The following is a 125796-nucleotide window of genomic DNA, read 5'->3' on the forward strand; positions in this document are numbered from 1 at the left end:
CAGAGAGGGCTCAGGGGGATCTTATCAATGTGTATAAACACGCATTGAAGGGAGGGTGCAAAGAGGAGGGAGCCAGGCTCTTTTCAGTGGTGCCCAGTGACGGGACCAGAGGCAATGGGCACAAACAGAGGGAGGCTCCCTCTGCACACCAGGAAACCCTTTTTTACTGTGAGGGTGACCGAGCACTGGCACAGGTTGACCAGTGAGGTTGTGCAGTCTCCCTCCTTGGAGATACTCAAAAGCCATCTGGACATGGTCCTGGGTAACTGGCTCTAGGTGGCCCTGCTGGGGCAGGGGGGTTGGACCAGATGACCTCCAGAGGTCCCTTCCAACCTCAACCACTCTGTGATTCTGTGAAACCAATTACTGGGAATGGTCCCTGAAGTGTGCCACCCCCCAGCCGTGCCTGGGCTTTGTCTCAGGCAGTAGCAGTAGTAGCTGGATTGGGCCAAAACTACAGCAGTGGTGTGACGAAATGGGTGGTTGCAGGTCCCCGCTCAGCCCTGTGTCTTGGGGCTGTGTACTCTGTACACAATCTGTGCACAAATAGTCACGGCTTCCGGGAGACCACCTCAGGAGATGGCAGGCTGAGACTGTCCGCAGTTGTGCCTTCTTGCAACAAGGGCAGGGTGGCTTCCCCAACCCAGATGGAGGTGGAATGAAGGAAGGATGGAATTAGTATGGGGAAGAAGGACATGATGGCACGGAAACTGTCTGTAACTTGCTCTGCTTCTCATCAGGAACTGTCCCCTCCCGCCACATGGCTACACGCCTTGCCTGCCGGGGAAAAAGAAGTGTCCAGGTACGTAATACAGGTTGAGAAACAGTGGAAAACTTGCAAGATGTGCTGTGACTAGGTAACACTATTGCTGCTGAGCTTAGCTCTTTGGCAACTACAGCATGAGGAGGATGATGAAGTAATCCTGGGAGATAGGCTGTCTGTGGTAGAGTGAGAGGAAGCAATGCAGCTGGTGAGTTTTCCCTGATGATGTTGTAAACACATCTGAAAAATTACTTCCCTGAACATTATGTTTACCTGAAATGTGGGAGCCCTGCCCAAAGGGACATGCGCCAGATGCTGGGAAAGCTCTGGGATAAAATAAAGGGGCAAGAGGAACTGAAACCTGAAAAACCGCCCAGAGTGACACAGCCCAAGCCTGCTACTCTGAAAACCTCTCAGTGTGTCTGAGTCCATAATGAATTCCAGAGGGGTTCACAGTGCACAGACTTGATGCATCCCTGATGTTACAGACTATTAAAACACTTGTAGCAGACTGTCTTTCCAGGCTTTTGGTGCTTACCCAAGGGGCTCCTGGCAGACCCTGTTATCCCCAGAACCCCAACAGCAGACTAGTTGTCCAGCACTGCATTTTATCCTGGCTGGTTTTGCCCCTTCAGCTTGCCACAGCCCCAAGCCCCTCTCCCCAGGCCCCTTTCTCATCCCCGTCAGGCAGCAGCTGCACGTATGAACTAGCTTCCCCTCCAACATGTGCTTCAAACCTGAAAAAAACCCTCCAACGTCAGTTCATCAGGAAGATCATGTCAAGCCCATCTAACCTCGCTCTCTGACAGGGTAACTGGCCTGGCAGACTGGGGGGGATATAGTAGATGTGATATGTCTTGACTTCAAGGCTTTTGATAAAGCAAAAGGCATGAAGCTCTCATAAACAAACTATGGAAAAAAACCTACAGTCGGAATTGCCAAAAGGTGCATGCAATTGCCAAAAAGTGTATGCAGCTGGTTTGGGGAGATTGCACTGTCAGAGTGGAAAGGCGCTTTCCAATGGGGCCGTGGAAATCGGCAAATTCATTTTCATCAGTGAAAGCTTAAGCTGTGTGGTAGGAAAAGCTTTTTAAGTATCGAGCAATAAAATGCTGGACTAGATTGGCCAAGGGAACCCTGTCACTAGAGGCTGTTGAGAACAGGTTCAACAAATATCTGTCAGGGATGAGTTCTGCTTACTTAATCTTGTCGCTGGGTCAGGAGGATGAATTAGATGGTTGCCCGAGGTCTCGTCCCAATTTCATTTCTCCCAATTAAATTAAATAAACCTCAGAAATCATTGGCAGAAGCAAGCTGCAGCAAGCTGTACTCACTGCGTCCCCCCGAGTCAGGTGTTAGACCAGCACTAACTCCGTCCCGGTGTAAACCAGGTTCGGGACCTATCACTCGTCCCCCTGATGCTGAAAACCAGCACGAGGAAACCTATTTGCTCTGCTGTCTGCACAGGCATTTTGTTCAGACGGGCTTTTGTGTATTTCTCCAAAGAACCAAGCCTTTTCTGAGACGCTGGGTTTTAAATTTCCTTCCTCAGAGGGCTTATGGGAGTGGGCTTTGTGTGGGAGAAACACCAAGCAGTCGCCTGCATAGAGAACACAAGGCTTTGGACTGATCTCTTACTCTTTAAGGAAAAACTCTTTGGGGGATGGAGCAGGAAAATGTGGGCTTGCAGGCCTGTGTTCAGCACATCTTTTCTTATAATGCCGCACTTGTCGTGCTAACCTGCTCTGCTTGCCAAGGAAGCACAGCAAATTGCAGGGAGAGGTAAATCTGTGCAGCCTTAAAAAGAGCCAAACTCTGAAGAGAAAAGGACTGCCTGACTCAATCATGGCCGAGTTTCTTCCCTTCTATAATGGCTCATTTCGCTGGGCATATCCCCGTATATAAAATGGATTTCTAGAGAGAAGTTCACCCATCTCAGCCTTTCGCTAAGCTAAAGAAGCCAACCCCTCTCCACATCTGCTCACGCGGAGAGCAGGGGGAGGCACGGAGACAGACTCTGTTATTCCAGCTCCCCCACACTGCTGCCAGCCCTGAGCCCACTTCCGAATATGGGTGACAAATTGTATATAGCAACCTAAATAAGATTAACGTAATGATCTCTTTAAGGCTGTTGTCTTTGTGATCACGCCACATTGGAGCTTCATAATCATCTCGTGAATGATGAATGCACCCAGATCTGTCTTTTCTTCTGTCATTTCTAACCAGTGAATCTCTGTGTGTAAAAGACATTCCTGTTAGCAGGAGCGAAGAACAGGACCTCACACTTCTCCACTCCAGACTGTGAGTAATTCTTCTAAATGCATTTAATCAGCAAACTTCCTTTTCATGCTGCTTTTTTGCTGAGCTAGAGCCATTACTGCAAGCAGAATTATTCCCAAGGCCAGTAACATTCCTTCATGGTGGCAGTTCCCTTTTGACTCCATGCGTCACCTGCCTTTCCCCAGCATTTTACCCACCTAAAATTCTCCTACTAATTCCTTTCACTTCAGCTTATCTAGCAGCCTTCCAGCCTTTACTGTATCAAATGCGCTACCTGAAATCCAGCTAGATTAGATTTACCGATTTCTTTTTTTTCATCCAGGTAAGGGAAAGGAGGTAAAGAAAAGGATCAAGTTAAGGGCACACAGTGCTTTTGTTGATAAACCCATTCTGCATTTGATTCCATTTTCCACTTACTGCTGTAGCTTTAATTTTGTTTTCCTTCTGTAATTTGTTCTTAACCTTATGCTCTATTGAGACTAGACTAATGGGTTTGCAGCTGCCCAGAGTACTTTGTTTTCTCTCTTCCTGAAAGATAGCTCCCTTTTTCCAGCCCTGGCATGCGTACCCTGAATTTGATGGATATGCTGCAAATCTTTGCTCCCAAAACTGCAGTTTCCTCAACCAGTTTTGAAAAAACACAAATATGGAGGTAAGCTGGTGAGCTCCAGTCTTGCTGTGATTGAGCTTCTCGAGTTTTGCTTCTGCCTTAATACAATAATTTACTGTTCTCCACCCTTTCTTCTATCTTCTTCTCCCACCTTCTTCAGCATCATCCTTCTTATTGAGAAATTGTATGAGGCAGCTGTAAAGACCCAGAGGTGCTTTAGCAGCACTGTGGTGAGCACTGAAGGTGGTATGAGGAGTGTATCAGCCAAGCACCCACCACTATGCTCTCCTGATGGATTAAATGCTACAGTTTAGGCTAGCGGACAGGTGCATTTCTCAAAAAGGGGGAACTTGCGAAGTGACTGTATGACTGTATGACTTCTGAATGAGAACAGCGATCCCCTAAAACTCATTACAGATTCTCTGTATGGAAACATGCAGACACCTAAGCAAAGAATGTAAAGGAGTTATTAAAATTTCTCTGCTTCTGAAGAGGTGAAGGTAGTGGTGGGGGAAAAACCTCCTAGATCCTGCAATATAGTTTTCAATGACATTTTGGTGACTGCTGCTGCTGTTCAGAAGAACATGGATGCCACAGCTTAGGGAGTCACCCCCAAACCAAACAGGTCCTGCTGGTAGAAGATTCACCTGTACTTGGAACAGAAGTAAGATGGGACGAGTAGGGCTACAGAGGGTGGCAAGCCAGCTGGAGAAGAGATGTTCATGTGGAAGTGCTTTACAAATGCTAATGCCGCTGTCAACATAGATGCATTTCCACAAGGCCAGGCAAGCATACTACCCTTCTGGCTTCCAACATTATGAAGGCACTGAACATTGGCTCACAGCAGATCAGCAGCACAAAATCACTGATGCACAGAAAAAATCAGGTGGGAAGAGGCCTCCAGAAGTCTCTAGTCCAATCCCCTGCTCACAGAAGGGTAACTCCAAAGCTAGACCAGGTTGCTTAGGGCCTTGCTCACAAAACTTCTGAGTATCTCCAAGGGTGGAGATTCCCCAGTCTTTCTAGGCACCTGTTCCACTGCTGAACTGCTCTCAAGGGGAAGAAATTTTCCCTTACATATGTTCAGAATATCCCTTGTTGCAACTTGTGTCCATTTTTTCTTGTTCTTTCACCATGCCCCCTTCTCAGAGTCTGGCTCCATCTTCTCTACAACTTTCCTTTAGGTAGGAGCAGACAGTGATTAGATGCCCCCTTGGCATTCTCTCTTGAACAAACCCAGCTCCTCCTTGTGCGTTGTGTGCTCCAGCTCTCCACTGTGGGGCCCTTTTGCTGGCCATGCTGCAGTTTGTCAGCATCTATCTTGTACTGAGGAGCCAGCCCTGAGCATAATCTTCCAGGTGGGGCCTCACAACTCTCACGTGGATGGGAATAATAATTTCCCTTGATCTGCTGGCTACACTTTTGCTAATGCAGCCTAAGCTGCAGGGATCCTTCATTGCTTGAAGGGCTCACTGCTGAATCATGTTCAAAACGCTTCTTGAGACTTTTTGTGGTGATCTAATGAAATCCATTTTTGTTTAAGCCTGTTGAGGTTATCACCACAGAGAAGCTATCACCCCACTGGAATAGGTTTTGCCTGTGCACGTGCGGTGTGCTTTGGCTGTGACCATGCAAGAGAGATCCCCCTCAGGCACTTCTGATGTGACTGTGATTTTTGCCCTGTGCTGAAGGTCCTCAGGCACAGCCCCTCTGGCTGTCTTGACGCATCCAGTGATACTTTTTCCACCTTCCAAATTATGGGATTTGTATTCGTGGCACATTGGCCAGAAGGTTCGGTAACTAATTGCCCTTACTACAGCTGCCAAATGAACTCAGTCTGTAGCTAAGGTTGATCAATCCAACAATGTTGGACCATGTTCCTGTCCAACAGGGACCCTCACGCCCCCAGTTCCAGAGCAACCTACTTCTTTCAGTGAAAAAGCAGTGGATCGTTGTCGCATATGCTTTTAATTCCAAAGCGTATCCCAGGTGTGTGGTTTCTGCTCCTTGCCCGTAAGAGAGTAGATGCCACTAAAATGCAATGATTCAGGCAAGCAAGCATGCGCAGGATAACATGCACTATAACTCTCCGTTACCATGTATTTCTCAAACCTTAAACAACACTAACCAGAGAAGTTACCATGCAGGGGAAGATGCAGTTTGTTTCCATGCAGCAGAGAAAAAGCCAGGAATGACGTGCTGAAATGCTCTCTGCTGTGTGCTGCCAGGGGATTTAATCAGCCGATTGCCAAAGAGATGTCAGTTCTCTGAAAGAGTGAGGACAACACGCCTTGCTGAGAAATGTACTCACAAGATTAAAATACCAGCTTCAGGATAAACCTAATATTGTCCCACAAGCAGATGAAAATTTGGGCAGGAATGAACAGCCTCCAGCCTTAAAATGTGTGTCACTACATCATCACACCTTCCAAGCCCATCTGTCCATCTCTGCCTACTGCTCAGGTACACCCAACTAATTCAGGTACTACCGCAGGCAATGTACTGAACATGTCAGACCAGGTCTACCAGCCCTAGAGGCCAGCCAAGCAGGACCCCATGACACAAAGTACCACCTATATTAATGGGACGGCCATCATGAACAGCACAGTTTACACACAGACAGCAGACAAAAGGTGTTCAAGCACAGAGCATACAGTGGCAACACAAGCGGATGGTCTGTAGTCGTTATTGAAGGTCCAGGGGTGTTAGGGTGGCGAGGAAGGAGAGAGATAAAGAAATCAGGTGAGCTGAAAAAGAAGGGAAGAGCTGAGGTGGGAACGTGACAGTCAGATGTGACTGTGGAGGAGGTAACAAGGATGGAAGATGGAGCAGGCAGCCAGCGTGGAGGTGTGTGTTTGCCACCCTCCTGGGTCAAAGCTGTGTAGAAGAGCTTCTTACAAAGGTTGCGAGAGAGCAACTGCCGTGGTAACTTTGGGCTCAGCTGGCTTTCTCCACACATTTTCTTTCCTGAGCTTGTCAGGAGCTGGTGCCCTCAGTGGGAGGTAGGCACCTGGCTGTGCTACTTGCATGCTTCTGCTCCCAGGAAGGAGGCCCCGCTAACCGCCACCTACCACTCCCTCCAGGGCTCAGTTACCTCCTGCAGTTGCTTTTACGTCGCTGCTGGCTTATTTTCTTGCCGCACAATCGTAAACCTCTCTCAGTCACCCCCTTTCCAGCTCCCAGCCCAGGCTGGCAGGGCCGCTGGGCAAACCCCACGGCTGGTGCAGCACGGCTGCCCTTCCTCGCACAGCTCCGAGCCCTGAGATGGCACGCTCTGAACGACAAGAAGTTGTATAGATGGAGACTGTACCAAAGCTGAGTTTTCTAAAGAAATGAGCCGGTCTGGAAGCAGCCACTGGGCCTGGGGGTCCCCGCTACATGCATTATGCTACTTGCCCAGGGGCCGGCTCTCAGCCAAGCTTGCCCCTGTGCACGAGCATGGGGTAAGGATGGCACCCCTTCACCCCCCTGCTGCCTGCACTGCTCCTCCCACCGCCAGCATCAGTGATTATACGTGGGCTTTTAACCGCTGCAGTCCTTAGCTGAGCACAGCTGGTAGACTTTATGAAATGCCAGAAGCCATACATGTGGGATATGGGCACACCTCACCAGGGAGAAACCTGCGGTGGCAGCCAGGATGCTCCTCCTTGGTGCACAGAAGGAGCAAGGGCAGGCAGGCTAAATAAAGGGGGGCAACAGAGAGCTGGGAAAGAGGGTGAAGAGATCAGCTGTACTCTCCAGAGATGCACACCCGTATTTCTCTGATTTTGCCTCCTCCTAAGGAAAGGAGATAAGAGAAATCAAGTGTCTGTGACAGATGTTAGTCACGCTGCCTCACGTGCTACTGAAGGGTTCTTGGCAGTGCGGGGTGGGAGGGGGAGCAGAAAACTCTACGCACAGTAAGAAAAAATTAACCACTTTGTCCCACTCCTCAGCTGGCAATTACGACTTTTCCTTGTCCGGTATAGGGCGTTTTGACAAGCTCTCCCAGTTACCAAGCCTAGGCCAGCCCTCTTCTTGGGGGAGACTCTTGGTCTTATTTCTTTCTAGGCAGCATGCAGAGAGGAAGGAGAGCCGAGAGGCTACAGGGGTCTCTGGGGCAAAGAAGCGGCGAAAGAGACGTTAGTGCCAGGCCAGAGTTCCTCTTCCAAGGCATAAGATTGAATACATTTGCTGCGTTGCAGAATGAGGAGAGAAATGTCACCTTCAGAGGTGATCTGACAATCACAAAAATAAATTACATAGAGGAGGGGAAAAAAAAAAAAAAAAAGATGAGCATTTGTGAATATTCATGAGCAAGTCAAAACCCCCAAATTAACAAGGAAATTAATTTCCAAACTGATTAGGCTGCCAACTCCTTTTATTTAAATAAATCAACAATTGCCTTCATGTGACTCCTGCTGAAGAATGCAGAGCTAATCCTGGCTCCTCCCAGGAGGAAGTTTTGTGCTGCCTGGGATGACCAATACCCCAGCACCTTCTGGGGACAGGCAAGCGCTGCGGCTCCAGCCGCCTGCCTTTCAGCTGCCAGGAGATTTCCCTTTGCCCACTGCTCCGGATGTTGTGGTTTCATGATCGCCCGAGCCAATCTAACCGCTGGCTGCTATAGTCGTGCTCTCCCTGGTCCCACCCTCTTACTCATGCTGGCTCTGAAAAAGCTGTTCCAGCATGCCAAGCTGGCAGAAAACTCATGCAACAATTAAAAAAAAAAGATTTTTCCCAAGTCAGAGCACTGAAACAGCTCAGCCAAGTGCCCAGTGAGCAACACCACAGGTGAGGAAGGTAACCTAACCTGACTTGGGAGGTGGGCCCAGTGCCAAAGTTAGCCCTGCTACGAGCAGCGGAATGAAGCAGATGATATCTAAAAGTCTCTTTCCACCAAAATTTTAAGAGTCCGAGACAGCAGAGCTGCAACAGCCAGCTTGGCTTAGTGATCTTGTGGGGCGTCTCCAATTTGGTGTGGGGGTGATCAGCCAGCCTGGCTTAGCGATCTTGCGGAGTGCCTCTGTGTTGTCTTCTCCAGGAACAGCCTCATGCCTTCTCCTGCGCCATCACCGAGGCTCAAGGGACTGACTGCTGCTTCGAGCACAGTAACTGACGCTGCACAGCAACGCGCCTGGTAGTGCCAGCACACGGGAGACAGCAGGGAACTGCCAGCCAAAACTTAGGTGGGTTGAATCTGTGAAACGGAATCCTCAATGAGCGAGAATGAGGGTGAGTCGCAGCCCCCTCTGGGGTCAAGTTGTGAATGGTTACAAATAAAAAAAATTAGTATTTGGGTGTGGTTATAGGAGCCACTGGCTTGCGACTACGGGAAGAGAGTTACCCCGCTCCCCTCCATGCCTGGCCTTGCTCTCCGGTTCCCTACGGCACTTATGAGACCGAGACAGTCCAGTTTGCCAACCTGGCAGAAAACCAGCTTGCTAAAAGTCCTTTCTTTTGGGTTAGCATGACGAAGGTGTTTAGCATTCGGCCAGGGAAGCGCTAGAGCCGGCACCCGCGAAGGGGCAGGCAGGGACCGCCCCAGGTGGTGGCAGCGAGCCCTTGGGCCAACTCATCTGTAACAACCAAGCTGCCCCATCTCGCCGGGCTGGCGCGGCCGCCCGAGCTGACCCAGCCGCTGCCTCCTGCGCTGCCACCGACACGGCGCCAGCCGGGCCCTTGCAGAGCCACCGGGCACACCGGGCTGGCGGGAAGCCGGACCGAGGCAAAGCCGGAGCTCTCTGCCGGCTCGGCACGCTGAAGCAGCTCGGAGGCAGCCGGCGGGGCGGCCTCGCCGGGGCGGGAAGGCGGCGGGCAGCCATCGGCCGCGGGGCGGGAGGAGCAGGCCGGGGGGGTCGCTCGTGCGGGCACGCCCTCACGCCTGCCCCAGGCCGCCTGAGCCGGGAGCCGGAGCGGGGCCAACGACACCTGCCCGCAGGTAGGCGAGGACGGGAGGCCGGGGCCGGGGCCGTGAGGCGCGGAGGAGGTGGCGGCCGAATTATTCACGGGCGCTCATGAATATTCATCAGGGCGGCTGTCCCGCACCGCGCACGTCACGCCGGGAAGGCCCCCTCGGCCGGAAGCGGTCTCGCGGCCGGGCTCGGGGACGCCGCGCGCCCGCCCCCGCCGGCACAGCCACTTCCGCCCTTCCTCCAGCCCGCGCTCCCCGCGCGCCGGCACCCCGCACTTCCGGTAAGCGCGCGCCCGCCTCTGCCCCCGTCGCCGCCCGGTCCCCGCTTCCGGCCCGGCCCGGCCCGGCCGCCCGCGACGGCCCCGCTGAGGGGAAACCTTCCGCGGGCCGGCGGCGGCCGCCGCCGCTCCGCCTCTTTTTCAAGCGAAGCCGCCGATGACGCCGTTCCGCTGCTGTCGGCGCCCCGGAAGAGCTGAGGCGCGCTCCGCCCCCTGATCCGGAAGCGACTCGCCGCTCCTCTTTCCGGTGAGGAGGCCGCTGCCGCTGCTGGAGTCGGGGTCGGGGTCGCCGCTGGGGGGTGGTGCCCGGTAATCTGCCGGGTGGCGGGTGTGGGGGCGGGGGGACCCGGGGGAGCGGGACTTCCGGGGCCGAAGCGGTCCGGAAGCGGAAACGGAGGAGGGCTGTCTGTCTGTCTGTCTGTCTGTCTGCTCGCTCGCTCGCCCGCCCGCCCGTCCCTCCGTCCCGGTGTCGGGTGCAGAGCGCACCCGGGGGCTCCGCCGCGGGGGAGCCGCGCTCCGGGCCGGCCCCCGCCTCGCCCGCCCCGCGCCGCGGGGGGCGACCGGGCGGCGCGCCCCGTCCTCGGCCGCCGCCGCCGTGTGCGCGCGGGGCCCCGCGGGGGGAGGTGGGTCCGGGCCCCCCCTCCCATCCCGGCCGGTCCCCGCGGGGAGCGCCCTCCCGCGCCTATGGCCGCTCCCCCTGGGGCTGGACGTGGCCGGCGGCTCCGGGGGCCCCGCGTTGCGCCGCCCGCTGTCATGCAGGGCCCCGGGCGCCCCCGTAACCCTGGCGGTTTGTTTGCAGAGACGGCCCTGGAAGGAGGAGAAATGCAAGAGGAGGGAGAGTGAGAGGGGTAAGGAGCTCCCGGAGCTGCGTGAGTGACCCCCGCCCCTCGCCCCGGGGGCTCCCTCCGGCCGCACTGGGGGGGACGGGACGGGATGGGATGGGCGGCAGGTCCCAGCGTTGGGGGCTTGAAGTCGCTTGAGCTCCAGGGTGCGGGAGAGGGGATTCACCGCCTGGAAGGAGCTGAGGCACAGGGTACGTCCCCTGCCAGGCACCTGTTCCAACAGAGGCTGAGTCGGTTGGGGTGGAGGCTACGCATGTGTCAGGGAACGGCACCAAGGTTGTTCTAGCTCTGGTGTGCGGGTTTGGGATTCAGGACTTTGTCCGGCATGTTTGGGGTATTCCTGATGTGCGTCCAGATGTGCTTGTTCTAAAGAGGTAGCGGCGCTTGAACTTTTTGGTGCTCATGAGCTCCGTGGAGGCATTTTTGCATTTGATCTAATAGCCTGCGTGGCCTTCAGCATCCTTAGTATTTTGCAGTAATTAAGCCTAAAAGCTCTCTGTTATTGAACAAAGATCTTGGGCAGACATAAAACGACGTTGTAAATCATTCCCAAGTGACATACTCAGGGCCTTTTGTCAACTGAAAACTCTACACCAAATAGAAAATAAAAGCTAGGTATCTGGTGAATAAAGAAAACCATATTAAAAGTCAACCTCTAAATACTTGCATATCCAACCTTGATTGTGCCTTCCAGAAACACAGCCTCTACCTCACCGTATACTTGCACGTGCTTTTGTCTGTGTGTTTATGATTAAAGTGATGACCTGCACAGAAGTATAAGTCCAGCACGTTAAGTATGTGATTCTGTGAAGTATTCTGAGATCTAAACTCCAGATTGCTTGTCCCTTGTGAGTTCTCTGGTTCACTCGGTTGTTTATTTGGTGTATGTAAATTTGTGGTCTGTACATAGAAGGTGTTTTTGGTTTATATCAGGAGGGTACGTTGACATCTGTCTGATACTAGACTGGTGAATAGGAAGAAGGTCCCATCTCTCTCTGGCCTGTTTGTGGAAGCTGGGATGATGAAGGCACTGCAGTGGGAACGTGCTGTGGTACAGGGTTGAAGCTCCAGCCCATGTCTGGTAGTTATAGAGCAATTGGAAGGGTTACGTGCAGAGTTCTGGTAAAGTAAGTGTGAGCAGCGTTAAAGTGGGGGCTGCGAATAGGGGTGCATGTTTTCCAAACATCCTTTAGCCTAAAAGCGGGGTAGGGGAGGGACAGCCTGGGGGTATTAGGGCAGTAGTTTGGTGGAGGAATCTTATCTTTGTTTTCTCCCTCTGGAAGACTGGCTTGCTAGTGAGATTGCATGAAAGCTTCAACTCTTACACCATTTCTCCTTTTCCTCCACGTTCTTATAACTTCATCACACTTCAGCCTTTCGAGCCAAAAGTTTTGAGGCCTGATACCTGCTCAAGCATGAAGATTTTTGAATGGGGAGGTGGATTCTAAGAGAGTTTAACGAAAACAACGTAGTCATCTTTTGAGCATCGATAAGAGCTTTATTTTGACTTGCACACTTTGTAAACTAAGCAAAGAAAAGTTAGGTGCTCTGTGAAGTTCTGGTAGGGGACTAGACGGAGACAGGCAGCCGCTGAGTGCCCTCGCCTGTGCTAGTCTGGATTTTAGAATCTGGAAATGGAGTTGCCTTTCATACCTTGTACTCTTTAAATAAGAAAGCTGTTGTGAGATTTTTGTTTAAATTGGCATCTTTCTGTTTAACTCCTGAAGTTTGCAGTTGAATCCAGGGGAGTCTTGGATAATTACAAAGTTTATTTGGAAAATGCATCTGATTATTATATGAGACTTTATGTTTTTACGGAATCAGGTTCACTTTGATGTTTTTGATGTGGAAGCTGAGCAAATAAAGGCTTACTTATTTTAAAAACAAAAACAAACAAACAAACAAAACCCCAAAACCCAAACTTGACATTCCAAACAAAAACCCCCTCTTGATTCAGGTGGTGCTCAATTGCCAAGAATGCGTTATCTCTTCATGTGTGTCCATCCTTTGGAAGAAAAAAGTCATGTAGTTAAGTGTTACATACATAGGGCCTTGCTGTGGGCAGCGTACTTAATTAATTTGGCTTGGAAAAGAAAGCAGAGGAAGGAAGGTAAGAGTCTCGCCCCATCAGATTCTGACTGGATCACAGCAATGTAAATCCAGAGTAATTCAGTCAAGCAGCTAGCAGCCTGACTGCAGGCCACCAATGCAAGGTGAATAATTCATCCTTAAGTGTGTTTATTGGTTGATTTGTTGTGAGTGAGTGAGGCAGGAATACTTGGCTTTGCTGTTGCATGAGCAATTCATAAAAACAAAATTATCGGGTAATTTGGTTCATTTAAATACTGCTTCTCTACATAGAGGAAAACTATCTTTGCATTTTGGCTCACACACAGCAATTCCACATGTATTTATTCTGCCCTAATATACTTCTGGAAAGTAAGTGTTTTCATGCTACTCGGGGCATGCTCCTCAGCTTAACTGATCATTGAGATAGGCCCTTCAGAAACAGTATTTACTCGTTGATTAGACTGCTGCCACATCATAACAGAAATAGGAGTGGGACAATTTGCAGGTAGCTGTGTGAGAAACCTATAGCGCTTGCTTTCTCTAAGCAGCTTGCTCTGCCAGATGTTCTCTGAGCATAGTTTTTACCACATGTATTTTACCTACCAGTTTTGCCATATTTGTTCAGGAATGGGTGCATATTCTGCTTCAGGAAATATTCTTTTGTGATTTTCTTTAGTTTTTGAATAGCGTTTTCACAAGTGTAACAAACTTTGTCCGCTAATGCTATTACACAGAGGAATGTAAGGATTAGAATGGAAAGGGCTTCTTCAGCCGGGTGTGCCTAAAGAGATTACGCCTCTGTCTTCAGAGGGCTATCTTTTGGTGTCTAACTGGTCCTCTGACTGCATGGAGATTTGAGATGGAGCAGTGGGCACTTGACTGGGGACAGAGTCCTACAGAATCTTGTCCCAAAGACGGGAATGAAATGGGCAATAGAGAGCCGTGACATGATCTCACTTGGTAATAGGGTATCTCAGGAGCAGGGTAGTCAGGTTGTTTTCCCGCTGCCTAGTCTCGTTGGATGAGAGAGGAGGATCTTGTCTGTCGGGAATATTGAGTGATGTTTCCGGGTTTCTTCCAAAAGTGGGGCTGGGGTGGTCAGAGCAGTGGGCAGCAGGAAGTTAGGAGCCCTAAGTTTGACTTCTTGGTCTGCTGTGGCTGTCTGTTATCTTGGGCAAGTCTATTTCCCTCTTTCTGCCTGTCTTTCTTCCTGTGTAACACAATGCTAATGTCCCCTTGCTGCATCTGGGTTCTTAGTGTCGAGCTGGGGTGGAGGGACAGGCAGGGTCCAACATTTTCACTGCTGCTGGGGTCAGACTGTCTGTGACAGTGAAAAATGGTTTTCAGCTGTATTTGCCTGGTTGCAGATGCACAGACTTCATCATTTATGCCATGTACTTGGGTGGTTGATAATTGGGGAATTTTGGAGGTGATCTGGGTTTGTAGTCAGTCCTTTTTTTTTTTTTTTGCATGGAGGACTATTGGGCAAGAGGCATTTGAGACGGACCCAAGCCTGTGGGAATAGCAGACACCTTTTTCCCCTGAAAATAATGTTTGGATTTGGGCGGATAGCTCAAAAGTGGGGAGAAGTTGCTCAAGTAAGAAAGGGGAGATTAAGGAACTGTCACAGTGTTAGACTGAGTCAGTTCCATGTTGGAGTCTCTTTGGGTTTAATGTTCTTTTTGTGTGTGTGTGTCTGTCTGTCTGTCTGTCTTCCTTCTCCATTCCTCTTCCCTTCCCCTTCCTCTTCCCCCCTGTGCCCAGCTAGGATGGAAGAATCTCATTTCAACTCCTCCCCGTACTTCTGGCCAGCAGTGCCCACCGTCTCGGGACAGGTAAGATCTTTGTCTTCCAACCTATTATGCTGGTCTTGCTTCCTGTTAGAAGTTCATGCATGATAAGTGTTTCTGTTGCATTTCTTGCTCAGCCAACTGCTGGGAGAAACTGTGCCAGGGTATTCTAAAAGCTGTTTCCCACCCGTTTAGATTGAGAACACCATGTTTATTAACAAGATGAAGGAGCAGCTATTGCCCACAGAGAAGGGCTGCAGCCTGGCTCCCCCCCACTACCCTGCCTTGCTGACAGTACCCACTTCTGTGGCTCTACCCACTGGTATCTCCATGGACTCGGACACCAAGCCAGAGCAGTTGACACCACACAGCCAAGCCCCTGTGACTCAGAACATCACCGTGGTACCAGTGCAGTCTGCGGGGCTCATGACAGCAGGTAGGGGACTCCAAAGACTTGGGCAACATATGAAGGAGACTCCGGGATGGTGAGGTGGAGGGTCCTGGCGAATCCTTTTCAGGCTGTAGGTTATTCCTAGCCTTACTGATGGTGTGGACTGCCCTGGCATGGTTTCACTGTGAATCTCTAGGCATTCCATACGTCTGCCCTCTTTATGGAAGTTTGGCTTCTAGCGGTGGAGACTGGGAACGTGTAGGCTACTCTTCTGTTTGGGTTGTAGTCAAAAGTAGTGGTATAAAACTCAATTCTGTGGGATAAGGAGGTTGAACGTAATTAGAGATGTAATAACTGACTTCCTCCATCTTTCTTTCTTTGCAGGTCCTGGTCTGGTGATAACTTCCCCATCAGGTTCCCTGGTGACCACAGCCTCCTCTGCCCAAACCTTTCCCATCTCAGCTCCCATGATTGTCTCTGCGCTACCCCCTGGCTCCCAGGCAGCCCTCCAGGTGGTTCCTGACCTGTCCAAGAAAGGGACAACCACCCTCTCCGAAGGTGGTGGGGGTGGCGGGGGTGGGGGAGTTGCCCCCAAACCACCCCGGGGCCGGAAGAAGAAACGATTGCAGGAGTCGGGGCTGCCAGAGATGAGTGACCCCTTTGTGCTGTCAAATGAGGATGATGAGGACCAGCACAAGGATGGCAAGACATACAGGTGGGGAGCGGCGTTAAACCTTGACTGTAACACTGCATGGGGATGGGGATGTATTTAACCCTTCAGAGGGTTACATGGGGAAGAAGAGATCTCTGCCTTTTCCTTGTAGAGTCCCTGAGTAGAGAAACTTTCAGCTGCAGAAAGAGTTGAGTTTTCTCTCTAATCAGGAGTGTTTGCAAGCTGGTGGGTTGACCCAAAACTAAGGATCTCCTTCTTAGTGGACAGCCTTGATTTCCTGAATATAGAGATGTTAATGTTACTAGGTTAGTTAATGACCAGGATGTTATGGGGCTGAACCATATCCTTGATGCCACAGCCGGGTAGTATGGCTGGTGTACTGCAGAATGCAGTACTGTCTGGTGCAAATGGAGCACTTCTGGTGTAGCGGAGCGCCCTAGTAATGTCCAGGTGCCCCAAATTAGGACTCCAGTCTGTCCAGTGTAAAGACTACAAACTGGAGGCACACAGAGCAGGAAGTGAACTGTGGTGATAGTGTCTGCTCCTGTGTGCATTGCCCCTTGTGATCTCCTATTTCAGCATTCCCAACAAAACAGAAAAAAAAAAGTATTTCTGAATTAGGTATAAGGGTATTTCTGAGCCCTAAGGGTATCAGATAAGAGGAGGAGAGTTCTGAGCCCTGAGGTTGGGTTTCTGAGCTTGGAGGGATGTGGCTTGAGTTTACAAGTGAGTGGTGGGAAAGGGAGAGATTAACTAGGAGGGAATACTTAAACCAGAGGATAAGGAATGTGGGTGTTTTAGAAAAGGTGGGAACTGGACAGAGCAGGCAAGTGCTAGGGAGGAAATGTGATGGTCTGTCTGAGTTGGGAAGCAGGAGCACGTATGGGTGATTTAGCGATAGGTGTTTCTGAGGGATGATTAAGATCAATAAGACGCAAAGTAGTAGCCAGATGGAAACAGAAATAGGAGATGGTCCCTAGCTCTTCTCATTTCCCTACTATGTGCCCATAATCCCATCTCAGTTTCCCTTTAACCATCCTAGACTCTCTTTTTTTCTGTTGTACAGATTTAGTTATGTTTCTGGAATTAAGTCATAACAATATGAAGGCATCTACACAGAGTCAGTGCATCCACCCCAGGCACTGTTTCATTTTTAACTGTAGCATTTAAAAAAAGTTTACATTTTTAAATCAATACAGTTAAATGGATACAAAACCAGAGCTTGGATCAGCCTTTTTATTCTCTTACCTAATGTCCCAGTTCTTCCACTTTGAAAATATAATCAGCGTATGGTGAAGAGGGGTGGGAGTGTTAGGTAGCTTGCTATTTGTAATCCCACCATTTATTTTGGGCCTTAGCCACAATTCCACACTACTCAAGCTGCTTACAGTCTGGGTTGCTAATTAGGTTGTTAAATATGTATTTACAGGGGACACAATTGGCAGTGAACACTAGAATTAAAGCTGAACCAAGGCTTTAATTATAGCTCCTTGTTTACTTGTAAGTTTGGAAAAAAATGCCCAAGACCAGGTGGAGTGACTCAGCAGAAACTTTATGAACACGCATAGTCTGTGTAACAGCTCATGAAAAAGACTTTGCAGGAAAAAAACGAGGGAGTTTATATGTAGGAACATGTGATCAGGAAGATTTCCTGTCTTCGTGTTTAATCTGAGTGTGATATCTCTGCCTCTTCCTCCAGCCTCCATCCCAAGCAGGCCTTCCTCTGAGCAGAGCTAAGGTGCAAGATAGCTGAATTGAGATTTATTGAAGACCACCAAGGAGTACTTCCGCCCTCCTTGGTGTCTTCTCTTTGGCTGATGCTTTCCATGTGCAAGTTTGGAACTAAAAATAATTGTTGAAAAAATAAAGGAAAATACTATCTTCTCTTGGAGCTGTGGGAGAGAAAACCTTTGTGAAATACAGTAAAATTGTTTCTCCATAATATATATATGAATAGACTTGCAAGTTAAAACTTTGAGGACTCCTGGGTTTCTTCTGCATTCTAGAGGATGATTTGGGTAGTTCCTGTTACTACAGTATGCAGACATATCCTGGCTAAATTAAGACTGTGGGTGAGGTTCATCTACTCCTGCTCCCTTCTGAGGCTGGAGGAGGAGTTGCTTGTGGTATTCATATGTCTACGTTTGTATGGTTTCACTGATTCTTATGATGATACACTGAGGACAATCTAGTCAGATGCCTGGAAGGAGTTGCACTATATTGAGCAATATGACTTTTTTTTAATACCTAATTCCCAAAGCCTGGGATTATTTTGTCAAATTTAATTATTTTTTTGGTTTTAAGTTTCTTTTTTGAGTTCTGTGAGCTCTCTTGTCCTGAGTGCCTGGGCAGGTGGCTGATTTCCCTAATTCCTGACTCCTCCTATATTGGTGAAGACAGAGTAAGGCCTTGAATGGGCAGCACAGCAAGGCAGACTGGGAAGGAATTGGAGCACAAAGGTGATACTCGTATTGCAGCTCATCCCACTCTCTACTGAATGTAGAGATTCCCACTCCAGCAAATGGCAGCTGTTTTACTGCTGTATCATCTCTAGAAGTGAATTAGTAGTCTGCTGTGAAAGTGGTGCAAGAATCTTTGTGACTAGGTTTTCCTTTGTAAGAAAAGGTGTGAGGCTTTTGCTAATGATGGTGTTGCTTGCAGATCTTGGACGCCTAGCCTTAGGATTAGTCTGGCAGAGTCCTTCGTGCTTTGCTTTGTGCTATTAGAAGAATGCTTGCACCCGCAGGGGACAGCATCTAACCCAGTGCTGTGAAGCATTTTCCTTCATGAGTAATGTCACTTCAGTCTTGTCTGGATTCATTGTCAGCTCTTTGTAAATCTTCCCTGACATCTTTGTAGAATTTAATTTTTCTGTGGAAAATGAGATCGGCATTGAGAGTCTTTCTAGTAAGATGCTGGCAGTGTGAAGCACGTGGCTTCTTCTCAGTACTTTAAAAGGTGCTGAGGAAGAGAGCACGAGCATAGGTCCTGGAGACAGTAGTATTGTTTCTTAGTACTGTTTTGGTCCCTACCTGTGCACTTTTGGAAGTTTGTGGTGTGATGTGATCAGTGGACAAGACTGATGAAGTGGTTCAGCCTATCTGGGCCAGGTCATCAGTTCTCTCTCTCTGACAAACAGTTCTCTAACTAGTTTCTTCTTTGCAAGAGGAAGAGAGCTCTTTATAGGCGTTGCTTGGTTCCAGTATTAAGTTTGTACAGGCTAGGGCGAATACTAGTTTATAGTCTGGAATGGTTTTGCAAGCTGTGCTTCAGAGCCTAGGGCACCAACAGAAAAGCTGTAGGCTTGAGAAGGGCCTTGCCATCATACTGTAACCAACAAGCTCTCTGTTCCCCACCGCTAGTTCTGAGTTTCCCTACTTTCACTAGGCTGTGGGAACAGCAGGGGGTTTGGGAGGCAATAAGCAGCTGAGAGACATAGGAAGCTTCTGAGGTAAGTCCAGGGTGAAAAAGTGCACAGAAGCCTTAGAAGGCTTAGCAAGAAGCAGAGTTGAGCTGTCGAGTGCGAAGAAGCTGGGTGGAGGCCCTCGTTAGTGAGGAAATTAGGGACACAAGGGGAGCCAGTGGTTTGAATACAGCAGGTGGGTATGTTCTCAGACATGTCTCATTTTAAGCCTTTTTTTTCTGCCCTATACTGGATTTAGCATTGCTGTTTGGTGAACTTCCCATGTTTTTGAATAGAGTTGAAATCTGGTGGCTATGGCTTTTGTAAGCCACATATATCTGTGAAAATATGGTCAAATTTGGCCAAGTTGTAAGCTTGGAAAAAAATCTGTCAAGCATGCTCTGAGGTGCTTTATAGTTTGGTAGTTGAAACATGTGAAGATTATATCCTCTTTGACGTTTCTTGAGGCTTGCATGACTCCAGGCACTGACCAGACTGTCTGTCTCCACAGAAGAGAGAAATACACTCTAACCTCTCTCAGTTTCTATGTGAGGCTGGACTACATGTGTATTCTCTCTGCAGCAATAAGCATCTTCTAGACTAGCGCTGAAGGGCCAAGCATGCTTTTCCTTCAGTCACAACTCCTTCTGCTTCAGAAGGGAATCTTTTGTGCTCAGTGTTGACAGTAACCTCCCCCCTCTGATGGGCACAAAGGCAAGGTGCGAGAAGACACTGCTTGGTTCAAATGTAGTAGGGACAAGAATGAGATATGGGCAGGGCCTGGAGCTGATGATTTTGTCCAGGAAGTCTGGAAACTTGGTAGAGCAGAGATGGGAATTGAAAAGGAGGAGAGAGAAAAGACTATAGCTTACAAACTAGGGAATGTAGCAGAGGATGTGATGAGGAGTCTATTTGCAAGGGAGAGAAGGCACAGAGATAAGCTATGAAGGACCAAAACTGAGGAGAGGAAGAAAGAGGCAGATCTGCTACGGGCTGGAAAATGAGGAGATACCTAGAATTAGCAGAACAGATGGGGACAAGAGCATGGGATGTGGACAGACAAATAGAAGCGTGGCGGAGAGAAGACAGATGTGAGGTAACTGGGAGAATGCAATAGGGAAGAGCCACTGCAGTAGAGGATAAGGAGGCTGGGGCATGTGGGTAAAGAGCTTGGGCCTGGGTCTTGGTGCAGGAGAGAGGGGATTGCAACAGGCTAGAAGGCTAAGGGCAAAGGGGGAATTAAGTTTGAAGTGTCAGGCAGAAAGTTTGACCACATTCCCTCCAAAGCCTAGAAATATTCAACCCAGTATTCCTAAATTTTGCCATGTCTTTCATGTCAGCACAAGAATGTGACCTCCTCTGGCAAAGAACCTCATCCCCCTCTAAGGCTAGAAAAAGGTGACAAACTACCATTGCTATCATTTATCATCCTAGCTGCAGTGGCAGAGGTCTGTGCAGTGGATCTTAAGATTGCTGATGACCAACATGGGTGTCAGTATGATGCCACATGTTGGAATTTCTGTTTGCTTTTTTTAACAAGTAGTTCCGTGAGCAGCGGAACTAATGAAGCCTGGTTTCCAGCGGCTCTCTCCTGTGTGGATTCTCTGATGTCTAATCAAGGGTGAGCTTACTAGCCTTTCCCTCAGCAGGGGGCTCCAAGAGGGTCTCTGTTCTTTCCCCAGCGGCATATTTTTGAGACTTGTGGTGACTTTAAGATCCTTACCCCTTTTCCAGATTTGGTTGAAATTGGCTTATGATCTCAAAACTCTAAGGAGGACAGGTGCACATGCACATCCATATATACACATGCAGTTTGTACACATAAGCTTTGCTTTGTATATGAATGCTGTGCCTGGAGGTTAGAAAATGTCAGAATTAAGACTGACTGCATGCCTCAGGATATAATAAGGTAAAAACTTGCATTATGGTTAAGTTCTCTCCCTTCTGCTGAGATGTTGTAACTGTGTGCGTGTGCGCTCTCAGTTCATCATAGTGCCAAGCAGAAAGAATTAACAGTAAAGGTTCTGCAGTCATGAGTTTTAATTTTAGCACGTTACTTGCATGTCAATGGAATGAGCGTGTGCAAGGGAGTGAGGGGGGTAGTTACAGTTTCAACTGGGGAGAGAGAACTTTGAAACTATTCTGTCGCACATCTTATCTGATCACACTTTAATTTGGCCCTATTGAGTCAATGCACTTTGATACCATCCTTGATGATGTGATTATAGTCATTGTGTACATGATGGCCTGTCAGAGTCCTGCATGTTTACTTAGAGAACCTGAACGGAGTGTTTTAAAAAAAGAAAAGTAAAATATATTGACATGGGGTTGTAGAATTGAGAAGGATGATTTTGGGAGGGCATTTGCCTGCTAGTCTGAAGAATTGTAGATTACGCTTGCCTCTGCCACAGATTTGCTATGGTATCCTATAGCCATGTGGTTCAAGCCTGTAGATAATCTTGCCTTGAAGCGTGTGCAAATATGAGTTAGGTCTAATCTTCAGTGTGTTTCCATTTGCCGCAGGCTAAAAATGACCACAGACAGTTACCCTGAAATAATTAACGTTTGGTGTCCCCAAAACCGTAATCTCTTCTCAAGTATTGTTTAATAGTCCTCTGTTACATGTCAGACCCTGTTTTGCTTTGCAGAAGCATTGCATCTTATAGCTGTAGCACAGAAATCTATAGGAGCTGTGATTTGAATGTATATAATGTGAATTTTCCTTTAAAGGAAAAAAAGTGGTCACAGCTATCAGTTTGGCCACTCGGAATTAGTGGGTATGTCTGTCTTACTGTGTTTCACTCCCTTCCCTTAGAAAAAATAAAACAGGGACATTGTGGGGATAGATGAGTGCTTATGGAGCACTGATACTTTTGTGGAGGGTACAACAGATGAGTGATTTGCTTCATGAGGTTGGAATTGCATGTGGTCGACAAGGCTTGAGGCTGAGTGGTGATGAAAAAAACTGAACACTTGCTTGTTAAGTATCTGTCTGTGCAACATAATAAGGATGCAGTTCTGTGGAAACAGTCAATAAGGCTGTATCAGAACGCACCTGCATTGCGGAGCCAAATTATGGTGACATAGATGACCTTAATTCTGGCATTTCCAAATTCGCTACTGCTTTCTCATGAGCCTTTTGTATTCTTTTGATTTTAGCTTTTGCATGTTATTGCTATACTAGGAAACCCCTTGTTATGTTTTATTGTTTTGCTGGTCTTTTTGCTAATGGTGACTGATTTCAAAAATTGGTAGACAAGGTCTTAGGCCTGATGTTGTTCAATGATTTGGAGGTCAACAGAAAGTCGTGGCTGATAATTTACAGATAGAAGCAATGCTGGTGGATAGCTGAAAAAAAAATAGGGAAGCTTTATGCGGTTGTTAAACTGGAACTATTCAAGCAAAATGTATTTTAATACAGCCCAATGGAAGATTTAGCCTTTTGGATAATACTGTGTGACTTCTCCAGCAGTCAGGGAGTGAGGCCTAGGTGTTTGGACACAGTGGAAAACAGTATCAGACAGAAGTGTCCTGTTGGGTACTATTGAATGTCTTTAATCTCAAGATAAGGAATATGGGGAAACAGTATCCTGGAAAGCAATGACTGTGAAAAAGACTTTTAGGAATTAAGTGACATCATGTGAGCTCCCAGTGTGAGGCTGTGGCAGAAGAGGGCGATTGCAATTGTTGAAAGCATAAAAGCTGGAGTCATTAAAAGAAGACAGGCAACTTGTGAAGCATGCTGAAATACCACAAGATCCTGGGTTTCGTATTTTTAAAAGATCATCTGGAAAAATGGACAAAATGCAGGAATGCCCTCAAATCTGAGAACTGGAAAAGTGCTATATGGTGAGAGCATTTAAAAACACTTGCTGCCTTGCCACGAGAGTGTGATTTTCTGTAGCCTTATCAAGCCACCAAGTGACTGAAGGACTGTGGAAATAAGTTGACTAAGATCTCTTGAGTGTCGCTGATAGATTTGATAGTATGCATGCTAGTAGTGTAAATTGATAAATGGAAGCGTAATGTTAACTTGAATAGGAGTTAATGCTGGGTGTAGAAGCGTGGAAGCAGAGCTACAATTCGTGTGCTTTCATTTGGCATCTTCATACTCGCTGGCTTTATTTAGGTCTTATCCAAGTTTTCTAGCTGTGTTTCTTGGATATCAGTTCTGTCTCCTTTCCCCTGCCTCTTACAAAATATTAGCAAGAAAATGTTTAACTTCAGCTTTTAAAAAAATAGGGGAATGCAAGGGTTAAATTAGCATTTATCATGAACTGTGCATCTGTTATTATGCTATGCTGGCATTAGTTACTTCATTAACTCTGCATTGCAAAGGCAGTACATTTCTTTCCTTGCTAAATGAACTGCTGACTCTGACAGCCTAAACTTACTATTATCATCTAGTATAACTTCAGACCCTCCTGATTTGATTTTTTTTTTTAACTTGTGGTCTAACTTGTATTTGTAGCCTATCAGAAGGAGCAAGGGCTCAATTAACTTCTAAGACTGATCTCAGTAGATACTAGAAATTTGAATTCTCAAAGCCATGTAAAAGCGTACATAGTTTTCACAACTGTGATACTGATTAATTAAGCACTTGATTGAAAAATGCTGTTAATCCATGCTAGGCAATTTTACTATGAGCTGGTATTGCAGATGGTATTTTATCTCATAACAGCATCTGATGAATGAGGCGGAACGTTCCATGAAAAGTGGAAAAAAATATGGCACTGTGTGCCACAGAGTTGTAGTCTAGTTGCTGTAAGCATCATTTTGTTTATGAGTCATCATGATGACTTTCATATGGGAGCAGAATTAGAATGGTACATCCACCTTTTACTGGCATTTCGTAATTTTTAAGGGTGTTTCTGTCTAACATGAACATTCTCTGAATGTCTCACTTTATTTCCCTGCAGATTCCCTATAAAAAGAAAGGATTATAAACATTGAAAGGGGTTACTTTTGACCTCTGGCATATGGCTGAGTACTAAGTTAACTATTTATATGAAGAGATACACCTCTGTGTTATTAAGAATATGTTCTCCTAGGCTGTCTAAATTTGCAGAGCCATAACAAGCAGCTGTAGGGATGTTGTGTCACACTGTCAATGGGAATGCTGCAGTCATTTCTGTTACTTGCTCTCAGAAAGAATACAGTGGAAGTAGTGGTAGTTTAGAAGCACAGTGGGGACAAAAGATTAAAACCAGATATTAAACAGAGGGGAGAAAAATCAATTATTTCATATAGCTTTTTGTTCATGCTTAGCAAGGAGCACTCCCAACTTTTCCTCTCCCCAGCCAGGAGAATTTCACTGAAGTAGATTACTGAAATGCTGCTAGTGTCAGATGCAATGTTCTCATTATCCATATAGATTTAACATGTTTTTGAATCCATATTTGCCCACTAGAGGGCTGATTGCATCTTCCCCTTTAATATTTGATGTTGTCTGAGGCAGAATGCAAAGCCCTTAATTAAATGGATCATTTGTTCCCTTGAAAATGCCTGATACCACACACTACAAAACTCTCGGAAATGCAGCTTTCTGCTATATTCCAGGGCTTTTTTTAACTCATAAGGCTCATGAATTTGTTAATGCTACATAACATTCTTGCCCTCTCAGGGCTGATGCTAATTAGATGATTGCAAAATGAGTCCTTGCAAGACTTTCTTTCTAAATGTTGTTTGAAAAACAATACTGGAATATCTATAGCTGCTAAATTCAGACAAGAGGGGTTTGGGGTTTTTGCAGGGGGGGCGGGGGGGGGCATGTTTTTGCTAACAGTCAGATTTATCTTCCATTTTTATGCAAGTGCCGAAGAGGTTTTGAAATACCTTCTTTATAATTTTATTTTGGAAATGGAAAAGGATGTTCAGTCTGTTTCTCTTCATTAAAGTTTATTCTAGGGAATTTCTGACCTGAAGGCAGATACCTGACAAAGCAAATAAGTAAAAGAAAGGCTGCACAGAAGTTATGGGAAATAAAGTAGATGGCTTTATGGCACTACAGATTTAATGCATGGGACTATTTAGACTTGATGACATAGTAAAGTTCATTAATTTTTCAGAACAGAATAGACTGTTTAAAATATACAGTCATGTGTACAGCACAGAAGAGATTAGTGCCCAGCATTGTATTTAAACTAGAGCAAAACTTTTAGAAAGGTATTTCTCTCAGAAAGGTAGCTGGATTCTCAAAATATCAATTGTAGGGACCAAGTGATTGAGGCCATACTATAGCCTCCAAGCGTTGTTTCAAAGAGGCATTATTCTCGTGGTTGGAAAGATCCTATTTCCTCTTGGAATTTTTAACTTCTACTGTCACTTACTGTTTCTCATTATACCTTTCCTTGCTCATAAAATAAGCCCCTAGTAATTGATATTTTTCTCCCTATATAGATTTATATGGGTATTGACCAAACTATCTTTTAAGCTTTTCTCCAAACCTAGATAGACTGGGCTCAGTGAACCTTTACTGCGAAGCCAATTTTCCACATGCCATCATTCTTTAAGTTTGCTGAACTTCTCTGAGTTTTTCAATAATTGTTGACTATGTGGACTTCAGAATTAGACATGCTGTTGCAAGAATAGTCACACCATTCCTGTTTACAAAAATGATACCTGCTATTCCCCTTTGTTTTGGTTAGCCATATTAGCACAGCATCGCACTGGGAGCTTGTTCTCAATTGAATGGTTCCTTATCAGCGGGCTGATATTGTGGAACAGAATTCAACTGAGAGTAATGGAAGTAAGCATCTGCTGAGAAGGAGCTTGATAAAAGTCATGCATGGGATTATGCTGTAATTGTTTGCATTAGCAGGGAACAGGACTTGGCGACTCAGAGGTATTTTTCAGTTCAATATTCACCTCAAAGTTCTTTCTAGTGTTGCTGCTTTCAAGGATACAATCCTCATCCTGTAAGTATGACTTGATACTGCAAAATGCATATGCTGTATTCAAGTCTAGCTTTAAACATTTCGGAAAGTCTGGAACAAACTGCACCAGTGTTTGGGGATAGTTGGGTTTATAAACCAAGAGCTACTTTTTTAAAAAGATGATTCTGATGTTCCTTTTTATTCCTTATATCTCTAATAGACCTAGGGATAAATAGCCAAATTGCTTCTGGTTGTTGATTCCGGAAGGGACTGGTGTGTGTGTGTGTGAGGGGGGATTTAGGTAAGGATGTATTTAGCTTGTATGTTCTGTTAGGGTTTGCAATTAAAGTGGATTAAGGGAAAGATGAAGGTAGGAAACGTGAGAACAACTGTTAGAGATGATAATGAATGTAAAAGAATAATGATGGAGAGGAAAAAATGTTACGGCAAGTGTGTGGTAGAGTGTTTGCTAGAGAGGCATGGCTTCCAGTTAAATGGCTTAAAATCAAGCTGTGGCTTGGAAGGGCCTGTGGAAGTTAAGGTAGGTGCTGGATAAATATTGCCTACATTACATACGCTAATCAGACTGCACACTTCATAAAACTTCTGGCTCCAACGTAAATAGTCGCAATAGTAGATGCAATGAAGTATCCTCCTGGGAGGATATGGATATGGGGAAGAGCAGGATCAACTCTCTGTGGCTTGTAATACTTGCAGAGACTTTCATCACTGACCAGTTTCGTAAACACTTGTAAAACTTGAGGAAATTCCCAGACAAAAACATAAGTCAACCTGCTGTGAAGGTTGAATTCATGTTAGCCACCATTCTTCTGGGTGGCATTTTTTTCTCTCAAATGTGACCCTGGAAGTTCCAAGTGCAGGTTCAATTTTGTCTTGTTTAATTGAAAAGTCCACAAATGGAAAAACTAAGTTCAGAGAAACCTTAACTCTGCCCCTTGGTTGGCACACATTTGGGGAAGAAAAAAAGAAAGACCAGTAACTTGGATGCAGCCTCTAACTCTGTCAAATTATCAACCACAAAAGCTTTTACCATCTTGAATTGTTAACAGTGCAAGCTTCTCTTAACAGCCTGGTGTCATGATGGAGGAGCAGTTTTTAACAGCAGCATCCATAGCAGATAGATACCAACTGCTTCTTCCTGTTCGAAGAGTCTGCATGTTACCAAATACGTTTCTGATCATTATGGGAACAGATGGGTCCAAACTCCTAGACAAAACATTTTGCATCACATCAGTAAGGTAGAAATGATGAAAGCCCATTAGACCAGTGAAATACCACATTTGATATCCAGAGTATCTTTGTGAGACCCACTAGGAAAGCAGCACTGTTGTTACTTTCAGCATTTTGTATTCTAAATACTCAAGTGTCTTCTCCAAAATCAGGAGCAGAGTTAGGTGGGTTTGATCATAACTGCCTTTGCAGACTTTGCAGTACATGGAATTAACTTTTATTATGAAGATGAACCTTAACCTGGGATTTCCAGGTTCTCCAACCTTTTTTTGACTGAAATAAATCATAGATGAACAAAGTGGGGTTTTGTCTGGGAATTGTTATTCCTGTCCCCTTCAGATTGCTGTTGGAAAATTTCCAAAGTGCTGCCCTGTCTCCCTTGTAAGCCTATTAACCTCTTTGATTCTTCCAAGACCTTTACTTGTCTGGCTGCAAGGTCTCGTTTGGTCTCTTCTGCCAGTTCCTAGCTTAAGTTTGTCCCCCTGGGACTGGAGTATTCGCAGCCAAGCACAGTGTCCCAGGTGAAACCTCCCCAGAACCATATAGCGAGAAAACGTCCCTTCTTCACTCAGTGTGGAAGACCCCGTCCAGTTAGAGTTGATACATATTGGGGCTTGCCCCCGTATGACACTGTCTCTTCCCCTCGCCCCGGTCCCAGGTGCCGGATGTGTTCGCTGACCTTCTACTCCAAGTCGGAGATGCAGATCCACTCCAAGTCCCACACGGAGACAAAGCCACACAAGTGTCCTCACTGCTCCAAGAGCTTCGCCAACAGCTCCTACCTGGCCCAGCACATTCGCATCCACTCAGGGGCCAAGCCCTACACGTGCAGCTACTGCCAGAAGGCCTTCCGCCAGCTCTCCCACCTGCAGCAGCACACACGGTAAGGGCCAGAGGAGGCTGGGGGCCCTCCGCATTGCATGTTGCCGTCATCCCAGCATGCTGTGAGCACCCTCAGTGGGCGACTGCCTGGGGAGACCTTGCTGTTTTCCGCAGGCTGGTCAGGTCTCGTACACGACAAACCGGCAGTAGTGGTATCCGACACATGAGACTTGTCACTTGCTGTGAGGGGCTGGGCGTGCACAGAGGTTAGCGCTGCTCACTCTAAGGGGCATCTGCAATGGAGTGACACTTTCTGACAGAAGTAGGGCTGGTTGCGTCAGAGTGAGAGTAGAGTGGGTGTAGGAGGACTGTTCCCTGTCACCCCAGCGTAGTTCTGCCAAACATCTCAGTCCAGGCTTGCAGCCCCCCTGCTATTTCAGCCATAGGCTTTCCACACACAGCTCTGCCAATGCCCCTCAGTCCAAACTCTATAGTTCCTCTCTCTGGATCCTCCCCCGGTGCGGACAGACCATGGTCTCTTGAATCCAAGGGGAGCACGGTTTGAGACCGAGCGAGCTCATGCCATGTTTGGAGTTCCTCCGTGTAGCAGATAGAGTGGTGCTGTCCCACCCCCTTTGTGCCCTCATTCCATCAGCACTAGCCAGATGGCGGTCGTGTCCAACTGCTGCTGCTCCTCCTCCTCTTCGGCAGGATCCACTCCAAGCTCCACACGGCGATTGTCAAGCCGCACAAGTGTCCTCACTGCTCCAAGAGCTTCGCCAACACATCCTACCTGGCCCAGCACCTCCGCATCCACTCGGGGGCCAAGCCCTACACCTGCCGCTACTGCCAGAAGGCCTTCCGCCAGCTCTCCCACCTGCAGCAGCACACACGGTAAGGGCCAGAGGAGGCTGGGGGCCTGGCCCTGGCCCCCCCACGCTGCCGGCATGCACCTGTGGAGCACGCGCGCCAAGCATGCGGGGGGCGGGCGGGGAATGCGGCCGGCTGCACCCTCAGAAGGAGGTGACCCACCAGAGTGGACGGAGTGGAGGCTGCGCAGGAGACACTGACCACGTCAGGGCTGAGGTGGGCACGTGCTGTCCCTGGGGATCCTTGGTCTTGCACCGTGGGGGGCACAGAGAGAGAGCGATAGAGAGAGAGGCATTGGCTGTAGGGGATCCCAGCCTGGCACCATGGGGGTTGGACTGAGTGTGTGGAAGCTTCTGGCATTGCAGGGGGACAGGGACAGATGAACACTGTAGGTGATCTCAGCCTGATAATGTAAAGGGAAGAGTGTTGGAGTGTCTATCCTGAGAAGGAACAGAGCTGCTTTCTTGGTACTGCAGAAGCAAGAGAACAGATTCCTCTTGGTCATATGGGACTCCTGAGCTTGGAGCAGGGAGCCTGGCCCTCCAGACCCCTTCCCAACCCATTTTCAGGTGGCCCACATGGCGAGCTGGCCAGGTATTCATAAGCTCTTGTTCCTCAGTCCTAGTCACTCTCTGAAATCTGCTTGACTGCTTATCTTCTCTAACTTCTAGCTGGACACAGGAGCTGGACAGAGCTCTCTTTGTTCAGATAGAACAGCATCTGGAGGCAACATCATCCCCTTCCCTGCTCTCCTGAGTGGCTGTGAGATTTGATCACAGCATCAGGCCCTGGCAGTCTGCCCTGCCTGTCTGCTCACTGCCTCCCGTTTGTGCTCTTCCTCCTCAACAGTATCCACACCGGGGACCGACCCTACAAATGCGCTCACCCTGGGTGTGAAAAGGCTTTCACCCAGCTTTCCAACCTGCAGGTAAGGGGCTGGGCCTGGCCTACTCACCAGTGGGGGTGGCAAGGGTGGCTGTCAAGTGGGAGGAGAGGCTACTTGCCTGTGGTGGAGGAGACGGAGAAATTGGGGCAGCTGGGAGGACAGTGAAAGAATACAGAAAAGCCATTGAAGCCCTCAGCAGGGGAGAGATTCCTGGCTTTTGTGGCACTAGTGACCCCAAGAAGTCACATAAACAGTCACATCCTGTAAAATTGTAAACTTAACTTGAAAGCGGTGAGACCTTGGTAAAGTTCCTCCCATCTGTTCTGCAGAGTTTTCTAACTTAGCTGGGGCAAGACTTTTGCTAAATGTCACGCAGAATAAAATCTGGGTATCCGATTGTTTTTTTTGTTTGTTCTACAATGAAACGGAGGGCATAAGAGTAAGGGTTTAGGGAAGCAGAGGTGCTGTGTCCTGTTGCAGTATCCTGGAGGAGGGGAACTGTAGGGTGTGCCAAATGGCAAAGAGCTGTAAATGCCTGTGAGCAGTTAAAGCAGATTCTGGCCTGAAGGGCAGTAACAGATGCGGGGAGCAAATGTGTAGTGAGGCAGAAGAGGAGAGAAAAGGAAAAGACTGAGAAGGAGTTGTGTGGAGACTGAGAAGATGCAGGTTGTGGAGAGTTAGGAGACACTGCTCTTCAAATGCCTAGTGTGTCTGAGAAAAAAGGGCATCTGTGGGGAAGATGTGGTGGGCTGGAGGGAGAAGCTCTGTCCCCTATGCTAGGAGACAGGCGTACCTCCCTCAGCGGGCGGGGGCCGGGGGAGCTTGGGGCCTGGCTGGAAGGGGGTGTCGGAGGTAAAACCTTCTCCAGTACTAATACTCGCTTCCTTCCCTGTGCTTGCTTTCTCTTTCCTCCACCCCGCTGCCGCCCCCCAGTCCCACAGACGGCAGCACAACAAAGACAAACCTTTCAAGTGCCACAACTGCCACCGTGCATACACGGATGCTGCCTCTTTGGAGGTACACCTGGCTACACACACGGTGAAACACGCCAAGGTCTACACCTGCTCCATCTGCAGCCGGGCCTACACCTCGGTGAGTGCTTGCCATCCTGGAGGGTAGCAGAAGTGGACACACTTTCCAGGGAGTAGCTCCTCCAGATCCAATGGGAGCAGCGCCCTGAGCTCTCGTGTCCCTCCCCCTTGGCTTTGGCTTTTGCGAATGTCGTCCCCTACTCTCACGCCATTCTTCCCGTTGCAGGAGACGTACCTGATGAAGCACATGCGGAAACACAACATCCCTGACCCACAGCAGCAGGTGGTTCAGGCACAAGCCCAGGCCTCTCAGCAGCAGCAGCACTTCCAGCCGCAGGGCGGGGGGGCAGCAGGGGGCCCTTCTGGAGACACTAACCAACCCAACCCTCCCCCCCAGTGCTCCTTTGACCTGACTCCTTACAAGACTTCAGAGCATCACAAGGACATCTGCCTCACTGTCAGCACCAGCGCCATCCAAGTGGAGCACCTCTCCAGCTCCTAGAGAGACCTCAACCCAAGGAGCAGAAAGCCTCTTGTGCATAGCCTGCGCCCAGGGGCACCGCTTGTGCAGCGGCCCTCCTCGTGCAACAGTCTCCAGCCTCTCCTCCTGCAACAGCCTCTTCTGGCTGTGTAACCCTGTTCATGGCAGCCCCTTGAACAACAGCCTGTCTCAAGGGGGTGCTCCTTCTGTGCAACAGCCTGCCTGGTAGGAGGATGCTTCCTTGTGCAAGAGCCCCTTTCCTGTGCTGGGATCACTTCTTCATGCAAGAGCCCCTCCTTTCAAACCCAAAGAAAGGCCCCTGTTTTGCCTTCTCTCTCACTGTAGGATGCATATGAAGGGGGGGTGCGTGTTGAGACATGCATGGTGGATGGGATGGAGAGACGGTCCTTGTATGTACAGGGGCTCGGACACATGTTTTCAGCAGGCCACAGAAGAATGTGGCAGGGTTCACAGCTGGATGGGGTTCTTTGAGGATTTCCTTGAGTGTCTAAGAGAGAAATATCCATTCCTGTCCCTCCTGCTTGTGAAAGGGAGGAGGGGTCACTCGTCCTGCCCCAAGGACTGGATGGGAGAAACCTTCTCCCCAGTGGAAGGTGAGACCAGTACGGGGGGAGAGGGTGAGGCATGTTCTCTGGGCCAGACAGGTGCCTACAGTGCCCAAGGGCTGTGGAGTATTGCACTCTTTCTCCTCCCCTGGTGGAGAGCAATAGAGAGGAGTCTGTCTGAACTGGCTGCTGCCTCTCTCTCCCAGCTGTCTGAGCAGCACGATGGCCAAGGCCCCGTAGGAATGTGGGTTCCTGCTCATTGCTCTTCCTGCCCGTTGTGGATGATGTCCTAGCAGCTTGTACTCCTCCTCCTCTCCCTCCTGCTTCCCCCCCACCTCCTCAGAAAAGCCTGCAGGCATCAACAACAAACCAAAAAGCAACTGGAGGGAGGGTAAGAGACTGCCAAAATAATCATCGCCCTTTTCTCTACTCCCTTTCCTGAAAGGCGGAACGACAGCAGTTCTGACTCTCACACGCCTGTCCTGCCCCCAGTTTCCCAGAGGGGAGGAGGAGGAGGAATAGACCAGTCTTTTCAAGGAGCCAGCAGGAGGCAGGGAAAGGCTAGCTTCTCCTGCTCACCTCCCATCAGAGTGCTCTCCCAGGCTCCCTCTTGCCAAGACGGGCTGGACTCACATGGCAGTGGTGGCCTCTTCTGGACCCTGGTCATGGGAGAGAATCCCCAAAAGGTGGACAGTGGAGAGAAGGGGATGAAGATCCCCACAGAGAGACCAATCTAATGAGAAGGGGGAGCCAACAAGAATAAACTGAAGGCCCCTTGAATTTATATATATATATATATATAAATATCTATTCCCCACCCCTGGCCCGCTCTGTCCTTGCTGTAACTGTTTCTATCTCTGTGTTTATAAAACGCATTATCCTGGCGAATTTTTATTTTCAATCTTCGTTTGTTTTTCCCTTTCTCTTCGTCTTCAATTCTCCTTCCCTTTTTTTTTTTTTTAATTGGTCCACATGACTACTAGTCTTGTGTGTCACTTGTTAGTTTCTTTGGATCATGGAGGCTGACTCGGAAGAGAATGAGAAGGCAAGGGAAAAAGCATGTGTTGTTGGGATTTAAAATCAATCACCCACCCAAAGCCTATAGAATCCTAGACTTCTGTATGAACAACCAATAGGGGCTTTTTTTTTTTTTTTAACCACCTTGTATAGAAATAAATTGGTGTAAAAGGCTCCTTGAAGGTGCTGCTGTGAGCACCCTGCCCCTGTGACGTGTGTTCCTTCCCCCTGTACCAGACCACTGCATGAGCATCTTACTGCTGTGAGTCCCGAGCGGCTGTGCGGGCGGACGTGAGGGTAGCACATCCCTGCCTTTGGGCAGCCTTGTGGTTTGCACGAGGAAAGTGAGGAGCTCTGCCCTCTGTGCTTTGCACCTTTGGAGCCTGTGGCAGAAACCTTTTTCTCTGCATTTAGTCACCAGGATTGGCTGCAAATGGTTGGAGTGTTTTGTAGATCCATAGGTTAGGCTAGAAGAAGCTGTCTGATTTGACTCCTGCATTTCATAGGTGACATTTCAACCCATTTATCCTGTATTGAGCCCCAGGAACTAATGTGTATTTGGAGTATGTGTTGACAAAATGCATTGGCTTGGTTTTGAGGCATTGGGACACACAGAATCCTTTCCATTGGTAGCCTGCTGCAAGGGCTTCGTGTTCTCGCTGTTTATTTAAGCCCGATTTCTCCTTTGGATCTGTTTGGCTTTGGCTTCCAGTTACTAGTTCTGGATACGTCCATCCCACTGATTCAGAGAGCCTTAGAGCACAGTGGGGCTTTTTCCCCTGGACTGGTATTTAAACACTGTAATATCCCTTCTCAGTCCACTTTTTGACAAATAGGTGGAACTCCTTAAATCTTCCACTGTAAGGGATTTCCTCCAGCCCATGAATTATTCTTGTCTTTTCTTTCTACATCTTGTCAAATTTTTCAGTATCTTGTAAAAATGTTCCTTTCGGAATTGAGTGTTCAAGCCCCGGTGCCATGGACAAGGTCCCCCTGCCCTTTGCCTTAAGTCTGCAGAGGATTGCGTTTGCCCTTTTCTCGCAGCATTATATGGGAGCTCACATTAGCTGCTTGTCTGGTGTGACCCCGAGATCATCCGAAGTCTCGGCTTTCCGTGCTAGTGTTTCCCCCTTTCTACAGGTATGGTCTGAGTTCTTATTTCCTAGATACTTAACGTGAGGCTGTATCTAAGTCCAGTTTGTGTCAATGGACCTGGCTTACTGATGGTCCAGGTTACTCGACGCTTTCCCAGGTTTGTCACCCACAAACTGTATCAGTTGTTATTTTTTACTTTTGGATCCAGGTTGAAAATGCTATATTGCATCTGACCTACACTGACTTGAAAAGCATCATTCAGTGCAACTTTTTATTAGCTTCTTGTTGAGACTTGCAGGTTAGGCATTTCTTAATCCTCTTAGTATGTGATTATGTACAGTAAATCTTTTTGACTTATGGTGCTAGGTCAATGCCTTACAAAAATTTAAGTATGTTGCACCTATGCAGTCCCCTTTGTTAAACCAAATGTATAATGATGTCATCTAAGAATGAGATTAAGGTTTGGTTTTTTTCTTTTTTCTACAAAATCTATATTTCGTAAAACCTTTGGATTATAGGTTTTATTTTTCATTCATTCATTCTTCATCTCAACAGCTTTTCCATAATTTTGACATTGAGTCATTTCATTTGCCTTTTGGGAATACTGTCATGAATGTCTTAAGGTATTTCTCTAATATCCCAAGTTTAATTAAAATTGGAATCAATGGGCTAGAGAGCTTGTTAGTGAACTCTTTTAGGACTCCTGTTTCTTTGCTGACTTAAAAATATACATCCCTACTAGGTGTTGTCCGATTCCTACTTTGATACTAAGGTACTAGATAGAAGTTGCTATTTTTGTACGACTACCACATCCTGTTTCTTTCTGAATACGGAATTGGAAGTATTTGTTGACTGATTTCCCCTGTTCTGTGTCACTAGGATTTTCACCATTTTTATCTAGCATGGATCAGTACTGTTAGTAAGATTTCTTGTTTATTTTTTATTTAAAGAAAGGAATGAAAGAGCCACAATCCCTTTCCTATTACTAGTAGTTTTGCTAGCCACAAAGCTTTCCTTACCAATTTTCTCTGTTTTATAATGTCTAATTTATGTTGGTTGCTGTCTGGCCTTCCTCTTTTCTGTGTGTTATGTTTCAGGGGTTTTTTTAAATTGTTTCTTCTTGCTCACAGACTTTCTCACTGAACCCAGGATGAGCTTTTACCAAAAGTTATCCTCTTTCTTGATTGTGGAATTAGGGCTTTTTTGGCCACATAGTAATTTTTTTCTTACAGAAGAGTTTCATTCACATTTTTCTGCCTTACTTCTTTTTTCTCATGGACAACACAGTTTATAGTTTTGCTCACCTTGGAAATCAGCACAGATTCAGCACAGGTTTATTACTGCTTGTGGCTCTCCTCTGCATGTCCATAATCCATAAGAACAGGACAAAATTGCCAGTTTCATAGAATCATAGAGCGGTTTGGGTTGGAAGGGACCTTTAAAGGTCATCTAGTCCAACCCCCCCTGCAATGAGCAGGGACATCTTCAACTAGATCAGGTTGCTCAGAGACCTGCTCAAGTTATTATCTTGTCTTGTATGCATCACCTTGAAGTCTGAAAAATTGACTTGTTTTGGGTGCAGTGTCTTGTATTAAGAAAGCTACAGTTTTAAAAGTTGGAAAGGTGTTTTGCCAACTGATTGAATTCCCTGGGGAATATCTCACAAGTTAAAATTCCTTGCAGTGGTTTCTCATTTTATATGTTCAAGGTGCTTGAAATCGCCTTTCCTGGTCCCTGGTTTGATGTGTTGTTTTCTAACGTTTGCTATCCTTCCCCTTCTTGGAATCTGTTAACTCACCTGAGGATCCATATATATGTGTACAATTCCTGTGTTACCAGTTATTTCAAAGGTGTTATTGCTTGTGTTTGTGCACTTTACCACTGCTCCTATAGCTTTTACTGTCGCCCAGGAAGAAGCTAATGATTTTTTTACTAAGGGACTTTCCCATCAGGTTTCAGAAATGCCACTTTATTCTAGGTCTCTTTTTTTTCCTCATCAATGAAAATTTCTTACTTCTCTGTTTTCCCAGAGTCCTGTTGCTGGTGTAGAAATAATTGAAGATACCTTACTCTCGTTATCTTTGTCACTTATTTGAGTTTGGATTAGGTCTTCCTCTTTGGATTCCCGAGGCTGTTTAACATATTCAGGGTGCTTCAGGTGGTTTAAAAAGTATAGTTGCTACCTGTGGGATGCAAAATGTAACATCTATACAAAATTCTTCCCTCTTGAGATGAAGCCTCGGGTTCCACAGTCTGCAGCTTTTCAACTTTGTGCACTCAAGCCAACAACGGTTCAATTATTTAACTCCCACTCACAAGAGTGGAAGATTCTGTAACAAGATCCCATGGTCCTTCCTCTTCAGCTCCCTCAGTTCTTTGACCCTGCATTTCCTTTGTGATGCCAATCCATTTGTTTCTGTACGTCTGTACCCAAGAAGACTTGACAATGACTCTGGAGCTCTGTGTTAGGTTGCATCTTGTATCTTTGCTGGAAGGTGGTAGCACTTTTTCTTCTCGTCCTTTACTGAATCGGTTGTCTGTTCTTAGCTGGATTTTGCAAATTATCGTTGCTTTAAAAGGAAACATCATGTAGGCTGGAAATCATTTAGAAAAGTCACCCACAAACAGTAACTGAATCTCAGCCGTGACTAATGATAGTATTGCTGGTCTATAATTCAGTTAAATCTTCAAGAAAGATTTAAGACTTTCATAATTTAAAGCCTTATGGTTAATTAACCATGTCCGTTATTAGAGTTTTTTGTTGGTTATCACTGCCATTAAAACTGCCATTCTATTTTACTGCTTTTTTTTTTTAATCCATAGGGTCTTGTTATGCCTTTGTTCAGTACCTTAAAGTCTTCTGCTATAAGAAGTCTTTTTTCTTTTGTAATGAATTACAGACCATGATCAAGTCACTGCATTCATCTTTCCAAACAGCTAAATTAAATTGAGCTGTTTTAGGTGTCTCACACTAAGGCTTGGCTACATCCTGTAGTACTTACCTATTGCCTTTCTTTTTCCTTTATGAATGACCAGGCTGTGTAGTGTTCAGTTATAAGTCTTGCTACATTAGGCCTAGACGGTTATCTTGAGCCACCAAACTTACATTGCCATAAAAGGATATGTAGTTCTTTTAATGAGCTCTTCTTCTTTAAATTAAAACAAATGGCATTACGTTTCTTTTCTTAGCTGAGTGCAACCCATATCAACTACACTGTGATTTTGCCAAATCAGTGTTAGGTTAACTGGCTTACAGCAACCTGGATGATCCCTTTTACTTTTCCAATACTTTTTAAGTAAAAGTATTTGCTGGTCTTCTGGAACACATTCAGAGCTCTAAAGTTGTTTGGAAAAGAAAGCCCATTGCTTCCATCTCCTTGCCAGATAATTCTTTTAAAATTATTGATTGTGAGTTTCTAGCTATGCAACTTCTAGGATGTTTTATTTGATGGGTAGAACTAAACATCTTCCCACATCTCACTGGCAATAGGTAATATTTCATTACTTCACACATGTCTACATCATCCAACTTTCTTCCTAATATAGAATATAATTATGAGATTCTGCCTGTCTTCTATATTTTTATTGATTATTTTATCATCTTTATATCAACTAAAGGATATATATCATGTTTAGGATTTTCTTCTAATATTTTGCAGGTAATGTACCCGAAAGCTGCCCAAGTTTACTAGTGCAGTTTCAGAACATAGAATGAAATTGCTCTGTACATTTCCTTAACTACAAGATAGGTACCTGTTCAATCGTCATTTCAGGTACAACAGATTAAATTTGTGTGCATGGTTTCTTGTTTCTGTATAGTAGAACACCAAAGTACTAGAGAGATGTAGTAACTTGGTCCAACAAACATTTCGATTTCATGTAGTGTCTATGTAATGAATGAAAAAAACTGCAAGAAAAGAAATCATGACACCAAAGAACTAGAGTCTATGCCTAGTTTTGCTACTGAATTAGGATACGTTTTTGGAACGTGGACACAGCTATAATTTGGGGCCTTTGGTGGCATCCTCTTTCACTTGCAAAGCTGATTAACCACCTTGGGGGCAAGTGCTGCAGATCAATTGTTTGATGTTTGTGAGAATGACATGTGGGTACATCCAGTCTTCCCTGAAGAGAAGGAAACGCAGAGCAGGGACCTCTGAACTGAGAATGTTAAAGAGTGAGAAGAGCTGAATGTGTACCTCTACAGCAAAAAGGGAACCAAACAAGACTCTGAAGTTGTAGGCCTCCTGCTGGGGTATGCATAAAGATCCCTCTCAAGCACGGGCCTTCACCTTGTGGTCCTTCGATATTTAAGAGGTCTGTAAGGTAACTGAAAAGCTGGAGGCTTAAATTTGGTATGCAGATGTTTACATTTCCAAGGGAAAATACACAGGCATCTGTAGATCAATAAAGGTTGAGAACCACTACTCTAGACTACTTCAGTAGGCTGTTTAGCTTCCCTTTGAGAGATGCATAGGCCTTCTGGGCAGTACACCCACCCATCAGTCAGGTCTTTCATGTAACTAGGAGGTATTTACCAGTTTAACTATAGGATGTAATTGAAGTAGCAAACTCTGGGGTGGGGGGTAGTGTGTGATAACCATTGGAGTTAGCATATGTGGCTTTGTTACTACAGCAGTTACCCGAGTATCAATATTTGAGGCTGGGTGGGGGGTAGATGTAAATAGTCATGTACCTCTAGAGCATATTCCAGTTGGGGAGGCATCTTCCTGTGAAATCATCTGTACCCATGCTAGGACTTTCACTTGCAGAAGTGTTTAAAAAATATCACACCTCTCACCAAGTAACTATCGTGGTAACACTCCATCTGTGGGTGAGGATGCTTCTGGAACCCTGAGAGATGCACTTCTCCATGAACCTCGGTGCCTCGGCTTTCTAAAGAAAGCAAAAATAGAGACAGCAAACTTCCAGATTCAGAGTTCAGGAACTATTTTTTGCTGGATTGGAAGAATTTCTACTGCCGTGAGACCACACAGGTACACAAAACTGCCTCTCCCCTTTGTTTTCCAATTTCACAGTGGCGGTTAATGAAGTTAAATGTACATTTGTACACTTTACTAAGGTTTACCATTTAGCTTTTAGGCACGTGTCTCCTCTTTTCCCTGTCTTTCATATCAGCAGTGGCAACAAGCCCAGGGGGAGCTTGTCTTTCCATTTCAGTGGTCTAGTATTTTGACGTCTCCCTAGCCTTGGCTTGGAGGATAAGATGGGATTCCCAGCTGGTCTCTTAACCAAATTGGCGATGTCTAAGAATGCCTGTTTCTTAACATCAGCTCCGTTCAGCCTGGTAGCTCTAAGCAGGACGCATTTGGTGGATTCTGGTTTAGTACTGTGACAGGGCATAGGGAGCAGATTTTTTTTTTTTTTATGTAACAGCCACATGCTTCTCCCTAATTAAGAGTGTAAGGCAATTTATACAAGAATTTTGAAGTACTTTAAAAACAAAGTGAGGCTTAACAATGTTCAGCTAACTGAAGCCAGCTGCTTCACACGAGAACTGAAAAGAATAAGAAATGTGTTTTGAATAATTAAAAATGTCATAAATAACTTAAATGACTATAGGAATAGGACTGGAAAACACTGCATCTTCAGAACACAGTCATCTCTGAATTAACAAAATAGTGTAACAGCAAGATGGTTGATAGTTCAAACAGCTGCAATTCATTTTTATAACGGCCTCTCAGTCTTGCATTGCAGGCTGCTGGAAGACTTAATCCTGGTATATCCATATAAATAAAGGCACAGTGCCTTGGAAGATCTTTGGGAAAAAAGAGAAGAAACAGCTCTGGTCACTTCTCCTCATGGCCAAAAGCTAGCAGCAAGCAGTCCTAAGCAATGACTGTTGTTAAACAGTCTATCAGGAAAAAAACAGAACAATGTAGGCGAGTAGACAGGAGAAAGGCAGATGAAACGTAACATTTGCCAAACCAACCCAGTGCCTCCTAAGCAGTATAGGATGCTAAATTAATGCTGACCTCTTGAAACAACAATCCTGAATGTTATAGACTCTAAGGATCAAAAGAAGTAAGATAATTTTGTCTCAGTTCTTTTGTAATCACATATGTGACCTCACCCTCTTGACCTAGCATGATACCATACCATGTCATGTGCAATCACTAGCAAAGGACCGTCTGTGGAAGGGTTCCTGAACTCTGTAGGAAGAGGATCTTTAACCTAGAAGTGAATCGTGGTATATGGTCATGAAAGTGGGTCTGGCAAGATGGAGAAAAGAGAGCATGCTCACGTTTAACTTCATTTCATTGCTTTTTTGGTTTGTTGGGTATGTTAAGTTTGTGCCACCATCATTTTACAGCAAAGACAGTCTCTGTTTATAATATAGCAGCAGCTACTCGTCGCTGGCAAAATACCTGGTGAATGTAAAGATATAGTGCCGTTAACAAACTAACAGCACTTCCTCACCCAGATTACCTAGCGGGAGTACCCAGCCAGGCTGTTGAAAATTATTTGAAGCCAGGAGAGACCTCCATAGCCTCCAAAAGATGAAGCCTGTTTCTTTTAGCACGGAGATGAAGGCAGCAGGTATTTACCCTCCCGCAGCTGGGGGGAGTCGGACCAAGGCAGCCCCGGGCCTGCTCTCCCCCGTGCCCTGCGGCGGTGCCCGCCTCCTCCTCCCCGCAACCAGCAGCGGAGCGGTCCCGGCTGATCCCGCAGGGCGCCCTCCCTCCATCACCGCCGGCGGGGCCCTGGGGCTGGTGCTGCTGAGGGATCGCCGGCGGAGCCCTGAGGCGGCGGGCGGGCAGGAGACACCCGACCGGGCGAAGAGGCGGCCCCGCCCGCCGTCCTTGTCCGCCTCCGGGGACGGGGGCAGCGCGGCGGCCGCCGGGGGCAGCGCGGCGGCCGCCCCGGGCAGCCCCATAGAGCCCAAAATGGCGGCAGGAGCGGAGCGGAAGCGCCCGGGAAGGCGGGCGGAAGCGGCTTCCGCGGCCGGGCAGCGCTGCTTCCGGGTGGGAGGGCGCCGGCGTCCGGCTCCCGCCGGAAGCGCCCGTGTGTGCGGGGCCCAAGATGGCGGCGGGGATGTACCTGGAGCACTACCTGGATAGTAAGAGCCGCCGGGGGCGGGGCCGAGGGCCGCGGCTGGGGCCGCCCTGGCGGGAGGCCGTGCGGGCACGGACAGACCTCGGGGCGGGGCCCCGAGCTCTGCCCGGGGGCTGACCGGTCCCCGGGGCGACCGCGGCCTGCTCCGAGCCTCTCGGGCGGCAGCCTTGCCCGGCTGTCCTCGGCCCGGCCGTGAGGGCCCCGCCGCCGCCCTGTCCTGGGGCCGTGTGGAGAGGCCCCGTCCGCTGCCCATCGCGTAGAGGCGTGTTGGGGCCGCTTAGAAACGGCGGCAAGCGGCTCCGGTGGCCCGCCCGGAGCGCCGGTACGGGCTGCCCCTCCGCCGTGGGGAAGGGCTCGGCTGAGGCTCCTGCGGGAGCCCGGCCCCGCTGCGGTCCGTGAGCGCGCCGCGCTGATAGCGGTGGCGAGCGTTTGCCTTGTCCTCGGAGGAGGGAGCCCGGTGCTGCTCCGGCCGCCTTTCGGGAGCGGCAGCTTGGCTGTCAGTAGCTTTCCCGGGGCAAACTGCAGGGCTGGTGAAATAAAGCCGAAAGTAATTTTTGTGTCTGTAGGGAGGTACTTTCGATAGATTCCTTTGCTGTCGTTTTAAAAGTGCAGTCCTGTTTTGCTGGTCGAAGAAGTGCTCTGTAAATACTAGTGGAGTTGGTGACGTTATCTGAGCCCTCTTATGATATCATCCTGCCTTAAGGTGCTTATAACTTTGTCAAACTCAGACCTTTGGGGAATAAGACCTTGAATGCATGTTTTTCCCCTGTGTTCTTAAAATAGACAGTAGACTAATCAGAGGAGGTTTTTTGAAGGAACGTGCTAATGGGTTAAGACGTAGTAACCTGTTCTTTGAGGAATGCTGTTTTCACGTTTTCTTTCTGATCTGGTGTCAACACTAGAAATGGGGGAGCATGATGATGTGGTGGTGCGTTTAAAGCATGGTAGTACTGGTAATGTGTCTTTTACTTTGCTATACCTGGCCAAGTTAAATCTCCTGCTATCTGCATATGCTTGGAAACATTGGAGCTTGGTTCTTCAGAAATTTCCCTACAGTATGATTCCTCCAGCTCAGAGTTGATACCGTGTTGATATGGAGACAAAGGATCTCATCCCTTGTGTCTGCAGTGCTCCTTTTGTCATTAGGAAAGGAAACCTCTTGTGAATTAAATTAAGAAAGTTCAAGAACCGTAATAAATTTCAGTGAAAGCTGAAAAGAAGCTGGAAGTGAACAGGCAAGAATCTAGGAGCTGTGAGGAAGGAGGGTGCAAAAACCAGGAAGAAGAGTTGGATGAGGAGGCAGATTGTTAGAGAGGAGCAAGGATTGCTGAGCAAAGATGTATGTTCTTCTGCTCTTCTCATTCTGTTGTGGAAGACTGCGGTTGACTGAGGCTCCTCAGCAAAGATGGCCAGGAGTTGGTAGAATGGGGGCTAGACAAGAGGGGAAAGAAGCAGATAGACAAGGAGTAAGTGTGTGGGGAGGATGCAGGGTTTTCCTACAGGAGAGCACAAGTGTATTTTGAGTAAGAGCTGCAGTGTGAAGATAAAGGAGTGAAAGACTGAGATTTGTAGATGCTAGGCAGGGATGAGAAAGATGCAGCACTGAGCGTGGAGTGGTATGGTAGATACCAAGTTGGAGAGAAAGGAAGCTGTAGATGTGCTTGGTGGCTAGAGAGTTGCTCCCACCAAAGTAAAACACTTCTGGACCTCGTCGCTGTCAGCTAAAATCAATGAACCCCCTGCAAAGTCCTCTGTTCCCCTCTAGTACAAGCATGCAGAGAAGATTACAAATTCTTATTTTCTCTCTCAGCTGAGATGTGTGGTCCTGCAATTGAATTAGAGATTCTCATCCTGTTGAAGGTGGATATTAATATGGTGGTGTAGACTGTCATTTTTAAGGTGTCTTGCTTAAAAAAAAAAAAAAGTAATGTGCACAATCTAAAAGTACTTAAAAAAATCTGACTACAAAGATGTTAGAAAGAACAAAGCAATCTTCGCTGCGATGGTTTAGCCTTTTTTGCATACTCTTAGAGCTCTTAAGGCCTTTTTCAATTTTGTCTGGTGTCCTGTATAGTATATGCAACATTACTTCCCTTTATTAGCTAATTGTAAGACAGTTGCTGTGCTAATTGTAAGACAGTTAATCTAGAGTTTCTTTCAGAAAAGCACATCATATGAATTGTAATACAGTCAAAGAGCATCCATCTCAGTCTTCAGTAAGTTAGTTTGCTGATAGGCTTTCCTGTCATGGTTTTGTGACTTTTGTCTGTAATTTTCACAGTTCCAATATTTAGTCATTGCACCTATAACGCCTTTTACCTGCCATGTTGAAGTGTCCCCTTATTAAAAGTTTCTTCCCTGTGTAGATTGTAATTGATTAAATCTTAACCTTCTTTCTGGTAACTTAGCAAAAAAAAAAAAAATGGCCTGTGATATATTTTTCAGTTTTCTAATTAGCCATCTTGTTCTTCTCCAAGCCTGCTCTAATCTTTTGACAACCTACTTGAACTTCTGACTCTCTGAAAATGCGTATAGTCCTTTAGTAACCAGTCTTCTTCATGGTACTAACTAAATAAGTCAGGTTATTGTTCTTCTGTTGGGTATGTCCTTATCCCTGTTCACCATTGCATTTCAGCTGGGAGCTCGTATTCAGGTAACTATCTACTATGATATTGATATGATACAGTCTTTCTGTTTCTTAGAAATATGGTCCAGCATCCTTTATCCATCAGTTATATTTCTCATTTCTAAATATATTACCCTCCGTAAGACTTGATGGAAAGTATCTGTTTGCAGCTGGGCTGTCTCTTGCTGTCCCAGTGGTCTGCTCCTTCCATTCTCATTCTTCCAGTCTGCATCTCACTTCCAAGTGACTAACTTTTCTTTCGTTGGATCAAGAACTGCTTCGTGTGTGATTTGCATGAGTGATGCAGACACTGCTGATAGTTATCTGTAATGCATTCTAAAGCCTTATGTAGCCATTTAAAGTACTTTAAATACGGGGGTTTTTTCTTATTCTAGCTTGTTATGCAAGATACTTTCTGATACTACATCAAGTATTTGATGCAAGTTGTAGTTTAATCACTTTAAAAAATATTTTCACTAATGAAATGTATATTCTTACCAAAAAAGATGATCTAGTCAGGCAAGTTTTTTTTAACACTTAATCTATGTTTTCACCCTCACTTAATTCTTTGAGATGATTTCAGATCAGCTATTCCATTTCTTTTCATGCCTGCCCGACAGCATTCAGTTTCCCCCTCGCTCCTTCCTTCCCCCCCCCTTTTTTTTTACGTTATTTCAGTATTTTAAAAACATTCAATTCAGTTTTAAAGTTCACTAATGTTCCAAAACTTCCTGAAAATGGATACAAATAAATAGTCCAGAACCTTTGGTCAGCTCTTTTAAAAATGTCTAATATTTACATTTGCTTCTTGGAATTGAATTCTTTTAGTATTGTAGTGCTAATGCAGACACAGTTTTCAGTTGAATTTTTTTTTCCTCCTACAGAGTTTCTCTTTCATATGGTTTACTGGCTGGATCTGCTCAGGGAATGAATGAGAAGTGTGTGATGAAAGAGGGCAGTTGTTTGTAGGACCTCTTCAAATCCTTGAAAAAAGGAAGGTGTATAATGAATTGAGGAGTGTAAGAAGAAAAAAGGTGGCCTCATGCTTGAGGCAGTTGAATACCACTCTGACAAAGTGAGTTTGATGTTTGTGTTTATTTTGGGGGTCACGCTTTTTACAGGTGCTCCTTGCGTAGATTGTGGTTCCCTCAAATTATGAGTGAAAATTTGTAGTCAGAGGAGCAGATGTGCAGAATGCTCATAGCTGCAACTGAAGTCTGCTTTGAACAGATAATTCTGAAAAGTCAGGCTATGTAGTATTTTTAGACGTTTCAACAGGTGTGTTTGTAATGAGCTGGCCTTCTTGGCCTTAATCTCTTTTGCCTCAGTAAACCTCTTGACCTTCATTTTAGTGGTAACGGAAGTGGGCTACTCCACAGCAGTGTTGTGAAAAAGCATTCTAATGTCACAGTAATGAATACCTTGAAAGGCTGATTACCAAGGCAGATTGACGTTTGGGTTGTGTATGTGTGACTGTATCAAGCAAAGAGAATAAAATACAACTTTGAATCACTGCTCAGTCACTGGGAATGAGAAATGCCTTGTATGAAAATGTCATACGGTTAGGTAATTAAAAACTGTATGTTAAAATGCACAAGCGATCTGACAAAGCTGTGCATACAGCCTCAGTTGTTTCAATTCATAAATTTTTAGTCCTCTACTTTGGACATCTAAAGTTCTTTCCCAGGAGATTTTTGTGGAATAGCCAAGTTAACAACAGTTCTCTTAGAAAAAGGTGTCTGGCAGTTTCTTACGTCTGGTATTTCAGTAACTTTCAAGTCCTTGCTGTAATCTGAAACTGGGTTTAGACCTAGGATTAGACATGCCCTTGCTTTTGCTCTAAGCTGTTAATTGCAAAGTGTATCTGTCTGAAATGTGTTATGCTCCTAGCAGATGTTTTTGCAGCAGAAAAATATGTACATTCCTTCTGTGCTGAACATCCTGACAGAGGAACTCCGTATGTTGTCTACTCTGATCACCTTCCTTCATCCTACTGAAGCTGCCTCTTCAATGACTATACTGAGCCAAAGGATTCGGGGAAGGGGAAGAGGAGGAATGTTTCTTGTTCCAGGTCTCATCTTCCTGAGTGTTTTCCTTTGAGCATGGCTCTTTCCTCAGTTCTCTTCAGTGGCTGAAGTTTAAGCATGAAAAGATTTCCATTTCTTCAAATATTGTCTTCCTTCTGGTGTCTAAGCTATTTTATGCCTGCTTCTGACAGGAGGAAGCAAGATACTGAAGTGCTTTCCTTCACGCCAAGAAAGCAGTGCAACTTTAGCAGGGGAAAAACTATGGGTGTAAAGGAGTTAGAGATGTAGAAGGGAATGGAGGAAGAACAAGAAGGACGAAAACATAATGTTTTGTGATGAGAAGATTGAATGTGCATGAAGACTCATTAGAGGAGATTGTGCTTGCTCAAACTTGAGTTACTGTACTTGGCTCAATATTTGCTCTCGTACTGGGTTAGAAATACTGTAGTGGAGGCTTTGAGGAGGAGAAAGGAAGGGTGACTGATAAGATTTTCCAGAAGATGGGATGCAAACACTGAGTTTTCTTCATGTTTGGAATTTTCAAGAGGATCGCAGAGCTTCTTTGTAACAGGCATTGTTGGAGTACACATGTTCAGAAAACAGTCCCAAGTAGTTTTCTACAAGTCTCCATTTATATGTCAATGTGCCATGAGTGTAGGGATTATCTTTATAGTAGAGGGAACTGCTGTGCAACCACATGTATTTTCTACCATCCGTGCTTCCCTGTTTACCCACGTAGTGGATATCAGAATAAAGTGAGTATACTTAGTGACCACACACAACTTTATCTTTTATGGCAACAGAACCAAGGCATGTACCTCTCCTCAACTGTCTGGTGCCTGAATTTATTATGAAATGACCTCTCTGCTCACCTACCTATGCTCTACTGCTGAGGACATGTCTGCCCAGTTGCTCAGATAGCTGAGGTGAATGGAAGGGTCATGTTTGTGGGTGTGCTTTCTGAAGCAATCAAACAGCACCTTCCCTGCTGGTTTCAGCCATCACTGCGTGTTCCTGCCTGGACTGATGAGGCTGTTGCTTTATTTGCCTTGCTGAATGGGGAGCACACGTTGTTCCAGTTGAGAAGTGTGTGCCAGACTGGAAGTTCGTTCAAATTTCCATATGGTTGAACTGGTCTGTTACTGAATAAATGTCAGCATAAAATGTTGGTAAGGAGTGGTAACAAAACAATAAAAAATGTTTCCACCTTCCCCCACCCCAAACCTCTGAGGAACTAGATTCTGCCAACATTTGGTCTAAATTAGACCTAAATGCTTGGGAGAGTCATCAGCAGAGGGCTAGTAACCTTGGTGAGCATGAGAGGTAGAAGGATGTCACTAGCCTGTCTACTCAGATGGCTGCTTGATATTCATTCCATTGTCTTGGAGGCTAGCAGTCAGGACCTGTTCCAGGAGCAGACAGACATGAGGACATACCTGCCTCAGTGAAGAGGATGCTGGGGACAACAGACTTACATGAGGAGTCCTCAGCTGGTAAGTTAACATGGTACTGTATAGTCATTTTCTTTTGGGTTTTTCCCCTTTTTTATATCGGTTAGGGAGGCATCAAGTTTCCCTTGCTCCTATTTGCGTATGTCAATAGGCACATAGAGTTGCACCAGTTCAGGGCTTGTCAATACTAGAAAACTTATACCAGCATAAGTGCAGAGCAACAGGAGCAGCATACACCCTCTTGAAAGTCATCTTTCTCCTAAAGCTGACATGGGGATGTCCTTTCATTCCTTGATAACATTAGCTGACCCAGTGAAATAGGATTATTCTTTCGTAACAGCTACATCTGTCTGGATTTTCCTCTGTATAGCTTCATCAAATGAGAGTATGATGTGTATTGTCATCTTAATACTCTTCAAGGACATGGGTGTGATGTCAGAACTTGCTGTAGGCTAGCCCTTGATTCTTTCCCAGTCCTGGCTGCATTCCAAATTCCCCAGCGGTTCTTTTACCTCTCACTTTACCTACCGTTATTACTCTTATCCCCTCCCCAATGTCACATGTAGCTATACCCTCCCATTCTTGCCTCTAAAGTTTCTCACATCATACTTCAGATATGCAGATATCTTAATAAATTGTTTCTATATTCAACACCATTTTAGTGTAGTGAAAGATGCCTTTCACCTTACTGAGACATTGGATTAGTTGCATCTGTGATGCAGCACACATGATCTGTGGAAAATTACAAAAGGTCTCATGCAGGGGAGAGGATTTGGTGATTCATAGGCATCATTTGTTTCTGTGTGAAAGCTACTGGCACAGCCCACACTAAGCTAATACATTTATTGTTGTTAGTGACCAGTGTATTTAGAATTGATTTGTTGTTGACTGGTTTTTTTATCAGAGGTGATTCAAGATGGCTTTGCAAGACAAAGCATACTGCATTTTCTCTGCATTTCTTCGCTTACCCAACAGCAAATCTGATGTGACCATTTTGGCAAACAGCCCTGTGATCTCTTTGGTGGTGGTCCCTGCCTTTGGAGATCTGTGATAGGCTGGAAATGCCTGGAGTGGTGTGAGTCTCATTTGACGTGTCAGTCTTTCAAGTCCTCCAAGCTTCTGAAATCAAGGTTGATCTTCAACACAGCAATAAAGATCCCTTTTCTGAGACTTAACAACATTGCCAACCATCTTGGCCGTGGATGCTGTAGCACTGAACTAGTGTAATAAGACAAAGACAAAAAGAGCCCCTCCTTCCCTGAGGAAAGGGTCCACTCTTTGGGGGAGTATTAGGTTTCTGTGGCTGTTACATTGACTGTCGTTGCTGACTGATACCTGTTTCTTTGGACAGTCCCTGAAGTAGATGCACCTGTGTGGACTAATGTGCGATGCACTGGCTCAGAGCTTGGGGTATATGACATGGCCACAAAATTCCTGGGTGCCTGTGGCTAAGTCAGTCTACCATGCACCTGAGTACCCTGTTTGTAAAAATGTAGGTAGTGTTATCCCTTACAGAGCTGTTGTGAGGATAATGTTACAGGTTAGGATGCGTATATTGCAGTAGGGCTGAGCCATATATGCTCATGCACCAATTTCAATAAACTGTGTAGGAGGATAAATAATTAGCTGAGAACACAGGACAGGTAGAAGCAGCAGTTTAAAAGGGTTATATCCTCTAAAAGGAGGGATTGAGGGGATATAAAGGACATCCTCCCCCCTAATAAGGAAGCTCCTGAAGATTGCTGTGAGCCAGTTGTCCTGCAGTATACTTCAAATGCTACAAAATTATGAGAATCACGGAGTACCGAAAAGTCCTGTGTGCTTCCCCCGCAAGATCCCAGACAATTTCCTATCTCAGGGGGCAAAGAACTTACCCTCTTATTGTGGCAGTCCCTGGCACAAGCAGGATTTTTTTAATTGCCTTCAGCAATGTGGTGTTTAAAATGTTTGCTGAAATCTGTACTGTTCAATAAAGTAGCCGTGGTTATGTTTCAAAATGTATTTTCACATTTTTTTAATAAATTTAAACATGCCTCTGAACATGGTGGGTGAACAGATGTCTCAAAAAAGGGATCATGTATTTGTATAGTGCTTGGTGCAGTGGATCTCTTTTTAGGAATTTGGACATTGTCACAGTACAAACCCATTGTCTGGCACAATTAAAAGACACGCTGTGGGAGAATGAAGCACGGTGAAAGTTACCAGGCTGTGTAGGCTTGCTGTCTGTGTGTTTATGTCAGAGTTAACATCTGAGTTAAGTAGCTGAGGTTTAAATACCAGTTGCCTACTCTTGACACCCCACATGTGTTTCTAAAAAGAAATAAATAAAATAATAATAATTGGAGGGGAAGGAGGGTGGTGATGGATTCTGACTTTTGGAGAGTGAGAGTGCGTGGTTCTTAAGGGACGAGACGGTGTGGTTATGGATGCCTGCAGAAGGATGAATGGGGGAAGGAATGACAAGGAAAGAGGAAAATAAAGGAGATGAAAGAAGAATGGGGGTAGCGAAGGGGTAAGAATTGAGGAAAGGAGAGACGAAGGTAGGTAGAGAGGCTTTTAACTTGTGATAAGAAATGAAAACAAGGTAAGAAAAGGAAGGGGTGGGAAAAACTCAGTGAGAGACCTGCGCTGATGATTTTCAGAGTAATTGTACTGCAGCAGGAATGAATGGGGCTGTGCGTGGCTCTGTGCAGATGGACACAGTTGCATTAATGCCAGCCCACACTTTGGGCCAAGCTGCAGGCACTTTCTTCGCTGTACATCTTCACCATCCTCCTCTTCCTCTCTTGCTGCTATGCCATTTGTGTTGAAAGAGGCCCTCGCTTTTCTTCATTTTTCTGTCAGATTGTTGCCTATCTGGGACAGGGTGACTGCCCTTCACTGCCCTCTTCTCTAGTGATCAAGGATGCCTGTAGGGTGTGTTTTCTTTACTATGATCCATTTCAGAATCTGAGAATTATTTGGGTATTTACAATATATAGTATTTAGTCATGAAAAGTTTAGGTGCATCTTACAATAAGAAAAAAGAGCAAATTAATTGTAAAGGAAAAAGGAGAAAGTCAGGAGGAAACAAAACTACATAAATAACGTGAATGATTTTAGAAAGATGGGGAAATTGTTTTGTGTTAGTAGGAATGAGGAAATGGAAACTTAATTTTTTTTTTTTTTAAATGGGACTGTTAAGGTGGTGATGTCTGATAGCCAGCACAGCACAGGCCAAGCAATTTCAGCAAGTGTTCTGAACCACTGTGATAAATTCTGTGATGCAGAGCATCACTTTTTTTTTTTTTTTAAGGGTAGACGAGAGCTTTTGAGTTAAGCTGCAGATAGTAGAAAACTTCCCCATACTTAGATAAACTATATACCGTACAAATAGTTTGTTGCTCAGTTAAAACTTGCTTAGCTACAGCTTTATCTTGTTATGCTTTTTGTTCTTGCCAAACTCTCTCTGGATCATAATTTTTAATGTTGTACTCAGCTTCTTTCCACTTTTAGTTGACTAGATTAAGCATCTTCATAACAGTTCTGCTATAAAGTCACTGTACTGTCAATTGTTTTGTTTTCTCCCAATTTATTGAAGAAGCAATTAGAGAACATTGGTCCAATAATAGATTTGCAGAGTGAAACATTTTGCTGGGGTTTTAGGAAATCATTTTGCTGGTTTTAGCAGGGAAGGAATTCAAATGACAGGGGTTTGTCTCGTCAGTCCCCGTGGAAACCTGCCCAGCTAATGAGCCTCTGGAATATCATTGCTCGTATGTGCTTGACTGGTAAATGATCTGCCGATTGTGTCTGTGCTGAGCATCTGCTAGGCCAGAGACAGAGCTGGATAATGCCTCTCTCCGCACTGCCGGGAGCAGAGAGCTCTGCACACGCGGAGGTAGGTAACGAGGCAGGGGAGCCACTGGCCTGGCTGAGGGGCTGGCCGTGAGGGGAGGAGGCCCTGGGAAGAGAGAGTCTCTGAAGGACAGATGGCCTGGGCTGAAAAGACGAGACCAGGCACGTAGAGGCAAAGGGAAGACAGAGGCTTTCCAGACGAGGGCATGCGCTGGCGTTGGTGACAGGCGGTGGCAGATTTTTACAGTAACGGCTGTAAAAACTAGAGCACAGTCCCTTTCAGGTTCTGTAGCAGAAGCAAACTCCTGCCCGAGTTTCTCCTGCTGCTAGAACATCGCTGTGAAACGTGGCCGTAACATCTGTGGGATTGTTCTGCTCGGAGAATAGCATCCTACTGGTTTTTGTGCTAACTCAGGTGCTTGCTCTATCTAAAAGGTTTCTAGCCCTGCCGAGGGAAAACTGACCGTACCCAGTGGAATTTGTGCTTTTACCGACTTTCTTTTTTAGAAGATAAAAAGAAATTACATTAATCTTCTTTTAAAACTACAAAGTCAAGAATTTAGAAGTCATGATCTTCCAGGATTAATAAACTCAGTGTAAATTTGACATATTGTGTGCAGTGCAAGAACAGATACTGTTTTCCTCTAGAGGATGCCTGTCTTGTCTTCTGCAGGGGATGCTCTGGAGAGGAATGAAAAGTAGCGTGCTGCAGTATGACCCATGTTTCATTTGCTGTACAAATTGAAAGGTTTGGAGTTGACGAGGCTGGGGATTGCAGGAAGGAAAAAGGCAGGGTCTTGAGATTCCCAAGCTGGATTTCATCCCTGCCATAAGTTCCCTTTGTAAGCAATGATAATTTTCAGCATTGTGTCCCCGTTGTCTTCTGAGATGCTTTTTTGAGCCATAGGGATCTAATCCGGTAGTTGGCTGCTTGAACCTTGTGTGAAGTCTGTCATGCCGGACAAATGCAGAAGTATCAAATTTACGAATGTGCAGACAGTGTTAATTTTGCTGCTTACTAATTTTTTGAGAATTTGATTTTGCACTGTTAACTGTCCTTGAATGCAGGGGGGCCACGTCTATGCACTGTGTGATTATGTATCTGGGTGCTTAAGGATATCTACTATCTGAGCATTTCTCAGATACTTAAATTAGAAACGGCAACAGAAATCTCTTGAAGCAACAGCTTGATTACTTATAAGGATTCTGCATGTAACTTACTATATTCTGTTTGTGCGAAAAAATAAGTTAAAGGAACAGCGTCTGAGCACAGTGAGGCCCACAGCTGTTTTTACCTCTTACAGGAATTAGTTTCATGGCCCGTGTGTAATACTTGTTAAAACCTGCCTCTTGCATACAGACCTTCCCTGCCGACTGATTGCTTTTCAGGGAAATGTCTCTACTGTAGAAACACTGGCAGTGAAAATAGAGGCAGCTGCGGGACTGATGTATTAGACAGTTTTGATGATGGGTAGACACACCTTCATTTACACTCTCTATATGTTGGAGAGTGGGTTCGGGAAGCAGACATGCTTATGTTGTGTTTCCGAGGAGCTTTTCCTCCCACCTTTTTTTTTTTCTAAACCTGCAAGAGAGTTGTTTTTTTTTTTATTAGGTATAAAGGTGACAACAATCAAGCTTGGACTTCAGGTTAATGCAGTGACACTAGATCTCAGTTTGATTAGACAGGCATGGAAAAATGAGAACTGTTTTTATCAGCTTTGTCAATTGAGCATCTGGTGATGCCTAGGGGGTGAGTAGCATGGTGCATTGAAAATTAATTGACTATCAACTTCACATTGCTCATCAGAGCCCTACAAACATTTATTATTCACAATGTATAGCATCCTTCCAGGTGTTGGACAGACCACACTGAGATTACGGTGCGGAAGGCAGAACAAGGAACACGTGACAGGGGGTTAAGACTGCTGTTCGCTGGTCCCCCATCCTGTCTCAGACTTGCTCTTTGGCTCGGCACAAAGTGTCTCCTGTCCCCTATACATGAAACAGATGCACTAAAATGGACTCATTTTTCAGTGAATTAGCATTTGATCAACTTTAATTTTGACATCCTTGCATAGGAATAACTAAATGTCATTATTTACCAGCTGTTGTACTACTTTTTTCATTACTGAATGGAGTTCTTGGATGGATACGTTGTATTATAATGACTGACTTCATTACAAATTTTGGTTTTCTGCTTTCTTAATGTAGGCCTTTCTGCATGGCAGCAGTTTTCTGTTAACTGGTATGTATTATAGAACTGTGGTCCTGCATTAAATATATCACGTTTTTATAGTCTGTCTCCTTTGGAGTTGACAACAAGTGGAAGCACGCTAATGTGCACCAGGAAAGGATGTTGGGAATCACTGGAGTGGTGTATGTGGTGTTATCAGTCAGCTTTGTTCTGCCTTGGCATTGTGGACAGGAACCTGACTTCTCCATGTATCCTCCTTTCCCTGCAGGTATTGAGAACCTGCCGTTTGAATTGCAGAGAAACTTCCAGCTCATGCGAGATCTGGATCAGAGGACGGAAGGTGAGGATTAGAGATGGTTTCGTTGACGAGACAGGAAGTATGCAGCTTGACTGGCTTTTCTTGCCTTTGCCTTTATCACGGGGATCTCAGGGCAGGGGAGGAAGCCTACAGCTGCTCTGATCCTTCAGTCTCTCTTAATGGAGGGCACTGTAGTGTGTGTGTATGTATGTGTATTTATGTATTTAATGGTAAACTTGTTTCAGACCTCAAGGCGGAGATCGATAAGCTGGCCACGGAGTATATCAGCAATGCACGGACTTTGTCTTCGGAGGAAAAACTGGGGCTTCTCAAACAAATCCAGGAGGCCTATGGGAAATGCAAGGAGTTTGGGGACGACAAGGTTCAGCTGGCTATGCAGACCTACGAGATGGTATGAAGGGAAGTGTCTAGTGCTTATCGTATGAAAGGCTGTACTAAAGCCCTCAATCCTGGAAGGCCCTGATCTCTCTTTTTAGGCCCTAACCACTCTTGCTTCTCATCTCTTAGTGCAAGCCCCATGCCCTCTCCTCTTTGCCCTCTTGGGCTCTGTTCTGTCGTAACAACTCCTGGTCACTGTCGTCTTTGCAGGTTGATAAGCACATCCGTCGGCTGGACACAGACCTCGCTCGCTTTGAAGCAGACCTGAAGGAGAAGCAGATAGAGTCGAGTGACTATGACAGTTCTTCCAGCAAGGGCAAGAAGAGTGAGTACCACCACTGGGCTGCAGATTGATACAGGAGGCAGCCAAGTGACTATGGAAGTGGTGGGGATGAAGGCAGGCACTGGAGTGGTACAGATCAAAGACTGTTACGCTGGAATCTGAAGGACAGGTAAAAAGATGGTGACCTGGGCTCTTCTTGTGTGAGCATATTCAAGGCCACTAGATAAAATTAAGATGGGGTGCATGGCCCAAAGCCAATATACACTCCGAAGTATTTTAGTGCTGGAGAGGTTGTTACTATCAGGTGTCTATTTTGATGGGGTGGCAGATGCAACACCTTTTTCTCTTCTTACCAGAGGGCCGAGCCCAAAAAGAGAAGAAAGCTGCCCGTGCTCGCTCTAAAGGGAAGAACTCTGATGAGGAGGCGCCAAAAACTGCCCAAAAGAAATTGAAACTTGTCCGCACGTAAGTGTTTAAGAGATTTGCGGGAGTGAGGAGCATCACTGCAAATCAGACGAAGGGAGGCCTAGCCAGACTTCCCTGTGAAGGACCTGATCCCCACCCAGACCAGACGGTGCGTCCCCTGTCCCTTCTTGGGAAGCAAGAGGAAGGAGACCTTTTAATTCTTTCAGGGGAGTGTGGCGTGAAGGGAAAAGCAGGTCACTTCAGTGGAGTTGGGTGTATGTGTTTAAAAAAAGAGAAGTGGCGGTCTCTGGCAAACAAGGGCATTGTCTTGGGAGACATGAAGGGACTCGAAGCCAGTTGTTTTGCTGACCTACTTTATTCCTGTTGTGCAGTAGCACAGAGTATGGGATGCCTTCAGTCACCTTTGGAAATGTGCACCCTTCGGATGTATTGGATATGCCCGTGGACCCCAATGAGCCTACTTACTGCCTCTGCCACCAGGTCTCCTATGGGGAGATGATTGGCTGCGACAACCCAGATGTAAGAGCCTGCACTTGATGGAAATGGGGGAGAAGGGAGTGGAGAGAGTCTTGCACGTAAAGTCTTGTCCCTCTTGAGTGGGGTCTGATACAGCAAGCAGTGACAAGAAGAGGGCTTACCTCAGGTAGTTTGGAAGGGCAGAGGGGTGGCTTGCCGTGACCTGTTAAGTGCCTCTTTCTTCAGGGTTTTTCTTAAAATGACAGGTTGTCTTCTTGCCCCCACGCTTAGCAAGGGAGAAGGGGAGTTCTCCTTGCTAACAGTGTATAGGTTGGGTGTGAGTCTTCATTCTCTGATCACTGCTAGGGATTTAGGAGTTTGTGATCAAATGTTGGGAAACTCTGGTAGCCCAGAAGCAATGATTTCAAAAGAAAACTGCTCTTTAACTGACTGCTTTCCATCCCAACAGTGTTCCATTGAATGGTTTCATTTTGCCTGTGTGGGTCTGACAACAAAACCGAGAGGAAAATGGTGAGTGAACGAGCAACCTGGAGGGCCCATTGGTCTTTGGAAAGTGGAGGTCCTGGGTGGCAGAAGGGAGAGTACTGTATATACACACTTAGAAGACCTCTTAAAAAGGAAAATTTGAACTAAGGCTTTGTCAGGGACCTTGGGAAAGGTCCTTTGGGACTGCACATTCAAGGTTCATGTCATGCCCTAAACGCTGGCTTTTTACTTCCCTTTCTACCAGGTTCTGCCCTCGCTGTTCCCAGGAGAGGAAGAAGAAGTAAAATCCCGCGAGCCCTCAGTACTGCTGCAGGAGCTCTCTTCCCCCTGCCAGGGCCTCGTCCCAGCTCCCCCAGCCCTTGGGGCCTTGGCTGGGGGGAGTCTTGCCCTGTTTGTGGTTTGGGCCATCCCTGGAATGGTGTGTACCCTCACAGCGGTTCCTGTGTGTTCTGTATCCCTGGTTGCTTCCGAATCCCTAAGGGAGGCCCTCTCTGTGTACTATTCCAAACAGGTCTCTGAGCCTCAAAGGGAATGAATGAGGGCACCAGGGTAGCCACCAGATTCCCAGGGATTCAGGTAGCCCCTGATTTTCCTTGGCTTTCCTTCAGCCTCCTCAGAGTTCATTGCCTACTCTCTGCTTAGAGAACAAGGCTATGGGATGGGGGAAGGAAAGGAGGTAAGTCTTCAGCATTTTAGGTCTTTGATTTTCCTGGATCTTTTTCAGGAGAGAGGGAGTAACCAGGCCGCTTCTTAATCTAGTGGGTTGGTTGAGAAACTGAAAACCTAATGTACTCCCTGTCTTTAACCATTCCACTACTGGCATTGAGCAGCCTCTTTTGTTGGGGAGAGGAGGAAGAGGGAGGAGTGTTTAGAGCTAGCTTTGTCTCTCTTATTCCTGGGGTAAACCTGCTGGTCTGGGAAGCACATTGTGTGAAGGAGGAAGAATTTCTGACCACACGGGGAGAAATGGCTTGATCTAGCCTGTCTTCTGGCTCCAGAATTCTTCCTTCCTTTTGTGCAGTGGGGCTTCTCCATTATGTTGATGATGGGAAGTTTGGGGATTCAGATCCCACTTGTATAATACGGAATTAAATAAAGTTCATTGAAACAAATACTTGGTTTGCCTTGCTGTCACCTCCAAAATAAACTGCCACAATTGGTCTCTTTAGGTATTCTTTCTCTCTCAGCTCTGCTTTTATTCTAAATGATGAATGTGGTACAGCTTTTTCATGTAACAATCCTGAACAGCGTTAATAAGTGACATTCCGCCTAAGTCAGGCTTGAAAATATCCTTAATATACTTGCAAAAGGTTACTAAGCTTTCTAGTGGCTGTGAAAAATACCTGCCCCTTCAGTCATGACCCCACAAGAGGGTGGACATTTATTCACGTTTTTGTTGGATTGTTTACTTCATCAGTTGTCTTCTCTCAAACAAGGAAAAGTGGAGGTTATAGAAGGCCAGCCCTCACTGTGGCTGTTGGGCAGCACAGCTGAGAAAATAAGCCATCAGGGCAAACCACGTGCATCCAAGAATGTGGATAGGTTTTCCAGATATCCTGGTAACTTGTTCCCCAGCAGGTCACTTTCACCTCGAATCACTTTCTTGTTGCCAGAAACTCCAGCTGCTGTTACTAAGATAATGTTAGGCTCCAAAACAATTACTGAAGATGTGTCTCCCTTTGTAGTGTCTGCAGGTAACTGTGAGGAGATGATCCATACTGAAGCTCCCCTTTATCTATTCCATTGGCATGGCCTGGAGATTGATGAGCTTGCGTCTCTTCCTGCTTAAACCATTTTCCTAGGGCTTCCCTCCTTAAACGGAGAGGAAGTAAATCCTGGAAGATGTCGGTTGTGTGTGTGGTACGGTCTTCATAACAGGAGATGCTGTGCCAACATTCAGCGGGTGAGAAAGCTGTGGCAGGAGAACGAATTTCTTCAGCTGGGGTTTACCCAGATATCAGCTGGGTGCTCAACTAACAGAACAAAGGGAGGATGTGGTCTGAGCTTGAAAATGGGCTTTGGGCAAAGTGCAAGGGTGACAAAGGATGCAAACACTCCTCTAAGTGGTTTGGTTTTGATGGGTTTTGATGGATTGTAGCGGCCACCATAAGCAGCAAGCTTTCTAGGAACTGTGTGCTAGAGAGGTGTTTGAAGTGGTGGCCCTGTAATGAAGCCACTGCTGACGAAGGATAATAAGTAGTTTATAAATGCATGTGGTGTAATGTGAAGGCAGTGTGAGTGGGCAGGGGTGTGTTGCACACCAAACCAGGAAACAAGATGGCCCATTGCTTAGGTGCTGCTTACTGCGCAGGAGTAACTGTTCAGGGTAGCTCTGGTTTAGGAAACGCAAGTGTCGCGTCTTCTGCAGTCAATGTAGGATACTGAGAGGGGGAGGTAGACCAGAATACTCCTGTTTTCAGGCTAAAGCTTGGGCACAGGTTTATCATTGTGCTTCTTGGGACACTGAGAATTGGAACATCCTGATGACTTTTAATGCAAAACACATGAGAAACATCTAGGCCGGGTTCTGATTCGGTGCCAGAAAATGGTGGGGAGTGCTAGGTGGGAAGCTGCCAGTCACCCCCCGTCCTGCCACTACGTCCTGCTTCTGTCTGATGAAGGGGTGCTTCAACCGGCAGCGTGGAGCATTCAGGGGACATTTGCTGCAGCTGAGGGAATGCTCTGACTTAAAGGAAGAGGGAATTTAGACAAAAAATATGGATGAAACCCGAGAATTTTTAAACGGCTTGCAAGTATAAATGCAGCTGAAAGGAAATTAAAAACTAACCTTGGAAGAGAGGGAATAAGGGCAGTAACTGTGCAATATTTAATCACCAAAGGGGGGAAATAAAAGAATCAGTAGAAGCTAGAAATTACAAAGTACAAAAATGAAGCCAGTGGGAACAAAGCCTATAAGTGACAAGGCTAGAAACATAAGCAGCTTTTTTTAGAATGCCTTTTGTTTTTGATATAATTGAACATGGCACATGTCCATTACCAACTGCAGATAGCAGAATTGTTTGTAATGAGAGGAGGGGGAAGTGTTCTGTAAATATTTATTCTGTGTTGGTGCTGGTGTCATATGGGGATGATGTACTTCCCAGGCAAACAGTAAGGAGGATTTTAAATAGCATCTATTGGGGCGAACACTTTTTTGATCAGCAGTCTTCAGTAAATGGTGTTTGTGGTCCTGTGAAAGCCACCCGAAGGTGTCTGTGGTCTGCTCTCTGTCAGTCTCTGGACCGCTGGGGAAAGCCTACAAGGCTGGAAAAGAGCTAGCTCTGTGCTGGTCCTTAACGATGTCAAGAAGGCTGCCACAGCAGTCCAGATGTGAAATACTGAAACAGCAGATAAGTAAATTGCTTCTCTTTAAAACAAGCAAGAAATCCAAGTCAAGAAAATAAAATCAGTTTGCCTGGAAGTAGCAAAAAAGGTCAGTCAAAAATTACTTGATTTGATTTTTTTTTTAAAAAAAAGATCACTGTTAATAGTTACCTGTATCACTGTAGTGGTAATGGGATCTGAAAAGTTTACTTCACCTAGAATTGAAGTGCTTAAAAAGGGGATACACTAAGTCAAAGTAATCATGAACTCCTTTAAAGAACTGGCTAGCTTGCAGATTTCCTGGAACAGCTGTCAGTGCAACATAAACACTTTCTAAAATGGAGCTGGAGAAATTGCCCTTTTAGAGTGATTGGAAATAACCTAGTTGATGAGTAAAGTCAAGTCTGAGTTTCAGGAAGCTGGAGCCGTACAGCATGACGAGAGGGAAGATTTTTGCCAGCCTCTTTAAGCCCATTTATTAAAAATAATTGGTCATCCACACAAGTGACCGGTTTATCTTGTCCAGCTATGATTGCCCCAACTGTGGGCATCATTCCTAGGTAGCTGGGCAAGCGTGGCTGATGAGGCCGTTCAGCAAAGTATTCCCCTCTCTAGCCAGCAGACGCCCTCAGCAAGCTCCCGTCCCCCGGGCTCTGCCACCGCTATGTCCGCTGCGTGATGTGCACAGAAACTGTCCCAGCCACAACCGTCGCCTTCCACCAGTGGGACTTTCTTCTTCATCTGTTACAAACATAGCAAGCGATTAAACTAGCCCCATAGCTCAGCAACATTCAGCCTTTAATTAAGCGCTCTTAAGGTATTATTTACCTAAATATACATTCAGAGCCATGTGGTAAACAGTCTCTTACTGTCTGTTAAACGGGTTGCGTAAGGCTTCTGTGCTTAAGCAGACTATTCGAGGCTCAATTGTAGAGTGTGTTTCGGTGATACTGACTTAGATTATCGGGGAAGAATTATTACGAGACAATTAACGCATATAAATATATATATATCTTAGAGTTGGAAACACTGATTGGAAGGTACTCCTGGAGGTCATCTGGTCCAGCTTCCCCTTCAAAGCAGGGCTGCTGTTGGTCCTAAATCCGGTCAGATATGGATAACAAGACACTGTGTAGCAGAGCAAGCTAGGATAAGAAGCTGCAGTTGCGTGGCTCCAGGTGAAAGGTGATATTGCTGAAGATCTTAAGGCTCGATTCAAATGCTGGCCAAATCAATCCAGAGATCTCAAGTTGGCAGCAGAGAAGAAAAACATTCCCAAGAGATAAGTTGCTTATACTGGCTGAAAATAAGACCAGGTCCTCCCAGGACATTTCTCGTTGCAGATATGCAGATATACGTTGTTGAGAAGTGGTAGTTACAGATGACAGCAGGATTGCTCCCCTCTGACATCTACAGAGAAACGGGTGGCACTTCCTCCAAGTCCCAGAAAGGAGGGATATGAAGGGTATCTTGTCATTCTCTTGGCTAAGTGAAGCTTCAGCCAAAGCACAGCAGGATGTTGAGGTGACTGAGCCCAGACCATGACGCAACCACGGTGAACAGTCTTGTGCAAACTGGCAACAGGAGCACTGATGTTTCATTTCTCCTGGAGCAGGGCAAGGCACTTGGTCACGTACCAAGTGCTCGTCGGTAGATAGTTTAACATAGCGTGATTACCCAAACTTCTGAGTGAGCTTAGATTGAGGTCCCTGGACGAAGCAGACCTGGCAGGTTTGACGGTTTCTGAGTCCTTTGTATAATCAACCATGGCTCTACTTTTTCCCTGCCGTATGAACAAGGAGGACAAACTGTGGAGGCGTCGACAAGCTGAGCGGCAACACCTGGGGAGCGTGCGATCCCCGGCTGCTCTAAAGCAGCGGCAGTAAGCAAGGAAGACTGCAGTATTTAAAGAGTTAAAGGCTGATAGAAGGAAACAAAACATCCTATCATTCTTTCCAAAGACAACTGAAGGAAGTTTCTCCAACTCCATTGCCTAGTAGAGTATCAGAAAAAACATAGCTGTTTTTATCAAATAAAATGCATTTCATTTATAAAAATAGTCAAACATCTTGATTAATTTATGCTAATTTATGTTTATTATTCTGAATACATAAAAGAAATTTAAGTCTTAGTTTAAAAAAGACATTTTTGCCCAAGACTTAAGGACAGGCAAACCTGTGACAAACACTAAGCTCCTAAAGCCTACTGTGAAAAAATGCTCAGCAACTTGCCCACTTCGTTCTGTTTTTGCAGATGTACAATTTAATTTCAGTGGTTTGGGTCGCTGCCATTGAAGGAATAACTCATTCAAAGCTGAAAACCAGGCTGGGAGGAGAAAAGGCTGGAATTATTTTTTACACATCAACAAGAAGCAAGAAAAAAAAGTGTGAGACCATCAGATTTCCTCGTTCTGAAAGCCTGAAGGATCCAGTCATTGGAAAAACCCATTTAGTTACTACAGAAAGATTTAGGTGGGAAGAGATGTCTCTGGAGCTCTGTAGTCCAAGCCCCTGCTCACACTAGGGCTAACTTTGTGGTTAGATCAGATTGTTCTTGCACTAAACCAGCCTGCCTAAAAAGACTAGAGCCGTTCATTCAAGCATGCTTTTATGACTCCACTCCATTTTAGGTTGTATTATTAATTCAAGAAACCATTTTTAAATGCTGTTTTTGCAATCAATTAAATATTCCATTTTCTAAATGACAAGTAAAAAAATGCTTCATTCACTATTTCCTAACAAAATAAAATGTAAATTAAGTATCTGAATTAATGCATGTTATAACTGTACAGTGCTTGTATAAATGTGAATAGATTAACATATTCACCAAGTTAAAATGAGTGCCAATTTTAATGTAAAGTCTATATTTATCAGCACATTCACATAGCTCTCAGCCAGTGACAGTAAACCTGCAAAAATAAAGTACAACTACGGAATGAAGATTATTTAACCTGTGATTAAATTCAGCAATTCATATCATTCTGGTTTAAATCAGCACACTCTCTAATGCTTCTGTCCGTGGAGATGGAGACCTCAGCCCTTCTCTGAGTGGGCTGGTACCCACGTCCCTTCCCACAGGGCCGTAGCTACTAGGATGAAGGTGTTCAGCATCAGGCTCTCCTGCTGATGTAGGTTCTGCTTCATGGAAGACCTAGAGCTGAACTGGAAGAGGACCTTTACTTGGCTGCTGTGCAATGGCTCTGATGGCTTCTTGGCTGGGCTGTCCACTCTTCCATTAGTACCAGATGGCAGCTGATCTTAGCAGCCCAGGCACGCTCCTGAGATGCAGCTCCACATCCTCCAGATGCAGCACTGGATGACATCGAAATCCATGCCCTGTAGGCGCTGGGGCAGGGACTGCTGTCTCAGCCAGCAGCTTCGTTGTCCCACATCTCAGACTAACAGTATTCCCATCTTCCGCCTCTCCTTGAGATTCCCCCACCAGGACGTTTGATTTGTGAGCAGGTGGCTGTGCTCTGGCTCTGAAGCTGGTTTTGCTTGTGACTTTACGGTCACTGGTAGGGCCTGTGCTGTGCGCACTGGTAGGGCCTGTGCTGTGCACACAGACAGGGCCAGTGCACAGGGGTGTGGGGAGGGGAGATCAGATCGTGGGCAGAGGGTTGTAGGTGCCAGCACTGTTTTATCAAGGAAAATCTGTGCTCTCCAACGCCTCATGTGAACGGAGCAAACGCGCTCTTGCTTGAAGCTGCTGCACCCTCAAGTGAGACCCAGCAGTGTCACCGATAGAGCTGCAGCCAGCATGGAGCAAGGGCACCTGTGCAAGCCTGAGTTCCTGGGAGCTGCCAGATGATTGCTGGTTGCGGAGTCCAGAGCAAAACCGTATGGCCTGGGAACTGGGATCTAGCAAGAAAGTGAGCCCGGTGGGCAAGGAGAGAGAGGGGACCCCAAGGAGAGCTGGAGCCATTGCTGTTGAATGTTGTCATCCATGGAGGGGAGAGGGTAGAACTGTGATGGGCTTTGGACCCCCTTCTCTACCCATTCACAGCGTTGCTGTTCTCTTAGGTGTATGTTTTGATAAATGAAGGTATCACAGTTTTCGCTTTCCTTTGATGCTCTGGAAGCAATACATAACCTGGCGTGTCTCAGGGGCTCTGCTGGTCCCTTCCTTAGTCCACCCTAACAGCTACACAAGCAAAATTGCTCACGGTCTCCCCCACAAGCAAAGAGCCTACTGCTTATTTTCTAGCAATATATTGATATACAAACATATTGCAGTTAACAGCACCGTTATGGCTGTACCAGTACTCTGATTTTTCACTCCAGCTAACATGAGAAAACAGATTTATGTATTTTTACCAGAATTTCCTTTCTGAAATAACTTTTTTTTCCCCCCATAACAGGTGGGTTTGGAAGCATTTTTCTATCATCTCTGCTTACATTTCAAATTAAGACACAAGCTTTCTAGGGATGCTGCTTGACAAGGCACTGAGTCTGGAATTCAATCCTAACCTTTGTAGCCTCCCTCTTCATGAGTTTCTTGAGCTGATCAGACATCTTTTACCCTCTTCTCCCCCCCCCCCCCAGTTTAACTCACAGAGCTGACACAGTCCAACAAACATTAGCCATCATTCCTTCTTCTTTGGTTAAGCGCAGTGTGTGCCCGAGTGTGCTTTTTTCTTGGCAAGTTAGGCTAGTGTGTATGTTGAGGAACCATGCTATGCATCTCCGTGACCTGGCTCTGCAGTCACCCTTTCCCTGTTGGCCCGTTGCTCACTAGAGCCAGGGCCCGGCTTGGCACCGTGCTGCTACGGCGAGGTCAGCCTCTTCTGGCTGTATTTGCCATCTCCAAACATGGCACTCAGCTGTCCTGGGCTGAGGGTTGTGCACTGTACACCATGCATCTGCAGAAGGTAGAAGAGAAACAAAGGGTTGGGGGATTGGATCAGCATGTCGTGTCCAAGATGGTGATATTTTGGGGCACGCACCTTGATCTTGTGATGTTTTCTATCAACCTGATGAAGGAAGGGGCAATATAACCCTTGGAGCAGAGGAAGAAGGGTCTGTGAGCCACGGTCCTGGGATTTTCAAGAGGTTTTCAGACATTGCTGCTTGGTGGTGGTGTTTGTGGTGGAACATGCAGAGCGGAAAATACTGAGAAATAACTGAGTTATTGAAGACAAGAAGAAGACTAACTTGGAAGAGGAGCTTGTCTGCCAAAGGGTGGTCCCTCACAAACCAGACAGGCTCTTCCGAAGCTCAAAATCGACATGGCAATCAGATAGCAACATGGAAAATGCAGCTCCTTTCCTTGTAACAGCAGCAAGTTGTTATCCTGCTGTTACACACACCTACTGCTGGCATCAGTCATGCTGTAGGCCTGGGGGTTACAGCTGCATACATCAGCCCGCCGAGCTCAGGCTAACACAGGAACACCATCTGCAGGAAACGCCATTTTGTGGTGGCTCTGAAAACAAGGTTGCCAATCTGCTTCAGTGCATGAATTATACAGCTTGTAATGCATCATCAGTGGTACAGCCTTATAGGTGCCCTCAGAAATCAGAAAATATTGGAATTAACATCACCCCTGTACTGCGCATTACTGACCACTACAACTGCTTGACACCACAGTAGGGAGTAGACTCCCCCCCCAGCTTGCCACATTGATGCCTCCTGTCCAAACTACTGTTCCTCCTATCCTCATCCCTCCCTCAAAGATGACTTCTTTTTTGCAGAAACTTAAAACACAAGTGCCCCATAGCCAGCTGGCACAAACAAAGCTGAACAGCACAACAGTGTCTCCCGCACTCGCAGTCTCCTGACCCTGACAAGTGCACGCCGCAGACTAGCTGGCTTCTGAATGCACTTGCAGACCGTAAGAGTTCCCTGAATGATTTTGACAAGCTGAACCAAATCCAGTGTATGCCACAATGCATGAGAAATGCCAAGTACCCAACTGCCTTTTTTCCAAATATACAGTAGGTCCCCACAGGCATTGTTACTAGAGCACCAACCAAGGATGACTTCTTTGACAGCTCCTTCATCTTCTGCCTTGTGCTTGAGTTCTCAGTGTACGTCCAGGGACTCTGGTCCGTTCATTCTTGTTTCCTGTTTTCATACGCCATAAATCTCTTGCTGGCACATGTAGACGCAGGCCGTATAGCCAGCATCTGCCAGACATTAATAACACTATGTGACATGCCATGTCGGTGTGCTTTCCTAGGTCATGCATTTCCATCAGCCACTGAGGTCAGCATTGAGTTCCCCTGGGAAGCTGCTCAAGTCGGGACGACTGAACTCAGTCTGGGCTGCGTTGTCACTGGGGAGCAGAGGGGATTAACAGAGTTGGGGAGTGGAAGGCCCTGGAGTTGTCTGAAATGAGCTAGTAAGCAATATGTCTCAAGCTAAGCAATGGAAGACTAGGAACTGGCTAAAATTTGCAAGCCCCAGCAGTGTTGCCTGTTTTAATGTGAGTGGCAAGAGCTAGCTGGAAAATGTCTCCTGCTCACTGTGTTTCTGAGAAGCTGCAAAAGCATCCTAAAATTCTATGCTGTTGTTAAATGATATGGCTTCAAGCTTCTCAGAAATGTTACCTTCCAACAAGACATCTTAGAGCAAACTACAGCTTGTCTCCTGCAAGGAACTGCAGAGCTACGTGCTGTTGCCAGACACCTTTCTAACGGACTGCATGGCTCCGGTGGTGTGAGTTTTCACCCTGATAACCTGTATGGCCGCTCAGGGTACTGGCAGGTGATGTATCAGCCTTGCAATCGCAGCCAGAGTATCTGCAGCATTCTGCAGCCGTTGCATACAGCAGAGCTGCTCGACTCTCCCAGGATTTGCGACAGAAGCGACTTCTTCAGCAGCATCCTGCTACGTTGTCGAAAACTTTGTCCGCTTTGCAGCTCCTCTTCGGTTCTGCAAGGGTGTCATTTCCCAGCTGAGCTGAGGCTGTGGGGTGATGCAGCAGGTACACGAAGCCGCTATGCCACCCTCCATTTTGCTTACAGATGCAGTTCTTGGAGCTGCTGTGCCAAGCATTTTCCTTCCAACCACCCTGACAGCTGCTTGCCCATGATGGTTATGGTCATGTCTTTCCCTCTCATGTCAGAAAGTGCCCAGCTGTGGGAAGCTGCCCAGCTGTATCAGCTGTTTCTCCATGGGGTGCACACATGGGTTGCTGCATCTGTGGCCCACGCTTCAGCCTCTGTAGTAAGAGACGGGCACGGGCACGTGGGTGTTGGTCTCCCTCAAAATCAGCCCTGTGGAGCTCTGGGCACCTCTGTGCTGGTGGTCCCAAAGCCTCTTTCGCCGGCACCCCCTTTTGCCTGGGAAGGTTTTAACGTGCAGAGAGCAGCGCTTGGGACACCTGCGCCGGAGGCAGAGGAAGACCAGCTGGTGCTCCCGTGACGCGCTGGGTGTTCAGAAAGTGGCATAGCTGCCCAGGAGAGATCAAGCCAGCTTCCCATCGTGTCCTGAAGCGAGCTCGTGCTGGGATGCTCCCTGGGGAGGCATGGGATGCGTCTCAATCCGCGCAGGTGGAACAGGAACAGATTTTGTCCCCTTTCTCCAGCAGAAGAGCACAAAACGCTTTGCGGTGCAAGGTACCTCAAAGGTACTGCTTTTGGGGTACCCTCAGCTCGGGGATAGCCTGGCCAGGCCTCAAATGCTGTTGCAGGTTGTTGCCAGCCACCACCGTGTCCCCGAGCGGAAGGGGAATCTCCCAGGTTGGCTCCCGCTCCTCCAGCTTGCCTTGTCCCCGTGGCCCCAGCTTCTTCCTTCCTCGTGGGGTGCCCGCCTCCCCTCACAGCCTCACAGGCATGAGCCTGTGCCTCGGCTCCCCTCCACACCCCCTCCCCAGCCCAGCTGTTATGCTGTCCCCTTCTCATTCCGCCGTCGCCGGGGTCACCAAATGGGACAGGGTGCTGGGGCCCGGGGCAGACATGTTGAGGCTGCCCTGCCTGGTGGGTGAGTGACTCCTGCTCGGCCCCTACCCACCCTCCTGGGGCCACCTCAGAGCCTGGGGGCCGGGGCTGGAGGGAGGCCTGAAGCCCCTGCTGCCGCCACCCCCTGTTCCTGCCCCCCCCCATCTCTCACAAGACCACCCCACTGGACCCACTGACCGCACCAGCCCTTGGCTCTGCTCGCCCCAGGGGGCTGCTGGAGGCTCTCAGAGGGGACATGGGGCGGGGGGGCAGAGCTAGGCCTGTGGAGGGTGCTGGAGGCAGAAGAGGAGGGGGCCCAGCTGAAGGCAAAGGAGGGAAGGGAGGGGATGGAGGGATGTCCCCATGGAGAGGTACAGGCCCCTGGCGTGGTGGAGGGGCAGCTCACAGGGGTGGGCAGCGGAGCCTGTGCCATTGCGGGTGCCACTGGAGGCACCAGGCAAGTGAGGCTGGGGCTTTTGTGGGGAAACAAAAACCAACACAAAAAAAACCCCAAACCCAAACAGAACCAAAAATCAAAACACCTCCCCCCAAATCCAAACCAAGCCAAACTTACAAAAAACCCCCAACTTTTAATTTTTTTTTCTTTTTAATTTTTCCCTTTTTCTTTTTTCCTTCTTTTTTCTCTTTTTTTCTTCATTCTTTTTTCTTTTTTTTCTTTTCTTTTTTCTCTTTTTTCTTTTTTCTCTTTTTTTTTCTCTTTTTTTTTTCTTTTTTTCCTTCTTTTTCTGCCTTTTGCCCTGGGGCTCCTGGTTCCCCTGGGGGGCCTGCAAGCAGGGGTGGTGGAGGGATACCTCAGGCCAGCTCATCCCCATGCCCCACTCAGCATCAGCAAAGGGGAGCAGGCCGCTCTGCCAGCCACTCTTTCATTTCCACCCACCACTTGCCCCGGTTAAGGAGGATTAAGCACAGCTTGCCTTCTCCCCCAGGGCTGCTGACCTTGCTGATATCCTCTGTTGCTCTACCGGTGCCTCCCGCTCCGGGCAGCCCCCTGTCAGACAGTGAGTACGAGCTCTTCTTTGTCAGCCTGCGGCCCCCCTGGAAGGCAGACGTGTCCTGCCAGCTGCGCCAGGCACACGGCTGCCTCAGCCCCACCATCCTGCAGCTGGACCAGGAGGAGAACCATGGCCGTGTCCCCGAAGGTAGGGGCATCACCCCACCTCCAGGGGCAGAGGCGGGCATCAGCCCAGCTGGAGCAGTGCCGGCTGTTTCTCTGCCCTGAAATGCCACAGGATTATGGGAATGGTGGTGGGATGGGTTGTTTTGGGGTCTCTAGCCCAAATCATAGAATCATAGAATCATTAAGGTTGGAAAAGACCTCTAAGATCATCGAGTCCAACTGTCAACCCAACACCACCATGCCCCCTAAACCATGTTCGGCTTGGAGCAGGACACTCCCAGCACTAGAGCACTGTGGTTTTGTGCAAGGGAGTTTGGTTTTGTGGCCTCTCTGGGCACACCTTCCAGTCCTGCATGGCTTTCCTGGAGAAAAAAAGCTTTTCCTAATGGGCAGTCCCAACCTCCCAAGCAGGAATTTGCAGTTTTTTCCCTCTTGTGTTGTCTGGCACCACCAAGAAGAGTTTGACTTTGTCATCTTGTAGCTTCCCTTCAGGTCCTTGTGGGCTGCCGTTAACTCACCACCCCATTTCCTCTTCACCCCGCTGAACAAGCACAGCTGCCCCAGCCTCTCTTCATGAGTCACAGGCTGAAAGCCATGGCCACTTTGGTGGCCCTTCACTCAGCTCTTCAGTTTCTCCACATCTCCATTGGTGGGATGGCGGGGGGAAAAAAACTGGCCACAGTTTTCTGAAGCTCACTGAAGCTCATCATCTCTTCCCAACAGTTCATCTTACAACCTGACCGGCTCATTCCAGCTTGATCTGGGGTTTAATGCAGAAGCTTGGCTCTGAGAGACAAAGGGTCTCACGGGCCTTTAAGAAAGCTTGAGCTGATAAGCTGCTTTTTTAAGTGTTTAACATTTCAGGAGCCAAGAAACATCCCAGTTCAGAAAGTGCCATAGCAACAGCACCCTTTAAATCTCTGCAGTCATACTTTCCCTGCACCCCTGCATCAGAGAATTTAAGTGGCATAATTATATCTGTGCAGCTGAAAAACTTGGGACTACTTCTGTTGTATTTTTCTTCAGAGGAAAAAAAATAGGAACAATTTTCTCATAAAAAATATGTCTTTATATTTAGCTATGAACGTCAGTGAACTGAATGATCAGCCAACTGTGCTTATTTGGACTGCAGCTTGAGGGCAACTATTTCTTGCTTGTTTCTTGCAGCTGTGTCTGGGGAACGGGTCCCACCCCGCACCACCAGACCCAGGGACGGGTCCTGGGCTCCTCCCTCACCTGCAGGCACCTGCAATTCACGATGCCGTGGTGCTAGGTGCACCCAGGGGCTGTCCCTGGTTCCTCTCCTGGAAATGCCCAGCACCCTCGCACTGCTCTCTGGCACATCCAACCACTCTCCCACTGCTGCTGCCTTCGGAGGCTCAGCTGCCAAGAGCAGGAGCATCTGGGAATGCCAGGAGATGGGACAATTTTGCAGGATGCCCTCTTTGTCTTCTTGTCCTCCATCCCTCAGCCCAACAGACCCATCTGGCAGACTTTATTCCCCTCCGTGTTCCCTTTCTTCCAGTTTTGGGGCTATTTTGGCATGTGTTGCGGTCAGGCTGAGAGGCCGAGCAGATGTGGCAGAGCATGTGCCCTCACATGTTTTGTCTCTACTGTCCTCACAGATGAATGGCAGTGCTGTCTACATCCAAATATTCATGAGCATTAATTGTGCCTCTTCAGGTGTGGTGCTGAGGAAAGCAGTTATCTTGTGTTTTAAACAAGGGAAGCCTACATGTAGCCTTTCAACGCTCTTTGTTGTGGAAGATGAGAGTCAGGAGGATGCTTTCTGATGAGTGTATGCAAATATCTTGGCTGGTTCCATCTTTTAGTGATGATGCAATTGTTAATTAATTGTCCCCCCACCCCCCCGTGCTGGGAGCTCCCGTGGGTGGAGTTGGCCACAAAGCCCAAGGGGGTGGCTTCCTGACACCTGGCAGAAGCTGCAGCTGTTTGCAGCAAACACATGGGCAGGAGGAGCAGAGGAAAGAGGCAAAAGATCATATTGATTAAACTAAGCAGCTGGTGCTAGGAACGGCTCCCCTTGGCAGGAAGGTCAGAGGATTGAAAGAAAGATGAGTGTTTCCGTAGGGGAGACGAGCTGAGAGAAAAGAGGAGATGGGGATCAGTGCTAAAGGAGGCAAGCTGCTTGTCGGGCCATGCCATCAGCATTCAACAGGCTGTGGGAAAGCTGAGCTGTGGTGAAAATCAAGAGACCAGCAAAGAGAGCTCACGGAAAACTTTATCTGTGCCAAGTTTTCCTTCATTTCCCAGATGTTGTAATGAAAATGTACTTTTCTTCTCCTTCCACCCCAAAACGGAAAGTTTCTGTAACATCATAGGAATCGTTTGTGACAGGACACAGCAAGCTGTAATGCTCCAAGCCTGGAGTATGTGCTGCTGGGGATGCAGTCCTGGCCTGGGAGAGCCAGGCTAACGCTGGGGTTAGCAAAAGGTTGGGCTTCCTCCCCTGCCCAACGGCAGCAATGCTCCTGTGCAAGTAGTGGCTGTGTGGTGGAGTAAAACGCTGCAGCTCCCAGTCCATTGCACTGGCCGAGTCCACATCGGCCCCACGTCCTGGGGGGATTTCATAGGGCATCACCAAAGGACAGAGTGGGGAGTCTGGCTTGGTCTCTACAAGTTGGGCATTTTTCTGGGCTGGGATCCTGGCGGATACCTGAAATTCTACTTTTGCTGGTTAATCTGTATGCTCAGCACAAGAGAAGAAGTGTGTACAGCATAAAAGATGGTGTGCAAGCAACTAACAGGAGAGGAGTGCAATTCCACTGCTAACCGCCTCCATCTCAGCCAGCACTTGATCCATTTGGCCTGCACAAAGGGCTGGCTGTGCTAGCTGGGCCATGCACCCACAGAGCAGAGGGAGCACAAGATTACTCCCCTCCCCAAATCTCCCAGGATTTTTGGCTCTCCTGCATGACCTCAGTTATCCTGCGATCACTGCAGGAAGAGCTGCAGCTTTTGAGCCAGTAGGGTCAGCAGTGCTGGGCAAGACTATGGTGCATGTGTGTTCAGGCACAGGCTTTGCCAGCAGCATCTTGGCCCTATGGACTTTCCTCCATCCCCTGCATGGCTGGAATCACTGCCAAACTAATTTGGTCTGAAGAGGTTGTTTCCTCTGGTGTTCCCAGGCCCGCTCTGGTCATCTTTTTAACCCATCACATCACTACTTGCCTTTTTTTCTTTTTTAAACCCTTCAAGGGCTAATAAGAGGGTCCTTATCAGATCCTGGAAACAGGAGGTTTGGGTCTCTGTAAAAGGGAAGATAACCTTGTAAAAAAATGACAGAAGGACAAACTGAAACCCTGGGTGGTTTGGAGGAAAAGTGCATGTGGCACCTGGGATCAGGAGCTATAACAGCACAAGGCTGTGATCTCCCCTTGGGGGCAGACAGCTTTGATTTTCCCTTCAACCACAAGTTGCTCCGAAAACAGCCATCCAAGAGGTCCCCATCTCTTTTTGCACCCAGGCCAAGGGGGCAGGTGCCTAAACCTGTGGCCTGCCCCCATCCCACATCTCTCTCTCACCCCTCTCCAGGGCCGGTCTGCTCTGACTTCCCGGAGGCGCCGTGGTTTCAGACCTTCTGCCAGTTCGCCCAGTACCGCTGCTTCAAACGCCAGTTCTATGGCAAGGTGGGGAGCGGGATTGGGACCGGGGAGGGGGGGAGTATCACTTGGGAGATGGAAGGGGTGAGGAGGAAGGGAAGATAACACAGCAGGACTCGTGTTTCTCCCTCTCTCCTCTGCTCAGCGAATCCTGTGTCTGAGTTTGTCTCCTCCAAAAAACCTTCTCCTCCCAATGGAGCGACCTCATGCTGTGGGCTCCTGGGCAAGGGGTGGAAGCTCCCCTACGGAAGAAGGTACGGCTGCACTCAGCTGTGCTGGGCACACCTGCTCGCCGGCTGTTCTCCTGTAGCTACTCTTCCCCCCCAGCAGCTTTCTGGCTGGCCTCAGAAAGTTGCCTTCAACCCCCCCTGTCCCCGTCTCTCCCCAGCTCCAGGGCAGGCTTCTCTCTCACGCACTGATGCCCTGCTGCGCACCAACGTGGATGCTCTCCTGAAGTATTCCTACACACTGTCGAGTCAGGAATTGCCACCAAGGAAACTACCCCCAGCCACGCCAGGGATGCCGAGACCCCCGCAGGACAAGGGGCTGCCTGTGCTCCCACTGACCCTGCCAGTCCCAGCTGCCCCTGCACCCTCGCCTCCCAGGCTAGGATCTCCTGCCCGGGCAGAGCAAGCCTGGGAGCAACGCCTGCAGAACAGTGTCTGGCAGCTGATCCACTTGGCCCTCTCCTTGGAGACATCCCTAGGCACCAAGGGCTCTTCTCCGGACTCTAGCATCAAGTCAGACCCAGAAAGCACATCAGGCAGTGCGAAGGAGGGGGTGCAGGAAATGGCCCCCCGTGGCAGGTGAGGGGAAGACCCATATCCCTGCCCAGCGGGGTACCGCATGCCACCCGTGCAGGAGTGTCCTCACACGCACCAGCTGGTAGACCCACGGCACTCGTGCCCCTGCCCTGAGCAGCTGGTGAGTGCAGGCAGGCTTTCTGGAGCAAGCTGTCCCATACAGAGCAGGAGTACCCGGGGAGCCCCTCAGACACCTCCCACTCCAGCACAGAGTGAGTAGGGAGAGGGTGACCCGGCACTGCTAGCGCCTGACAATGTTACTGTCCTTGTGTCCTGAGCAAAGTGCATTTAGGCTGGGCCTTAGCTGCAGGCAGGGCTTTATCCCATGCACGTCTATCCCCACACTGTGGTCATCTGCAGTATGCAATCACCTCTGCACTCATACTCCTCCCAACTCACGTCTCTGGGGGGGTCTGGGTGACCTGCAGAAGTAGCTTCCTTGCGAACACAGGTCCTTGGGATGCTGGGGTAAACATGTGTCTCGCTGTGCTCCTCGTCTCTCTGCGTGCAATGTAAAGCAGATGTTTCTTAAAACAGGCTGACCTGAGGAGCGCTCCGAGGAGTGCGCCATCCTCACCCAGGTAGAGCAAAAGCAGCCCCAGGCTAGGAAACAGAGCCAGGAGCACAGAGCCTTGCTCCTGGCTGTGCAGGACCACTACTTCTCAAGCATGTGCACCTCTCTGCGCTCTGGATCTGTGCCTTGCTCTTCCTAGGGGGTTTCTGGTTGCCCATTCTGGCTTTGAAAGCAGCTGCATGCCAGTTCAGCACAGGGCCCTGCGACAGTCCGGCTTACTGCAATCCTTTTACGTGCCCTTCTTAGTTCCTCTGGCCTAGGGATGCTTTAGGAGCTTGTCAAGCATCTTGAGCTCTTCTCAGCTGATCTGCCAGGATCCACTTGCCACTGTGCTCAGGCAGCTGGGGCTGGTGAGCCCAAACAGAAAAGACCTGCAAAAGGATCTTATGTTTTCACTCAAATTTACTTTTTGATCCTGTAGTACTTTGTGGCTGAGGACCACTTGCTTTGACTGAGATGCAAAAATTATTTTGCTTGCCAAGAGCAAAAAATAAAGCTGTCTAGATGTGGTTTTCATAGAGAAGTCATTTTCATTTCACTCTGTTGCTGGCTAGTGATGTTCCTGTAATTGTGCATGATTGCACATCTGTGGTTTCTATTAAAAACACTACATACTACTACAGTTGAGCAAGAGATTTCTGCATGTAAAAATGAATTGCATCATGTTGTTAAAGCTGTAAATGTTCTCTTGCAAGGCTGTAACTTATGTCATCCTCCTTCCTAATATTGTAGGAGGCTTTTACTGCCTGGCAAATTTTTTCTGGTGTTATGTACTCTAAGGAAAAATTATGTTTCACTGAGGATATGTTCATTTTCCCTGCCTCTGAAGTTGAGCCTTGCTCCAATTTAGTTATATTGGGATTATTGAGGGACTGCTGTGATTGCCGATGACGCTCGCTATTCTGCTGCAGAGTTTCTCAAAGACACTAATGCTGACTGTGTGTCTGTAACCTGGCAGCCAAGCCCCATCAATCATGCTAAGCAAAGCTTAAACTCAAGTGAGGATAAAAAGGCGAGATAGACCATGCCTGTTGGCTTTGCTGCTTGCCCCATCCTGCCTCCTCTCAAAGTGACTTCAAAGCATGACCTAAAAAAGGGGCAAAATGCTTTGAGGCATTTCCATTCCAGCAAGAGGAGCAGTGCTGGCTGGGACTGGTCAGTGTGCACAGGTGCCATTCAGCATCTGGTTTATCACAAGGTGCGCACGGTTGTGACGGGCACTGAACCCGGGGCTGCGTGTCTTCCCTAGGGTCTTATGTCCAGCGGGATATCCATCCCTTCTTGCTCACCCCTGCTTGTGGCAGCTGCTCCGGTAGCTCTACCAGCTTTCATGGTACCTGATGAAGGTAGCTGTGACCTTTAGAGAGAGACATGACGATGGCAGCAAAATAACAAGGAAAAGAATTGGCAGCACACTTTTGTGGTGTTTCTGCTAGCAGTGAATCATTATAGGAGAAAAAAAATGTCTCTTATTGCATTTATTTTCAATTTTTAGTCCTTATTGTGTTTTCTGTCCCCTTGATTAAAGAGCTATTTATTTCCCAGCATTTCCTCTCCTCAAAGTTACCTATATGCCATGATTCAGTCTTGCAGTAAGCTGAACAGAGCTCCATAGCTCTCATGTTATAAAGCCTGCACAACTCATTTTCTGTGGCAATTTTCAGTGTCCCTTTAAAACATCCACACGCTCCAGCTCTGCGTGCACCATTCAGCGATGGGTTTCAGCAGTTGGGTATGCAGAAGGAGGTCAACCTCCCCTCCCTCCCCTGCTCTTCTGTTTGCACACAAGAATTGCATTTGCCCTTTTTCCCAGGGCTTCCCGCTGTTGCATTGTTTGTCCACTATGACCCCTACCACCCTTTCAGCATCACAGCTGTCCCGGATACAGACCCTGTCCTGTTGGCATTCGCACGCGAACGCTTGTGGTTCGCGTGAGCCCAGCTTCCCCAGCAAGGCTGAGCCGAGCCCTCCCAGCGGCTGCACCCTCCTACTGCTGCTTTACCCCTCCAAATAGTCCTTGTTGTGCTTACGTACTTCATTCCCAGTGGCTTTAATTTTAAGACCAGACCCTTCATGAAAAATAACTGTCCCCAGAAAAACACTCTTTGAATTATCATCACCTGTTAACAATTACTTCTTCTTTTTTACCCTGGGTCTGGTGGTGCCGGATGGGACCCGTTCCCCTGACACTTTTCAGCTGCTTTCAGGAACTATCTGTCACTTGGGGATGACGTAGACATATCTTTTGGCTGTCCAGCAAGGCCAGGGCCCAATTTAGTGTCTCCGTATTGCTACTGTGCACGGCTAGCTGTGAAAGGGAAGTCGTGACAAGGCAGGTTGTCTTCTCGCCACCAGGCCAGAAGAAGTTCAAGTGCTCCCAGGCTTTTGAGAATCTCAGAGCTGGGGGCTCTCAGTGTCCCAGGTGGGCAGAGGTAAGAGGCTGCAATATTGTGTCGGTCAGCAGGAAAGATGTATTTACAAAAGACAAATTTTCCCATGCTTTGTCCCCCCGACCCTTGGGCAGGTGTTATGTTCCTGTTCTCCCAATGGTTCCTGCATTGGGTTAGCTGCTGGGCTTGATCTGCCAGGTACCTAGCCAGCCTGCCTGCCTTCTTGACATGCAGGCCAAGATCTCTTTTTCTTTCTGAAGCTGTTAAGAACAGCTTTTTCCTTAGTGGTTTTAGTTTCCTGCAGCAACCCGCCTAAATCAGAAGTTACAAAGTGCTGGAAAGTTGCTGTTTGCTCCTTATCTTCTTTTCTGCTTGCCTCAGGTATTCGCTCCACCTCACACAGCCAGCCAATATTGGGGAGGTTCAGCAGCTGAAAGTTAATGGCCCAAATCTTTGTCATTACATGGAGGGAGAGGTGGATGGTGTTAACCAGCCCTCTTCAGAGATACCACGGAAGTAGGCTCTATGTGTGCCGCTCCATGTCTTGAGATGCTAAAGCAAGATAGGCTTTTGTCTGAAGTTTTCTCCTTTTGCCTTTGAGCCGTTACTGATCTTGACCCACAGGTTCTTCTTAATTACTTTTTTTTACATTCCCTTTGAAACATTGTCTCCCAGTACCTGTTAGGCTTTTTCCAGGGCAGCAGTTAGGACATTAACGTGCAGAGGTACCAAGCTGGGGAGGGATTCGCATTAGGAAATCACTTTAGACAGACCTATCGGTTTCCCTGGTGCATGGAGAAACTTCTGCACATCCGCACACGGCTAGCAGTGTGTCAATGAGGGCAGGGGACCAGCAGCAGTGCTGTGCCAGGTCTGTGCCATTTGCCTGAAGTGCCTCTGTGATGGGACACAAAGCCCCAGTGCTACCTAAGGCAGCAGCAGTGGGACGGACAGTGGCTGGATAGGCCAAACAGCAGTGCCAGGGCACTGGGAATCACCGGGAGAGGAACCAGGGACAGCCCCCGGCATCGTGGATTGCAGGTGCCTGCAAGCGAGGGAGGAGCCCAGGACCCATCCCTGGGTCTGGTGATGTGGGATGGGACCTGTTCCCCTGACACTTCTCAGCTGCTTTCAGGAACAAGCTGTCACTTGCGGATGGTGTAGAAGTATCTCACTCACCCAGAGGTGGTAAACCAAATCATAAATTTGCAATCGTGAGGCCAGAAAGCCTTGCAGTAGAGATGGAGAACAGAGATAGAGGAGGAAATGGATGTGACAGAGAGAGCAACAGAATTTCTTGGTAACCTCAGGCTGACGGCATGACTTCGTTTCCTGGGTGGGTGAGTGGAAGTTATGGACACAGTTCATGTGCATCTGCATACTTGGCCAACAGCAAAGTGTTGGTAGGTGGTGCGTAGGGATGCGAGGCTTTCTGATCTGCGTGAGCCAATCATATCGAATATGGTCTATAAATCTGAAGTTTGCCGTGCAGCAGAGGCTCCTACCCACGTCTGACTTTGCGTCTGTTCTGAACAAGTAGGTCATCAACACTCAGCAGATGTTTTATCGCTACTTATGAGCTACTTATGGAAGCACTCTTTTTAGAAAAGACTGGAGCTGAGTTCCCTTTTACTGCCCCGTTTGCCTGTAATGCTCTATTTGCATCTTGTTCGGGCTGCACTTCTTGGACCAGTACGTGCGTTGGAGAAAGCAAAGGCTGTTAAACCCATTTATTAGCAGTTGCTTTCTAAGCCTCAGGTTGTTATTTATTTGCTTTTTTTAAAAAAGTATAGCAAGCTGGACAGTTTTCTTCTTTTTTCTACCTTGGTGATGAAAACACGAGAGCTATTCATATCATTTTTAATGACTGTTAATGTGCCTCTCACTTTAGTGGCTTGATCATCCTGATGTGATGAAGAAGCAATCATAGAATCATAGAATCATAGAATCATAGAATCATTGAGGTTGGAAAAGACCTCTAAGATCATCGAGTCCAACCGTCAACCCAACACCACCAGGCCCACTAAACCATGTCCCTAAGCGCCTCATCTACACGTCTTTTAAATACCTCCAGGGATGGGGACTCCACCACTTCTCTGGGCAGCCTGTTCCAATGTTTCACCACTCTTTCAGTAAAGAAATTTTTCCTTACATCCAATCTAAACCTCCCCTGCCGCAACTTGAGGCCATTTCCTCTCGTCCTATCGCTTGTTACTTCGGAGAAAAGACCAACACCCACCTCGCTACAACCTCCTTTCAGGTAGTTGTAGAGAGCGATGAGGTCTCCCCTCAGCCTCCTTTTCTCCAGGCTGAACAGTCCCAGTTCCCTCAGCCGCTCCTCATAAGACTTGTGCTCCAGACCCCTCACCAGCCTCGTTGCCCTTCTCTGGACACGCTCCAGCACCTCAACGTCCTTCTTGTAGTGAGGGGCCCAAAACTGAACACAGTATTCGAGGTGCGGCCTCACCAGGGCCGAGTACAGGGGCACAATCACTTCCCTACTCCTACTGGCCACACTATTTCTGATACAGGCCAGGATGCCATTGGCCTTCTTGGCCGCCTGGGCACACTGCCGGCTCATGTTCAGCCGGCTGTCGACCAACACCCCCAGGTCCTTTTCCGCCAGGCAGCTTTCCAGCCACTCTTCCCCAAGCCTGTAGCGCTGCATGGGGTTGTTGTGGCCGAAGTGCAGGACCCGGCACTTGGCCTTGTTGAACCTCATACAGTTGGCCTCGGCCCATCCATCCAGCCTGTCCAGGTCCCTCTGCAGAGCCTTCCTACCCTCCAGCAGATCAACACTCCCACCCAACTTGGTGTCGTCTGCAAACTTACTGAGGGTGCACTCAATCCCCTCATCCAGATCATCAATAAAGATATTAAACAAGACCGGCCCCAGTACTGAGCCCTGGGGAACACCGCTCGTGACCGGCCGCCAACTGGATGTAACTCCATTCACCACAACTCTCTGGGCCCGGCCGTCCAGCCAGTTTTTGACCCAGCGCAGAGTCCACCTGTCTAAGCCGTGAGCCGCCAGCTTCTCAAGGAGAATGCTGTGGGAGACAGTGTCAAAGGCCTTGCTGAAGTCCAGGTAGACCACATCCACAGCCTTTCCCTCATCCACTAGGCGGGTCACCTGGTCATAGAAGGAGATCAGGTTGGTCAAGCAGGACCTGCCTCTCATGAACCCGTGCTGGCTGGGCCGGATCCCCTGGTTGTCCCGCTCATGCCTTGTGAGCGCCCTCAAGATGAGCCGCTCCATAATCTTCCCCGGCACCGAGGTCAGGCTGACAGGCCTGTAGTTCCCCGGATCCTCCTTCCGGCCCTTCTTGTGGATGGGCGTCACATTGGCAAGCCTCCAGTCTTCCGGGACCTCCCCCGTTAACCAGGACTGCTGATAAATGATGGAGAGCGGCTTGGCGAGCACCTCCGCCAGCTCCCTCAGCACTCTCGGGTGGATCCCATCCGGCCCCATAGACTTGTGAGTGTCCAGGTGGCATAGCAGGTCATTGACTGCTTCCTCCTGGATTACGGGGGGTTCATCCTGCTCGCCGTCCCCGTCTTCCAGCTCGGGGGGCCGAGTACCCTGAGGATAACTGGTCTGCCTGTTAAAGACTGAGGCAAAGAAGGCATTGAGTACCTCAGCCTTTTCCTCATCCTCAGTGACAATGTTCCCCCTTGCATCCAATAAAGGATGGAGATTCTCCTTGGCTCTCTTCTTGTCATTAATATATTTGTAAAAACTTTTTTTGTTGTCTTTAACGACAGCGGCCAGATTGCGTTCTAGCTGGGCTTTTGCCTTTCTCATTTCCTCTCTGCACGACCTAACGAGATCCCTGTACTCTTCTTGAGTCGCCTGCCCCTTCTTCCACAAGCGGTAAACTCTCCTTTTTTTCCTGAGTCCCAGCAAGAGCTCCCCGTTCAGCCAGGCCGGTCGTCTTCCCCGCCCATTCTTCTTACGGCGTACAGGGACAGCCTGCTCCTGCGCCTTTAAGACTTCCTTCTTGAAGATCGTCCAGCCTTCCTGGACCCCTTTGCCCTTCAGGACCGTCTCCCACGGGACTCTCTCAACCAGCGTCCTGAACAGGCCAAAGTCCGCCCTCCGGAAGTCCATGGTTGCAGTTTTGCTGCCCCCCCTCCTTACTTCACCAAGAAGCGAGAATTCTATCATTTCATGGTCGCTAAGCCCAAGACGGCCTCCGACCACCACATCTCCCACCAGTCCTTCTCTGTTAGTAAACAGCAGGTCGAGCGAGGCACCTCCCCTGGTAGGCTCACTCACCAGCTGTGTCAGGAAGTTGTCTTCCACACACTCCAGGAACCTCCTAGACTGCTTCCTCTCTGCCGTGTTGTATTTCCAGCAGACATCCGGGAAGTTGAAGTCCCCCACGAGAACAAGGGCTAGCGATTGAGAGACTTGTGCCAGCCGCTTATAGAACGCTTCATCCGCCCCTTCATCCTGGTTGGGTGGTCTATAACAGACTCCCAGCAGGATATCTGCCTCGTTGGCCTTCCCCCTCATCCTTACCCATAGACACTCAACCGTACCATCATCACAATCGTTGAGCTCTATACAATCAAAACACTCCCTAACATACAGGGCCACCCCACCGCCTCTCCTTCCTCGCCTGTCCCTTCTGAAGAGTCTGTAGCCATCCATTGCAGCACTCCAGTCGTGAGAGTCACCCCACCATGTTTCTGTGAGGGCGACTAAGTCATATCTCTCCCGCTGCACAATGGCTTCCAGCTCCTCCTGCTTGCCGCCCATGCTGCGTGCATTGGTGTAGATGCACTTGAGCTGGGCTATCGATTTCGCCCCCGGCATCGGCACGCCACCCCTCGGCTCATCTCTAGCGAGCCTGGTTTTATCCCCTTCCCCCTTCGAACCTAGTTTAAAGCCCTCTCAATGAGCCCTGCCAATTCATGAGCCATGATCCTTTTTCCCTTGTGAGACAGCTGGACTCCGTCTGTCACCAGCAGGCCCGGTGCCATGTAAACCTCCCCATGATCAAAAAAGCCAAAATTCCTCCGACGGCACCAGCCCCTGAGCCACGCGTTGATCAGGTGTGTTTTCCTGCTCCTTTCGGTATCCTTCCCTGCCACTGCAGGGATAGAGGAAAACACTACCTGTGCTCCCGATCCTTGAACCAGTCGCCCCAGTGCCCTGAAGTCCCTTTTGATCGCTGCAGGACTTCTCTCCGCAACCTCATCACTGCCAGCCTGTATAACCAGCAGCGGGTAGTAATCAGAAGGCCGTACCAAACCAGGGAGCTTCCTAGTGATGTCTCTGACCCGGGCCCCAGGGATGTACCACTGTACACAATGTACCACTGGAATAACAAGCAAGTAGTGGAACAATAGCCATAATAACATATTTGTGGATAAATTCTTTCAGATAAGTTTTGAGAATGTATCAGAGTCATTAACTGAAATTTGTGAGTCCCATCAAGATGACCCAGCCAGTTTACCAAATCTTGAAGGCGAAGATCCAACTGTGCCTAAGCAGTCAAGCATCTGAGTGGTGGCAGGGAGTCCCTTCGGCTGTCACAGATTTATCAGCAAAGTGGGCCAAACACTTGTTCTCCTGGGCTACAACTGCTTAAGAGAGAAATTGTCAGTGTTAGGTAATCCCCACACAAAGAGCAATCCTTTACGGAAGAGAAATGCTAGGTGTGCCTTGGGGGCTGTTACTGGTTCTTCTCTCAGCGATGTCCAGCTTCCAGTCACAGAACAATGCTGAGAGGGTTGAATTGAACAACCTTGGACAAGATTTTCAAGTGGGATGAGCATAGACTTTTTGCTCTAAATTTAAAATTTCCTGTTCTTCTTGATATCCTAAATGTCCTGAATGTTTGCAGAGGAAACAAAAAAAAACAAAAATAAAAAGGATCATATGGAGCCATAGGATGGAGAAGTGGACATAAAGGATCTTACAGGTTCTGGAAGCGCTCTCTGCAGCATAGGTGGGCTTTGTTTCTCTTTTTTACTGGCATATTTTAATTCTTTTCAGCTTTGCCTGAAAGAGTTGGTATCTGTCACTGCTGTCCTCAGTTTGCATTCTTTTGTCCTCTCTGAACTTGGACCTTCCCTCCACAAACCTCTGACCAGGTGGGTCTCACTGTGGTGCATCATAGGAAAAGATGCACAGGCTTGCAATATGTAGATTTCCAGGTTTTCAGCTGTCCTCAGTTTTTCAGTGGATGTGTTTGATGTGCTGTGGGTCGGCACCACAGTGATTTTTTCACGTCTGTATCCACAGAATAGCATTTGCAGCCTGTCCACAACAACACAGGATAATGTGTTGAATGAACATCTTAGCTTGCCTCGATGCAGGCTACAGCAGCATCTGCTGCACCGTGATAAAACAAGTTTGACTGTAATGTCTAAAAAAAAATCTAGCACTCATTATATTTTCTGTGACTAAGATTTTCCAGGTTCTCTTGTAGTATCTAAGTGAGAGAGATGCCTTCAGAGATCCTGACATGCTCATTTGCTGCTGGTTAGTGTGAACTGTTGGGGTATAGGATCACTTGTTTCTAACCCACTGCAAGTGCAGAGCACATGCTGCGAGCTCCTTCATCCACGGTGTGTGGCAGGGCCCAGGGATCTATTATGGAGGTGCACAAAACTTCTTCCTATTAGTAGCCCTAATGCTCACCCACATTCTCCTATGTGAGTGCACACCCAAACCCAGTGCAAATGCCAAGCAGCCGCGTGTTCCTGTGCATACGGTGTATGCCTCTCACATGTCCATGGATCTGTGAGCACCAGTCACTCCTTACAGCTTGATTTCTCCACACGCCACATAATCGCAAGAGCTTAATGGCGGGGAGATTGATCTCTTTTAGCCTTCAGTCCTGGCAGTTGCTCTGATCACTCACCCTAGCCTTCCTGCTCAGCACAGGACGTGGAGCCATGCCTGGTGAGCCCTGAAGGAAAAACAGTATCGTGTGGCTGAGCTACAGACCCTTATCCTAAAAGAAGTTTGGGACATCTTTTTGAAGTCTCCAAGCTGTGGAGAAACCACCCCATCAGCTGCTCCTGTGCTAAATACCCTTCATGTCAGGAACATGCAGCTAATTCCTGGTTTGAATGGATCTCACCCCAAATTCCAATCACCAAAAGTCATTACTCTCCCATCTGCTGATGAAGAGAGCCTTCCAGCTGATCCCCATCTTGGTAAAAGTACAGACTGACTGAGTGGCCACCCGCTCAGCTAAGTAAAGGTTCTTCAGTTTCTTGCTCCAGGTGAAAGTTTTCCAGGCCTTAGGAAATCTCATCTTCATGACTGTCCTCCAGGTTCTCCACCTCTTTTTTTATTGTTTTAAGGCTAATCTGAAGGTCTTCAAGAAGTTTCAGCTATTCTTAGGAAAATTTCTCCATACAGGTTAGCCCATGCATGGATTTTAAGAGCATTTTAACATAAGCAATTGCTGCTCTTGTCTTTTCTTACTTTCTGCCAGATCAAAGTTTATTTATTTATTATTGATTTTGTTTCCAGACACAGAAGACAAATATTTAATGAGCATTTTTACCTCTTCTGCATCATTGCTGATAATTCATACCATCCCTGACTAATAACAATTCTGTACCATGTGTACAATTTCTTCTGTTCCTAAGAGATGTAAAATATTCTTGTTGTCCTTGTCCCACTGTCCTTAAATTTTCTACCTCTAGCTTTCCATGTCAGTTTGGATGAACAGTTAATTCATTGTTACCAATTTTTTCCACTTTCCGTCAAATACATTGGCTCAAGCAGGAGGGAGGCTTAATAAGTTATATACTCCAGACCCAAATGGGGCTGCCCCATGGTCAACACTCAGCAGACCTCTCACAAACACCTCCTTGCTGTGCACTCGGATAGGCAAAGCTAGGCAGCAGCTGCTGCAGGGCCCCTGGGAAAGTTCCTCAAGATGTGCTCCTCGTCCAGTCCCTCTCACGGGCTCCCGAATGCACACACACACACCCGCCCCGTAGACTCTGTACAGGCACATACAGACTGCAGACACCCCCGTCCTTCCGTGCAGTTGGCCGAGAGACCAAGGTTTCTTTGGGAAAGGTTTTTTGCTATGCTTTGGGGTTGTTTTCCCCCCTTTCAGTTTTTAATTAGTTTGTCTCTTCAGCTTGTGACAAGAGATGAGACTTGACTTTCTCCATCCCTTTCTCTGTGAGCCTTTTAGCCCTGAAGAAGGACGAGGCAGTGATGATCCTGTGCTATGGAATGCTGGAGGGAAACTGTCTCTCGTCGGTGGTCACCCAGGCCTGGAAGGAGATGGAAGAAAGAGTCCTTGGGTTTGGAGATTCGGTAAAGACACTGATGTCCACCTTTGACCCCATTGTGTGCAGGGGTCCCTGCAGTGCTGACCACAATGCTCCGGTGGCCAGAGCTCATCAGCACTGTCCTTTCAGGTGCCACCTCCTGGGAGAAGCTGACCTGGGTGACCAGGGAGGCAAGCTCCAAGCCAGGGATATGGGAGCTTCTCAGTCTCCTTTTTCCCCGCCTGACCTCCTCGTTGCATCCACCCTAGGTGTGTGACAGCCTCGGGCGGCGTCACATGGACCTGTGCCCTAACTGCGCTTTCTGCTCGCTGAAGAGGGAGCAGTGTCAGAACACCAAAAACCTGAATCGTGTTCACTGCAAGACAGGGAGCTTCACCACCTACATCAACTCTCAGATCTCAGCCCAGTACCAGGCTGCAGGCAACAAGGTACTGAGCATGCTGCATCTCCAGCCGGTCTCTGAGGAGGAGCCTGGACTGGGTGGTGGGGAAGGGGAGGAAGAAGCACGGCTCTCTTTACCCCACCCCTTTGCAGACCAGCTCTCCAGAGACCTTGGAGTACTATGGTATGGAGGTTTTCAGAGGGCTGAGGGCAGAGTACTGGTGCAGCCGGATGGCCACCCATGGCTGTGAGGACCCTCGTGTGACCCTCTGGCTGAAGGCAGAGTACACCACCTTCCAAGATGGAGATGCCCCAAGCCAGGTTGGTGCCCAGTGGGTGCTCCCATCCCTCCTTCTCCTCTTCTTTCTCTGGCCTTCATTCCCGTCTCCCCAGATCTGCGACTCGGATGGAGTTCAGCACCCCAGCTACTGCGCATTCAAGAGCCACCAGTGTCTGCAGCAAAGCCTCTACAACCAGAAGGTGAGAAGCAGCCTGCACTGCCCTTTACACAGCCTTCTCCTCCATGGCTGGTCCCTCCACAGCCAGCCCCAAGTCCCTGCAGGATTCACTGGCCCACTGCTTGTCCCTCCAGTAGGACACACTTGGATGTCTTTTGGGGGGGTGACAAATAGTGACCTGAGCACAGCTGGCATGTAATTGAGGCAGTGGGATTTGCACAGACGCTGTAAGAGGTGGCAGTGGAGACAGCCACTAATGTTGAGACAGAAGAGCTGTGGGGAGCCTCCCACCCATCGGGGTATCCCTGTATATCCCTGCAGGGGAGGGTCTCCACCATCTACTGGGTGCTTCCTAGGTGGTAACAAAAAACAGAAACACCAGAGCAGGACAGAGAACTAGCCTGTATCTTAGGAAACACACAGTTCAGCTATCATTCTCTCCCTCCTGCTTCCCAGCTGGTTCTCCCCTCTTCCCTCTGGTGCCCCCATCATCCCAGCCTCCAGATACCATCCATCATGGGGGTCTTCTTTCCCTGGGGGAAGGATGGGCAGTGGTATCAGTCCTGTGAACTCAGGCTCTCCTTGCAGGTGTCTCGCCGCAGCTGCCACAGAAACAAGACGTACCGGGTGCTGAGTGAGAAGGAGGGAGAGGAGGAGGTGCGGCTGTGGCACCAGAGGTTCCTCAGCCTCACCAAGGGGTGATGCATGGTAGCAGGGGGATGTGTGGGACACGCAGGGCTCCAGAGCAGGCTCTCTGGGGCTGTGGTGGGGCAGAGAGCCTGGACAGACTTGGACAGCTCTTCCCAGACCCCTTGCTGGCCAGCCAGCTCATCATGGCCAAATCTCCCTCTCCGAGCACCTGCTCTGCACCGTCGGCAGTGGCACACCAGGAGGGGAGCCTCACTCAACAGCGTTTCACTGTGGCACCTCCTAGAACTCCTCCTGAAAACATTTTCTCCAGCTGAGCATTGGAGAAGGCATCAGCCCTGGGAACCTGGATTTAGAGCCACTGGCCCAAGTGTCCTTGTCTGAAGTCCCCAGCCACCTCTTGCCTCCCTCCCCCTGCAGGCCTATACCAGTCAGTAGTTCTCTCAAGGAAGAGTCTTATTGTATAAAGAGCCCATTCGCCCCACAAACCTAATCTAACCCCTTCTCTCTGCTGCCGCCGCTCTATTACACCCCTCAGTGACCCCTCTCACGTCCTAGGTGGGTCCCTGCTCCCCACTGCTCCGCTCCCCAGTGTTTCTCACTCATTGCAGCCCGTGTGACCACTGAGCATGAAGACTCCAGCGTGGCCTTTCCCCTCCCAGCCCACAGGAGGGAGCAGAGCCAGGTACCCTCCAGGTCCCAAATGCAGCACGTGAGGAAGGAGCTGACGTATGCACTTTGCTTTCCGTTGCAGCTGGTTTATTTCTAAAGTTTAAGGGTTTATTGGGCCTGTGTCCTCCAACCCTCCATCCGGAAAAATAATTCAAACCACAGAAAGCCCAATGAAGCTGGTGAGAGGGTGCTGGGTGAGGAGCACACAGGAGCTGATGGCACCCCCGGTGCCAGGGGCTGCCCTCTGGCAGGGCAGCAAAACCCCACGTCTCCTCCGTTCCCTTTCAGGCTGTGTGTCTCCCCCACACCTTCCACTGCATCCCTGTGTCTCTCCCCGGGCTGTCCTCTCCCCGGCTGCCTTGCAGTTCCCTGGCAGCCTCCCTCTGCCCCAGTGCGCTCCCCCTCAGCGGCAGCTGTGCACCTCCACCAGGTGCCGGCACTGCTTGCACTTGACGGAGCAGCACCAGCGAAACTTGCAGCTGCACCGCTCCACCACCTCTGCCTGGGACGTGTGGAAGCCCCTGCCGCAGCACAAGAGCTCACAGCCATCCATGGCCGGGGATGTCCGGTTGCACTGGCGGCCAGAGGTGCCAAAGACCCCGCGCTGGGGGTCCCGGTCGCAGAAGTCTGGGCTGGCCAACAGGTAGACCAGGTCGTGAGCCGTGTAGGGCTTGAAGCGAGAGCTCTTGGGCACCAGGAGCTTGCGGGAACCAACCCGCTTGGGGTGAACCTCTGTTGCCCCCTCAAACTTTTCCTTGAGGATGTTGCCCACCTTGCGGAAGGGGGGCATGACCTTCCAGCACGTGCGCACCTCGCAGGAGCCCGACACACCATGGCACTTGCACTCCACCTTCATGTGGGCCAGGAGAGCCTGGGGAGCAGGAGGCAGCTGCCAGCCAGTCCTGGGACACCCTGCCCTACACCTCCCATGCCTGTGAGCCCCCCAGCAGCCACTGTTCCCCCCCACACCTCCCATGGGGCTGGAGGGCAGGATCAGCCGAAGGGAAGGGAAGGGAGCAAAAAAGTCTTTTTAAGCCAAGCCAATATGAAACATAAGGGGATCCACTCTGTGGGAAACAGGCTGGCTTGGGTCTGTAAGAGAAATCCCTGAGGCAGGGGTAGAGACAGGGACCTGCTCTGACCCCATGGACCGTGGGGAGGGGAACAGATCTGCCCAGAGCCAGAGGATGCTCAAGGGACCAGATCTGAGAGTGGCCTCTACAGAGGATGGTGTCTTTGCTCAGGAGGGACTGGAGGGGCAGGGAAGGCCTTCAGAGCAGAGTGGGGAAACTCATTTCCTTTGCTGAAAAGGCCAAGGAAGGTAAATCACAGCTGGGCTCACTGAGGAAAAAGAGACTCTGTAGGGGCAGGTAGGGAAGGCTGGGACCCCACTCTGTGCAGGCAAGGAGCTAGCTCAGTGTGAGTGGCGCAGTGCTGGGCTGAGGAAAGGCAGCAGGACGCAGACCCCCTCTGGGAGCTCATGGCTGCCCCGAATTGCTCCTGGGGTAAGAGGGCTGGACCGAGCTCCGCCCAGCCAGGGAGAAGCCCCTGAAGCTGGGCTTGCTTCGCAGCCCCTGTTCCTGCCCTTACCTTCCTCCCAGCCTCATTGTTGTGCAGGTTCATGAGCGCTCGGCTGGAGGAGATGCCACGGCTCCTCTCAGGGTTGTCTACGAAGGCTTGAGAAAAGGCAATCCCGTAAGACAGGTTATCAGAGCAGCCTGACCATTGGAAACCTGCAGCGGGAAAGCAGACATGAGATGAAGAAGGATAAGCCCTGGGAGGAGGTCCCAAAGGGCTGAGGGCCATGGACAAGGCAGGTGCCTCCTCCCCTGGTGAGGGTCTCCCCCATGGATCTTCTCCTCTGCCACCCCCTCCCTGCCACTGGCCTCTTCCTTCACCTTCGGGGCTGACTCCTCGGATCTTGCGGTCGCAGCCACACTTCTCCAGCTCCCCACGGCTGCAGGCACGAGTCACAGCAAAGGCAACGCCGGCAGCAGAGATAGCATGGATGAAAGCAGATTCTCGCGTGCCTGCAGTGGGGCGAGAAATGGCACCAGTCTGCGGAGGGGGAAGGCACTGATGGGACATGGGGGTGGGGAAAGAGGCTATGACTGCATGCAGGAGGGATGCATTCAGGTGGAGACTGCTCGGGAGAAATCACTGTCAGGATGTTCAGCCAGTGCTGCTGTTCCTGAGGCCTGGAGCCAGTAAGGGAGATGGCTCTGTGGAGTCCTTCTGGCTGAGGGACTGAGCCAGAAGTGGTGCCTCAACATGGCACCCTCAGTTCCTGCGCTGGGTGTCCCACTGAGAGAGAGAACTCAGCAGCTCCCAAGCGAAGTGAAAGGGGAGCCGTGGTGGGGGACACCAGGGGCTGAGCCTCCCACGTAGAGGGGTTTGTCAGGGAAGACCCTGCCACCTTGTCTCTAGGAGCCAGAGACCCTGCTCATAGCTCCCTGTATGGCTCCTCCCATGCCAACACATGCAAAATCTGTTCCGTGCTGTTTTGGGGGCATAGGCAGATCCTTTTTCCCTGGCCTGCAACAAAAAGGGACCGCAGCTTCAGAGAAAAAGGTTTGATTTGAGCTGCTACTCCAAAGGGCTGGGCTGGTGGCAGCATGGGGGAGAAGATCTACCAGTCTGCGGAGCTGGTACCCAGAATGGTCCAGATGGGACCGAAAAGCCAAGCCTGGCTGAATGAGGAAAAAGTTTAGCCAGAATATTAATATTTGAAACAGCATGTGCATTTGGTTCAGTTTGCTCTCTGTTGACATCTATGTTAGCATGCAGAGGAAGGCACTGGCCACTCTGGGGCTGGGCCCAGTGTGACACTTGTACACTAGCTCAGCGAAGGCTGATGTGTCAAGGAAACCCCGTGGGCATACTGAAGGGACCCCATGCCAGCTCTGCCTGTGCCACCTCCCCCTCACTGACCTTGGATGGCGACCTTGCCAAAGACCTGCAGCCCCTGCAGGGTGGAGCAGTTCCACCGGCGAGAGTGAAACTGGTGCTGGCATTCCTCGACAGCCAGCTCCGCGCCTCGCTTCACCGCATCCATGGCTTCCACCTGCCGCCGGCAAATGCGGACCTGCTCTTCTACCAGCCCCATCAGACCCTCGCAGCCACCGGGGTTCCGGAGGACTGCCTGCAGAGAAGGCTGCTTGGCCAGGTTCCTGTGGGGCAGGGGAGAGATTCAGTCACAGATGGGCTAGAGTCAGGGCCATGTCTGTGAGGGACTAGCCCTCTATAGCCTTATTTTAGAGCAGAAATGGGGCAGGGAAGGGGATGTGCCGCCTCTTGTCTGTGTTGAATTGAACATTCCTGGTCTGCGCCTCTTCAGCTTCACTGTCCCTCTCCCTTCATGCTCCCAGAGATGCCCCGCCTAATGTGCTGCCTTTGGGTTGCCCAGGTTCCTTCTTCCACCCTTTTCTCACAGATCTGCCTGTTTCTTGGGAAACAGCACCTCCCCAGGTGACTTTCCAATCCAGACAGTACAAGTGCAAAGCATACTTACAGCCAGGTCACAGCAAGGACATGCTGCACGGGGATCAGCACCACGTACAGCCACGCCATCTCCATCCTGTCCCCGGCAAAACTCCACCTTCATCCACGGTGCAGCAGCTGCCCGAATCCCCTCCTGTGACCTCCCACTGCCTCTGCCTGACAGTCACTCACACAGCAGCTCCGGCCAGCACTGCAAAGCACAGGTAGCCCCTGCCCTGGGCAATGACCATGGGCTGCCCTGGTGTGCCTGCCAGCATCGGAGACCTGGTGGCCCACAGAAACCTGGCAGGTTGGCCCTGCGAGGGCGTCCACGCTGGTGCTGTTCCCTACCTACAGCTCGGGCAGCATCGTGGGAGAGCTCTGAACTAGGGCTCTGGGGTAGGCATCTGTCGGAGGGAGCTCACACGGCTGGGGAGAGCATCAGTGCCAGACCCCCAGTTTCTGCCGTCCCGTCAGTAGACGATCTGGTTGTCTTCCTCTGCAGTCAAGTCACTTCATCAGCAGGAAGCAGCCCAAGACCCAGAGCCTTCCACACAAGAAAAACCTGGCAGCACCAAGCAGCTGTCTCTAGACCCACCAGCTCGTCATCGCTTTGTCACCAAGCCCTTTGGGGAGCCGGCGAGTTTCCTTGCAGTGACAGCTCATGCGAGCAGAGAGGGGAAGACCTGCTGCCTCCCTCATCCCCAGCTGCTGCCCTTGAGGACCCTCCCTCATCTGCCTCCTCCAGGCTGGAGATTCTTCTTTTCTACCCTGCAACCCACATAGCTACGGCAAACAGACACAGCCCGGCTGCTCCCTGGGTCTCTTAACTCTTTCCCTGGCAGCTCTCCCTTCACCCCCCTCATTTTCTTCCCCATGACAAGAGGGACAGTCCTTGCCCTTCTCCTAAGCAGGCATAATGGAGTGGCTGCCCCTCTTCTCAGTGGGTAGCCCTTTCCTAAGATCCCCTGGGAGTCCAGGAAAATGTGAGTTGTGTGACCGGGGAGCTGAAATGTCCTGGGAGAAAAGCCTGCCATTCCTCCAGCAGGCCTGGGAAGTGCTAACTGTCCTGACCGCCCTGAAAGATGAAACTCCTCACGCAGCCCGGAGGTTTCTGCTTTTCCTGTCTGAATCATTCAGCAAGTGAAACATGGCTGCTCTGGCCCTGCTATGGTTCTTCCGCCATGGCCCCACATGTGGGTTAACACCTTTGCTGTGCTTTTCCACATTTCCCTGCACAAAGAGGTCTGAAGAGCACTGGGGTTTATCATCCTTTCAAACTTGAGCAGCCCCTCTGTTGTAGCACACTTTCCACCTCTCTCCTTGCCTTCCCAGCTCCCTGCATCCCTCGTTCTGCTAGGTCCTTGCTCCTGCTTTCTGGAGTCAGCACTCTGGGGCGGCAGGCATGTTGAGATCTGCAGCATCAGGGTGTAGCCTCCGACACACACCCCAGTAATCTGGTCTTACCTGCTGTCGACTCAGACAGCGGTGGAGAAATGCCGGGGGTTGCACTGCTCTTCCCCATGAGCTGAGCCTCCAAGAGACAGCAAGGGGCAAAGGTGTGAGCCCACCCGGGCAGGGGGCGACGGAGTTTGTGGGCTGATGCACCGAGACCCAGTGAGGTGAGTGAACCTGGCTGGGTGAGGGATGGGGCAGGGTGGGCTCACGGGCTAGGTTAAGTGCCACTGTGTCCCCCTCTTCTGACACACATGGTAAAGCCAGGACTGCCAGGCTCAGTCCGGTGTGTGCACATGTGTGCGGGGGGCGAGGGCTGCAGGGGAGGGGAAAGTTCCCACAGAGGGTGTCAGAGACTCCTTTTGCAAAGGGAGAAGGAAACCCCACTCTGGTATATCTGCAAGCCTTTATCGGTACCAGAGCCTTGACAGGAACTGAAGAGACACAAAAAGCTGTGATAACAAAGATCCCAGCAACTAGGAAGTGAGAAAGGTTAAAAAAGAGAGGCACTAAAAAGGAGCAGGGTGAGATCAGTGGTTCGGGTGCTATTGTATCCTCCAAGGATTTATGAGCAGCAGGAACATATATCCCTTGGCGTGTCACTCCCTGAATGAGGAGGCAGTGACGGCAGAACAAGGGAGGCAGGGAGTGAGAAAGTCAAACACCAGCAGCAACAGCCAGCAGGCAGAGGAGCCGGGCAGGGGGTGCAGAGAAAGAGGGAGCCCACAGGAACAGCAGCTTCTTCTCGGGGCAGCTGCTCCTGGGGAAGGACGACAGTAGGACTAGAAGTGTCCCCATGACCCGTGTCTTCTTCCAGGTGTGCTGGGACTGGCAAAGCAGAAACAGGACTTGAAGCAACAGAGTGCCACATGGGCTCTGCAGAAGGGCAGATCCCTTCTCAGCTACACTTGGTGGTTCTAGGTCACAGATGTCCTGCTAAATCAACCCTTGCACTTTCTTAGTGCTGTGCCTCCTGTAGCCTTGAACGACAGGGACTGACGTTTGTGGCAAACATGCCTTTGCCTGCCACAGGCACTGACACCTCTTCAGAGCTCAGTTCTTTTTGGGTCCCTGACACATGCCAGTGGTGCACAGCTGGGCCACCGCACAGGATCTGGTCCCCAAAGCGCCCAAGCCCATGGGATTGACAGGACTCTGCGCCTTTGCACTGACTAGTGATTAAATCAACTTTGCTCTCACTTCCCGTATTTCACTTCCACCTCCTGTTTGGCAATATTTTGGGGAGGGGGATGTTTTAATTTTCCCCTGTCAGTCCTGGGGGTGGCTGAGTTAGCATGGGAGCAAAGACAAGCAAGTATTTGGCACTATGACCCAGGGCAGGTCTCCTCAGTTGCAAGGACGCCTGCGTGTTGCTTCTTTCACGATTACGTTTGCTTTCATAGGATGTGTTTTAGCTTATCAGCTTTGGATAGCGAAGTTCATGCTTTCTGGCCAGCCAGAAGTGCATCAGGAAGTGAGAAAGGAGAGGTGAACTGCAGCATGACAAATGTAGAACCAGCCATGGCGCGGTAGGGGACAGCTGTGATTTGGATGAGCAAGTAGCCAAAGAGCCCCCCTGGTTCTGTTTTGATTCAAGCTGCTTGCCGTTTTGGTGCCTGGATCGAGACCTCTGCAGTGACAGTGATCGCTAGCCGGCAAGCCTGCGTGCACCCTTGGCTCTTCACCAGCAAAGAGGTAAGCGAGATGGAAACATCTGGAGAGCTGGGTGGTCTGGGCACACTGGGTACTAGTCCCCGCCAGCTGCTGCACATGTGCTGCCGGACCTGACCACAGAGCACTGGGGAACCCTCTACGCCTCTTCAGTTGCCTGGTGAACCTAGCGGTGCAAGGCAAATCTCAGTATTTATTCAAACGGAGGCTGTCTTTGAGATCCTGTGATACTAAAAGCACAGGCAGCCTGCAGAGTTTACTTGCCAAGGTGCCCACATGGGGCCCTCAGGAGATGAAGGGGGGTGACACCTCTAGGGAGTGAGCAGTAGCAGTGTGATCAGACCTCATGAGTTAAATATGGAGGTCTCAGCTTTGATGTCACGTATCTCATTAAAAAGAAGCCATGCTAAGTCTTGAATGTCTTCACGGTTCTAATCATCACAATAATGTAATTTCTTGGTTAGAAAAAAGGTGAAAAGTGGGGCTTAAATATCACCTACAGCAGGTAAAAAGCATCCACATTTATGAAAAAATATACCTTCAATTTCTAAAGCAAAGTTGGGTAGGTTTTTTGAGGTTGGGTGTACTCTGTTACTTCCTCTTGGTTTCAGATTTACTAAGCAAGATTGTGCAATTTGCGTTTTCAGCTGCACTGCTCTGCACCCCAATGCCACATTCTCTGTCTGCATCTCTGGGGCAGCCCCAAAGCACTCCAGGATTTAAATAACAGGTCATTCTCAGAAACACTGACCCTGCAGCATGCTCAGCAAGATTTTTCTAGCTGTCTTTTTCCATCTCATTTCTCAGCCCCATGCATAACCCTGCGTCCCACCACGCTGTGCTCCTTCATAATTTTTGCAGTGCTAGGAAGGCAGTGGCTATTGGTGAGATAGTGCCAGGAGAGAAGATGCCCAGGACCAGGCAGCAAGATGCCAGGCATTACATCTCATCTCAGGGCATGCCTGCCTGTTCCAGCCCCTGTATGCAAGTACAGCTAGGGTTTCCCACCCCCCAAAAGAAAAAACTCAAGATCCCCATGGGTTTTGCATGTCCTGTGGGGACTCCTTGCCTAGCAGCTATTTTGCTGCCTCTGGCGAGAGGTGCCCACCCTGGGCCCAACCTCTGGCTTGTCTCAGTCCAGAACCCCACGCCAGCCAGGGCACCGGGCAGCTCCCAAGTGCTTGGGGGAGGCATGGGACTGTCATCTGAGTCGGGTGATCACAGAAGGGGGGGTGTGGGAGGGGAGGACAGTGCATTCTTTTCAACTGTTTTTTGGGGGTTGTCTGCCCATCCTCCAGCATCACATTCTCCTCTCACCTCACACAGCAACAGCAGTCAACATTGCCCCCATCTCACACCTATACCAACACCTCTTCCTCTGTCACCGGTGTTTTCCCTTCCTTCTAGTTTCTGCAGCTCCTCCTCCCCTGCAGCAGTTGCTCATAGTGCGTGTGTGTGTGTGTGTGTGTGTGTACACACGCACATATGCACGTGTCATGTCTATGTCATTCCCCCTGTCCCCCCTCCTAGAGCAAGAATACTAGCAACAAATTCATTTTCCACCTGAAAACAGAAAGAAGTATCTGCCTAGGTAGCATCTGTAGTTTGAATTGCTCTTTTCTGTCCCTGCTGGGGAAAAGGCCATGGTCTGGGCAGATGGCCTTCAGGGGCTCATATTGATCTTCACTGAGAGGTAAAAAGATGCTTCCTCCGCTTCCTGGGCCACATAAGGTCAGTCACCAAACAGAAAGCTCCTTCAGGATTTCAAGACAGCATCTCATCATGAGGAGGAGGATGATTCAGCTGTGGTACCATTGCCTTTTTACACAGCTGATGACTTGAGACCTCTCAGCAGCTTTCATGTAGAGCAATGAGTACTTGAGGTTCTTTTAGAGGCACCCACAAAGAACATGGCCTGTGGCCCTCAGACATTAACCAACGAGGATAAGCCAACCAGTTTCAGCTCTTCTGTCTCCCTGCTACCAGCCTGCTTTACCCGTAGCTTTCCTTTTCAGTGAGGGACAGTCAAAACAGTACCTCCAGAGCTCTGTGGAGAAACGCTCCGTTCCCACAGCTTCATCTTGCCAAAGACCATGCATGTACGCATCTCATTTCAGGTCTCTGAGTTCTTGATTACAGTATCTGTTACATCAAATTTGAGACTATCAATTAGCTTAGCTTCAATAACATCACCATCAGTGAATTCTTGCTTCTGTGTTTCCATCCACCCACCAAAAAAAAAAAATCCCCTCAAAAACCCCCAATCTATTTTCCACTCTCAGTGATCTTTGCTGCCAGTTTAGAAGTCTGCAGTTTGGTGTCTCGAAGGCTGAAGGGCTAGTATGTAAGGAAAGACCACTCAGAAAAAAATAAAAGGTGATGGTGGGCAAAAAACTAAACAGATTTCTTGCACTGGTGTTCATGGCAGGAAAGCCTGGGAGATTTCCACGGCAGGAACCCTCTTTATGGCAAAATTCATCAAAGGACTGCCTCTGATCAAACCAGTGGTAGGAATGGTTATGGAGCAGCAATATGAACTAAGCAGTGTCTGAAACCACATGGCTCCTACCCCAGAGGTCCGAAAACAACCGAAGGGTGAAAGACCTGACTAACTCTGGTGTAGAAACATTTGCTTAAAATTGCTTTTAAAGGCTCACTAGCAGACACAATTTGAGAAAAGGCTCTTGGGGGATTTCAGACCAGGGAGCTTGATGTCTGTGCTGAACAAATTAGTAGAAGCTATAATAAAGGAAAAAATCAATTGGCATGCAGTCACATCTAATTACTGGGGAAGAGTCATCATGGCTTTTATAAAGGGATGCTGTGCCTCACAGCCCTTCTTTGAAGGAGTCAACAAGCATGTGAACAGTGGCCCATGTGGATTTCCAAAAGGCTTTCAAAAGGGCTCTCACCAATGGTGCTTAAAGAAATTTAGAGAAAAGGTTCCTACCTGGATAAAAAGTGCCTGAAAGATAGGACAGAGAATGAGGAGAGATGGTCAGTTTTCTCAGTGGAGCTCTAAGACACCAGTGCTGGGACTTGGGCTGTTTGACTTATTCATGAGGGATGAATAATGAAATAACAAATCTGTTGGAGACATAAAATTATTCAAGTTAGAAAAGATGAGAGTTGGCTGCAAAGAACTGCAGAGATTAAGAGAAGTGCGAGTGACTGGCCTTAAAATAACAGCTGAAATTTCATCTAGCTAACTGATGAGAAAAAACAATCTGAACTGGCCATTACCCCTTGCAAATGAAATCTATGCCTACTCAGCTCAGTGTATCCACATCATCAACATTGTGTACATTTTGAGCACCCCACCACAGGGCTCACAAAGGCTGGAGCAGAAGTGGAAAGGTTCTAAGAAGGGCAACAAGGACAGAACAGCTCCTCTGCCAGGAAGAAGTATGAAGACAATGACCCTTTAGCCTCAAAAAAAAAAAAAGTTACTGAGAGGGAACATCGTAGGCATTTATAAAATCATCAGTGATAAGGTGAAGGTGAATAGGGATGGTTTTTTCCACCACCTCTTCCAGTACTAAAACTAGGAACTGAATCTAGCAGGTGGTGATTCAAAAATGAGTACAAGGAAGTGGTTCTTCACCTGAGGTGCAATTAAGCTGTGGAACTCCTTGGCACTGCTGGCACTGGATGTTGTAGATGGTAAATTTTACATGGACTCAAAAAACAACTGGAAAAAAAACATGAAAGAAAAATTCCCTGAGGACTACTGAATACAAATAGGTCACCTCTGGCTCAGGAAATCCCTGGGCTACAATATGCTGGAAGCAGGAAGAGAACTTGTGGGAGCATAACTACATAATTGCACTGTTCTTACATTATACCTTCACCATCCATGATTTGAGACGCAATACTAGTTGTAGATAGACCACCGATCTCACAAAGTATGGACCGTGCTTACATATTGTATTCTCTAGAGGTGTTTATTGAATACCTCTTGATAAAAATAGCTTGTCTGTGGAGACAAGTCACTTTCACCTGACACCTGACTGGTCTGGGTACACATTAGAGAAGGTCATGGTCTCTCACAAAGTCTCAGTCTCACTCACTTTGTCTTGGTCAAGACAAAGGTCTCACCAGTCTGTTCAGTCTGCAGTCATTGCAAGGTTTTGGCTGTAGCAAAAGCTGGCATATCCTCCTTGAGATTTTTTGAGGCATCTAATCATTTCACTTGAAACCAACAACATTCTTGCACGTTTGCCTTGTCTTGATGGATTATCTTATACTTTAAAATTATGCAAATCTTCACACAAAGTTTTCATCCATCATTGTCAAAGAAGGGAGAAAGCCACTCAGATGTAGCTTGACAAACCAGTAGAAGTTCCTCTAAGAAAACTGTCTTGGTGGTGGACCTGCCCAACAACACAAAAGGATGGGCAAACTGATAGCGGTCTACTCTCTCGTCTTAGACTTCCACTTTCATTGTTTAACATGTTGTTGCCAGAATGAATCTTTTCCTACCTATGAGGTCAGCACACGCATCTTCTGTCTTTAATAGATCCTCCCTCTAGATCTGTGCATTGCCCCACAACGCCATCCAGAAGGTCTGACATGCTTTTCACACCTGTCAAGTTGCTGAGTAGCTTCCTCTTAAAGTAATATCGACCTTATGTAAAAATTTCCTCTAGACAGAAAATTATACTTTCCTTTTGAGGTGAATCACACTCTATGTGGGCTCTGTGAGGGAGTCCTTATCTAACCACTGCAAACAGCTATGGGGAATTCTGTCATACTTACCAACCCCTACTCCGCTGTGACAGTTTTGAGAGCAGATGTCTAGTTTTAGGATCATAGAATAATTAAGGCAGTCTCTAGCCCAACCTCCTACTCAAAGCGGGTCAGCTATCAGATCAGATAAGTTTACTCTGGACTTTATAGAGTCTGGTCTTGAAAATCTCCAAGGATGGAGACTCCACAACCTCTTGGGGAAACCTGTTGCAATGCCTGACTGTCCTCACAGTGAAAACATTTTTCCCTATATCCAGTCTGAATATCTATTGCTTCAATTTTTTGCCCATTGCCTCTGGTCCCCCTGCCATGCCTCACTGTGAACAGCTAACTCTGCCCTCTTCCAGTAACCACCTTGCAGGTATGGGGAGGCTGCTATTATATCCCCTGGAGCCTTCTCTTCTCCAGCTGAACAAGCCCAGTTCCCTCAGCATCTCCTCACAGGGCAAGTGCTCCAGCCCCCAGACCTTTTCGGTGGCCTTCCACTGGACTCACTCCAATTGATCAATGTTTGGCAGGGCAGTGCTACCATTAGTATCTAGAGTGGTTACCAGTCTCACACCACTTTGGAGTTACAGGTATGTTTGTCCACATGAATCCCATGGCTCCTCCTGCTTTACTGGGTGCTCCCTTACCTGGGTGTGCTGCTCTGTGTTTGTGGGACGTGGGCTGCTTCATGCTTTATGGTGTTGTAAGCAGGAAAATGATCAGAGGACATCCAATCCAAATAGGCACCACTGGTCCCATGCAAGAGAGAACACCAAAGGAACTGTATGAATGTAAGCAACGTAAGGAACTCCAACTAGCTGGGGCTCAGGTTTGTGTGGGTTGTTTCACCCAGGAAAAGGAGCTAGGGTGGAGGCAAGTCTAACTGTAGCATAATTCTTTTTATCTGCAATGGATGTACAAAGTCCTGTTTCTCTGATATAAAACAATACTATGCAGTTTTTATTTTAAGTTCCTTCCAGTCAGCATTTTTCCCTCAAAATGCTTGCTCTCTTCTTTTTCTTTCTCTCTCTCTCTCTCTTTTTCTGGAGCTGCCTTGACTACTTTCCCTGTGTGCTCTTGTGCTGTCCCTTTCTTGTATACATGTGCTCTCGACAGTGATCAAAGCAACGTGAATTTTCTGGGGCTGAGCGATAAATTATTCTGTATGACAATTACCTTCTCTGTGCTCTGGCTTCTTCTGCCATGTAATTACTCACTTTTCTATGTCTTTTGGTTTCTTTGTGAGTTCTTGCATCAGAAGCCATCATGGTGGGATTTTGACCTTTCAAGAGATTTCCCCCTCTCACTTAAAACTCTTCTGTCTTGGTCTTCCACTCTGACCAGGAATTGTGCTGACATTCAACAACTGGCAATGACCCTCCATCGCATCAGCATCCACATAACCACTGGAAAGAATTACTGAACTAGAGGCAGAACCTGACTCTAGCTGACTACGTTACCATCCCTGCTAGATGACCACTGACCAGCAATCCAAAGCAGCACCAGTCAAGAGAGAGATGTGCCCATCTACCTCCCAGCTGCAGATGAGGGGAATCACCTGCCCATAGCTTCTTAGAGGGGAATGACTTCTCTCAGTGCTTTTCTTTGTGCCTCCTTAGCTCACCAGCAGGCTCAGCCATCTCAGCGAGACCCTCCCCTGATCCCCGCTGGGCATGTCAGCTCCCAATGCATCTCAGACATGCAAGGATTACAGCTTCAACCACCACCTCCTCCTGCCTGGCTACATCCTGATATTCATTACAGGTTTGATGCTGAACGTGGTGGCCCTATGGATATTCATCCGCTACCTGCGCCTGAAGTCTGTAGTGATGATCTACATGTTCAACCTGGCCGTGAGTGACCTCACCTTCACACTCCCTCTGCCGCTGCGACTTTACTACTATTCCAACCACCACTGGCCCTTTGGTAACACCCTGTGCCAGGTCTCTGGGTCTGTCTTCCAGATCAACATGTATGGTAGCTGCCTATTCCTCACGTGCATCAACCTAGATCGCTATGTTGCCATTGTCCACCCACTTCGCTGGCGGCATCTGCGGCGCCCCAAGGTGGCCAAGCTCCTTTGCCTGGTCGTCTGGGTTGTGATCTTCATGGGCTCCATCCCCACTGCCATAGTCCACAAGCAAAACCACTGTGAGATACAGAACCAGACCATTTATCTGTGCTTTGAAAACTTTAGTGACAACATGTGGCAGAGAAACCTCTTCCCCCTGGTTGTCCTGGCTGAAATCTTGGGGTTTCTCCTGCCTCTCAGCTCTGTGACATACTGCTCGGTTCGGATCTTTCAGGAGCTCTGCCAGGACAGCCAGACGAAGACCCTGCGACAGCAGAAGACCATCCGTCTCCTCTTGGTCAATCTGGTCATCTTCATCATCTGCTTTGTGCCTTACAACACTACGCTGGCAGTTTATGGGCTGATAAAGGCCCAAGTGATGAAGGTTAAGGAAGAAACACAGACCTCCGTGCGCCAAGCGTTAATTATGACAATGCTGTTGGCCAGCTTGAACTGCACGCTGGACCCCCTGATCTACTACTTTAGTACTGAGGGTTTCCGTAACACCTTTAAGAAACTGCGGCGGGTACAAGCCTGGGACTCAGATACAGGGACGCTTAAGAATCAGGTTGTGGAGAATAAGTCAACCCGAGACCATGCTATCTCAAAAGTAAAACAGTTCCCAGCTGAGAACTTTATCTGTCCCAATGAATCTTTGCCATCACTTCCTACTGCATTATTTTTGAATGGCCCTATTGAGGACTCAGAAATATAACCACAGAAAGGTCATACCATTGCAGAGTCACCCATTCAATAATTACAGCAAGACTGTGGGAAACAGCTCAGGGCAACTTAGCAAACTGTTTGAGGGAGCACAGCAGGCTGTATGTGGGTGAACGTGATGATACGAAGCTGAAGGATGAAAGGTTGTTTTGAATAAACAGAGATGTCTTGGTGACATCTCTGACTCTTTTGGTGCAGGAAACATAGTGGGGGACAAGGACTTGAAACAAATGTAGTGTGTCTAGGTCTGGTCAGCACAGATTCCTATAGCAAGTCCATCCTACCTGAGCACCTCCTGGCTGCACCGTAACGTGAAGCAGTTCTGGGGTTAATCAGAGCACAGATGTGGTACTGCTGACAGAGTGAATTTAGTGGTTAAGACTGAGGGGAACTTTGGGGTTGTTTTTTTAACTAGATGCTTCAATTTGAGTCTTAAATCCAGCTTGGGACACCTAAATAAGTGTCTCAATTTTCCAAAAGAGTTGAAGCATTTAGCAACCCTTGTTGGGGTCAAGGAGACTAGCCGGGTGTTTAGTACTCTTGCAGAAAATAGGTTCCTAACTGTATAGTAAGTCACAGACCTTAGCAAAACAATCTTTAGGAGGTATGTCAAATGCGCTTGTGCAGCTGTACACACACACATGCAGAACAATGGATATACATTTACCTAAAGCAAAATGGCTTGGCAAACACTAGCATACTTAAAAATACACCCAGCATTCATAATGGCCCCAGAAAAAAGAGGATACCAATACTGTCGTCATTTCTGAAGCTCACATTGATGTTAGTGCTTTGCACTTTCTTGTTGCTCGGCCATAGGGTGACTGATTTCAGGTCTGAGTGATTTTCACTGTTAAAAAGAAATGATGTCACAGAATGAGGCTGCAGCGAAATATATTTGCTTGCACTGTTTGTACATGCTTTTTCAGCCTGCACTGTATGCGAAAGCCCTATAAATCTCCCCAGAAGCGAGAGACCCAGCTGTACACAGACAGTACCAGAAACCCCAGTTATTCGCTCCTGCTAGTGACCAAGGGCTGCCTTTCCACTTGCACTGCAAAGCAGCCTCTCTGTGGCTTCCAGCAGGACTCAGGCTATCCCAGAGTGGGTCCATTATGGTATATTTTAATTTTTTTGGAAAATGTTAAAGGAATGGTAAGGGAAAGTGACAAGAAATGCTGTTCAGAGTAAAGTCCTGGTTCTTAGACTTCCAAATTAGCAATGAATCTTATTTCAAGTCCCTACCTCATGACTGCTGCGGGAATAAATGTATTGCAGTGCATCATGGTTTTGTGTTACAATACAGTTTAGGAGACACAGGGTTTTAAATCCCTCTTTCCAGTCTCCCTTGAAGAGCTTCTCTTTTAGTACAGGTGACTGTAGAAGCAGGTCTTCAAGAAGACCTGTAGAAGATGAGCCTCTCCACAGAGAGATCCTTGTGTCACAGGCTGCCTTGGGAGACATATGCCCTAGGTAGGCCAGCTCTGTCCCCTTTCTCAGCCTGTGCATCGCCAGCAGACCAGCCTTGAAATATGCCTGCAGATGAAGGACCTTTAATGGTGTCTGAGAGATGCAGTGAGAGAGGTGGAGGAGGGCTTGCGGGGCAGTAGGCATTTCTATTTTGAAAACTCAGGACTGCCATGTGACTGTGAATCATTTGTGATGTAGTGCAGCTGGAGAGGAAGCAGAGCTGTGTGCATACCTTCTGCTAGGGTCCAATGTTACCCTTTTGTTCGGGGATTTACGAGGTAGTGGAGTGATATTGCAGGAACTGCACTGCTGTCCATTTCCACATCTTCCTCCACCTTCCTCTTTCCTAGACCCCTTTTCTTGTCCCTGTTCCTCTGGTCATTTCTCCCTTCCCCAGATCTAATACGCCATGCACCCGAGCATCAACTCAATGCCTTCACTGCTATGTTTTCTTCCCTGCCCAGAGAAGCTGATTTTTTCTTTCCTTTTAACTTGGCTAGAGCACCATCACAGATTCACAGAAAGATTTGGGTGGGAAGGGACCTCCGGAGGTCTCTACCCCAACTCCCTGCTCACAGAAGGTTGTCGGGGGCAGTGAGGGCTGGCTGCTCCCTAAAGGAAGGGCAGCTGAGAGCCAGGCATGGTAACAAGGCAGGCAGAGGAAGGGCCTTCCCCAGCACGGGCCCCATCCCACAGCACCTAAGCAAGGCGAGCAACGCAGGTACGGTGATGATAGCCAGGTTCAGCTGAGAATCCAGATCGTCAGACAAGCCTGTGGTGACGAGGCAGGTCCAAGGTCAAACTAAGTCATCAAGTCAGCATCAGGATCAGGTCTGGAGGCAGTAACCAGGGTGAGCCACAGCCCAGTGATTGCCAGACAAGTCCATTGTGACAAGACCGGTCTCGGGTCAAGCCAGGAAGCTTATCAACAGGTCTAGATCAACACAGTGCATGGTCAGGCACAGGCAAGACTGTTCAGGCAGGAGCCAAGGGCAAGAGCACCAGCTTAAAAGCAGCTCCTGGGGCAGGGGGTCAGCCTTGGCTGAGGCTCCAGCAGAGCTTTCTGGAAACTCTCTCCAAAGTCACCAGAGGGAAGGGGCAGCCCTCAGCCGTGCTGTCTCTGACCTGGCCCCAAGCTCACACAGCCAAAGCCCCAGGGGCAGGAGGATGCACTTGGGACCTTGAACTAGTTCAGGTCACTCAGGGCCTCGTCCAGGTGTCTTCTGAGCACCTCCAAGGATGGAGATTCCTCAGCTTCTTGGGGCATCCACACCAATGCTGAAACATGCCCTGGAGAGAGGCTTTTCCTAATGCTCAGCAGGAGTCTCTCTTGTCTCATGGCTGTTCCCTCCTGTGCTTTCTCAGGGCCACTGGGAGCAGAGTCTAGCTCCATCTTCTCCATACCCTCCCTTTAGGTAGTGGCAGACAGCAGTTAGGTCCCCCTCGACCTCTTCTTCCCCAGGATCAACAGACTCAGCTCCCTCAGCCTCTCCTCACAGGCCATATGCTCCAACCATCTCAGTGACCATCTGTGGGACTGTCCACAGTTTGTTGATGTCTCTCCTGTACTTGTGGACCCAATGCTGCACAGATGCTGAATAAAGAGCAGTAATCACTTCCTCCCACCTGCTGGCTGCACTTTTGCTAACAGCATGCAGGATGTGGGAAGCATCAGCAAAAGTACCAAGGGTGGTGCTCCCTGGACACTAGTGCCTGGCAACAGAGGAGACCTCTGGGAGGCATGTGCACCATCCTTGTACAGGTGTCCCCAGGGCATGCTTCTGCAGTTGGCATCCTCACAGAGGCACCTGACTCCTTCAAGTTGGGGCGAACATCAGTCTTTCAAAGGCCTGCAAGCTTGCCAAGTATGAATGAAATGTCAGGTGGCAGACGCCACTCCTTTGGAAGAGGCTGCTCCTCTGCCAAATATACAGTATCCCCCCCAAAACACAACACAGAACTCCTCAAAAAGAACATGAGAAAACATCATCTTCTTACAGTTTCATTCCTGAAAATAGCAGAACTATTTTTACCTGGAACATTTTATAAATATTCCGCCTCCAGCAGAGGAAATTTTAGCTCAAATATTTTGACAAAATTATAAATAACTGAAAAGCTGATCTCTTCATGGATCTCATCAACCAGTTTAACAATAAAGGGGGCTGCTGATCGTGCTACATGCAGCAGAAAAGTTCCTGACTTTGGGTTTCTGAAGGCTTTCCTTAATTGTTATATATAGGCAATGGTGTGCCCAGTGTGGGCTGTTGGGTTTTGTCCTTTGGGTTTTAAATAATTTTCAGCTTCCACTGATTTTGTGTTGTTTTTGAGGATTCTAGTCAAATTTAATCGCTTCGGATTCTGGAGAGGATTTTGGTTATTTTTCATGTCTGCCAGAGAGAATCAGTGTAAGCTAGGTCTTCTGCTTCTGCATTTTTGCCTTTGTTAGACTGGGGTTTTTTATTCCATCACGTGGTGATAAAGAAGGGAACATGCATGTACTGTCTCTCAGTGAAATGAGTCACTCACCCTATCTTGCTTTGTAGCTTCTATTTAATGAGTATGTATAAAAAAGCCAAACAAACAAATCTGAAAGTCCTAGGGTACGATCGTGTCCAACAATACCAATTGCTACAAAACAGAACCACTTTAAAGCATGTGTTTAAAACAGGAACAAACTACATGAAGCAATGGTATTCAAGAAAGGAAAGTTAAATGGGACAGCAAAGACTTTTCAACCTGTATAATTGACCCTTTACATCCTACTACGATAATTCTTGAATTAGTATTCTTGCTAAGTATGTCAGGGGTGAAAGATGCCATTCATTGCTCCCTTGCACTTCGTGTCATTCACAGATGTGAACATTAAACAAATGTCTTCTTATCAAGTAAGACTACATAAGTGAAAGGTCAGAGAGATGGCAAAGGAGCACAAAATGCTTATTTTATATGGATCAGACAGGGTATCTGCAAAAATGCATACATACATGAGGATTTGTCGTGGCTTAACCCCAGCTGGCAACTAAGCCCCACACAGCCGCTCACTCACTCCCCCCCACTGGGATGGGGGAGGGAACTGGAAGGGTAAAAGTGAGAAAACTCGTGGGTTGAGATAAAGGCAGTTTAACAGGTAAAGCAAAAGCTGCGCTCACAAGCAAAGCAAACCAAGGAATTCATTCACCACTTCCCATCGGCAGGCAGGTGTTCAGCCATCTCCAGGAAAGCAGGGCTCCATCACGCGTAACGGTTACTTGGGAAGACAAACGCCATCACTCTGAACGTCCCCCCTTCCTCCTTCTTCCCCCAGCTCTATATGCTGAGCATGACCTCATACAGTATGGAATATCTCTTTGGTCAGTTGGGGTCAGCTGTCCTGGCTGTGTCCCCTCCCAACTTCTTGAGCACCCCCAGCCTACTCGCTGGTGGGGTGGGGTGAGAAGCAGAAAAGGCCTTGACTCTGTGTAAGCACTGCTCAGCACTAATGAAAACATCCCTGTATCCATCCCACTCCTACCAGTTTGATGCCAGGGCCAGCAATAGATGCCCAGAGCCTGGAGAAGGAATGCAGGTCAGCAGGAGAGCACCTGAAGAGCAGCACAAAGGAACTCCAGCCAGTAAGACAGCTTCATCGGGGGCCCAACTTCAATGCCTCTATGCAAACGCACATAGCATGGGGAATAAACAAGAGGAGTTAGAGACGCGCACATGCCTGCAGGGCTACGACCTTATTGGCATCACAGAGACGTGGTGGAATGGCTCCTATGATTGGAGTGTTGGGATGGAGGGATACAGGACAGGCAGGGGAGACAAGGAGGGCGTGTCGCCCTCTACGTCAATGACCAGCTGGAGTGCATGGAGCTCTGCCTGGGGATGGATGAGGAGCAGACCCAGAGTTAAATTAAAGGGAAGGCAGAGACAGGTGACATTACGGTGGGGGTCTGCTACAGGCCACCCGACCAGGAAGACTGAGCAGATGAGGCCCTCTATAGACAGATAGGAGCAGCTTCACGCTCACAAGCCCTGGTCCTCATGGGGGACTTCAACCACCCCGACATCTGTTGGAGGGACAACACGGCAGGGCATAAGCAATCCAAGAGGTTCCTGGAATGCGTCAATGATAACTTCCTTCTCCAAGTGGTAGAGGAGCCAACGAGGAGAGGTGCTGTGCTGGACCTTGTTCTCACCAACAAGGAGGGGCTGGTGGGGAATGTGAAGCTCAAGGGCAGCCTGGGCTGCAGTGACCACGAAATGGTGGAGTTCAAGATCCTTAGGGCACCAAGGAGGACGCACAGCAAGCTCACTACCATGGACTTCAGGAGAGCAGACTTTGGCCTCTTCAGGGATCTGCTTGGTAGAGTGCCATGGGACAAAGCCCTGGAGGGAAGAGGGGCCCAAGAAAGATGGGTAATATTCAAGGATCACCTCCTCCAAGCTCAGGAGCGATGCATCCCAACGAAGAGGAAGTCAGGCAAAAATGCCAGGAGGCCTGCATGGATGAACAAGGAGGCCCTGGACAAACTCCAACACAAGAAGGAAGCCTACAGAGGGTGGAAGCAAGGACAGGTAGCCTGGGAGGAATACAGAGAAATTGTCCGAGAAGCCAGGGGTCAGGTTAGGAAAGCGAAAGCCCTGATAGAATTAAATCTGGCCAGGGACATCAAGGGCAACAAGAAAAGAATCTATAGGTACGTCGCGGATAAAAGGAAGACGAGAGAAAATGTGGGCCCTCTCTGGAACGAAACGGGAGACCTGGTTACCCGGGATACAGAGAAGGTGGAGGTGCTCAATGACTTTTTTGCCTTGGTCTTCACCGGCAAGTGCTTGAGCCTCACCGCCCAAGCCGCAGAAGGCAAAGGCGGGGACTGAGAGAATGAAGAGCCGCCCACTGTGGGAGAACATCAGGTTCGAGACCATCTAAGGCACCTGAAGGTGCACAAATCCATGGGACCTGATGAGATCCATCCACGGGTCCTGAAGGAACTGGCGGATGAAGTTGCTAAGCCACTATTCATCGTATTTGAGAAGTCGTGGCAGTCCGGTGAAGTTCCCACTGACTGGAAAAGGGAAAACATAACCCCCATTTTTAAAAAGGGAAAAAAGGAAGACCCGGGGAACTACAGGCCAGGCAGTCTCACCTCTGTGCCTGGGAAGATCATGGAACAGATCCTCCTGGAAGCTACGCTAAGGCACATGGAGGACAGGGAGGTGATTCGAGACAGCCAGCATGGCTTCACCAAGGGCAAGTCCTGCCTGACTAATCTAGTGGCCTTCTATGATGGAGTGACTACATCAGTGGACACGGGAAGGGCTACAGATGTCGTCTATCTGGACCTCTGTAAGGCCTTTGACACGGTGCCCCACAACATCCTTCTCTCTAAACTGGAGAGGTATGGATTTGATGGGTGGACTGTCCGGTGGGTGAGGAATTGGTTAGATGGTTGCATCCAGAGGGTAGTGGTCAACGGCTCAATGTCCAGATGGAGATTGGTGACGAGTGGCATCCCACAGGGGTCCATATTGGGACCGGTACGGTTTAATATCTTCATCAATGACATAGACAGTGGGATCAAGTGCACCCTCAGCAAGTTTGCAGATGACACCAAGCTGAGCGGTGCGGTCGACACGCATGAGGGGCAGGATGCCATCCAGAGGGACCTGGACAAGCTTGAGAAGTGGGCCCGTGTGAACCTCATGAGGTTCAACAAGGCCAAGTGCAAGGTCCTGCACCCAGGTCGGGGCAACCCCTAGTATCAATACAGGCTGGGGGATGAAGGGGGGATTGAGAGCAGCCCTGCCGAGAAGGACTTGGGGGTACTGGGGGATGAAAAGCTGGACATGAGCCAGCAATGTGCGCTCGCAGCCCAGAAGGCCGATTGTATCCTGGGCTGCATCAAAAGAAGCACGGCCAGCAGGTCGAGGGAGGGGATTCTGCCCCTCTGTTCTGGTGAGACCCCACCTGGAGTACTGCGTCCAGCTCTGGAGCCCTCAGCATAAGAAAGACATGAACCTGTTGGAGCGGGTCCAGAGAAGGGACACGAAAATGGTCAGGGGGATGGAACACCTCTCCTGTGAAGAAAGGCTGAGAGAGTTGGGGTTGTTCAGCCTAGAGAAGAGAAGGCTTCGGGGAGACCTTATTGCAGCCTATCAGTACTTAAAGGGGGCTTATAAAAAAGATGGCGGCAGACTTTTTAGCAGGGCCTGTTGTGACAGGACAAGGGGGAATGGCTTTAAACTAAAGGGGGGTAGATTCAGACTAGATATAAGGAAGAAATTTTTTACGCTGAGGGTGGTGAAGCACTGGAACAGGTTGCCCAGAGAGGTGGTGGATGCCCCATCCCTGGAAACATTCAAGGTCAGGTTGGACGGGGCTCTGAGCAACCTGATCTAGTTGAAGATGTCCCTGCCCACGGCAGGGGGTTTGGACTAGATGACCTTTAGAGGTTCCTTCCAACCCAAACTACTCTATGATTCTATGATTCTATGTATTATCAACACTGTTTTCATGACAAATCCAAAACATAGCCCCATACTAGCTACTACAAAGAAAATTAACTCTGTCCCAGCCAAAACCAGCACAGGATTTCAAGTCTTTTGCCTTCCAGAACAGACATGCCAGTCATTTCTGGAAATGGTTCCTTGTTTGGATGATATAGAAACATATTTTTATGACTATTAATCATGATCTTAATTGTATTTGATACTTTCTAGAAACCTACTGCCACTCTGGGTTCTGTAAATCAGCTTGAAAAGATGTTTCACAAGTCCCAGAACAAGCCAGACTTAATCTCCAAACTGTTTTTATTACTGCTTGTATTCCTTCCACCACATACTGGCTGCATGCCTCCCACCACTTGATGTATCCCTCCAACGAAACATGCATTTTGTATTACAAACACCCTGAGCAACTTAAGCTGTGCCTGCTTTGAGCTTGGGAGGTTCCCCCCTCCCCGCTCCCCCCCCCCCGTTGCTGGGAGTTAAAACAGATGTCCTCCAGAGGTCCTTCCAACCTAAATAATTGTATGATTCTCTGACCTTGTGTTTTAGATGCTGATCTGGTGTCTCAAGCATTTTTCAGCTTCTTCATTATCCTTTCCTCTTAGAGTTGTTCTCGCTTTGCAACCCTGCCTGCCTTCCAGCTGCAGCTGGAGTCCTTGATCCTGTGGCTGAGAGCGGTCAGTCTAAGCTTCGCATTTCATGAGTTCCTTTTGAAGCCTTTCTTTCAAACGGTTTCATTCTGCAATGCTAACAGAATCTCGGCAGAGGCCAGGCTACCGCTGCGCTGATACCACTGTACATCCTGCTGACCAAAATCATCTCAGGGTTTCCTTGCAGTTTCCCACATTTCCATGTCATCCGCTGTCTCTGCTCTTACACTTGAAGAGATCTTTGGGCGTGGATCATTTTTTGTTTGGCTTGCGTAGCACCTTGCACAGTGGGATAGCGGTCTCTGAGACCACAAAATGAGAAGAAATAGCATAATATTACTGAAGAACCTGCTATGCTGCAAATTTTGTTTGAAGATATTTGAGATTCTGGATGTGCTAAAGCCAGGCATAGCTATCCCTGCTTCAACCTATTTCACTCAGATACTAACAGCGACAAGGGAGCAGCGATCTAGTCTCCCATGCTAGCTATAAAACCTCCCTGCCCTGCAAATACTACCCGCTGAAGCGCAGGCAGTCACTCTCCACTTCAGTCCCTGAAATACGAGGGAACAAGAAAGTACTTTTCTCCGGGAGGGCAAGGGGTGGAGGGGAAGGATCAAACTTTTCACCACAAAGTGATGATGAAAGACCTTTCCTGACTTTGGGGGGGGGGAGGGGGAGAAGAAAGAAAAAAAAGAGAGAGAAAAAAAAGGAGAAAACCAGTACTGTCATCACTGAGCTATAAAGCAACCTGTCACTGCATCAGGGATGGAGTCAGATGACAGGACCAAACCCTCAGCACAGTGTGACACCTGGAACAGCCTGTCCCAGCTTCAGAGGGATACCTGCAGGCTCTCAGCCTCTTATTCTTTGCCCTCCTAGGAGCCCGTGTGGGTAAAACACACCGAACCAGACGTAGCCAGGGCTAGCTGCAATGAGGGGGGTGCTTTCACCAAAATGAATGTTTTGCAACGAAAAATTTCGTTTTGACCAACGTTACCGTTTGCTTTCGTGATTTGGGTTGGTTGGGTTTTTTATCTGAAACAACAAAAGAATTTCCGAATCCAACACATGTATATATGATTGCAGCTATACGTCCCTCGGCGACCGCGCACACGAGCACAGGCACACGCGCCGCGTGTTTGGTGGTAGCTAAAAAGGGGGAAACGCCCCCCCCCGGTGCCCGGCGGGCGGGACAGGCTGCAGCCCCCCGCCCCGGGGCCGCTGCCGGCGGGAGGGCGGCTCTGAGCCGGGAGGAGGAGGCCGCCGCCGCCCCCCGCCGCCCCGCTCCCCGCCCCGCCGCCCAGCCCGACTCGCGCTCTCCGCGGCCAACAGCGGCCCCCGGCGGCGGCGCCGCTCCTCGGGGCCGAACCGGCGGGTCCCCCCGGCCGGGGGCTCCCGGCACACGGCCGACGCGGGACCGAGCCGCAGGGACCGCCGCCCCCAGCGCCTCGGGGAAGGACCGGGGGGCTCAGCGCCCTGCGGCACCGGCCTCCTCCGAGATACCCCGGGGACGGTGCCGCACCCGTTGCACCGGGCCGGGCCGGGCCGGGCCAAGCAGCGGGGCCGGGCCGAGGGCACCCACCGGCTGTCCCCAGGAGGACGCGGCCGTCGAGCCCCCGCCCGGCCGCGGAGCCCGCTGCTCCCCGCGCAGCCCGGCGCCCACCACGGCCTGCGCTTCGCAACCACTCTTAGGGCGCAGGAGCCGGCTTTATGGGGCGGGGGGAGCGGGTACCCTGCCTCCCCGGCGGCTCCCCGGCCTCCCCGGGCGGGCTGGGGCCGGTTGGGACCCCGTGTCCGCGGGGCGTTCGTGGCCTGCGCTGCCAGCCGGGAGGCTCGTTCCCAGGACTGCGGCCATCAAGGCTGATTGCCCTGCCTTATCATGCAGCAGGGCACGGCTCTGTTTCTTGTTCTCGCCTCCTCTCAAGCCCGCTCAGCCTTTGGGAAAAAGCAATTTAAAAAAAAAGAAAAAGATGGTAGTAAAGGGAAGAAGCTGTAAAACAGAAGGGAGTAAAGGTGTGAGTGCTTCTTCCCCGGGAGCGGCGGGAGAAGGGGAGTTAATTTTGTTGTCAGGATAGCAATGCCTCAGTATGAGATGAAGACTAGAGAAGCAACAACAATAAAAGCATTTGAAAGTAATCTCGCCCATCACACAGGCCAGTGTCTTCCGTGAGGGTTTTACTTGCTCAGAGCCTGGCAAATGCTGAACGCACACGTTTAGGGAGCGCTGCAATAAATGAAAACACACCCAAAAAAGGCTCCAAAGCCCTGCACTTTGGGTTCAGAAATGCCAGACTTAGTTTTCTCCTTGTGGGCTCCTTGTGCATAGGTGTCATGGTTGTCCTTGGTTACGCAATGACAGATTGTTTTCTCCACGAAGTCCCTTCTTTGTTCCCTGCGTAGGAAGAACACTGCTCACAGAAAAAGGAAAAAAAGTAGCTGTTTGCTATTTTTCTTCTTTTTTTTTTTTTTTTCCACATGCAGTATACAAATCCATCAGCTATTTACTGCACATATCCAAACTCCATTCTGCAGACAGGGCTACTGATCTTCTCATGCTTTTCTGTAGTATTTATCATTACCGCATCCAACGGCTTCATAAATTTGAATTAACTTCTTTCACAAGAGGCCCATAAGCCGATATGGTATTATTACTATTTTATAGGCAGGAAACTTAGTAGCTAAAATGTATGTTCTGAATTACTTCGGATGTCACTTTTCGGAGTGCTATATACCACGTATACATTCTCTGTGTTGCTCCTACTAATTTCAGTGGCAAATACAAGACCTAAGCAATTCTGCGAATCAAACGCCAAAGTCTCAAGCCAAGAGCCTTTGCAAGAAGGGGCAAAGGATTGGTGGCTTCTGGGGACAGTGTGGTGTATGTGCTGATGCCCAGCATCACCTGGGGGCTCTGGGGCAGAGGCAGGGGCTGGGAAGGTGGTGGCAAGGAGTTCACAAATACTGTGTCGCGAGGAGATGAATTTTTGAGATGCTTCTGTATCAGCGTGCAACATCTAGATAATGAGCAAGGGGAATTAGATGTTCTCATTGATGAGCATGCATTTGATATAATTAGCATTACAAAAAACCCGGTGGGACGATTTGCATGATTGCAGCGCTCCAGTCCCCGGTTATGGCCTATTCAGAGGGGACAGGGAGGTTAAAAAAAAAAAAGTGTTGGGGAAACATGCTGCTGTGGCTTAGGGACAGCAGTTGCTGCTGTGCAGCAGCTGAAAGCATTGCAGTGTGCCCGGCAGGCTGCGGAGCTGGGGGGGGTGGCAGGGGTGGGGGGGGATGCTATGGGAGACCTGAATCTGGGTGCTATGAGAGACCTGAATCTGGGAGACGTGCGGGAGAATCCTGCAGCCATAGTAAGCACGCCTCGCTAGCGCTTGCCGAACTTATTTGCTACAATTTGTAAGCAGGGAAAGGATCGGCACTGCCACACACTGGCTTGGTTTTGGGGTGCGTTGCGATGGGTAGCAAGGCATTAGTTGTTGGGTGGGAATCAGAGGTTGTCTTCGTGACCTGGTTGCCTTTGCACATGTGGAGCGTAACGTGAACCACCAACAAGTACACTGGGTGCCCCAAAAGGACCTGCCTCCAGAGGAGGGAAGTGATGTGGGGAATTAGTCAGGAAGAAACACAGTGACAGAAAAATACCGGTGAGATCTGGCGGTTGGTTGCACGAAGTTTATTACCTAGCCAAAGAGCCCACGGCTATAATCAACGGGAAAATGTCATCTTAGTTCAGAGGTAGTATGAATGAGAAATTTAGAAAGTAAAAGGGTAAGACAGACAAAAAGGTGACATGGGTCATTCTGTCATTCTGCACTTTGTACTTTCTAATGGTGAGGGAACGGAAAGCCAGTGGGTGAGACACCGTGACTTACCGGACAAGGAAGAATTAAATATAGGAGAAGCAATAGGAAAATTCTCTGGCTACTTAATTTAGAAATGGTATTTATTGACTTTAGCTGTTTCAGAGCAACTGCCAGTAGCAATATATCGTCAATCTGATAAGCAGATCATTGCCACAGGCAGGGTGACATCGATGCTTCAAAGGGAAATGGTCAGGCTCATCACTCGAGCTATTTCTGAAGCCTGGGAGGGCCCTGTCATACATACAATTCTCCGTTTTGCTTTCTTCAAACCTGACCCTGTGCTACTCTGTGCCCTCCATGCTGTCCTTCCTCATGTCATTTCCTAGACATGCAGTCTGAAAGTACTAAGAAAAACTATTCTCTTCCAAAAACCTGAGGCACTTTGCAACAAAAACCTAATTCAGCTGGGAGAGCAACTTCCCAGAGACACCAAAACATGGGATGAAGCTGATTGTGCCTGCCTTTTTCACCACTTCTATTTCTGTCCTTGGGTTGACTTCTGTAGCCCCCTATAGGGGGTAGCCTTCGCCAATTTAAAAAATAAAAAATAATTTAAAAAAAAAAAAGTGTTTCCTACTGGTTTGGGTTTAGCATGGAGATGGTGTTAGTGGTCCTGAGAAATAACCTCCTCAGCGCTGATGGTTTGGTCTGGCTGAGCTGTGTACAGCTTTTCCTGCCTGTCTGGCTGAGCGGGGTGGTGGGTGGGGACCTCAGAGTCTGACACACAGCTCTTCCCCGTGCAGAGTTTCTGTTAGCAGCTGAGTGCTGTGGAGGATAGTTGTCCCGCTTTATGTTTCAAACTGCCAGGGTTGCCTGTGAGACACCAGACACTGCACTGCAACAAAGCCTGAAAGGAACAGGAAAAGCTCCAGACCTACTGGAGAAGATGCTTGTGCTCCTCACCAGAGATACATTTTGAGACGCTGACAGCACAGTGACCCTACCAAGAACACACAATCTTCATAGCACTGTGTCTCTGTGCTTGGATGCCAGGGAAAGTGTCCAGAACGGCCCTTTGTCTCGGCTCTTTGGACTCATGCCACAGTGATGGATGCTTTTGGAATCTGAGATGGGGCTTTGCTTGTGTCTGAACCTGCAGCCACGTGGAGCTTACAGCTTCCCGATCTTGTGTAGCTCATGAGTGCCAGTTGATACTTCTTGTCCTGCACCAAACCCACATCAAATCCATCTCAAGTTCCTTCCCCAAATAGCTTAGGGACTAATTCCCAGGCTATAATTCTGAAGAGAGAGCTGTTCAAGAAAAGTCAGCATCTCTTTCTTACATTTTGTTGCTCCCACAGCTTCTCAGGGGTGGGAGGGGGCAGAGAAGAAAGAGAAAAAGAAAGCCTGAGCATCCATAAAAGTGGGCAAATTACAGGAAGAAAGATTCCACTTGGCTCTACATGCAACTACTGCAGGGTAAACAGGAAACTTTGTTGGTAAGGTACAATGTCCTTGTTTTGGCTGGCTGGCGGAGTTTATTTGGCTGTTGAAGAAAGAATTGTTTTAAAGAAGATGGTACCACAAAGACTTGAAGACCAACTTTAATGTCTGACATTGTTCCTATGTGCAGCTCTGGGGGGGTTTCTTAATGCCATGCTTGTTTCTGCTTCAAGTCTAGGTGACTGCATCTGTCAGCAAACATACCAGGTGAGTCTTCATTCATTTGGTTCAGTCTCTGCAACATTACCAAGGAGTCTGGAAAGGGAGCGGATGAGGATGTGGGGACCAGGAGGGATGCTCTCTTGCTCATAAGATGGTCTCAGGATGTCATTTATCAGCTGGTGAAGGAGACAGATCTTTTTTAGGAGTAACTCATTTATGTTTTTTCATGTGGAGAATGGCAGCTCAGAAGCTGTTGTAGAATCCCTTCCATCTTACTCTTTCTTCTTTCTCCTTCTCTCTAGCACTTCACGGCGGCAGTGCTGCCAGCCTCAGCATTCCTGAATCATGACTCAGGAATGATGAGATGCAGGAACCTGAGCGTTTGCTTATGCCCCTAGAACAGGATAGACACTGGTGCTTGCTTGGCCGGCTCCTTGCCCACCCTTCCGCCTCAAATCTCTTTGCTCGGTTATCTGAGTGCTCTTCCTGCTCTTTGGCTCCTTAATGCGTCTATCACAGCTCGTTCTTTCCTATCTCCAGGTCCAGTGTTGTTACACCCTTCCCACCACTTTTAGCTCCCCTTTTCTCCTCATTTCACTGGCTCCTTACTCCTGCTTTCTCCACAGCTCCCAAGACTAGCTTGCTTGTTCAACTTGTCCTAGTCTTCCCTCAGTCTAGGCCCTGCTTCCACTACAGCTATTAGTCTTGACTTTTTTTAACCCTGTGTACTCTGATTTTCAATCTAGTTATGTCATTCAGCCAGTCAAGGTTCTTTTCTCCCTTTTCCAGCCCTTCGTTTTCCAATAACTCCTTCTGTCTTAACCCCCACACCAGTTCTAGTATCATTAGGCCCCTTGCCCTCATCTATTCTCCGTGCTTACCTTCCTCAAGGGACTTGCTGTTGTCCTTGCACTCACCTGCTCCTCCTTCACCCTGTTGTGTTGGTTTTGGCTGAGACAGAGTTAGTTTTCTTCACAGTAGGGGCTGTGTTTTGGATTTGTGCTGGAAACAGTGTTGATAACACAGGGATGTTTTCATTACTGCTGAGCAGTGCTCACACAGAGTCAAGGCCTTTTCTGCTTCTCACCCCACCCCACCAGCGAGTAGGCTGGGGGTGCTCAAGAAGTTGGGAGGGGACACAGCCAGGACAGCTGACCCCAACTGACCAGAGGGATATTCCATACCGTATGAGGTCATGCTCAGCATATAGAGCTGGGGGAAGAAGGAGGAAGAGGGGACGTTCAGAGTGATGGCGTTTGTCTTCCCAAGTAACCGTTACGCGTGATGGAGCCCTGCTTTCCTGGAGATGGCTGAACACCTGCCTGCCGATGAGAAGGAGTGAATGAATTCCTTGCTTTGCTTTGCTTGTGAGCGCAGCTTTTGCTTTACCTGTTAAACTGCCTTTATCTCAACCCACGAGTTTTCTCACTTTTACCCTTCCAATTCCCTCCCCCATCCCAGTGGGGGGGAGTGAGTGAGCGGCTGTGTGGGGCTTAGTTGCCAGCTGGGGTTAAACCACGACACCTGTCTGGGCCCAGAGCAGTCAGCAGCAACTGGGTGCTTGCTCTGGCAGCTCAGGCAGGGCAGTGGTTGCAGAAGATGGGTGGCTTTCCCCCGCAGCCCTAGAACATGCACGTACACTTATCCCACCTTTGCGAGGCAGTGGTCAGTGACAGAAGATCTTTGAAGAACTGCACAGTGAAAGTCTAAAGCGTCCCTACAGAGCCTGTGTGAACCAATTTTTTTTTTTTTGAAAGGCTTATTATTTATCAAAATTTCGCATGGATTTTTCGGGGGATAGTGAGTAGTGTAGCTCTGATGCAAGGACAGCTCTCCTTCATAGACTTCAGCTTCCTCCTCCAAAGCAGTTGGGCTGGAGTTATTCATAGTAAAGGGCTGTTCTTTTTAACGTACACTTTAACGGTCTAAACCAAAATGGTTTTCTCTGCTTTTTTTTTCCCTGAGTAGATTAAATGTTCAGGCTGAAGCCATATTTAAATAGAAAAAAAAAAATTAAAAAATCAGATATAGGCAGACAGCCAGAATCGAAAATTTCAGCTCCAATCATAAAAGTTATAAGCAACTGAATGGTTTACAGCGGGAACAGCCAGACAGTCTAATTCCAGCTCTGCTGGTAACTTTCTCCTTGGTTCATCTGCAGTTTGAACTTGCCACTCTGGGATCAGTCACATCGCTGTCCCTAGTGACTTCAGAATAAGGAGGGAATATGGCACTTGCTTTGCCATAGATCATGCCTTCTCAGAAGCTTTGTCTGAATTGCGAGGCAGATGGAAAAATGAGGCCTGATGGCTGCAAACAGCCACTTTACACACAAAGCCTGCAATATTTTGTTGGAAAGAGAGAACAGCAAACCTGAAACCTGGAGTTTTTCATAACATGGTTTGTCTGTTAGCAGTGTCACCAGTGTAAATCAATCCATTTGAAAACAGTCTTGTTACACCTCTAAAAACCACTAATGTGGGCATGTTCAAGCCTCACCTAAGATGGAACATTTTGAAGTGGTATAATTAAATTTGGTGAGTTCTTAAAGTAAAGGATGAGGCACCTGTTCACTTAGTGCAATCAGACTGAGAGCCTGCGGGCTGGCGTGGCTCGCTGCCCAGGATGCTAATGCCCCTCCTGTGCTGGCTCGCAGCACGCAGGCGCTGAGAGGCTGCTATTGCCCCTGCAGAAATACGGCTCCTGCTCCCTGGGGCAGCAGCCCAGCTGTAGCAGTTTCCCTCTTTCTCTGTGAAAGGTGCAAGAGGGGGAAGGCTGCACAGCACAGGACCTGCTGTGGGGGCTGAGGAGGACGGGAGGAGGGGAAGGAGGGCATGCAGGGGAGAGGAGGAAATGGCTGCTGGCAGGGCAGGCAGGCCCTGAAAAGCAGGATGCCCCGGTGGGGTCCAAGCACAGCTGCTGAGGTCGGACCAGCTTCCTTAGCTCAGACCTCCTCCCGCAGCTGTCATGCCGTGAAGTGCCGACTTCACACTGGAGCAGGTAGTGAGCACACACACCTTCTGCTCCGTCGCCAGAGCCAAGTGGAGCAACTTCTACTGCAGTAGGTCAGTAGTGGACACCCAGGGGACAGGAGCACCCAAACTGTGATGGATTTCCACTAAATAAGTGTGTGCCCAAAGCACAGATCTATCCAATTAAAGCCAGGCTTGGAGCAGTTGAAGTTCCTCCTCTGCATTAGGCATTCTAGATGTTTTACTAAACAGATTTAACGTTGATCTAAACACATCACATGCAGATAGCATAGTATGGACCATAGGTTGCAAACTAAGGCTCTGTGCTAGCTCAGCCTGACATGACCTCGTCTGGCCCTTCAGTTACCTTCTATGTAAAAGAAGCAAAAGACAGCTATCTTCCTGAGGACACAGATTAGAGACCCACTTAGTGGGTGCCCAAGTGCACAGAAGTGTGAAAAACAGCGAGCGGGAAGGATTGTCAAAAGGACTCAGTGCTTCCAGGCTCCGAGTCCAGAGCTCCTCCAAGACCGTGGAGAGCTGCGTGCATTCGCTTGCTTGCTTGTTTCTAACCGATGCCAAAAGATCATCCATGAACAAAAGGTATGACAGGCAAAAGAAAATGCATGGCACACTGCAGGCTGCATCCTCCCCCGCCTTGCGATCCCCCGCAGACGCTTTCCCTGTTAACAGATCTGCCACAGGGGGACTCCCTGTAAAACACGGAGTTTGCAAAGGGGGCTCCTGCATCCGCTGCCGGAAAGCCACCAGACAAAGGGACCACACCTTGCCAGCAGTGCCAGTGAGGGCGACCGGCGCCGGGGCTGCCGGTGGGCGCGTGGCCGTAGGCGTGCTCCCGGCAGACCCCTTCTCCAGTTTCACCGGGACGAGGCCGAGTGGAGAGCCTTCCCACTGAAGCAGTAGCGGCGGGTTTCTTGCTGGGATAACAGAATCCTTCCCGCCTTTCCATGCAGCGGTGTCCAAACTTGCTGCCGCTGCTGCTCTAAAAGCTCATCCCCGCGCGTGTTCTGCAGGGATCTGACTGAACGGTCACAGGCGTCTTCGCTGCATCCCACCCTACTTACCACCAAGGAAACACCCCGCTACGTTGCCACCACGTATTACTATTTCCCAGCCCGCCTAGATACTTTTAATCCCAGACTGTCATTTTGGTGCCTGCATTCAGGCTGTGGGAAAGTGCATGTTTTTGGTGCTTTTCTGCATGCAAACCTTTTACATGTCATTTCAGCTTTTGGGGTTTACACTTTCTATTCCTCCCTTAGATATTGGGACACTTTTGCTGGCTTTAACAAGTAAATGTTGCAAGTGCTGAGCCATACTTGTAAGGATGGGTAGCGAATACGTCCAGTAAAACCACTGAGAAGCTCAGAAATGCTACCGTGAGCCCATAAGAAACATTAAATATAATAAGGGCACAAAAGCAGTGATGGGGCTGAAAGCAAAACCTGAAGACAACGGTAATAACCGTGTCCAGAAGTAAAATACACTCGTGAACGGAGGGCAAGATGAGGAGTTACCTTCTACAGCAGATGCGTGATGACGGAGTGGATAGCAAAGCTTTCTGCGAGCCGACCGAAACACAGCACACGGTGGCCGCAGGCGAGGAGCAGGAGGCCTTCTGGATGGCAGCATGGCACCCGGCAAGCTAGGTCAGGGCTCGGCAGTCATGAAGGCCATGCCAGCACGGCCCCGGGCCCCACGGCAGTGGGGGCTCTGTCCGGACCAGGCACACACCCGCCTTGCTGTTGAGCCACACGATGTGGCACTTGCTCCGGCTTTGTGCTTTTCTGCTGACTTGAGGGTGGCCAGGGGACGGCAGGCAGTGCCTGGACTGAGGCAGCAGAGGATGAGAGCTGGGTGGGGAAGGCACCAGGGCAAGGGGCCCAGAGCAGGTGGGGGCCACCCCGGGCAAGGCTCTGGGAGGGCATGGGGCAAGGCAGGCAGCCCGGGGGAGCAGGGGCAGCGGTGGGCCCAGGGGCACAGGCAGGGCTGGCCGCCCACCAGGCGAGGGTGAAGCCAGCCCAGAGCCGGGCAGCGAGGCTGGGGCGAGGCGGCCCGGTGGCGGCGGGGGGGGTGGGGGGTGCAGGGCGCCGGCGGGGAGCCCGGCCGGGCAGCCGCCGAGCCGAGCGGGGCCGGGGTCCGGCCCACGGGGTCAGGCCTCAGCCGCGGCTATTATGGGATGGCGAGGCCGGGGGGGGGGGGGGAAGAGGGGAAGGGAGGGGGAGGGCAAGCGGCGGGTATTATGGGATGGCGAGGCCTTCTGCGGCGGGGGAGGGCGAGCCGCGACTATTACGGGATGGCGAGGCCTCCCGCGACCGGAGGGGGGCAGGTGGGTGGCAGAGGGAGTATTATGGGATGGCAGGCCCTCCGGCCGCTGGGGGAGTATTGCGGGATAAGGATGCCCCATAAGGCGGGGGGGGGGGGGGGGGGAAGCAGGCGGCTATTATGGGATGGCAGGGCCCGCCGCAGCCGGCGTGAGGGGGGAGAGGGGAGTATTATGGGATGGCACCATTCCCAGCGCGTGTGACCGGGCGACTATTATGGGATGCCTCTGTACCTACGGCGGGCTGCCTCCCTGGGAAATATTATGGGATGCAGCGGACAGAGGGAGGAGGGAGGGAGAGAGGGAGGGAGTTATTATGGGATGTCGGTGCAGCCCGGAGGCGGGGGGGGAAGAGGTTACAGCCCCAGCCGGGCTTCCTGGCGGTGCCCGCTGGGACCCCCCCCCCTGCCGCGCCGCGGCCCCGTTGTCCCCCGTCCCGCCGCTCGCCCAGGGCCTCCTGCCGGTGCCCCCGTCCCGCCCGCCCCGGGGCCCCTCGCACCGGCTCCCCCTCCCTGCCTCTCAGCAGTCATAACCAATAAAGCTGGCAGGGTATTATGGGATGGCTATGCTCCACGGTGTGGGGGGTGGGGTGGGGTGGGGTGGGGGGGTGGTTGCTATGGAGCATTTCCCGTGGGTGGCTATTATGGGATGGACTCGCCTTTGTGAACTATTATGGGATGCGGCCGGCTCGGCGGGGGTGGGGGGGCTGCCCAGGAGGGCTGCTCGTGGCCTTCGTCCTGCCACTCCTTAGGGGCGGGAGGGAGGGCAGAGGCACAGGAAAGCAGGACAGGAGGATGCAAATGCGGGGACACATCAGACACAGGCAGAGACAAGAACGCGGTGGGGGCCATGGCTGCCAACCTCACGTGGGTTTTGTAGAAATCCTCGGTTGGGTCCCCAGGATGGTGAGGCTGTCGTTGGGTGCTCCCACTTTCAGGAGTCTGCAGGCTTCTGCTTGCTCTGAAAGCAAATTCTGTTGCCTTCCTGGTTGAGGAAGAGAAAAAAAACCCAGCCCTTCAAACTGGGGCTCCAGAGCATCCCAATGACTCGCAATAAGAAAGGCGCTTAAACGTTGGTCCCAAATGTATCTTTTTTTAAGAAAAAACTTGCCGTGTAAGTCCAAGTGTCACAAAGCTAGGAGCTGGCAACTTCAAAAAACATGCACATGCATGGCACAAAGCAAGACCCGTCCCTGAGTAGTTCATCTCAGAGCAGGACCTGATAGGTGATCATTGGTTTTTGCACTGAGGGCACAGCCCCAGAGTTACCTGACTGGTTGTTGCCTGTTACGGGACAAGAGAAAACCTCCTCCAGATGCTCGTGGCTCTAGCAGCTTTGCAAACCTCTGGCTGGTTTTGAGCTGGAGGTGGCTTAGTAGGTATCACCACTGAGATTTGAGTCTCATGTGTCCTCCTCTTGAGCAAACCCGAGTCCATCAGCTCTGCTCAGCAGCAGTGGGGTTCACACCCAATCAAATGGTATACAACCTCTAGGCTTATTTGCACTGTTCCCAGTTGTTGCTGGCTGCAGTGCTGGAAACGCCTCTCCCAGATGCAGCTGGAGGTAGGAGATGAAGGAGAATTCTGTCCCAGCCTGTTTTTTCAGTATTTCTGCTAACTGAGCTTAAGAGGAGATGTGTTTCAGTGTTAGTGATTTTTGCCAGCACGCACCAGCTTTACTACAGGATGCAAAAAAAGGTATCGCAGAATTGCAATCCAGGCAGCTCGAACCAGTAGGCCATTACTGCAGTCCCTTTGAGACCACGCTTGCTTCTTCTCTCACTGGATCCAACTGTTTGTTTCATGAAGAGGGGAGCAGGGCATCTATCTAAGGCACTTTAGGGAAATGGAAACCCAAAAGTGGTAACTAATAAGCATCCTTAACTTTTGGGTATTGCTTCCAACTTTCATTATCCATTATATACAAAATTCTATGTTAAAAGACTGGTAATGTTGCAAAGTCAAATTTTTACAATTGCAAAATAACATTTGTTTCTTACATCTTACTAAGTGCCTCCATCTTCAGAAAAAAAAAGGTGAAGATAAACATGGAAAATTCGAATCTGAATGTCTGATGTCTGGCAAAGTTCTGAGTAACTGAAAACAGACTTGTGATGGAAAATATCGAGTAACCTTAGCTATAGGTGTCAGTACCAAGTATGTCTGTGATGTTTTTTAAAGCAAGCAAACTAGCAAAGCATACAGAGATAGAGATCATCAGTTCAGATTTACAGGGGGTTGAGCAATCCCCAGTCTTCTCTATCTCTCCCCCCACCTCAGTTCTCTGCTGCTACCACTGCCTCATGCACCATGTACGTCTGGCTGACGTGGTATGGCTCTGGCTGCACGGCCGCGCCATTCACCCTGCCCCCTCCTTCTCCTGGCAAAACAGGAGACGAGACTCATGACGAGTGCAGAGCAAAGTCTGAAATGCTGTTCTTCTAAGGGGAAGTAGATGCAGAGTCATGCTGGCATATGGGCAGTCCTCACCTAGGTGGCTGTTAGAGAGACTGGATCCTCCATTGACACTAGAATGTTGTTCTCAAAAAAGAAGCACACATCGTCTGTTCAGTGTATCTTGATCTCATTCTGGTTGTATACTCCCAAATTCTCTGTGTGCAAGTCTCTCTCTGCCTCTTGTTCCAGTGGCATTTGTTTGCTGCAGGAGCAGCTTCTTGGACATGACAGGAGGGGCTCTCGTCTCTTCTCCACAAGACAAGGAGACTATTTCTTGTGTCATTTTCTTCCACATCTGACACCAAAGCAAAGATGCTTCCATTGTGCTAAACAAATAAGCTCATGCTTCTCTGTGAAAAAACAACAACTAGAACAGGGGTGGGGGTCACGATGAAGGAAGCAACAATGAAAATGAATCATTTAGGTTTCCTTAGCTTCCCATGGAGACTTTGCAGAAATCTGAAAGTGGAGAAGAGTACCTTGGGTGGAGGAAAGTGCTTCGTATTGTTGGTGAAGACTTGCAGAGTTCAAGACAATCGCTTTGGCTAGTATTGGGGACACAGGATTCTCACAAGATAGTTTAAAATGGGGGAGAGGGGGGTTGAAGAGACACAGCCTCTGGGACAATAACCAAGTGTTGAGTGAAAGTTTGGACCAGTTTCTTACTAATTTCAAAGTAAAATTTACTTATCTGGGAGTTTGATACCCCTCCCCTCTCAAAATGGTCTAGGGCAAAATTCTCTGCCTTACCAAAGAAAAACAAAAGGCAAGACTTCTCAGAAATCCTGAGATCTTCAAGGTTACTTGGCAGAAGCTGTAAGACCTCAACTCAGAGTCATGGCAAGCATCAATATGATCAGGAGAGCCTACAGGGCTGCTGAATAGAAAACACAAGGGGTAAGTCCATTCACATTAGCTACAAATGGTCAAAACTAGGTTAAAGGAAGAGGTGAAATGTACCTGCAGCCTTTGAGGAACAGCATCACATTTATGGATACATCAGATGACACCAGCTTTACACAGATACTGAAAGATATTTTTCATGTTACTAGTTGTATGTAACCTGACAAAACGGGTATTACAGTCAGGCTAGAGCAACTCTCAGTCAGAGTAACAGCAAAAATAAAGAAGAGTAAAACAGAAGTACATCTGTATCCCAGAACCCAAATGAAGCAATACAGTGGCAGCATCACAACGTCCAGCATCTAAACCCATTAACACCTCTGCTTTGTTATTGGACATGAAAGCAGCTAACAAAAAATAACCTGAGAGGCCATAAACTGACCTTTAAGATCACATTGCCTGCAGCACCAGCAAGTCACGCTTATAGGCTGTTATCTGTGCCCTACATACGAACGGTTCACGCTAGCCTGGAAAGTCTCCCTTCTTTCCAAAATGCTCTGGAGTCCCTTCCTCCCCACCCTTGCCTCCCACACTGGGCAGCACTGAAATACCCTGGACGGAGGTTTCTGGCCTCCATTCACGCCCGAGTGAAAACACCGAATAAGTACCAGGGTGAAACAATGTCACACTTCGCTCTTGTTACCTTGGAGAAACATGTCTCTGTTGAAAGTGAAAGCAAGAAAGGGCTGTGGGCCTGATAAAAAGCTGGGCAGGGAAGGCTGCCCGCAAGGTGGAGGAAGGTGGAGCAGGACTCTCTCCTGGGTCCCCAGGCCGGGACCTGAACCCTGAGTGACTCAAACCAGGCACGAAACTACAGAAATAATTTAGAGGCTGCGCCAGCATGTTGCTGTGGGGGTACAGAGCCCACTTCACCCAGCTGTCCTCGGAAGCAGAGCTGGGCAGGGGTGTGTGGAGGGTCCTCTGGTTAATTTGGATTTCCCTAACACAGGCACAGCACCAAAGCAAGGGGATGTTGCAGGCATTTTCCCCAACGGAAGTGCGCTGTGGGGTTGCTTGGGGCATTGACACCCATCAGCAGGTAGGGAAGATTGTATTACACAGATCTCGCTGTAATTGTTTCCAAGCCAAGTGCTATAAACTCAGAAGATTCAGTTAAACCAGGTAAGTAATCAAACCACAGTAAGGTAGGGCAACTTCCAGGTTTAAAGCAGCCAAACAGCTGGAAATCTCTCTCACGGTCTTATCATCAAAGGAAAACGTTTAGAAGTCTCATTTTTTTAAATCCATTTAATCTACTTGGCCTTCACAAACACTAAAAACACCTTAATCATAATAGCTTATATTCTGCATGGATTTTTTTAGAGTGAAAATTAAGGCTTCTGCTGACTGAGAAACTTCAAGTTACAAAGAAAAATGAGTTGGAGGTGAGGTGGGGAACCTTGGAGGCATTAATGATAAAAACGCGTTCAGGTGTCATACAGAGAAAGATTTCAGGGAAGCGGTGGCTCATTGGGAAGCTTGGCGCTTTACTGACCGAGGCTCTGGGATACACGTTGCCTAACCAGTAGCAAACAGCCCTCTCCAGATCATAACCCTGCCAGGCAAGAGCATTGGGGAGCACCTGTAGAGACAGCCCCAGTAACTAACTCCCTTTGGCAGGGTCTTCGCCCACGTTGTACCTCTCACCACGCCACCAAACCACCAGAAGAAAGAGGTACACGCAGTCTGGCGGTCACTGGTTGGGGCCGGGCTGCTCAGCACAGGAATTTGGCGTGGCTGTCCACCTGGCTCCTATTAGAGAGGATTACGGCTGTCAGCACACAAAAGAGGGAATGAAAAGTCCTGCGGGGGTCCGCGAGAGCGTGGTGGTGGCGTTATCCACCATATGTTTCTATAGCGCTGGATATTCTGTTGCGCTTGATCCGTGCAGAGGATGGATAGCATCTGTGGAACAGTAGCGTGGCTCTTTCCTACTGCTTTTCCTCCGTGGAGCTGAGATAAATGACAGCAGCAGCAGCAGCATTCAGGCGAAGGTATACAGACAGGGGTAGTGCACCTGTGCGTACCGCAGATGGCTGGAGGGTTAGTGGGATTTCTATACGTGCAAGAAGGTGAACAACGCAACAGCGTTTTGGGATGTACAGTCTAGTCTTTGCTGGCAAGGCAGGAAGGATGTGTGCGGGAGAGTCGGCTCATGCTATGGAGTGGCTGCACGCGTATTTTGCGTTGCGGGACCGTGCTGGAGCACATGGCGGTGACGGGCACGCAGACAAGATGGCAGAGCTTGACAGTATCTCATCAGAGAGGTGCTGGTGCAAGGAGGTGGGCAGTCAGGGGCTGCACATGCCAGTAGGGGAGAGTTTGCCGACAGTCTGAGACACTCCGGCATGCGGCAGAGGCGATGGGATGGTGTTACGGAATACCTGCGTGCCCGGCGTACGCGTGGACGTATTTTTGGCGTGGTTTGGCAGACAAAGCACGGATCATGTTACAGGATCTGTAACGACCTGTTGCAGTCCGTAACAGTAAATCCTCCACTCGTGTTCCGGGATATTTCACTGCAGCGGGACGAAACGTGCACGTGCACTACCAGGCGTGGGACAGCGGAGGCGTTTGAGGAGGAACGAGCACAGTCGTTGACACCCACGTGTTTACAGGGAGAGATGGACAGGACTGTGCCTCTTTGTTGAGGTTAATAGTGTTACGAAAATGCTAAACGTGGGATAGGCGGCGTTATGGGATGTGATTTTGTTTAATGGGAAATTAATGATACAGTTGCACATGCATAATTGGGGTATATTTATACCCATGGACTGTTCACGTCCATATAAAGTGATGATGAGTTTCCTGGCAGAGCACCGCACCAGGGAGCGGCGTGCGGTGCTAGGTACGTGGTGACAGGGAGGAATGGAGTACACGGAGATGCTGTGTATCCCTGGGGTAGGGATAGTTCTGTAGGTACCAGCGGTTTGGAGAGGAGGAGGCCTTGCGTTGCAGGCCAGCCTGCGCGGTGGGGAGGCAACGGAAGTCACTGCGGGCTCCCCACACACACGCTGGCGGTGGCTGTGCTGCAGGGTGGATAGCCTCGGAGGGGCCCTGCAGCCCTGCGGGCACACGGGCAGAGCATGCGGGATGGGGCGTTGCGAGCCCCAGCCCGGTGTGTGCCCGAGGGCGAAGATGTGCCACACAGGCCGTACGCCCCTCTCAGGGCGTGGGACGGGGAAGGGGAGCGAGCGGGGCGCTCAGCCCCAAGATCCGGGGCCCTCGGCGGGGGCCCA

The 125796-nt window shown here is 48.7% G+C and overlaps 5 protein-coding genes across 20 annotated transcripts; 4 read left to right on the forward strand and 1 right to left on the reverse strand.

The window, feature by feature from the left end:
* The first annotated feature begins 9892 nt into the window (after positions 1-9892).
* On the forward strand, positions 9893-32966 carry ZNF384 (zinc finger protein 384). 13 transcript variants are annotated; one of them, XM_076347566.1, is made up of 12 exons: positions 9893-10071; positions 10624-10672; positions 11600-11793; positions 14505-14571; positions 14722-14962; positions 15302-15632; positions 20537-20614; positions 27778-28002; positions 28653-28835; positions 29661-29739; positions 30631-30789; positions 30955-32966. In XM_076347566.1, the coding sequence occupies exons 3-12, from the start codon at positions 11741-11743 to the stop codon at positions 31228-31230; spliced, it is 1692 nt and encodes a 563-aa protein (XP_076203681.1). In that variant the 5' UTR covers positions 9893-10071; positions 10624-10672; positions 11600-11740; the 3' UTR covers positions 31231-32966. The 13 variants fall into 13 exon arrangements, with proteins under 13 accessions (XP_076203681.1, XP_076203699.1, XP_076203732.1 ...); XM_076347584.1 differs by having other exon boundaries at positions 11642-11793; XM_076347617.1 differs by having other exon boundaries at positions 9894-10071; positions 14501-14571.
* Positions 32967-40906: 7940 nt separating this feature from the next.
* ING4 (inhibitor of growth family member 4) lies at positions 40907-56583 on the forward strand. Of its 3 annotated transcripts, XR_012996152.1 has the most exons (9): positions 46989-47110; positions 53371-53442; positions 53646-53812; positions 54010-54124; positions 54439-54547; positions 54880-55027; positions 55434-55495; positions 55716-55889; positions 55983-56583. XR_012996152.1 is itself a non-coding variant. In XM_076347826.1 (8 exons), exons 1-8 carry the CDS (start codon positions 40932-40934, stop codon positions 55753-55755), a joined length of 750 nt encoding a protein of 249 aa, XP_076203941.1. In that variant the 5' UTR covers positions 40907-40931; the 3' UTR covers positions 55756-56583. The 3 variants fall into 3 exon arrangements, 2 of the variants coding, with proteins under 2 accessions (XP_076203941.1, XP_076203930.1); XM_076347826.1 differs by lacking the exon at positions 46989-47110 and adding an exon at positions 40907-40968 and having other exon boundaries at positions 55716-56583; XM_076347815.1 differs by having other exon boundaries at positions 55716-56583.
* Positions 56584-66695: 10112 nt separating this feature from the next.
* On the forward strand, positions 66696-85023 carry ACRBP (acrosin binding protein). Its single transcript, XM_076347740.1, has 10 exons — positions 66696-66720; positions 67625-67837; positions 71371-71465; positions 71584-71692; positions 71827-72244; positions 83375-83507; positions 83731-83910; positions 84017-84184; positions 84257-84343; positions 84910-85023. Exons 1-10 carry the CDS (start codon positions 66696-66698, stop codon positions 85021-85023), a joined length of 1542 nt encoding a protein of 513 aa, XP_076203855.1.
* Positions 85024-86044: 1021 nt separating this feature from the next.
* Positions 86045-89217, reverse strand: LOC143164809 (protein Wnt-4-like). Its single transcript, XM_076347775.1, has 5 exons — positions 89153-89217; positions 88573-88811; positions 87540-87671; positions 87232-87374; positions 86045-86512 (listed from the first exon to the last, which is right to left on the reverse strand). Exons 1-5 carry the CDS (start codon positions 89215-89217, stop codon positions 86045-86047), a joined length of 1047 nt encoding a protein of 348 aa, XP_076203890.1.
* A 1419-nt stretch (positions 89218-90636) lies between these two features.
* LPAR5 (lysophosphatidic acid receptor 5) lies at positions 90637-103554 on the forward strand. 2 transcript variants are annotated; one of them, XM_076347754.1, is made up of 3 exons: positions 90637-90743; positions 92174-92271; positions 98329-103554. In XM_076347754.1, the coding sequence occupies exon 3, from the start codon at positions 98658-98660 to the stop codon at positions 99768-99770; it is 1113 nt and encodes a 370-aa protein (XP_076203869.1). In that variant the 5' UTR covers positions 90637-90743; positions 92174-92271; positions 98329-98657; the 3' UTR covers positions 99771-103554. The 2 variants fall into 2 exon arrangements, with proteins under 2 accessions (XP_076203869.1, XP_076203878.1); XM_076347763.1 differs by lacking the exon at positions 90637-90743 and having other exon boundaries at positions 92015-92271.
* The last annotated feature ends 22242 nt before the right edge of the window (positions 103555-125796 follow it).

The sequence above is a fragment of the Aptenodytes patagonicus genome, chromosome 1 (assembly GCF_965638725.1).
Source record: "Aptenodytes patagonicus chromosome 1, bAptPat1.pri.cur, whole genome shotgun sequence".
NCBI lineage: Eukaryota > Metazoa > Chordata > Aves > Sphenisciformes > Spheniscidae > Aptenodytes > Aptenodytes patagonicus.

Excerpts from the sequence above, each read along its gene's own strand:
- ZNF384 (XM_076347566.1), top strand. The coding sequence starts at position 11,741 with ATGTCTGGTAGTTATAGAGCAATTGGAAGGGTTACGTGCAGAGTTCTG. Across the intron at positions 11,794-14,504 it reads ACGTGCAGAGTTCTGGTAAA|GATGGAAGAATCTCATTTCA; the intron begins GTAAGTGTGAGC and ends GTGCCCAGCTAG. Across the intron at positions 30,790-30,954 it reads GCAGCCGGGCCTACACCTCG|GAGACGTACCTGATGAAGCA; the intron begins GTGAGTGCTTGC and ends TTCCCGTTGCAG.
- ING4 (XM_076347815.1), top strand. The coding sequence starts at position 47,071 with ATGCTGGGGACAACAGACTTACATGAGGAGTCCTCAGCTG. Across the intron at positions 53,443-53,645 it reads TCTGGATCAGAGGACGGAAG|ACCTCAAGGCGGAGATCGAT; the intron begins GTGAGGATTAGA and ends AACTTGTTTCAG. Across the intron at positions 54,125-54,438 it reads TTCCAGCAAGGGCAAGAAGA|AGGGCCGAGCCCAAAAAGAG; the intron begins GTGAGTACCACC and ends TCTTCTTACCAG.
- ACRBP (XM_076347740.1), top strand. The coding sequence starts at position 66,696 with ATGTTGAGGCTGCCCTGCCTGGTGG. Across the intron at positions 83,911-84,016 it reads ACCAGGCTGCAGGCAACAAG|ACCAGCTCTCCAGAGACCTT; the intron begins GTACTGAGCATG and ends ACCCCTTTGCAG. Across the intron at positions 84,185-84,256 it reads ATGGAGATGCCCCAAGCCAG|ATCTGCGACTCGGATGGAGT; the intron begins GTTGGTGCCCAG and ends CCGTCTCCCCAG.
- LOC143164809 (XM_076347775.1), bottom strand. The coding sequence starts at position 89,217 with ATGGAGATGGCGTGGCTGTACGTGGTGCTGATCCCCGTGCAGCATGTC. Across the intron at positions 88,812-89,152 it reads GTCCTTGCTGTGACCTGGCT|GAACCTGGCCAAGCAGCCTT; the intron begins GTAAGTATGCTT and ends CCTGCCCCACAG. Across the intron at positions 87,672-88,572 it reads TGGCAAGGTCGCCATCCAAG|GCACGCGAGAATCTGCTTTC; the intron begins GTCAGTGAGGGG and ends GCCCCACTGCAG.
- LPAR5 (XM_076347754.1), top strand. The coding sequence starts at position 98,658 with ATGTCAGCTCCCAATGCATCTCAGACATGCAAGGATTACAGCTTCAAC.